This window comes from Mustelus asterias, chromosome 5, assembly GCF_964213995.1.
Source record: "Mustelus asterias chromosome 5, sMusAst1.hap1.1, whole genome shotgun sequence".
NCBI lineage: Eukaryota > Metazoa > Chordata > Chondrichthyes > Carcharhiniformes > Triakidae > Mustelus > Mustelus asterias.
The window spans coordinates 134,328,282-134,472,460 of NC_135805.1; the positions used below are offsets into that span (position 1 = coordinate 134,328,282).

The following is a 144,179-nucleotide window of genomic DNA, read 5'->3' on the forward strand; positions in this document are numbered from 1 at the left end:
AAATTGTTTGATTTTTTTTGACATTTTCAGTGAAAAATGTAACATTTGAAAATATGAAAAGATTCAATGGCGGCACGGTGGCGAGCACTGCTGCCTCATTGTGCCAGGGACCCGGATTCAATTCCAGTCTTGAAACACTGTCTGTGTGGATCATAGATCATAGAATCCTTACGGTGCAGAAGGAGGCTATTCGACCCATTGGGCCTGATTTTACCAAAACTTCACGCCCGTTTTCAGGCGCGAAATTGCAGTAAAGTTGGGCGTCGGGCCTATACCGCGATCTGCACCCGATTCCGAGCAGATCGCGGCTTTACCAACACCCGATTCGGGCGCGGGTCTGGCACAGATTACTCTTCCCTGCAGGTGCGAGAGAGCGGGAGAGATGGCTGTGGCTGGTAGTGTACCAGTGATGTTGCCAGGAGGGATCGGCCACAGACACGCAGCGGAACCCCCCCCCCGACCAGAGGATGATCGGTCACACCCCCTCTCCTCCTCCCGCAGGGGATGATACGTCACACCCCCTCTCCTCCTCCCGCAGGGGATGATACGTCACACTCCCTCTCCTCCCCTCCCCCCAGGGGATGATCGGTCACACTCCCTCCCCTCCCAACCCCCCCCCCCCCCCCACCCCCGACCAGAGGATGACCGTCAGAGAGCCGCTCTCTCCGCTTTCTGCTATTTTTTTCATGCCCGGGCGGCTGTCAGATTTTTTTAGAACTGCGCATGCGCAGTTCAGAGCTCCAATCGGTCCGCCAGCGCTAAGCCCCGCACACAGCACGGATCGTGCCGGAGCTGGCAAAATGCGTATGGGTGCGTTGGAAAGAGGATTCCGGGCGCGGATCTATTTGACGCCCAGATCCGGCACTTAGACTCAAAATGGTAAAATTCCCCCCATTGAGTCTGCACCAACCACAATCCTACCAGGCCCTTATTCCCATAACCCCACATATTTACCCTACTAATCCCCCTGACACTAAGGGGCAACTTATCATGGCCAATCAACCTAACCTGCACATCTTTGGACTGTGGGAGGAAACTGGATCATCCGGAGGAAACCCACGCAGACACGGAGAGATCGTGCAGACTCTGCGCAGACAGTGACCCGAGGCCGGAATTGAACCTGGGTCCCTGGCACTGTGAGGCAGCAGTGCTAACCATTGTGCCACCGTGCAGTTTTTTAAGCACGGTTTTTTTAACCAGAGCACTGGTTTCCTCCGGGTGCTCCGGTTTCCTCCCGCAATCCAAAGATGTGCGGGTTAGATGGATTGGCCATGCTAAATCAATCCTAGTGTCAGGAGGATTGGCAGGGTAAATATGAGGAGTTACGGCGATAAGGCCTGGGAGAGATTGTTGTTGGTGCAGGCTCGATGGGCCAAGTGGTCTCCTTCTGTAGGGATTCTATGATTCTATAATTGTATGAATTCAGCACTACGAAAGCACAGCCTTAATTGAACGCAGTTTAACATTAACAGTGCAACTTCAAGGACTAAAATAGGGCCCTTGGGTAATCAGATGATAGACTAGACATTATTGCTTCTGACTTTATTGACATTTTATAATGGGGTTAATTAAATAAAATCTACAAAATTTCACAAGATGTGCAACATGTACAGCTGGTTAGTAAACTAGTTTAAAGCAGTTCAGTCTTCCTCTGCACTTTGTTGGTTCCACCTCTGGGGATCATGTCATCATTTTTTCCTTTCCTATTGTTAACAGGAATTGCGCATGTTTAAACTGTTACAACATGTCTTTGAAATGATATGATCGGATATCACATGTAAATACTTTTTATCTGTTCTTTTTCGTGGATGTGCTCACACATTTTAAACAAACAAGTTGTGTCTGTTCTTGTTAAATAAAATCACTTCATCTTTATTTATCAAGCACCTTTATCTTAATGAAACATCCCAAAGTGCCTCACTGGATCCATTATGAAAGGTCTGACACTGGGTAGTTCCAAAGAACAAAGGGACCTTGGTGTATTTGTCCATAGATCTCTGAAGACGGAAAGGCTGGTTAATAGGGTGGTAAATAAGGCATATGGCACACTCGCCTTTATTAATCGGGGTATAGATTACAAAAGCAGAGAGGTCATGATAAAGTTGTATAAAACTTTGGTGAGGCCACAGCTGGAGTACTGTGTGCAGTTCTGGTCGCCTCATTATAGGAAGGATGTGATTGCACTGGAGGGGATGCAGAGGAGATTCACCAGGATATTGCCTGGGATGCAACATTTAAATTATAAAGAGAGGTTGGATAGGCTTGTGTTGTTTCCCTGGTGTGGAGAAGACTGAGGGGTGACCTGATTGAGGTGTTCAAGTTTATGAAGAGCATGGACAAGGTGGATAGGGAGCAGCTGTTCCCCTTAGTTGAAGGGTCAGTCACGAGGGGGACACAAGTTAAAAATGAAGGGTGGGAGGTTTAGGGGGGACGTGAGGAAAAATGTTTTTACTCAGAGGATGGTGACGGTCTGGAATGCGCTGCCTGGGAGGGTGGTGGAGGCGGAATGCCTCACATCCTTTAAAAAGTACCTGGATGAGTACTTGGCACGTCATAACATTCAAGACTATGGGCCAAGTGGGATTAGGTGGGCAGGTCACGCATCAGTGCTGACTCGATGGGCTGAAGGGCCTCTTCTGCACTGTAGTATTCTGTGATTATAAAACAGAGCATGACGCCAAGCCACAAAAAGTGATATTATGGCAGATGGCCCAAGGCTATATCAAAGAAATGTCTTAGAGGAAGAAAGTGAGATAGGAAGGGGATAGAATGGTGTAGGAGTGAATTCCAGGACTTAAGGCCCAGGTGACTGAAGGCAGGGTCATCAATGGTAAGGCAATTCAAATCAAGGATGTTGAAAAGGTCAGAATTGCAGATCATAGAATCCCAGTGAAGAAGGAGACCATTCAGCCCATCGAGCCTGCACCAACCATAATCCCACTCAGGCCCTATCCCCGTAACCCACGTATTAACCCTGCTACTCCCCCTGAGACTAAGGGGCAGTTTAGGATGGCCAAGCCACCTAACCTGCACATCTTTGGATATCTCAGAGGGTTGTAGGGTTGGAAGAGAATACAGAGACAGGGAGGGGCAAGGTCATGAAAGGATGTGAAACAATGATGGGAATTTCAAAATTGAGACATTTCTTGACCAAGATCAGTGCATAATCCAGGCTGACATCCCTGTGAGGTGCAAGGGAGTGTTATACAGTCCAAATTGTCATTTTTTGAATGAAACTTTAAACGGAGGCCTGGTCTTCCCTCTCAGGTACATATGAACAAAGAGCCAGAGTTGGCCATTCAGCCTTTCGAGCCTGCTCTGCCATTTTATAAGATCAGAGCTGATTTGACAACAACCTCAAACCTGCACCCTACCTACACCCAATAAACTAACAACCCCTTGCTTGCCAAATACCTGACCACTTATGTCTTAAAAATATTCAAAGACTCTGCTTGAACTGCGGTTTCAGGAAGAGAGTTCCAAAGACTTACAACTGTCCCAGCAAAAGAATTTCACCTCAGCTCCATTTTAAATGGACAACGGCCCCTAGTTTCTAGTTTCTCCCACAAGAGGAAACATCCTCTCCACATCCACCCTGTCAACACCCCTCAGGATCTTAAAGGATTCAATTAAGCCACCTCTTACTCTTCCAAACTCCAGTGGATACAAGCCTAGCCTGTACAATCTTTCCTCAAAAGACAAACCACCCCTTCCAGGCATTAATCGAGTAAACCTTCTCTGAATTGCTTCCAACGCGTTTAGATTTTTCCTGAAATAAGGTGATCAATACTATACAAAGTACTCCAATGTGGTTTCACTTGTGCCCTGAAGAATAATCTCCCTATTTTCGTATTCACTTCCCCTCACAATAAATGACAACATTCTACATGCTTTCCTATTACTTGCTGTTATTTGCATTAATGCGTTAGGTTGATTGGCCATGCTAAATTGACCCGAGTTTAGGGTAAACATGTAGGGTTACAGGAATAGGATCTTGGTGGGATTGCGGTCGGTACAGACTCGATGGGCCGAATGGTCTCCTTCTGTACTGTAGGGATTCTATAATAATAATACTAGCTTTTCGTGATTGATGCACAAGGACACCTAGAAGCTGCAATAAGACATCTCTGAGCTCTGCAATGTCTCACCATTTAGATAATATGCTTCTTTTGTATTCGTCCTTCCAAAATGGACAACTTCACATTTTTCTGCATTATGCTCTGTAATGACTCAGGAAGCTTGACTGGGAAGGAACATAGTTTATTATAGAATGCAAAGTAAAACCACTACCATGGTGCACACATACTAGTCCCTGCTTGGGACTGCAGTTCAGCAGGCCCAGTCCTGGGCCTGCCTTATAAAAGGCTCAGGTAATGCGTTTCAGCTCGACAGGCCACTGCCTGTTACCACGGGAATTCATACTCAATGAGCCCCACAGGGAAACCAATCAGTGATTTCCCCCATGGAGCTCATGGGGGTTATCACATGCTCCATTTGCCAGATCTTTGCCTACTCACTTACCCTAGCTACATCTTCTTGTAGCCTCCTTACATCCTCTTCACAACTTACTTTCCTATTTATCTTTGTGTCATCAGCAAATTTGGCAACCATCCCTTCGATCCCTTCATCTAAATCATTTATATAAATTCAGGTCCCAGCACTGAACCCTGTGGCACATGACTTGTTACATCATGCCAATCTGAAAAATATCCATTTGTGCATACTCTGCTTCCTGTTAGCCAGCCAATATTCTATCCATGCCAATAAGTCAGCCCATATATCATGAGCTTTGATTTTCTGCAACAACCTTTGATGTGACACTTTATCAAATGCCTTCTAGAAATCTTTAAGTACAGTATATCCACTGGTTCCCCTTCATCCACAGCACATGTTACTTTTTCAAAGAACTCCAGTAAATTGGTTAAACATAATTTCCCTTTCATAAAGCCATGTTGACTCTGCCTGATTAGCTTGAACTTATCTAAGTGCCCTGCTATAACTGCTTTAATAATAGCTTCTAACATTTTCTCTGCGACAGATGCTAAACTAACTGGCCTGTAGTTTCCTACTTTCTGTCTCCGTCCCTTTGTTGCCCAATAGAGATACATTGGCTTTCTTCTAATCTAATGGAATGATCCTCGAATTTGGGGATTTATGGAAAATTGAAACCAATGCATCAACTATCTCATTAACACTTCTTTTAAAACTCTAGGATGATGTCTGTTAGGACCCAGGCATTTGTCAATCCGCAGCTCCAAATATTTACTCAATGCTACCTCTCTGAATCATAGAAACCCTACAGTGCAGAAGGAGGCCATTCAGCCCATCGAGTCTGCACTGACCACAATCCCACCCAGGCCCTACTCCCACATATTTTACCCGCTAATCCCTCTAACCTATGCATCTCAGGACTCTAAGGGGCAATTTTTAACCTGGCCAATCAACCTAACCCGCACATCTTTGGACTGTGGGAGGAAACCGGAGCACCCGGAGGAAACCCACGCAGACACGAGGAGAATGTGCAAACTCCACACAGACAGTGACCCGAGCCGGGAATCGAACCCGGGACCCTGGAGCTGTGAAGCAGCTGTGCTAACCACTGTGCTACCGTGCCGCTGGTGACTATAATCTCCCTGAGTTCCTCCCTCCCTGCTTCTGAAATCATACTTGGATCCTCTATAGTAAAGACTGATGCAAAATACCTATTCAATTCATCTGTCATCTCCTTATTTTCTATTATCAATTTCCCTGATGCATTTTCCAAACGACCACCGTTCACATTATTAACTCTTATTAAAATATTTACAAAAACTCTTACCACCTGTTTTTATATTTTTGGCTAGCTTTCACTCTAATTTTATTCCTTCCTTATTCCCTCCAAAGATGTGTGGGTTAAGTTGAATGGCCATGCTAAATTGACCTTAGTATCAGGGGGATTAGCAGGGTAAATATTAGGGTTACGGGAACAGGGCCTGGGTGAGATTGTGGTCGGTGCAGATTCGATGGGTCGAATGACCTCCTCCTGCACTGTATATGTATATATTATTCATCTTTTAGTCATCTTTTGCTTTTCTTTATGTTCTGTACAATCTTCTGACCTGCCACCTGTCTTTGCACAATTATATGCCTTTTCTTGAAGTTTGATACTCGCTGGAATTATCCTGTCTCACCCACCTTGAAATTGGAGCTGGTGAGGGGCGGACAACGGAAATGTCCCTTGACCTCGGGTGGGAATTTTTGGCCTTGCTCGAGCAAGGCCATAAAATTCCGTCCACTATCTTTAATCTTTCTTGTTAACCATGGATGGTAGGTCTGTCCCTTGGACATTTTCTTACTTGTTGGAATGTATCTATTCTGTGCATTCTGAAATATCCCCTTAAATGTTTGGCATTGCATCTTTATCGACCTGTCCCTTAACCTAATTTGCCAATTCACTTTTGCCAGCTCAGATTTCATGCCCTCACAATTACTATTATTTCAGCTTAAAAACAAAGTCTCAGCTCCACTCCTCTGTAAGATGAGGTAAATCCACCTTTTAATGGACATTAATACAATATGTGGAATACGGACAAAACTGACTGAAATACAGACATACTTAAAATTCTGTGTTTCAAAACACATGGACTTAAAATGGCTGCAAACGAGACATTGACAGACAAAGAGATACACAGCCTTATCAAATCCATCTGGGAGTTGCTTGAGCAGACAAAGGACAATGAGTCATGGCAAAACTAGCCTACTAGTTATGCAAAAACGGGCCTTGCTAGACCTGTCTAACAATGCTATCCATTACAACATCTATGGACAGTACACATTATAGACTCCTAGTTGTCTGCAAAATCCAACAAGTTTGGGCCCAGGCTGTATCTTGCAAAACCATCTCGATGGGAAAGCGATCAACACCACCTGAGGACCATCAAAAACCATTTAGCATCTCATCAGCTCCAAGCACTCTCATCAAAATTCGACCGATCGTTGGGAGAAGGTGCCAGAATTTTAAAGGCTGCATTTGTTTAAAATTAGATTAAGACAAAGGACAGGGGGCTCTTTCAGTCAGAACAAATGGGTTCTTCACCTCACCACAACTACAGCCAGGGATTCTTCTCCAAGCAGAACCAACCAACTTTGACTGAGCTGCAGCCTTGTTCCTTAGCGGCTCCAACAGCTGAAAAGACTCTAAAATTACTCTACAACGACCAAAGAAAGAAATTCAATAAGTACTTACCAGCAAAGATCCAGGACACAAGAACCCGCATTTACGGACACAACCCTAGTCTGAAGGCCTGGGTTGCACAACAAAGCTTTTTATACTGACCTGACCACGCGACCAAGGTGCGTGTCCCTTGAAGGCAAGACAGGTCCTGACCTTTTCTTAAAGGCAATACCTCCCCTTTGACCCCAGGAGTGGTGAGTTAATCACCAGTCCCCAGAAATCCCCAATTAGCCAAGTGTTGAGGAAGAGTGGTTGGGAATTATGTAAAATTGTGTAAACCTAAAAATATCCATTGTGTCGTTATAGTCTCTTCCTTCCATAGCTTAGTAGCGGGTTATATGTGCATGTTGACAGGTCTGGTTAATTTCATTCCTTCCTAAATAAAATTTGGCCTTTTGTGTCACCCACTCGACTCTCTTTTCATTCTGGTGGATCACAGAGCTAGAACATAACTCTGAAATCTAGGGGTTCAGGTGTCTTGAAAATGCTCACTCAAGCGGGTTCAGTGGTCAGGCATAAACAGTGGCTCACTTTCTCTCTCTCCTGCGAATTCATTCCAATGTGACACTTCCGCCATTTCCTGCAGGAGAGACACACACGTCTAAGAGTGATAGTGATAGTGGAGACCACCACGTGTGGACCCCCATACCTCTCTCCCTCAAACTGAATGTAAAATTCAGTCATATTATGGTTGCTGCTACCTGGTGGCGCCTTCACCATGAGATCATTAATTACGCCCATCTCGTTGCATAATACTAGGTCTAGAATAGCCTGCCCCTTGCTTGTTTCCAAAACATGCAGCTCTAGTAACTATCCTGAAAACATTCAATGAACTCCACATCTAGACTACCTTTGCCCATCTGCCTTTTCCAGTCTATGGGTGCGATGTTCCAAAAAAAACTAACTGCCCAATGGATAGAAATACAGGAGCTTTCCCATCCATTTTTTGGGCAAACTTAGTTGAATGAATTTCCGGTACTCTGCATCATAGAGGCTGATGGGGGAATTACGCCATTCCGGGTGCGGAGGCCTAATCTCGCCTGAGTATACTGGAAGATCAGTTGACAAGCTCACCCCAATCACTGGCCTCCCGATCGCTGACCCCGACCTCCCCGTCCCAACCATCCCCCCAGACTTGCTCCTCCACTACATTGCCGGTCCTGACCACCACCTCCCGCCCCGCCCCCCACCCCACCAACGGCCGGCCTCCCAATGGCCGGACTTGGCCTCCGATCCCTGACAAGTCCCAATGGCCGACCTCCTGATGGCCAGATCTGGCCTACAATCCCCGACCGCACCCCCCAATGCAGAGTTCCCCCATTCCTTCCCCTCCCTCCTCCTGCCAACCCCGGTCTGGATCTGCCCCCACCTTGCCCTGCCCTCAGGCACTGCCCAGTGCTCACTGGGCAGTGCCAGTGTACCAGGCTGGCACTGCCCAAGGGGGCACCCCCCTCCTAATTTCATTTTGTAATCAATCTCGCTTCCCCTGCACGAGGCTGATTATGTCCAAAAAATGGACCAGGAAGATTGCGACTACAATTCCCATTTTTTCCCTCCAGCTGACATTTTTTGGCCCGCTGCCCTACTCAAGCAGCGGGCTGGGAAATTCACTCCCTATATGTCGATTAAAATCCCACTTTGTTAATAGCATATCTTTCTGACAAGCTAGAAGTAAAAGATCCCATGGTACTATTTTGCAGAAGAGGAGGAGAGTCTTCCTGGTGTGTTCACTATTAAATACCTCTCAGTGAACTCCACTGAAATAGATTATCTGAATACTTATCATATTGTGTTTGGATTTTCAGGAAGCCTTTGGTAAAGTCCCACATAAGACATTAGTGTGCAAAATGAAAGCACGTGGGAATGGGGGTAATATGTTGGCACGGATTGAGAATTGGTTAGCAGTCAGGAAACAAAGAGTAGGAATGAATGGGTCTTTTTCAAAGTGGCAGGCGGTGACTAGTGGGGTCCCACAGGGTTCAGTGCTTAGGCCCCAGCTATTCACAATACCCATCAATGATTTGGATGAGGGAACCAAATACAACATTTCCAAGTTTGCAGATGGCACAAAACTAGGTGGCAATGTGAATGTTGAGGAGGACGTAAGGAGGCTTCAAGATGGTTCAGACAAGTTGAGTGAATGGACAAATAGATGGCAGATGCAGTATAATATGGATAAATGTGAAGTTATCCACTTTGGACAGAGAAACAGAATAGCAGAGTATTATTTAAATAATGTTAGATTGGGAAATATTGATGTACAAAGGGACTTGGGTGTCCTTGTACACCAGTCACTGAAAACAAGCATGCAGGTACAACAGGCACTTTGGAAGGCAAATGGTATGTTGGGCTTAATTGCAAGAAGATTTGAGTACAGAAGCAATGGTATCTTACTGCAGCCGTACAGGGCCTTTGTGAGACCATAGTTGGAGTATTCTGTGCTGTTTTGGCCTCCTTACCTAAGAAAAGCGATACTTGCCATAGAGGAAGTGCAGTGAAGGTTCACAAGGCTGATTCCTGGGATGGCAGGATTATTGTATGAGGAGAGATTGGACCGACTGTGCCTGTATTCACTGGAATTTAGAAGAATGAGAGGGAATCTCATTGAAATGTATAAAATTCTGACATGGCTGGATGGATTGGCTGCAGGGATGTTGTTTCCTCTGGCTGGGGGGTCAAAACAAGGGATTACAGTCTCAGGATATAGGTGGACCATTTAGGACTGCTATGAGGAGAAATGTCTTCACTCAGAGGGTGGTTAACCTGTGGAATTTTCTACCACAGAAGGCTGTGGAGGCCAAATCACTGAATATATTTAAGAAGAAGTTAGATTTCTAGACACTAAAGGTATCAAGGAATATGGGGAGATAATGGGAGTATGAGATAGAGGATCGGCCGTGATCATAGTGAATGGCGGAGCAGACTCAAGGGGCCATACAGCCTACTCTTGCTCCTATTTTCTATGTCTGTGGGAACTTGGTGGCTGACACTGCAACAGTGACTGGACATCATTAGCTGTAGTGCTCCTTGGGGCATCCTGAGGTTATCAAAGGTGCTATCTAAATATGAGTCCTTCCTCATTGTGAGGCCGGACAATTTTAAACAAGTTAAATGTCTGGGCTCACATGAAGTAATCCTTTTTCACACAGAGAGTGAGCAACATCCGGAACTAAACTGGGAGGAAGAAGAACATTCGTCGTGTTTTCTGCAGCTCTGACAAAATCCCCGTGTAAATCTCCCCTGCTGCATCTTGAAGGGAGAGGGAAGCTAAAATAGGTTGCCTTTTTAAACCAAGGTACTCAAGGTCCAATGATGACACAAGCTGCTATACTCAGGAGTTGACCTTGTTTACTGAAATGATTAAATGTCACAGCTCCAGCTAAACTCAATATAATGTGGACTGAAGGTTACTGGCAAAGCCCCTCCCCTTTGAACGTGGCCCCTTGCAAATTGATTGCTTCATGGTTTTGCCAACATGAATATCAGAGACTTGCAGTTCTAGCACCTTTCCTGAATGGGAGTGCCCAAGATACAAGTAACACAAAGAAAAGAAGACTTGTGTTTCGGGGGATCCCAAAGCACTTTACAGAAAATGAGATACTTTTGATGTGTATTCACTGTTGTAATGTTGGGAATGTGGCAGCCAATTTAAGCACAGCAAGCTCCCACAAACTACATTGTGCTAATGAGCACATGGTACGGTATTAGTGATGTTCTAATGCTTTTCCTGCACCTAGGAAAAGGGAGGCGATGGCCAAGTGGTATTATCAGTAGACTATTAATCCAGAAACCCAGCTAATATTCTGGGGACCCGGGTTCGAATCCCGATACAGCAGCTGGTGGAATTTGAATTCAATAAAGTAAAATCTAGAATTAAGAATCTACTGGTGACCATGAAACCATTGTCGCTTGTCAGAAAAACCATCTGGTTCACTAATGTCCTTCAGGGAAGGAAATCTGCCGTCCTTACCTGGTCTGGCCTACTTGTGACTCCAGAGCCACAGCAATGTGGTTGACTCTCAACCGTCCTTGGGTAATGAAGAATGGGCAATAAATGCTGGACAGCCAGCGATGCCCACAAATGAATTAAAAAAAAACCTAGTGGTGCACTAAGGCAGACTTTCATCCCTTTCCGTAGCTATTAATTCCCGGACCAGGTCACTAGTCTGTTGCCTGGGGCTGATAGCTTAAGGGACGCCACTCCACCTCAAGAATGGCTGACCAGGAGTTTCTTACCACCAGCCATTGGCATCTTTGGAAGGATTTGCAGGTTGACACACTCAACGGATGCAATCTTCCCAAAATAATTCTCCTCGGAGCAATCTTTGTACACTCTGTCAATTGACTTGGCAGTTGGGAAACTCGTGCTGGTTGGTTGGGGGGCGGGGGGGGGCGCGGGGAGCCTAAGCTTGCCAGGGAAGCCGGCTTTAGGGTCCTTGCGTGCCATTGCACAGGTGCCCTGATCTCCCAGTGAACTTCAGCACACCCTTCCCTCCCCCCCACCATGGACATCGCGTGCCCCCCATCATCATCATTGGCAGCAGTATAACCACCCCCCCCGGCCTCTCCCCAAGCCAACACAAGTCATCAGCATCGGGGAATTGGGACCCTTCCCAAAGCCCTTTGAATGTTCATCCTAATTGCTAATTATAACCAGTGTATTTAGTGATGGCAAAATAATGAATCAATCATTCCAAAAAAACCCCTGAAAATCCTGAGTCTCTTATCGTATCCATTGCTTTAGCTTTGCCCGTTAGCCACTGATGTTCAGAAAAGGATGTAAAAAGGATGTAATCAATCTATTTGATTGGAGCAGAGTGGCGCAGCGGAAGCGTGCTGGGCCCATAACCCAGAGGTCGATGGATCGAAACCATCTGCTCGCTGCAATTTTTAATTTCAGGAGGCTGGAAAAAGGTCAACCTTGGCTTCAATTTGTATTTGCGGGTGGCACGGTAGCACAGCGGTTAGCACTGCTGCTTCACAGCTTCAGGGACCTGGGTTCGATTCCCAGCTTGGGTCACTGTCTGTGTGGAGTTTGCACATTCTCCCTGTGACTGCGTGGGTTTCCTCCGGGTGCTCCGGTTTCCTCCCACAGTCCAAAGATGTGCGGGTTAGGTTAATTGGCCATGCTGAAATTGTCCCTTAGTGTCCTGAGATGCGTAGGTTAGAAGATTAGCAGGTAAATATGTAGGGATAAGGGGGTAGGGCCTGGGTGGGATTGTGGTCAGTGCAGACTCTTTCTGCACTGTAGGATTTCTATGATTTTGCCAGGTTTTGCATATTCATATGGATTATGCATCTCAGTATCTCAGTAACATTTGAATGTTTAGTGAGGTTTGATTCGGCTGATAAGGCCATTGGCATCATAATAAGTTAAGAGAATTAGATTTTGAAAACATGCACTGAAGTCGGAATTTACAGATCACAAGATTAGAAATAAATTAAACTCTCTTAAAAATAAAAGTAACATTTCTTTTTATTCATTCATGGGACATAGGTGTCGCTGGCTGGCCAGCATTTATTGCCCATCCCCAGTTGCCCGAGGGCTGTTGGGAGGATCCGAGAGCTGTGGAATGTAAATTGACATCCATGATTTTTCACACAGCAGTTACTAAAACCTGATCATCCTATCAGAGGGAAACAAAGGGAGGTTTAATGGTTGAGGTCACAACTTCAGGTGCAATTCATGGGCAGCACGGTGGCACAGTGGTTAGCGCTGCTGCCTCACAGCGTCAGGGACCCGGATTCGATTCCCGGCTTGGGTCACAGTCTGCGGAGTCCGCATGTTCTCCCTGTGTGTGTGGGTTTCCTCCGGGTGCTCCGGTTTCCTACCACAGTCCAAAGATGTGCAGGTTAGGTTGATTGGCCATGCTAAATTGACCCTCATGTGAGGATAAATATGTGGGGTTAAGGGAATAGGGCCTGGGTGGGATTGTGGTCAGGGCAGGCTCAATGGGCTGAATGGCCTCCTTATGCACTATGGGGATTCTATGATTCTAGGTCATAGAGTCATAGAGGTTTACAGCATGGAACAGGCCCTTCGGCCCAACTTGTCCATGCCGCCCTTTTTTTTAAAACTCCGAAGCTAATCCCAATTGCCCTCATTTGGCCCATATCCCTCCATCTTACCCATGTAACTGTCCAAGTGCTTTTTAAAAGACAAAATTGTACCCGCCTCTACTTATACCTCTGGCAGCTTGTTCCAGACACTCACCACCCTCTGTGTGAAAAAATTGCCACTCTGGACACTTTTGTATCTCTCCCCTCTCACCTTAAACCTATGCCCTCTAGTTTTAGACTCCCCTACCTTTGGGAAAAGATATTGACTATCAAGCTGATCTGTGCCCCTCATTATTTTATAGACCTCTATACGATCACCCCTCAGCCTCCTACGCTCCAGAGAAAAAAGTCCCAGTCTATCCAGCCTCTCCTTATAACTCAAATCATCAAGTCCGGGTAGCATCTGGGTAAATCTTTTCTTCACTCTTTCTAGTTTAATGATATCCTTTCTATAATAGGGTGACCAGAATTTCACACAGTATTCCAAGTGTGGTCTTACCAATGTCTTGTACAACTTCAACAAGGCGTCCCAACTCCTGTATTCAATGTTCTGACCAATGAAGCCAATCATGCTGAATGCCTTCTTCACCACTCTGTCCACCTGTGACTCCACTTTCAAGGAACTATGAACATGTACCCCTAGATCGTTTTGTTCTGTAACTCTCCCCAACTCCCTACCATTAACTGAGTAAGTCCTGCCCTGGTTCAATCTACCAAAATGCATCACCTCGCATTTATCTAAATTAAACTCCATCTGCCATTCGTCAGCCCACTGGCCCAATTGATCAAGATCCTGTTGCAATCAGAGATAACTTTCTTCACTGTCCACTATGCACCAATCTTGGTGTCATCTGCAAACTTACTAACCATGCCTCCTGTATTCTCATCCAAATCATTGATATAAATGACAAATAACAGTGGACCCAGCACTGATCCCTGAGGCACACCGCTGGTCACAGGCCTCCAGTTTGAAAAACAACCCTCTACAACCACCCTCTGGCTTCTATCAAGAAGCCAATTTTGTATCCATTTAGATACCTCACCCTGGATCCCATAAGATTTAACCTTATGCAACAATCTACCATACGGTACCTTGTCAAAGGCCTTGCTAAAGTCCATGTGGACAACATCAACTGCACTGTCCTCATCTACCTTCTTGGTTACCCCTTCAAAAAAGTTGCATTGGCCATGCTAAATTCTCCCTCAGTGTACCCAAACAGGCACTGGAGTTTGGCAACTAGGGGATTTTCACAGTAACTTCATTGCAGTGTTAATGGAAGCCTATGTGTGACACTAATAAGTAAACTTTAAGTTTTAAACTTTAACTTTAAATCCTTGTCAGGAATGTGTACTGGCTGCTGGAGGGCCTTTCCTCCAAATTTTACGGTTAGCTGCCATCAGGGTTTGCCATCTTATTCAGGGCAGCAGCTGCCAACAGCACCCCCCACCCCCACCCCCACCCCTGCCCGCCTTTACCCCCTTACACCCTGTTCCCTAACCCCAAGAGCTGCTGGTCCAATCAGAGAGTCAGAAGCTGAGCAGCGCCACCGGGAATTGTGGCCATTCCACAGGCACACAGAGACTGTCAGAAAGCAGAGAGTTGGAATAAATGGGTCCTTTTCAGAGTGGAAAGATGTAACTGGTGAAGTACCGCAAGGATCAGTTCTCGGCCCGCAGTTATTCAGTATTTACGTTAATAGCCTGGAGGAAGGAACAGAATGTAAGGTTTCCAAATTTGCCGATGATACGAAGTTAAATAGAAGTGCAGGTTGTGATAGGATATTGCGATTCTGCAACGGAATATAGATAGATTAGGCGACTGAGAGAAAACCTGGCAAATGGATGTGGGGAAGTGTGAGGTCATATACTTTAGTAGGAGGAAACAAAATGCAGATTGTTATCTAAATGGAGAGAGAATGCAGGTGAGTGAAGTACAGAAGGACCTGGGAGTTCTAGGGCATGAATTGCAAAAAGCTAGCAGGCAGGTCTAACAAGCAGTTAAAAAAGCAAATGGCATTTGACCTTTATTGCAAAGGGGTTGGAGTTTAAAACATAGGGAGGTTTTGTTGCAATTGTGCAGGGTGTTGGTAAGGCCTCACCTGGAATATTGCGTACAGTTTTAGTCCCCTTACCTTGAAAAGGATATAGTAACATTGGAGGCACTTCAAAGGAGATTTGCCAGACTAATTCCTGGGATGAGAGGGTTGTCCTATTAAGAGAAATTAAGTAGTCTGGATCTGTATTACTTGGAGTTTAGAAGTGTGAATGGTGACCTTATTCAAACGCATAAGATCTTGAGGGGGCTTGATAGGGTAGATGGTGAGATGTTTTCACTAGAACAAAGAACAAAGAAAATTACAGCACAGGAACAGGCCCTTCGGCGCTCCAATCCTCACTGACCATGCTGCCCGACTGAACTAAAACCCCCTACTGTTCCGGGGACCATATCCTTCTATTCCCACTAGTGGGAGAGTCTTGAACAAGGGGACATAGCTACAAGATAAAGGGCCAGTCATTTAAAACTGAGATGTGAAAAGATTTCTTCTCACAGAGGCTAGTGAATCTCTGGAATTCTCTGTTCCAAAGGGTAGTGGAGGCTGGATTATTAGGAAAGGTTTCCTCCGGGTGCTCTGGTTTCCTCCCACAGTCTGAAAGACGTGCTGGTTAGGTGCATTGGCCGTGCTACATTCTCCTTCAGTGTACCCGAACAGGTGCTGGAGTGTGGCGACTGGGGAATTTTCACAGTAACTTCATTGCAATGTTAATGTAAGCCTACTTGTGACACTAATAATAAATAAACTGAAAGTTAAGTAGTTAAAGTGGAGGTGGATAAATATTTGATAAATCGAGGAATATGGGGAAATGTCACAGAAAAGGAACTGAGGCTGGATTAGATCAGCCATGATCGTATTGAGTGGTGGGGCAGGCTTGAAGAGGCTGGTGGCCTACTCCTGCTCCTATTTCTTGTGTTCTTGTGTTGTGTGAATCTCTCAGCAATTATTTGTAGTTTAAGTGTGAAATTACTTTAGAAACTCTTAGTTCCTTGTAGGTCTTTTTACTAGGCTTCTCAAGACTCTAGCAATGTAAAGGTTTTATGTCCTGCTATGCTAAGGAAAATGGCTGCTTTCAGTTCATCTGTAATCTTGTTTGAAGCCAGTTTACATTGAAATCTCACTTCATGAGCATGGTGGCACAGTGGTTAGCACCTCTGCCTCACAGCGCTAAGGACCTGGGTTCAATTCCCAGCTTGGGTGACTGTGCAGAGTCTGCACGTTCTCCCAGTGTCTGCGTGGGTTTCCTCTGGGTGCTCGGGTTTCTTCCCACAGTCTGAAAGACGTACTGGTTAGGTGCATTGGCCATGCTAAATTCTCCCTCAGTGTACCCGAACAGGTGCTGGAGTGTGACGACTAGGGGATTTTCACAGTAACTTCAGTGTTAGTATAAGCCTACTTGTGATACTAATAAATAAACTTTAAAAAAAACCATGTTTCCACATTTTCTTCAAACGCCTCTGTGGCACTGCCTTTGCCCGCGATTGCCATTACCGGTTATTAAATTGTAATACTTTCGTTAACTTTTCCTCCCGTCTCATTTTGTTTTTCTCTTCCTGATTAATTTGTGTTTATTACTTGGAATTTTTTTTTCAAAACTACTTCTTTGGTAGGCAATCACAGTTCTATTCCCTAGCCAAGATGGCTTTACTTGTAATTCCCGTTTGGCTTTCAGTTTTTTTTTGTTTGGAGCAATAGTGACCCTCTTTTGAATGTACAGGCTCTCTCTCTTTGTAATGAGTGTGAGGAGCTCATTGCTGCAGCCCCCAAGTGTAAGGTCCCACTGCTCGGCAGTCTACCCAGCCACTAAGCAGGAAGCAAACTCTTCTTTTTCAAGGCTGCTTACTGTTCTTGCAGGGGGATTAGCAGGGTAAATATGTGGGGTTACTGGAATAGGGCCTGGGTGGGATTGTGGTCAGTGCAGACTCAATGGGTCGAATGGCCTCCTCCTGCACTGTAGGGATTCTATGATTCTACATAGAATCTACAACACAGAAGCAGGGCATTCGGCCGAAATGGCCCATGCTGTTTTATTTAGTACTTCATAAAATGTGGGCGTCACTAGCTAGGTCAGCACTTAATGTCCATCCCTAATTGCCCCTGAGAAGGTGGTGGTGAGCTGCCTTTTTGAGCTGCTGCAGTCCTTGTGGTGCAGGTACATCAATCGTGCTGTTAGGGAGGGAGTTCTAAGATTTTGACCCAGCGACAGTGAAAGAACAGTGATATATTTCCAAGTCAGAATGGCGTGTTGTTTGGCAGGAAACTTGCAGGTGGTGGTGTTTCCCTGCATCCCATTGTCCAACTTATGCTGCAATCGAGCCACATCCTCCCACGTTTCTTCATCATAGAATCCTACAGTGCAGAGGGAGGCCATTCAGCCCATCCAGTCTGCACCGATAACAATCCCACCCAGGCCCTATCCAGACACGGGGAGAATGTGCAAACTCCACCCAGACAGTGACCCAAGCCGGGAATCGAACCCGGGTCCCTAGCGCTGTGAGGCAGCAGTGCTAACCACTGTGCCACTGTGCCACAGCAGATCCTTCTACACCTTTCTCCCTCATGTGTTTCTCTAGCTTTCTCTTAAACAATTCCATGATATTTATCTCAACCACTAGCTAGTAGCAAGTTCCGCATTGTAGCTCCTGTCACCCATGTGGATCGCACAGGATTAGACACAGCAGCCACAGCGAAGAGGGTTTGCTAATCTCCTGTGTGTGTTCGGGTGTTATGCAGCAATGGTTTCATGAACCAGGAAATGTTGTCTACCATGCAGTTTGCAAAACACAGCTTGGTGTATTCTAGCATTCTGAAATTACAACTGGACATCTTTTGGAAGAGATAAGTTTGCATGATGATGTACTATTCTGCAACAGTAATCAGCATTTCTAACCCAGTTTGTTATCATTTGTCAGACAAACCATTATAGGTTCAACATTAACCGTAATGATAGTGGCCCTTTTTTTTTTAACCAGGCATGCTACTTAAAAGGACAGACTTTAATATGGGGTATAGGTGATAGAAACTGCCTGGGTTTTAATTTAGCTTCATGATGTAGTTCAAACCCCGGATTGAATTACAGCCTTGTACCACAAGTTTAAGTAGCTGTTACTCTATACTTTATTCTATATTTAATCATCAGCTTGTAGTTTACTGCTGACTCCACTCTGCCAGTGGGCCAAGGTAAGAGCAGTCTCAGACGGTGCTAGCCATTAATTTGATTGATCTGTTTCATGGGAAACAATGCTATTGTGGGAGGCGCTGGTCAAAGAATTAAAAGCCCAACATGAAGAAAGCAAGAACCTACATTTATATGGTGCCTTGGATGGCCTCAGGACAGCCCCCAAAGTGATTGACAGCCAGTAAAAGACCTTTAGAAGTGTGGTCACTGTTATAAGGTGGGAAATGGAGCATCGAGTCTGCACACAGCAAGAACCCATAAGCAGAAATGTGAAAACGACCAGATAATCTTCTGTTGGTGGAGGGATAATTATTGGAGAGAATGCCACCACTCCCCTAGACCCTCATGGCACTAGATTTGGATCCCCGCAGGAAACATCGGGCAGAATTACCCCGTCCCGCCCGCCATGGGAGTTGCAGTGGGCAAGACAGGACAATGTAAAGGTCCGTTGACCTCAGCGGGATTTTCTGACCTTGGGGCGAGTGCGGCCGGAACATCCTGCCAATCACCTCTGTGCTCACCTTATTGACCACTTGGATCACGATCAGATTATCTCTCGGTCTACACTTTTCCTGCTCAGGCTTTGCTTATTGATAGGACTTATATCATCCTTATATCATCGTCGTAACTCATTTCTGTAATTTCTCTGTCCTTGTTATGATATGGAAAGCAGAAACATGCACAGTAGCAATGTGACCTAACCAAGTTTCTACATGACTGTTTAACATGACTTCCTTGCTTGTCAATTCTATCCCTCTAGAAATGAATTCCAGTGCGTCGTTTGCAATTTTTATGGCCTCATTAACTTGCGTCACTACTTTGAAAGATTTATGTTGGCACCTTCAGTGCCACTCTCCATCAAGCACCAGCTAGGGGCAGGGTCAATGACCTCAGCACAGAGAGGAAATGCATGGGAGCTTGGAATCGGGTATGTCAATACTGTTACCTTTTTAAAAAATTCATTCATGGGAACCGCATTGCTGGTTGGGCCAGAATTTATTGCCAATCTTTAATTGCTCTTGAATTGAATGGCTTGGGAGGGCATTTCAGAGCTCAGTTAAGAGTCACCACATAGCTGTGGGTCTGGAGTCATGTGTAGGCCAGATCAGGTAAGGGTGGCAGATCTCCTTTCCCAAAGGACCAGATAGGTCCTTTTATGACAATTGACAATGGTTTCATTGTCATCATCAGACTTTTTAATTCCAAATTTATATGGTATTCAAATTTCACCATTTGCCACGGTGGGATTCGAACGCAGGTCTCCACAGCCTTACCCTTGGTCTCTGAATTACGAGTTTAGTGAAAATACCACTATGCCAGCGCCTCCCCATTTCTGGATACAGTTGACGATGGGAGAGCGGCTATGTGCAATTGGCTGCATTTGATAATGCAATTGTTATGATGGCCACAAAGGACACAAAGGATTGTTGATAGATCTCCCCGTGGACTTCATGGAACACAGACTCCCTTACTGAGTGAGCAGAAATTTTCCTAATGGGAAGAAATCAGCGCGAGGTTAAAAACTGTTGCTCTAACCTGAACCGTTATTGTAGGTCCCTGAGTATGGACTTGCTGTAAGTCGTGGGTGCGGCTCTTATATGGGTTTCCAATAAAAGGTTTCTGGTGATGGGAAACTGGTCTTGGTTGAGTTGCTACGTTAATAGAATAGGATCCCTGCAGTGAAGAAAGAGGCCATTTACCCCACTGAGACTGCACCCACTCTCTGAAAGAGCATCTTACCCAGCTGCCCCTTCCCTGCCCCCCTCCCTGCCTCCCTCCCCCATCCACCCACCCTATCTCCTTAACCCTGCACATTTACCATGACCTGCACATCTTTAGACACTAAGGGGAAATTTACCATGGCTAATCCACCTAACCTGCAGATATTTGAACACTAAGGGGAAATTTACCATGGCTAATCCATCTAACCTGCACATCTTTCGACTCTAAGGGGCAATTTAGCATGACCAATCCAATGGTACCAAAGAGGAAGTCATTCAGCCACTGAGCCTGTTCCACTATTCAATTGTCTTATCTACCTGACTTGGTTCTGTAACCTTAAATACCCTTAGCCAACAAAAATCTATCAACATCAATTGTGATGTTTTTAACTGATCCCTAGCCTCAACAACCCCTTTGGGGTTGAGAGTTCCTTTTGATTGAAAAACACTTCCTGATATCACCCTGAACATCCGAGCTCTAATTTTAAGGATTTGCACTCTTGATTTGGACTCACCGGAGGAAATAATCACTTTCCATCAATGGTAGCATCCTCATTGTCTGAGTGTTGTCAATTGTGGCTCACCAAAGGACTTGGTGAGGTAGCAGGCTGCTAGACCTACCTCAGCCAGTACAGGGATTGAATCATACAGTTGGCATTAATGTGCACTAGACCCTAGCCAACTGACCAAATGTTTTGTCCATCGCACCTGCTCTGATGATGCAACCTTCCACAACAGTGCTTCTGACATAGGTGACGCAGTGGTTAGCACTGCTGCCTCACAGTGCCAGGGACCCGGGTTCGATTCCCAGCTTGGGTCACTTCACTGTCTGTGTGGAATCTGCATGTTCTCCCCGTGTCTGCGTGGGATTCCTCCGGGTGCTCCGGTTTCCTCCCACAGTCCAAAGGTGTGCAAGTTAGGTTGATTGTCCATGCTAAATTGCCCATTCGTGTCAGTGGGACTAGCTAGGATAAATACCTGGGGTATGGGGATAGGGGCTGGTTGGGATTGTGGTCGGTGCAGGCTCAATAGGCTGAATGGCCTCCTTCTGCACTGTAGGGAGTCTATGAAATATCTTCCATTTTTCCTCAACCAAGGATCCGACCTGTTCCCCCCCCAACACCCTCACTGTGGTTGACAAGGCCCTCAACTGTGCCCATCCTATTTCCGCACTTCTACTCTCAGCCCTTTTCCTTCCATTCTAGAACTACAATAGGGTTCTACTCATCCTCGCATTCCACCCCATCAGTTGCTACATTCAGAGGATCATCCTCCACCATTTCCAGCAGCTCCAACTCAATGTCAGCACCAAACATATCTTCCCCTCCACTATCAGCAGTCTGAAGAGACCATTCTGTCCACCACACCCTGGTCCTCTCTTCAATCACCCCCAAACACTTTGTCCCCTCATCATGGTTCTTCCCATACAATCACAAAAGGTGTTACACCAGCCCTTTTACCTCCTCACTGTCCAAGGCCCCATACGCTGCTTCTAGGTAAGCAGCAATTTACTGGTACATCTTTCAGGTCAGTGTACTGTATTAATTACTCTTAATTGTTCCATTCAATTGGGGAGAAAAACACAGACTAAACTAACAAAACTAAATAGTGGGAATGATGGATAAAGTTTGGGAAGATGTGAGAAATTAAATAGAGAAGACAAGCCAAGAGAGCATGATAGGAATAAGGGAAATGGTGCTCTCTGTGTGGCAGGAAGGGACAGAAAGTACAAAACTAAGAGTGCACCAGCAAATAAGGTTAGAGATAGGGTTACAAAAATAATAAAAAGATAGAACTAAAGGCTTTATACCTGAGTGCTGGTAGCTTTGATTTTGATTTGATTTGATTTATTATTGTCACATGTATTAGTATACAGTAAAATGTATTGTTTCTTGCACGCTAAATAAACAAAGCATACCGTTCATAGAGAAGGAAAGGAGAGAATGCAGAATGTTACAGTCATAGCTAAGGTGTAGAGAAAGATCAACTTAATGCAAGGCAAGTCCATTCAAAAGTCTGATGGCAGCAGGGAAGAAGCTGTTCTTGAGTCGGTTGGTACGTGACCTCAGACTTTTGTATATTTTTCCCGATGGATAGCATTTGTGGTAGCACTTGTGACAAAGCAGATGAATTGATAACGCAAATAGAAATGAGTGTGTATGATTTAATAGCAATTACAGAGACACAAAGTTAAAGTTAATTTATAAGTCATAAGTAGGCTTACATTAACACTACACTGATGTTTCTGTGAAAATCCCCTAGTCGCCACACTCTGGCGGCTATTTGGGTACACTGAGGGAGAATTTAGCATGGCCAATACACCTAACCAGCACGTCTTTCAGACTGTGGGAGGAAACCGGAGCACCCGGAGGAAACCCACGCAGACACGGGGAGAACGCACAGACTCCGCACAGACAGTGACCCAAGCCGGGAATCGAACCTGGGTCGCTGGCGCTGTGAGGCAACAGTGCTAATCACTGTGCTGTCCCGTGGCTGCAGGATGACAAAGACTAAGGCCTGACTATTCAAGGGTACATGACATTTAGGAAGGACAGGAAGGATAATAGTACAATAGATAGAGATGACCTTAGTTCTGGAGACCAAAGATGTAGGAATTGGTTGGGTGGAGATAAGAAAGAGTAAAGGTGAGAAGTCACTTGTGGGAGTTGTTTATCGGTCCACTAACAGTAACCACACTATGGGATGGGGTAAACAGGGAGCAACAATGGCGGCTTGTGTATTCTATCCCTTCCTGCCCATCCCTCATTGCCCTTGAGTAGGTGGTGGTGAGTTTATTCTTGAACCACTACAGTCCATGTGGTGTAGGTACACCTACAGTGCCATTAGGGGGAGGAGTTCCAGGATTCTGACCCAGCGTCAGTGACGGAATGGTGATATCATTGGAACTGATAGCTCCTGATGGCCTTCGTCCTAGAGTCTGAGAAGAAGTGGTTGCTGATATAGCCGATGCATTGCTTATGATTTTTCATAATTCCCTAGATCCTGCAAAGGTCCCATTAGATTAAAAAATAGCGAATGTGAATCCCCCATTCAAGAAGGGAAGGAGATGGAAAGGAGGAAACTACAGGCCAGTCATCCTAACATCCACCACAGGGAAAAGGCTGGAAGCTCTTATTAAGGAGGCTATAGCGGGGCACCAAGCAAATCTTAATGCAATCAGGCAGAGTCAGCATGGTTTTGTGAAAGGGAACTCATTTGGCAGGAAGAATAGAAAAGTAGCATATTATTTAAATAGAGATAGATTGCAGAACTGAGAAGTACAGAGGGATCTGGGTGTCCTAGCACATGAATCATGAAAGGCTAGCATACAGGTACAGCAGGTGATTAGAAAAGCAAATGGAATCTTGCTTATTGCAAGGGGAATGGACTAAAGCATTAGGAATGTTTTGTTGCAGTTGTACAGGGCACTGGTGGGACTACATATGGGATTTTCCTGTCCTATCCACCATTGGCCACTGGAGGGATCTTCTGGTCCACTGCTGCCAATGGGTTTTCCCATTGTTCACAGCCTCTGCGTTGGGGAACCCGCGGTGGGGGGGGAGGGGGAGGAAGGGGGGGGGTGAGTTGCGATCAGTGGGTCCGGAAGATGCCGGTGAGTATGGTCAGAATGGTGAGCCCACATGTGGAGTATTGTGTACAGCTTTGGTATCCTTATTTACGAAATGATATAAATGCATTAGAACCAGTTTGGAGAATGTTCATGTTCACTCGACTGATACCTGGGATGAGCGTTTATCTTCTGAGGAAAGGTTGGACAGGTTGGGCCTGTATCCATTAAAGTTTACAAAATGGAGAGCTAATCTTATTGAAACATATGGGCCGGAATTTTACCGTTCTGCCCGCCATGGAAATTGGAGTGGGCAAGGGGCAGACGAAGGAGAGATCGGTTGACCTCAGGCGGGATTTTACAGTCTTGGGACGAGCAAGGCCGTAAAATCCCACCCATCGGTCAGGATTCTGTGACCTTATCTACAGCTGGGATTCTCTGGTTCCACTGCAGTGAATGGAAATTTGGCTGAGTGCCAAATTCTCCATTCTCACTGGCAGCGGTGGCTGGGAGAACTACATCAGATCTTGAGGGGATTTGGCTGGGCAACTGTTTCCCTTGAGGAAGGAAGTAGAACCCAGGGGGCACAGTTTAAAAATAAGGGTTTCCCCCATTTAAGATGGGGATTTGAAGAATATTTTCTCTCAGAGAATCATGGATCTTTGGAACTTCCACAAATGGAGACCAGTCCTGATGGTCACATCAGGGGGCTTGGAGGTTATTGAAACCCTGGGTAGTTGTGAAAATGGCTGGGTAATATCCTGGCATTGCCAGGTGCCAGGTTGGCAGTGCCAAAGGGGGATATTAGGTGGTCTGGAGATTTGGGCTCCCATTAAAATGGCAACTGTATCATTTGTATAGTTTTGTAAATAAGGATACCAAAACTGTACACAATATTCCACATGCGGGCTCACCGTTCTGACCATTGCTGCCAGCATCTTCCGGTCCCGTGAATGGCGACCCCCCCTCATCACGGGTTACCCAGTAGCAGAGGCAGTTGAAGTAGGCCATTTTCCAAAAGCCATATTTTTATTATCTCATCAATATTCACCTCATTAAACATATTCATTTATTGGACTGATTGGCACCATTCATAACGTGCCCACAATGCAGAGGGGAACACCCAAATGGACATTCGTTTAAATCCCCCTCTGCACAGCTGAGAGACCTTTAATTTCAAAGCCGACAAAAGATCCTTATTCTGCCCAGCAACAGCACGAAGCTGCATTTTAAACCGGCCTTTGGCCAGAAGATTGGGATATCTGCGAGTCAAGACCTGGAGTGGGTTATATGGCATAACCGGACTGTCAATAAAATATTACAGGAATAAAATGGCCAAGGCAGGCAAAGAAACTTAATAAACTAGGATAAAAAGAATAAAAGATTAGATTAAATCCCCCTACACACAGCAGGACAAAATGACATTAACACCTAATCTCGCAAGCATAGAATACAGACACAAAACAGTAGAGGTCGATGTAGATAAGGGGACACATCGAGAGGATAATGGGAAACACATTAAAACACCGGGGCAAGAACAGGCAGTCCCATTAACACGGACACACACCATACAGATGCAAATTGACAAGTCTCTCAGGGAACTTCCTGACCAGACAGGCCACTTTATAAGTATTGTAAAAATGTATGAGCAAATGTTCCCGCTCGAATTTGGATCCCTATAAATATCCAGAGCAAATGTATAACTATTGAGATCAACGTGGCCAAGCCACTGTTTCTGAGCTGGTTACGCGGTTCTCCCTGGGATCCCAGTAATTGTACAATGAAGAAAAACACTTTGAACCTTGCCTTGCGACTCGACTTCCTTGAATGCACTGGTACAAGGGATTTTTCCCTACAACACAGTGAACAGTGGGAAAACCCATTCACACCAGTGGACTAGATGATCCCGCCATCAACATCTTCAGGTCCCCACCCCAAGAAATTGAATGCTAAGTGTGGGAGAATTCAGTGAGAATCGCCCCAGGCTCCATTTTTAAAAATTCATTCATGGGACCTGGGTGTCACTGGCTGCCCAGTATTTATTGCCCATCCATAGTTACCCTTGCACTGAGTGGCTGGCTGGCCATTTCAGAGGGCAGTTGAGAGTCAACCACATTGCCATGGATCTTGAGTCACATGTAGGCCAGACCGGGTAAGGACGGCAGATTTCTTTCCCTAAAGGACATTAGTGAACCTATGGGTTTTCCTGACAATTGACAATGGTTTCATGATCAGTAGTAAGTTCTTAATTCCAGATATTTTTTATTGAATTCAAATTCGACAACCTGCTGTGGTGGAATTCGAACCCGGGTCCCCAGAACATTCGTTGAGTTTCTGGATTAATAGTCTAGCGATAATATCACTAGGCCATCATCTCCCCCTAAAACATTATGAACCAAATCTCACCGGTTTCCCCGCTGTGGACAACAGTGAGACTGGAATTCTGCAAGCTCGCCTGTGGCTGCGATTCTCCGGTCCTGCTGCAGTGAATGGAGTTTGGGCTGAGCGCCAAATTTTCCATTCTCACTGGCGAGTGGTAACGGGGTGAACAAGACCAGGGAATTCCGGCTTCAGAAATTTTTGGAGAGAATTCCGCCCTTAGCTTGTGTGTCCTGTCCAAAAATGTGCGGATTAGATTGGTTGTCCATGCTAAATTGCTCCTTAGTGTCAAGGGGATTAGTAGGGTAAAAATGTGGGGTTAAGGGGATAGGGCCTGGGTGGGATTGTGGTCGGTGCAGGCTTGATGGGCCAAGTGGCCTCCTTCTGCACTGTAGGGAATCTATGAGCCTGTGATAATTTAATCTTTTAGATCCCAGTACAATGCCAATAAACCTGGAAAACTCCAAACAGTACATTAAGTTCTACTAAATATTGGACAAAGGCTATAACCTCTGATTGCCAGAATCCACCTGCCCAGCGGCCAGGTAGAGGGTCTTGCCAGGTGTGGGTGAGAGTTGGACAATGCAGGTGGACATGAGGACTTTGAAAGCGATCTTTCACAGTGCTCAGCAAAAGTATATACCAGTGATAAGAAAGGACTGTAGAAAAAGAGATAATCAGCCATGGATATCTAAGCAAATAAAGGAGGGTATCAAATTGAAAGAAAATGTATACAAAGTGGCAAAGATAGTGGGAACCTAGAAGATTGGGAAATCTTTAAAGGTCAACAGAAAGCCACGAATAAAGCTATAAAGAAAAGTAAGATGGATTATGAGACTAAATTAGCTCAGAATATAAAAACAGATAGCAAAAGTTTCTACAAATATATAAAATGAAAAAGAGTGGCTAAAGCAAACATTGGTCCTTTAGAGGATGAGAAGGGGGATGTAATAACTGGAAATGAGAAAATGGCTGAGGCATTGAACAGGTATTTTGTGTCGGTCTTCACAGTGGAAGACACAAATAACATGCCAAGAATTGATGACAGGAAGGCTATGGCAGGTGAGAACCTAGAAACTATCATTATCACGAAAGAGGTAGTGTTGGGCAAGTTAATGGGGCTAAAGGTAGACAAGTCTCCTGGTCCTGATGGAATGCATCCCAGGGGACTAAAAGAGATGGCGGGAGAAATAGCAAATGCACTAGTTGTAATTTACCAAAATTCACTGGACTCTGGGGTAGTTCCCGCAGATTGGAAAACAGCAAATGTGACACCACTGTTTAAAAAAGGAGGTAGACAAAAGGCGGGTAACTATAGGACGGTTGGCTTAACTTCTGTAGTAGGGAAAATGCTCGAATCTATCATCAAGGAAGAAATAGCGAGACATCTGGGTATAAATTGTCCCATTGGTAAGATGCAGCATGGGTTCATGAAGGGAAGGTCATGTTTGACTAATTTGGTTGGAATTCTTTGAGAACATTACATGCGCAGTGGACAATGGGGAACCTGTGGATGTGGTGTATCTGGATTTCCGGAAGGCATTTGACAAAGTGCCGCACCAAAGACTGCCACATACGATAAAGGTGCACGGTGTTACAGGTAATATATTAGCATGGAAAGACGATTGGTTAACTAACAGAAAGCAAAAAATGGGTGTTTTTCTGGTTGGCAATCAGTGATTAGTGGTGTGCCTCAGGGATCAGTGTTGGGACCACAATTATTTACGATTTACATTGATGATTTGGAATTGGGGACCAAGTGTAGTGTGTCAAAATTCACAGATGACACTAAGATGAGTGGCAGAGCAAAGTGTGCATGGGATACTGAAAGTCTGCAAAGGGATATAGATGGTCTAAGTGAGTGGGTGAGGGTCTGGCAGATGGAGTACAATGTTGATAAATGTGAGGTCATCCATTTTGGTAGGAATAACAGCAAAATGGACTATTATTTAAATGGTAAAAAATTGCAGCATGCTGCTGTGCAGAGGGACCTGGGTGTCCTTGTGCAGGAATCTCAAGGAGTTGGTTTGCAGGTGCAGCAGGTAATTAAGAAAGCAAATGGAATTTTGCCCTTCATTGCTAGAAGGATGGAGTTTAAAAGCAGGGAGGTTATGTTGCAGCTGTATAAGGTGCTGGTGAGGCCACACCTGGAGTACTGGGTACAGTTTTGGTTTCCTTACTTGAGAAAGGATATACTGGCACTGGAGGGGGTGCAGAGGAGATTCACGAGGTTGATTCCGGAGTTGAGAGGATTGGCTTATGAGGGGCGACTGAATAGACTGGGGGCTATAGTCATTGGAATTCAGAAGAATGAGGGGAGATCTTATAGAAATATATAAAATTATGAAGAGAATAGATAAGATAGAAGCAGGGAAGTTGTTTCCACTAGCGGGTGAAACTAGAACGAGGGGGCATGGCTTCAAAATAAGGGGAAGCAGATTTAGGCCTGAATTGAGGAGGAACTTCTTCACCCAAAGTGTTGTGAATCTGTGGAATTCCCTGCCCAGTGAAGCAGTTGAGGCTACTTCATTGAATGAATAGATACATTTTTGAACAGTAAAGGAAGTAAGGGTTATAGTGAGTGGGTGGGTAAGTGGAGCTGAGTCCATGAAAAGATCAGCCATGATCTTATTGAATGGCGGGACAGGCTCGAGGGGCCAGATAGCCTACTCCCGCTCCTAGTTCTTATATTCTTATGAGGCAAGATTTGCCTGGTCTCCCTGTCTTCACACTGCTCACTTCAACTCTCACCAACGTGGAACCCACCCTCTTCACATCCCATAACTGTTGGCATAACAACAGTGGGGAGATTGTCCCTGATGCTGTGTTGCTCTGCTAGATGACACAGAGCTAAAAGGGGTTAATTATGAGGTCAGCTCACAGAGTCGAGGCTGGTTTTCCCTTAAGCACAGAAGATTAAAGGGTACACTAATTGAGGTGTTTATGGTGATTAAGGGATTGGCTGGGTTAGATAGAGAGAAACCATTTTCTCTGCCTCTGGTGGGGGAGTCCAGTACAAGGTGGCATCATCTTAAAATTAGAGCTAGGCATTCAGGGGTGATGTCAGGAAACACATCTTTGCACAAAGGGGAACATTCTCCACCTGTTGCAGGTGGGGATCAATTGAAAAGTTTACAACTGCGTTTGTATTTTTTTTGGTCAAGCAGAGGTCGTAGAGTCATAGGCCGGAACTTTACTGCCCCACCCGCCACAGGAATTGGAACGGGCGAAAGATGGACAACAACGGACAGGATTTTATGGTTTCGGAACGAGCGAGGCTGTAAACTCCCGCCCATAGAGTGTCTTAGAAACAGGCCCTTTGGCCCAATTCATCCATGCCGACCAGGTTTCCTGAACTGAACTACTTGTTGCGTTTAGCCCATATCCCTCTAAACCCTCTAAACCTTTCCCATCCATGTACCCGTACCCGTCCATGTACCCGTCCAAGTGTCTTTTAACTGTATTAACGAATATGGAGCTAACGTGAGTGGACACACATAAAAATCAGTCATGGTCCAATAGATTGGGGAAAAGGTTCGAGGGGCAGAATGGCCTCCTCCTGTTCACAATGATCTCCTTGCTCTATTTTCGTATCAACAAAATGTAGCTTTGTAATGCCTGGACTTTACTCTTTGAGCGACTTGTGAATCAGAACCATGAGATCTATTGCTTCTAAAATGTACCCATTTAGTTTGTAAATTACTCCCCTCCCCCAACATTACCCAAACTTTACCCACCATTACCCCGTCCTTATTTGAGGAAGGATGTCCTTGCTATAGACGGAGTGCAGCGAAGGTTTACCAGGCTGATTCCTGGGATGGCAGGTCTGTCATATGAGGAGAGACTAAGTTGGTTAGGATCATATTCACTGGGGTTTAGAGATGTGAGAGGGGATCTCATAGAAACTTAATAAAATTCTGACAGGATTAGATAGGGTGGATTCAGAAAGAATGCTCTCCGATGGTGGGAGAATCCAGAACTAGGGATAGTTTGAAGATGAGGGATAAACCTTTTAGGACTGTGGTGAGGAGAAATTTCTTCACCCAGAAGGTGGTGAATGTGTGGAATTCACCACCACAGAAAGTAGTTGAGGCCAAAACATTGTTGGATTTCAAGAAGAAATAAGATATAGCTCTTGGGGATAAAGGGATCAAGGGATATCGGGGGGGAGGGCAGAAGGGGGGGATCAGGATATTGAACTTGATGATTAGCCATGGTTGTAATGAATGGAGGAGCAGGCTCGAAGGGCCGAATGGCCTACTCCTGTTTCTATTTTCTATGCTTCTATGTTTAAAGCCCTTCGAGCAGTGCTGCATATTCAAAAGTGACTTTTTTCTTTGTGAACAGATGAGAAACAAAAGGTCAGATCTAAATAGGTCTTGTGTATGAGTTTGATTATGCAGATAGTAATAACCAGGTTTGGATTATACAGGGGAAAGATAAACAGACTGGAGAAAGTACAACTTGATACCGGTGAATGAGACCAATACATCATGTTGACCTTCATTGAATGCAACTGTGAGGCATAAAGAACATAATCCAGATTACTGCGCTCGTGACTCACTTCAACATGACTTTAAAAGGCAACGTCTTTAAACCTGTCATGAGCCTCTGTTTATCCAGCTAACCTCTAGATATTATCTGAGCCTGGCATAATTTAAAGATGTTCTGTCAGCAGTTTTCCACTTAATTACTGCCGACACCTCCACTTTATTTGTGAGGTGTGACTATTTTCAAGCAAAGTACCTATTCCCACTGAGGAATGCAGCCACATCTCCACAAGTATTCTTCCCAGCCCCTACACCTGAATCTCCTTTCAGATAGCCTCCTTGGTCAGGAACAGGATTAGGCCATTCAGCCCCCCGGGCCTGTTGCACCTCTCAGTTAGGTTGTTCTGATCTGTACTGTGGAGTTTCGCTGTGCAGTTTAAATGCCCATCTTCTGCCACAGCTGTGATCAGTCCATCGCACTTTCACTTCTGAGAATGAAGGCAGTGGGTTCTTAACCCTTCATAAGATTCACCCTTCTTAACCCTTCATAACCCTGATTGAACCCTAATAGGGCGGCATGGTGGCACAATGGTTAGCACTGCTGCCTCACAATGCCAGGGACCCGGATTTGATTCCTGGCTGAGGTCACTCTCTGTGCGGAGTCAGTATATTCTGCTTGGGTTTCCTCCGGGTGCTCCGGTTTCCTCCCACAGTCTGAAAGACGCGCTGGCTAGCTGCATTGGCATTGCTAAATTCTCCGTCAGTGCACCTGACCAGGCGCTGGAGTGTAGCGATTAGGGGATTTTCACAGTAACTTCATTGCAGTGTTAATGTAAGCCTACTTGTGACACTAATTCAAAAAAAACTAAAATGCAGGCTGGCACTCAGAGTGTTGGCATTGACAGAATTCTGACAGAGGTTCTCCCTATTGAATGAAATGTTAATCCGCGGCTCCCTCTGCCTTCTCAGGTGGATGTACATTTTGAGGAAGAGTTTTCTCCCCATTTCCCATTTATCCCTCAGCCAACATCACAAAATCAGATTTATCTCACTGCCATGCCTGGGAGTTTGTGCAAAATTAGCTATTGTGTTTCCTGTATTAAAACAGTGTCTACACTGTTAAAAGTACTATATGGGCTGTGAAATGTTTTGAGATGTCCAGAGGTGATCAAAGAAGCTAAAGGAAATGCAAGTCTGTCTTTCTGAGGGCAGAAATGAGACATGTTGCAGGAACTCAAGAATGCAATGATGAGGAACGCAGCAGCAGTTGCCATTGATGGTTGTGTTTCATTAAATGTTCCCATTCTTTTATGTGTCCCCTGAGAGCCAACTTTCAATGGCTGGGGTGGCATGGTGGCGTAGTGGTTAGCACTGCTGCCTCACAGCTCCAGGGACCCAGGTTTGATTCCTGGCTTGGGTCACTGTCCGTGCAGAGTCTGCACGTTCTCCCCGTGTCTGCGTGAGTTTCCTCCGGATGCTCCTGTTTCCTCCCACAGTCTGAAAGACGGTGCATTGGCCGTGCTAAATTCTCCCTCAGTGTACCCGAACAGGCGCCAGAGTGTGGTGACAAGGGAATTTTCACAGTAAGCACCTTCGATGCAATGTTAATGTAAGCCTACTCATGACACTAATCTTTAAACTTTAAAAACTTTGTTAGCGGAAGTCAACTTGAGCCTTTTGAAGACATGCCTTACAGCTGGCTAAAGAGCTCCCCCTGCAGACGGTGCTCAGGAACAGCTGAGAGACAGTCACTTCCACGGTCAAACAATAAAGACAGAATTGCATGCATTCTGAGCAGAGAAGAAACATTTTGGTGCACGTTTTGGGGGAGATCTTTCATTTGAACTGATGCAGGGGGAGAACAGCCAATCCCTTATTGAAACAAAAGGCTGAGGTGAATGTAACAGGTAAGGTCACCAGGCTGCTGAAGGTGTTAATAGATTTAATTGTTAGAACAGTCACTTCAAACTGCTGTTCAATTGAAGGCTTTTTGTTTCCCCGTTTCCCTTTCCCCTCACTTGGATTTTCAAATTCTCATCCTCGCGTTCCAATCCCTCCATGGTCTTACCCCTGCCTATCTCTGTAACCTTGGGGAGGTGGTGGTCTATTGGTAATATCACTGGACTAGTAACCCAGATGTCCAGGTTAATGTTTTGGAGATATCATAGAATCGGCGGCACGGTAGCACAGTGGTTAGCACTGCTGCTTCACAGCTCCAGGGACCTGGGTTCGATTCCCGGCTTGGGTCACTGCCTGTGTGGAGGTTGCACATTCTCCTCGTGTCTGCGTGGGTTTCCTCCAGGTGCTCCGGTTTCCTCCCACAGTCCAAAGATGTGCGGGTAGGTTGATTGGCCATGCTAAAATTGCCCCTTAGTGTCCTGGGATGCATAGATTAGTGGGTAAAATATGTAGGGATATGGGGGTAGGGCCTGGGTGGGATTGTGGTTGGTGCAGACTCGATGGGCCAAATGGCCTCTTTCTGGACTGTAGGGTTTCTATGATTTCTATGATCTATAGAATCCATAGAATTCTACAGTACAGAAAGAGGCCATTCGGCCCATCGAGCCTGCACTGACCACAATCCCACCCAGGCCCTATTCCCGTAACCCCTCATATTTACCCTGCTAACCCCCCTGACACTAGGGTTAATTTATCATGGCCAATCAACCTAACCCGCACATCTTTGGATTGTGGGAGGAAACCGGAGCACCCAGACGAAACCAGCGCAGACACAGGGAGAATGTGCAAACTCCACTCAGACAGTCACCCGAATGGCCCAGGAATTGAACCCAGATCCCTTGCGCCATGAGGCAGCAGTGCTAACCACTGTGCCACCGTGCACATTGCATTCAAATACCCACCACGGCAGCTGATGAAATTTAAATTGAATGAATAAAGTCTAAAATTGAAAGTTTGTCGCAGTAATAGTGACCACAAAACCATCTTTTGTTTGCACAAAAAACCCATCTGGTTCACTAATGTCCTTTAGGGAAGGAAATGTACCATCTTACCCGGCTCTGGCCTACATGTGACTCCAGGCCCACAACAATGTGGTTAACTCTTAACTGCCCTCTGAAATGGCCTAGCAAGCCACTCAGTCCAAGGGCAATTAGAGATAAATGCTAGTATTGCCAGTGACACGCACATCCCATGAAAGACTATTAGACAACCTCCTCCAGCCAGCGACGCCCATCTCCCACGAATGAATTTTAAAAATCTCTGGGCTCCTCTGATTCTGTCCTTGTGCATCTCCTATTTTCACCTCTCTGTTCCTGGCAGCCGTGCCTTTAGTTACCTAATTCCTAAATTCTGGAATTCCTTCCCTCAACGTGTCTACCCATTTCTCCTCCTTTAAGATGCGTTGTAACACCTAAGGACTTTGGTAATGCGGGAAAGTTAGAAATATCACCAATGTATTTACCAAGACATCAGAATGTCACTCAGTAATTGCTATCCACTGTTTGTGCAGAGTCTGCACATTCTTCCCGTGTCTGTGTGGGTTTCCACCGGGTGCTCCAGTTTCATCCCACAGTCCGAAAGACGTGCTGGTTAGGTGCATTGGCCATGCTAAATTCTCCCTCAGTGTAGCCGAACAGGCGCTGGAATGTGGCAACTAGGGGATTTTCACAGTAGCTTCATTGCAGTGTCAATGTAAGCCTACTTGTTTGATTTGATTTGATTTATTATTGTCACATGTATTACCATACAGTGAAAAGTATTGTTTATTGCGTGCTATACAGACAAAGCATACCGTTCATAGAGAAGGAAACGAGAGAGTGCAGAATGTAGTGTTACAGTTATAGCTATGGTGTAGAGAAAGATCAACTTAATGCAAGGTAGGTCCATTCATACTTGTGACACAAATAAAATAACAAAACAAATAAAAATGGAGGCTTCTATGGTTGAACGTAGACTGTTTATTGGTACATTTAACTATGTATATCTCCAAGATATCACCATACTGCTGCATCCAAGCTGGCTCCTTCCAGACCCTATGACACACACAGTCTACCATCGTATCTCTCTCTACATCATACTGTGGGTGGTACTGTTTCCCCAGTCCCACATTAACCCTTACACTGGCTGGACTTCCCTATGTTACAGAATGCTCTGTCTGAAAGGGTGGTGGGAGCTGACACCCTTATAGAATCACAGAATCCCTGCAGTGCAGAAGGAGGCCATTCGATCCGTCACATCTGCACTGACCATAATCCCACCCAGGCCCTATCCCCGTAATCCCACATATTTACCCTACTAATCCCCCTGACACTCTGGGGCAATTCACCATGGCCAATCAACCAAACCTGCACATCTTTGGAGTGTGGGAGGAAACTGGAGCACCCGGAGGAAACCCACGCAGACACGGGGAGAACGCGCAGACTCCACACAGACAGTGACCCAAGCCGGGAATCGAACCCGGGTCCCTGGTGCTATGAGACAGCAGTGGGAACCACTGTGCCACCCCGAGGACAGAGGTGAGTAGTTTTTTTCTCTCAAAGGGTTGTGCAACTTTGGAACTCTCTGCCTCAGAAGGCAGTGGAGGCAGGGTCACTGAATATTAAGGCGGAGGTGGATAGATTCTTCTTAAGCAAGGGAATCAAAGGTGATTGGGAATAGGTGGGGAATGGGGAACTCCATACAAGCAAATCAGCCATGAACCTACTGAATGTGGAGCTTGCTGGAGGGGCCGAATGGCCTACTTCTGGTCCTATTTCATATGTTGATATCTATGTAATAGTGACTTTCAAAAGTGAATTAGATAAATCCTTGCAAAGGATAAATCTTTGGGATTACGGGAAAAAAGGGAGGGGAGATGGAAGAGAAACAGAAAATATTGGAAAAACCCAACTGCCGGGATTTTACCGATATTCCCGCCCTGGAATTGGGGTGGACGCGGCTCACAGAATGGAATTCTCTGTTGGCCTCGGGCAGGATTTTACGAGCCTGGCCTGAGTGAGGTCATAAAATACCAGCCAACATGTGTGGGCGGGGAGCGCAACATGCAAAGGTCCATTGTCCTTGGGTGGGATTTTCCTGGTTTGGGGTGAGTGCGGCCAGAAAATCCCGCCCGTTTCTCTCTGCATGGATGCTGCCAGCCCTGCTGAGTTTATCCAGCATTTTCAGCAGGGTTTTGCTTTTATTTCAGCAAAGTTGGAATAATTTGGACAGCTCTCTCCGGTGTGGAAACGATGGGCCGAATGGCCTTCCTCTGCTCTGTATTGTCTTAAGATTCTCTTCCACTGTTGTGAGTCAAAGTGTAAGGGCAGTTAGAGAGGGTGGGCCCTATTTTACCAATTTGATTCTAAGTGCTGGGTGGACTTGAAACTGGGAGTATTTCAGATCCGACTTTTAGACCCGTTCTCCGGCACCCCCATATGCACTCTGCCTGCAAAAATATCAGTGATTCCGAATCACGCTGCACAAGCCTGTGGGCGGGGCTTAACGCACCCGAAATCCTGCAGCTCCGATCGGGGCCTCCAACTGCGCATGCGCAGAAATAAATGATAGAATGCTGCTCCCCTGCCACATCGCTCCCAGGTCGGATAGTGCCTCCCCCTGGCCCCCATAGACATTGCCCCACCCCCACAACATTACTGACCCTTTTATCCCCCTCCACCCTCTGCCAACCAGACTGATCACAGGCCCTTCCACCCCTTCCCCCTCACTGATCTCAGGCAGAGTGGCAGTGGACCCCCCCTTCCCCCTCACTGATCTCAGGCAGAGTGGCAGTGGACCCCCCCTTCCCCCTCACTGATCTCAGGCAGAGTGGCAGTGGACCCCCCCTTCCCCCTCACTGATCTCAGGCAGAGTGGCAGTGGACCCCCCCTTCCCCCTCACTGATCTCAGGCAGAGTGGTAGTGGACCACAGCCCCCCCTCACACCCCCTCCCACCGATCTCAAGCAGAGAGCCGTCGGACGCTGGACACTTACCTCCTCACTAACTGGAGCGTCCGAGTTGGAATTTTGTGAAGCATGTCTGTTTCGCGCCAAATCCGGATGGGCGAATGCGGTGGTAAAGGGGGAAGTTCCGGCAAGGTTGGGCGTGCAGCCCATTAAGTCAATTTAAATGCATGCAAATGGCCGTCGCACCCGTTTAGGCGGAGTTCTGATCGTGGCCATTTTCGTGCCTTGGTAAAGGGGGAACCGGTGCGGAGTCGGACGCAGATCGCGCTACTCGCCTGACACCCGACTTTACCAATTGTTTGCTCCCGAAAACAGGCGCAACGTGATGGGAAAATCGGGCCCGGTGAGTCTAGTGGGGGACCGTGACCAAAGTCTGAGCAGATCTGACCCCTCACGGCCAGGGTGCCTACAGGGAGTGAATGTTGGTGGGAATGAAAATGAGATGACTGAGGAGAGATTGACTAGGTTAGGATTGCTTTCACTGGAGTTCAGACAAATGAGGGGGGATCTTATAGAGACTGATAAAATTCTAACAGGACTGGACAAGGTAGATGCAGGGAGGATATTCCTGATGGTGGGGGAGTCCAGAACCAGGGGTCACAGCCTGAGGATTCGGGGTAGACCATTTAGGACGGAGATGGAGAGACATTTCTTCACCCAAAGAGTGATGAGCCTATAGAATACATTACCACAGGAAATAGTTGATGCCAAAACATTGAATGTATTCGAGAGGCGGCTGGATATAGCACTTGGGGCGAATGAGATCAAAGGTTATGGGGAAAAAGCAAAATTAGGCTATTGAGTTGGACAATCAGCCATCATCGTAATGAATGGCAGAGCAGGCTCGAAGGGCCGAATGGCCTCCTCCTGCTCCTGTCATCTATGTTGTTATGTAAGATGGGTCGAGAACTTGCTATCACATGATAATGCAAAGTCAACTGAGACCCCTACAGTGGAGGAAACCTGCCGCAAACCACTATCCCCCACTCTATGTAGGTTTTTGCAAAGTGCAGCTTAATTTCGATTTATTCGTGGTTGAATGAAAAGAGAAATTGCATTTAGAAACGGATCGAAACCAAAATGTCCTGGCTGTTGCTTTGGCTGTGTAAAACGCATTGCATTTTTGCCCACAACAATGATTTTGTTTTGCTGAACCGTGCGAGGGCTTCGGGAGATTTCTACTCCCGTTTCCAGGGCTGGATTAGTCACTGCCTTTGTTAGAAAGAAGTCAGATGCTTTGGGAGGGACTAGCTCCCCTTTCAGGCATTACACTGTCCGGTCAAACATGCAAAAATAAACTTACTGATAGAACTAAACACAGAATTTTCCATCTATTCACCATTGTCCAGCTACCTATAAATATTCGACAGATGACCTCTATTCTTTCAATGTCCTGCCCAATTTGCATGATGTTAAACGGTGATTTGAATGGAGGAGATGCAAGATATCGAGGAAGAAGAGATCCTCACTGTAACAGTAAGCCAAAGTCCTATATTGTATCAGTGTTGCCATGGGGTTCCCTGGTTGGCTCAATGGGTCTATCTTGTGAGTACAGGTCAGAGGTGTCCTCAGTTTGTGTTCCCTGAGGTATGCTTTTTAAAAAGGTTTTATTTATGAGTGTCATAAGTAGGCTCACATTAACACTGATGTGGAGATGCCGGCATTGGACCAGAGTGAGCACAGTAAGACGTCTCAGTAAGAAGTGAGTGATGATCACTCACCTGATGAAGGAGCAGTGTTCTGAAAGCTCGTGGTACCAAATAAACCTGTTGGACTTTAACCTGCAGAACGTGCAGACTCCGCACAGACAGTGACCCAAGAAGGGAATTGAACCCGGGTCCCTGGCGATGTAAGGCAGCAGTGCTAACCACTGTGCCACCATGCCGTGCTGAGTTAGCTAGCTAGTTAGAGGCAGGAGGAGTGACACTCCAATTTTCAATTGTCCAATAATTATTTTCAATATGTCCAACCTCCTAATTCCTTCGCCCATCTCCACTCGGATTGTATCCTTGGTATATGCTATACCTAGGACATATCGTTCTCTTTAAGCTCAAATACTGAATTTAAGACCAGGGCAAGGGGTATGCAGCCAAAACAACAATCCCGAGTAACTTGTGTGTGTGCCAGTCAGACGTGGGATAAACAATACTGAGCATTAAAAAGCCTGCTTATTCAAAAGTAAAGTTATGTTCCCATTATTTTTCTATTTAATAATGACAGTGGTTAGCACTGCTGCCTCACAGCTCCAGGGACCCGGGTTCGATTCCCGGCTTGGGTCACTGTCTGTGTGGAGTCTGCATGTTCTCCCCGTGTCTGCGTGGGTTTCCTCCGGATGCTCTGGTTTCCTCCCACACTCCAAAGCTGTGTGCAGTGGCCATGCTAAATTGCCCCTTCATGTGTAGGTTAGAGGGATTAGCAGGGTAAATTTGTGTGGTTACAGGATAGGGCCTGGGTGGGATTGTTGTTGGTGCAGACTCGTTGGGTCGAATGGCTTCCTTCTGGACTGTAGGGATTCTATGATTCTATGATAGGTTCACCCTAAGTGGAGAATGTGCATTTGCGCTCTCCATTATTGTAAAAGGGTATAGGGACACTGCAAAGGTTGATTAAGGAGAGGCGATGGCTTAGTGGTATTATCACTAAACTATTAATCCACAAACCCAGCTAATGTTCTGGGGAACCGGGCTCAAATCCCGCCACGGCAGATGGTGAAATTTGAATTCAATAAAACATATCTGGAATTAAGAATCTACTGATGACCGTGAAACCATTGGCGATTACGGAAAAACCCATCTGGTTCACTAATGTCCTTTATGGAAGGAAATCTGCCGTCTTTACCTGGTCTGGCCTACATGTGACTCCAGAGCTACAGCAACGTGGTTTATTGTCAATTGCCCTCTGCCACTCAGTTCAAGGGCAACTCAGGATGGGTAATAAATGCAGGTCAGCCATGTCCCATGAATGAAAAAAAAGTGTATTTATTAGTCCCAAGTAAGGATTACATGAATACTGTAATGATGTTACTGTGAAGGAAATCAGACTGTAACTCCTGTAGGAGTGGGAGAGTTTCCTGGTCAGCTATGCTGCAGAAGGCAACAGCAAACCACTGCAGTGCTTTACCAAACATAATCTTGCACCAATCCAATGAAAGCCCATCATCGCTAACACCCTCTGAGGGCATTGGTAAGTGAAGGAGGAGGAGGAGGATAGAGGCTCTGGAAAAGGTGCAGAAAAGAAAATTGGCAAGGATTGTATTAAGTTGCGAGGTAATAATCACAAGAAACCTGAACAAGCTTTGGGGACGGCACAGTGGCACTGTGGTTAGCACCGCTGCTTCACAGCACCAGGGACCCGGGTTCGATTCCCGGCTTGGGTCACTGTCTGTGTGGAGTTTGCATGTTGTCCCTGTGCCTGCCTGGGTTTCCTCCGGGTGCTCCAGTTCCCTCCCACAGTCCAAAGATGTGCAGGTCAGGTGAATTGGCCATGCTAAATTGTCCCTTAGTGTCCAAAGATGTGCTGGTTAGGTGGATTGGCCAGACTAAATTGCCTCTTAGTGTCCAAAAATGTGTCGATTACGTGGATAGCAATGGTAAATGCGTGAGGGATTGGATGGGTGAGTTGGTGGGAGGGTGGTGGGCCTAGGTAAGATGCTCTTTTGGAGAGTTGGTGCAGACTCGATGGGCCAAATGGCCTCCATCTGCACAGTGGGGGTTCTATGGATTTAATGGCTCAATGGGATGTGTTGACCTGATCGAGGAACATGTAGGGTAGATGATAGGGTAGATGAAGCAAAACCTTCTGCTGGTGGGGGAATCCAAATAAAGTGTTCCTAAATACAAGATAGTCTCTAATGAATGAATAGATATGTCAGGATAGATGGTTATGAGTGGCACACAACGTGGTTGTAGTGGACAATTCAAGGGGGGAAGCTAGTACATGTGCTGCTCGAGTAGTGCAGTGGGCTGGGAGACAACAGTGGCGGCCATTTTGCGAGATTCACGCTGGGTGCCCAGGCCTCCGTGCGTCTCCCAGGCTAGGTTTTGAGTGGAATCAGCTTTATGCTGGAAATCGGTGAGGAGCTGATTACCATATTGAAATGAGTATTTCAGTATGATTAGCGGGCCCAGGACGATATTCTCCGGGCCCACTCGCGTTTGCCCCCCCACCGGCCGGAAGTGGTTCCCTCCAGTGGTGTTTCCGACTAGTCCCCAATAACGGGGAACAGGCATCCTGACCCTGCTGGAGGGGCCATTGAGGCCACCCCGGGAGGTCAGGCATAAGGGAGGTGCCCCTTGGGCAGTGCCAGCCTGGCACCCTGGCACTGCCCAAGGGCAAATTGACACTACCCACTGGGCACTAGGCAATGCCAAGGGGGTGGGGCCAGAGGGGGCAGGTCCTACTTGGGGAGGCCTAGTGGTGGGGAGGGGGGTGCAATTGGTGGTGGGGGGGACCCACTGCCACTCTGCAAGAGGATCGGTGGGGGAGGAAGGGAATGAAGATGATTGGGGCTGGCTTTCGGGGTGGGAGGGTTTGGGGCTGCCGGGATGGGTGTCAGGTCTGCTCACCAGGGTGGTGGGAGGGGAGATCGGGGCTGGCTGAGAGGTGAGGGGGGCAATAGGGCTTGTCCCAGTGAGGTCTGAGAGGCCAGTGATGGGGACATGGGGGGGTCAGAAGTCCAGCGATCAGGGGGTTGCGGGGCTGGTCAGTGACCAGGAGGTCACTGGCCAGCCCCGCTCTGACAATCGGCGTATGTGCAGTGGCCCGCTCAGCGCTATGCTGCCGACCTCTCCAGCGTCCCCTGTTCTCCAGAGTGAATCCTGCTGAGGCATTCTTCATTGCTCAGAGTGTGGGAGATTCGCTCTGGTAAATACGCTGAAAAAAACCAGCGGGAAATACTCCCATTTTCCTGCACATTGGGATCTTACATTTTTTGGGGGAGAATCCCGGTTATGATGAGGTGAAGATGTGAGGGGAGGCTCATGAGGAATCTAAACACCAGCGTGGAGCAGTTGGGCTAAATCGCCTATTTCTGTGCATGAAGAGTCAGTGTAATTAATTTAACGTTCTTCACTGACTGAAGATGAAAAGCTGAATTCTGAGCTTTGAACCGTCTCAGTTTTGCTGCTTCTTCCAGAGTTCATGTTTCAGGTCACAATCAATTCGAATTCCATGCTCACCCTGTGGGTGGATATAATGGAAATGCTCCAGAACGAAGATTGAAGTGGTGGCAAGTACGATGCCAAAAGACAATCTTTTAATAATCTCTCACGGAGCCAGTTTCAATCTCTGGCTTTGTGAATTGAGAAGAGAAATCTAAATGACTTTTAAGATGACAGCCTAATCGGTAACCATTGGTAACAGTCAACCTTAATTTCTTCACTTGCGACACATGGGATTGAACCGCTTACTACTCACAATATACGTATTGTGACACGGAGGTGGCACAGTGGTTAACACTGCTGCTTCACAGCTCCAGGGACCGGGGTTCGATTCCCGGCTTGGGTCACTGTCTGTGTGGAGTTTGCACATTCTTCTCATGTCTGCGTGGGTTTCCTCCGGGTGCTCCAATTTCCTCCCACAGTCCAAAGATGTGCAGGTTAGGTTGATTGGCCATGCTAAAATTGCCCCTCAGTGTCCTGAGCTGCGTAGGTTAGAGGGATTAGTGGGTAAATATGTAGGGATATGGGGGTAGGGCCTGGGTGGGATTGTGGTTGGTGCAGACTCGATGGGCCGAATGGCCTCTTTCTGCACTGTAGGGATTCTAAGATGAACTGCCCATTTCCACCTCAGTAACAGTACCCTTCTCCATGCTGCCTCGACTTGTCCTTTGCTGAAACCCTTATCCATGCCTTTTTTACCCTCCATGCTCTATCATTCCAATACTCTATTCGCTGACCTTCCCCCCACGGACGTTTATAAATTCAAACTCATCTAAAAGTTCGGGTTGCACAGAGGCACAGTGGTTAGTACTGGTGCCTCACCACATCAGGGACCTGCGTTCGATTCCCGGCTTGGGTCACTGTCTGTGCAGAGTCTGCATGTTCTCCCAATGTCCGTATGGGTTTCCTCCGGGTGCTCTGGATTCCTGCCACAGTCTGAAAGACGTGCCGGTTAGGTGGTAAATTCCCCCTCAGTGTACCCGAACAGGTGCCGGAGTGTGGCGGCTAGGGGATTTTCACAGTAACTTAGAATCCCTACAGTGCAGAAGCAGGCCATTCGACCGATCGAGTCTACACAGAACACAATCTAACCCAGGGCCTATCCCCACAATCCCATGCATTTCCCCTAGTTAGCCCCCCTGCCACTAAGGGGCAATTGAGCATGGGCAATACACCTAACCCGCACATCCTTGGAATGTGGGAGGAAACCAGAGCCCGCAAATTTACCCTGCTAATCCCCCTGAAATTAGGGTCAATTTAACATGGCCAATCAACCTAATCTGCACATCTTTGGACTGTGGGAGGAACACAGTAAGAAGTTTAACAACACCAGGTTAAAGTCCAACAGGTTTATTTGGTAGCAAAAGCTACACAAGCTTTCTGGAGGAAACCAGAGCACCCGGAGGAAACCCCACACAGACACAGGGAAAAGGTGCAAACTCCACACAGACAGTGACCCGAGCCGGGAATCGAACCCCTGGCACTGTGAAAGAGCAGTGCTAACCACTGTGCTACCGTGCCGTCGAGTGTTAATGTAAGCCTACTTTTAACACTAATAAATAAATTTTAGACTGTGTTTTATTCAGTCCTGGTTCATTCAAAGAATTGCGCCCTTTCCAATTCATAACCCAATGCAATATCTTATTGACAGGAAGCGACTGATGGAACAGATGAAATTGATGGGAGTGGAATATCCTTCACTGGGCAGAAGAGGGGTGTCCGAGTCAGTGGAAAATTTATGCCACCCCTGGACTGGGAGAGAATTGAGAAGAAACATACATCGCGTTCCACGGGTCATTCCTACTTTTACAGGCCAGGTCTGTCAATCATCACAGGGCCACGTCTTGACCAGCCGGTTGAATCCCCAATGACAGAGGAACAATCTGGGGGCGGAAAGTGTAGTCGATGTGGTGGAGACGGTCAAAAGGAAAGAGAGAAGGCCACAGAGGATTGGGAAACGAACAACGAGGAGGAAAAGACTCGAGGCATATTTGTTTCAAAGGTTGGGATTTCAAAAGAAACAATGGATGAATTGAAAGCCCTTCTCAAGGAGAGTCCTTTAATTACCAGCCGCCAGAGAGTGAACAATAAAAGCAGTTGTTCGCCCTCCAGTTCGAAGGTGCAGAACTCTGAAGAGAAACCGCAGGAGGAAGAAGGTAAACCCTCCGTCTCTTCAAAAGTAACTTCCAAGTCCCCTGAACAGAAGACAGCACAAGGACCAAGCAAAACACCCACTGGTAATGAGCAACCAAAGCCAGCAATGACCACTTCCAATGCTCAAACCTCAGAGAGTACCAACATCAAAGCAATGGCATTGAAGACACCAGAGATACCTAGTCACACTGACAGTGGGCTAATTTCTAAGCATGACTCAGGTCCAAGTAACACAGGTTAGTACCTTGGTGATTTATAGTGTATTATAGTTCACTCGTAAAGTCATAGAATCCCTACAGTGCAATGAGGCTTTTCAGCCCATTGAGTTTGGACCAACAACAATACCACCCAGGCCCTATCCCTGTAATCCCACATATTTACCTTGTCAAAAATAGATGACAGGAAGGCTATGGCAGGTAAGGAACTAAAAATTATTATTATCACGAAAGATGGCTGTTGGGCAAGCTGATGGGGCTAAAGATAGACACGTCTCCTGATGGAATGCATCCCAGGGTACTAAAAGAGATGGTGAGGGAAATAGCAAATGCACGAGTGGTAATTTACCAAAATTCGGTGGACTCTAGGGTGGTTCCCGCAGATTGGAAAACAGCAAATGTGACGCCACTGTTTAAAAAAGGAGGTAGACATAAGGCAGGTAACTATAGGCCGGTTAGCTTAACTTCTGTAGAGGGAAAATGCTTGAATCTATCATCAAGGAAGAAATAGCAAGACATCTGGGTATAAATTGTCCTATTGGTAAGATGCAGCATGGGTTCATGAAGGGCAGGTCATGTTTGACTAATTTGGTGGAATTCTTTGAGAATTTTACATGCGCAGTGGACAATGGGGAACCTGTGGATGTGGTGTATCTGGATTTCCAGAAGGCATTTGACAAGGTGCCGCTGACAAAGACTGCTGCGTAAGATAAAGGTGCACGGTGTTACGGGTAATGTATTAGCATTGATAGAGGATTGGTTAACTAACAGAAAGCAAAGAGTGGGGGTAAATGGGTGTTTTTCTGGTTGGCGATCAGTGACTAGTGGAGTGCCTCAGGGATCAGTGTTGGGACCGCAATTGTTTACGATTTACATAGATGATTTGGAGTTGGGGAGTGTGTAGTATGTCAAAATTCGCAGATGACACTAAGATGAATGACAGAGCAAAGTGTGCAGAGGACGCTGAAAGTCTGCAAAGGGATAGAGATAGTCTAAGTGAGCGGGCGAGGGTCTGGCAGATGGAGTACAATGTTGGTAAATGTGAGGTCATCCATTTTGGTAGGAATAACAGCAAAATGGACTATTATTTAAATAGTAAAAAATTGCAGCATGCTGCTGTGCAGAGGGACCTGGGTGTCCTTGTGCAAGAATCACAAGGAGTTGGTTTGCAGGTGCAGCAGGTAATTAAGAAAGCAAATGGAATTTTGTCCTTCATTGCTAGAGGGATGGAGTTTAAAAACAGCGAGGTTATCTTGCCACTGTATAAGGTGCGGGTGAGGCCACACCTGGAGTACTGTGTACAGTTTTGGTCTCCTTACTTGAGAAAGGATATACTGGCACTGGAGGGGATGCAGACGAGATTCACGAGGTTGATTCCGGTGTTGAGAGGGTTGGTTTATGAAGAGAGACTGAGTAGACTGGGGCTATACTAATTGGAATTCAGAAGAATGAGGGGAGATCTTATAGAAACACATAATATTATGAAGGGAATAGATAAGATAGAAGCAGGGAAGTTGTTTCCACTGGCAGGTGAAACTAGAACTAGGGGACATGGCCTCAAAATAAGGGGAAGCAGATTTAGGGCTGAGTTGAGGAGGAACTTCTTCACACAAAGTGTTGTGAATCTGTGGAATTCCCTGCCCAATGAAGCAGTTGAGGCTACCTCATTGAATGTTTTTAAGGCAAGGATAGATAAGTTTTTGAACAGTAAAGGAATTAAGGGTTACGGTGAGTGGGCGGGTAAGTGGAGCTGAGTCCATGAAAAGATCAGCCATGATCTTATTGAATGGCGGAGCAGGCTTGAGGGGCTACTCCTGCTCCTAGTTCTTATGTTCTTAATCCCTCTAACCTATGCACCCCGGGACACTGAGGGGCAATTTAGCATGGCCAATCAATCTAATCCACATATCTTTTTACTGTGGGAGGAAATGGGAGCATCTGGAGGAAACCCACTCAGACAGGGGGAGAACGTGCAGACTCCGCACAGACAGCGACCCAAGCCGGGAATCGAACCCGAGTCCTTGGTGCTGTGAGGCAGCAGTGCTAACCGCTGTGCCACCGTGTCGCCCCACTTGGGAGTTGCTGTGGCTACATGCACTTTTACATGCCTGCTGCAGTCTGGAGCTATGGATAGTATGGCAGTTCTTTCCATCACATGGCTGATCTGGAATCTCTCCTGCCCGCTACTGTATTGGAAGGATTTGCAGGTTGATAGTCAACCTGTTTAGCCATATGTTCCTTGGTCACCAAATTCCGGAGTTGGACTGGAACAAGGAACCTCTGGCTCAGAGGCAGGGATGCTATCACTGTGCCACAAGACCTCTGTGGTTAGTACTTGTCTTTACCCCTCTGTTAATCCAATCAGCCAATTCAAGTATAATACAAAGCAATCAATGAAACTTCTGGGGGGAGAATTTACATTGTGATCTTCCGACCTCAACAACGGTAACAAACTTTATTTATGAAGTGTCTTTACTGTAGTAAAATGTCCCAAACCACTTGACAGGACTATTATCAAACAAAGTTTGAAACTGAGCCAAATAAGGAGAGATTAGTTCAGATGACCAAAATCTTGGTCAAGGAGGTAGAGTCTAAGGAGTATCTTAATGGGCAATGAGAGGTAGAAAGGTATAGCGGTTTAGGGAGAGGATCCCAGAGTTGAAGGCCATGGAATTTCAATGTACAGTCGTCAATAGTGGGTGTAGATGGGAGCTTCCTCTTGAGGCTATGTATAGCTATTAAAGCTAATACAAAGACTCACAACGCGGTGTACTGATATTGAAGATGTGACTTTATTTAACCAAACGATCAAATGGGAGAATGATACGAGGAAGCCCTGCACTCAAGGTATAGAATGTGGGCAGCCAGTCTGAAGAACAACACCCCTGTGAAAGCAATTATAGATTCCCAAAATCATATTGCCGATCTTTCTGCTGGGCATTATCCAGGAAACACAAATACAAATCAGTCAATTATCATCCTGTCATTAACTCCAGCTAATAATAATACACATCATGACCTCATGGGATTTCATTTGTTATTTATGGATGTTATCCATCCCAGCAAGATGGGACGCTGGACAGTGAAATGATTCCCACCGAATTGAACCCATGTGACTCTCGTCCGACCCTGAGAAATTCTTCATGCCCGCTCGCCACCTACTTATTTCTCGGAGTTGTATGACCCTATTCATAAGGCTAGCATTGGTAGCCATTGTGTTCCTGACCACTGCTGATAACATTACTGCTTTCAGTGAATCTATTGTTCCTTCCCGGCGGCACGGTAGCACAGTGGTTAGCACTGCTGCTTCACAGCTCCAGGGTCCTGGGTTCGATTCCCGGCTCGGGTCACTGTCTGTGTGGAGTTTGCACATTCTCCTCGTGTCTGCGTGGGTTTCCTCCGGGTGCTCCGGTTTCCTCCCACAGTCCAAAGATGTGCGGGTTAGGTTGATTGGCCAGGTTAAAAATTGCCCCTTAGAGTCCTGGGATGTGTAGGTTAGAGGGATTAGCGGGTAAATATGTAGTGATAAGGGGGTAGGGCCTGGGTGGGATTGTGGTCGGTGCAGACTCGATGGGCCGAATGGCCTCCTTCTGCACTGTAGGGTTTCTATGTTTCCCTCTCGCTGTATTTTGTCACTGACTGAAGTTTCACAAAATGTAACCAAAAGCAAAACACATCCATCTTGTAAATTCAAAATACATGTTTTAAATGAGAAATATTTGTTAATTATGCAGAGCTGTCTTCTATGGTAACAGCCCTGGCTGGCTTATGTTCCCATAATCCAAGATCACTCATTCCAAAGTTAGTGTCGTGTTAGTGCTCCTAAATCTATGGTTATGTGTTTATTCGCCCAATTCGCCCCCCTACACCAGTCCCCCCTTTTGGCCATTGGCCAAGGACCAACTAAGGCCACTAAATGGATGTATCTAAGTAACTAATCTTAGTCGGGTTTTATTTTAATTTTTAATTTCCTCGGGTGGATGGAGCTATTACAAGGGGGCATAACTATAGGGTTCATGGTGGGAGATATAGGAAGGATGTCCGAGGTAGGTTTTTTACTCAGAGAGTGGTTGGGGTGTGGAATGGACTGCCTGCAGGGATAGTGGAGTCAGAAACTTTAGGAACATTTAAGAAGCTATTGGATAGGCACATGGAGTACTTCGGGATGATAGTGAGGAAATAGCTTGATCTGGGTTTCAGACAAAGCTCGGCACAACAACGTGGGCCGAAGGGCCTGTTCTGTGCTGTACTGTTCTATGTTCTATGTTCTAGTCCTTACTAAGTATTTCAACTTTCAGATTCTCTTTTTTACCCTACCTGCCATCACTGATGTTGTTCCTTCTATGGACTTAGAAAGTTGTGCACTTCCATATTTGATCAGGTATACAATTACTGCTAACACTAGGATCACAATGAAAATAATATAACCCCTTCCAAGGTTGATGTTCCCGGAGAACATATCCAGCCAGAGAGCCAACCAGCCAAGGTAAATGGTTCATGATCTTTGAGTTCCCCACCTCCTTCTTGATGTGTACAACCAGATTATGCTTACTGAACTGCCTGGTATGTAAGTGCTACACGCTGATCCAATTACTGCACACGTCCCTCCCCTTGCTGCCAAGACGCAATCCAATGCCACTATAATCCCTCTGTATGCATGGCAACCATCGCGCCATTGATCATCGCAACGACAGCTTCTGTATTGGCAACTTGTTCCCATATTGGGTAAATATGCCGAAAACCATTCTCCTTCTGTCATAGCTCGCTGGCGTCTCGGTAGACGAGGGAGTTTATGTATGTGCGGAAGTTTCTTTCAGGTAACAAGATCCCTTCCATCCAACAGGGAGCCAAGCATAGGGTATCTCTACGAGTCTAATGTACCATTTTTAAGTTGGATATTATGGTTCACTGAAGCAATATGATGTATTACATGACTGGTCATTACTGGGTGGTTTCAGGCACAGCATACTCCTTGGGCTTATTGTATAATCACTTTCACTTACCCCTAAGTTTTCCCAGAACCTCCCAACTTCTCTGTGCAATAGATTTCTCTTGGTGTAGGTGCTGCTTTAAATCTAGACTAGGAGCTGATCCTATTAAATTATAAACAAGTGTGTACCTCTGCATACAGTTAGCCTTCCTGCACAGGCCTCACTGTTGTGAAACTACTCCCTTACCTCCGAAATTAAAAATCCTAATATGTAATGTCCTCATGTGTGTGCCAAATATAAGTATTAACCTGTGTTTCCTGATGAAGATGTTGAATGACCTTAGATGCTGGTCCCGTTTGAGCCAATATCTGAATATTCAGTACTAGAAAAAATGGAAACACATACATTCATTATAAAAATTGCCATGATTCTCCCTTTATACAAGTTTTGACCGTTAGTCATTGTTAAACAAGCAAAATTCAATTATATCCCACATTACAATCACGGTACATTTGATGTGGTCTTCTTGTCATCAATGTTGGGTGTAGCCCTCTTGTCCTGTCGCTGGGATGTGGACTTGGGCTTGGCTTGTCTTCTTTTTTCAAGAGCTCTCACAACTCTATAAAACATAAGTCTGATGCCTCGCAGCATTAAGTTAGTTCCTTATCAATTCAGTCATTCCTATCTAGAACATAGAACATAGAACAGTATAGCACAGTACAGGCCCTTCGGCCCTCGACGTTGTGCCAAGCTTTGTCCGAAACCAAGATCAAGCTATCCCACTCCCTATCATTCTGGTGTGCTCCATGTGCCCATCCAATAACCGCTTGAAAGTTCCTAAAGTGTCCGACTCCACTTTCACAGCAGGCAGTCCATTCCACACCCCAACCACTCTCTGAGTAAAGAACCTACCTCGGACATCCCTCCTCTATCTCCCACCATGAACTTTATAGTTATGCCCCCTAGTAACAGCGACATTCACTCGAGGAAATAGTCTCTGAACGTCCACTCTATCTATCCCCCTTATCATCTTATAAACCTCCATTAAGTCGCCTCTCATCCTCCTCCGCTCTAAAGAGAAAAGCCCTAGCTCCCTCAACCTTTCCTCATAAGACCTACCCTCCAAACCAGGCAGCATCCTGGTAAATCTCCTCTGCACTCTCTCCAATGCTTCCACATCCTTCTTATAGTGAGGTGACCAGAACTGCACACAATATTCCAAATGTGGTCTCACCAAGGTCCTGTACAGTTGCAGCATAACCCCACGACTCTTAAACTCAAGCCCCCTGTTAATAAACGCTTACACACGATAGGCCTTCTTCACGGCTCTATCCACTTGAGTGGCAACCTTTAGAGATCTGTGCATATGAACCCCAACATCTCTCTGTTCCTCCACATTCCTCAGAACCCTGCCGTTGACCCTGTAATCCGCATTCAAATTTGTCCCACCAAAATGAATCACCTCACATTTATCAGTGTTAAACGCCACCTGCCATTTTTCGGCCCAGCTCTGCATCCTATCAATGCCTCTTTGCAGCCTACAACAGCCCTCCACCTCATCCACTACTCCACCAATCTTGGTGTCATCAGCAAATTTACTGATCCACCCTTCAGCCCCCTCCTCCAAGTCGTTGATAAAAATCACAAATAGCAGAGAACCCAGCACTGATCCCTGTGGTACACCGCTGGTAACTGGTCTCCAGTCTGAAAATTTTCCATCCACCACCACCCTCTGTCTTCTATGAGATAGCCAGTTATTTATCCAATCGGCCAAATTTCCCTCTATCCCACATCTCCTTACTTTCTTCATGAGTCTACCATGGGGAACCTTATCAAATGCCTTACTAAAATCCATATATACGACATCTACTGCTCTACCTTCATCTACACACTTAGTTACCTCCTCAAAGAATTCAATCAAATTTGCGAGGCAAGACTTACCCTTCACGAATCCGTGCTGACGATCACAGATTAAGCTGCATCTTTCCAAATGGTCATAAATCCTATCCCTCAGGACCTTTTCCGTCAACTTACTGACCACCGAAGTAAGACTAACTGGCCTACAATTACCACGGTCATTCCTATTTCCTTTTTTGAACAGACGAACGACATTCGCCACTCTCCAGTCCTCTGGCACTATCCCCGTATAAGAGTTTTAACAACACCAGGCATCTCCACATCATGACTATCCCCATGGACAGTGAGGACCCAAAGATCAAAGCCAAAGTCTCTGCAATCTCATCCCTTGCCTCCCAAAGAATCCTAGGATATATCCCATCTGTCCCAGGGGACTTATCGACCCTCAGGTTTTTCAAAATTGCTAATACACCTTCCCTCAGAACATCTACCTCCTCCAGCCTATCAGCCTGTATCCCACTCTCATCCTCAAAAACATGGCCCCTCTCCTTGGTGAACACTGAAGAAAAGTATTCATTCATCGCCTCTCCTATCTCTTCTGACTCCATGCACAAGTTCCCACTACTATCCTTGACCGGCCCTAACCTCACCCTGCTCATTCTTTTAATTCTCACATAAGAGTAAAAAGCCTTGGGATTTTCCTTGATCCGACCCACCAAGGACTTCTCATGCCCCCTCCTAGCTCTCCTAAGCCTTTTTTTTTAGCTCATTCCTTGCTACCTTGTAACCCTCAAGCGACCCAACTGAACCTTGCTTTCTCATCCTTACATACGCTTCCTTTTTCCTCTTGACAAGACATTCAACCTCTTTTGTGAACCATGGTTCCCTCACTCGGCCATTTCCTCCCTGCCTGACAGGGACATACCTATCAAGGACACGCAGTATTTGGTCCTTGAACAAGCTCCACTTTTCATTTGTACCTTTCCCTGACAGTTTCTGTTCCCATCTTATGCTCCCTAATTCTTGCCTAATCGCATCATAATTACCTCTCCCCCAATTATAAACCTTGCCCTGCCGTAAGGCCCTATCCCTCTCCATTGCAATAATGAAAGACACCGAATTGTGGTCACTATCTCCAAAGTGCTCTCCCACAACCAAATCTAACACTGGGCCCGGTTCATTACCCAGTACCAAGTCCAATGTGGCCCCACCTCTTGTTGGCCTATCCACATATTGTGTCAGGAAACCCTCCTGCACACACTGTACAAAAACTGCCCCATTCAAATTATTCGACCTATAAAGGTTTCAATCAATATTTGGAAAGTTAAAGTCACCCATGACAACTACCCTGTGACTTCCACACCTATCCATAATCTGCTTTGCAATTTCTTCCTCCACATCTCTATTACTATTTGGGGGCCTATAGAAAACCCCCAACAACGTGACCGCTCCTTTCCTATTTCTAACATCAGCCCATATTACCTCAGTCGGCAGATCCCCCTCGAACTGCCTTTCAGCAGCCGTTAAACTATCCTTGATTAACAATGCTACTCCTCCACCTCTTTTACCACCTTCCCTACTCTTACTGAAACATCTATACCCCGGAACTTCCAACAACCATTCCAGTCCCTGTTCTAACCATGTCTCCGTAATGGCCACAACATCGTAGTCCCAAGTACCAATCCACGCTCCAAGTTCACCTACCTTATTCTGGATGCTCCTTGCATTGAAGTAGACACACTTTAACCCACCTTCCTGTCTGCCGGTACACTCCTGCGACCTTGATACCCTCCTCAGTACCTCACTACACTCAACACTGGCTTCTGGACTACAGCTCGTTTTCCCATCCCCCTGACAAATTAGTTTAACCCCCCGCCCCCGAAGAGCCGTAGCAAATTTCCCTCCCAGGATATTGGTGCCCCTCTGGTTCAGGTGCAACCCATCCTGTTTGTACAGGTCCCACCTTCCCCAGAATGTGCTCCAATTATCCATGTAACTGAAACCCTCCCTCCTCCCTGCAGCCACGTGTTTATCTGCACTCTCTCCCTGTTCCTCAACTCGCTAGCACGTGGCTCCGGCAACAAACGAGAGATGACAACATGGTTTGTCCTGGCTCTCAGCTTCCACCCTAGCTCCCTAAATTCCTGTTTTAAACACCCTCTCTTACCTATGTCGTTGGTACTGATGTGTACCACGACTTGTGACTGTTCCCCCTCCCCCTTAAGGATCCTGAAAACACGGTCCGAGACGTCACGGACTCTGGCACCCGGGAGGCAACATACCATCTGTGAGTCTCTTTCGCTGCCATAGAACCTCCTATCTATCCCTCTTACTATTGAGTCCCCAATAACTATTGCTCTTCTGCTCTTCCCCCTTCCCTTCTGAGCCACAGGGACGGACTCAGTGCTGGAGATCCGGTCACCATGGCTTACCACTGGTTCCCCCCCAACAGTATCCAAAGCGGTATACTTGTTGCCGAGGGGAACGACCACAGGGTATCCCTGCACTGACTGCTTCCTCCCAGCCCCTCTCACCGTCACCCATCTATCTTCATTCCTCGGAGTACCTATAGCCCTGAAGCTTCTATCTATGACCACCTCTGCTTCCCGAATGATCCGAAGTTCATCCAGCTCCAGATCCCTAACACGATCTTCAAGGAGCTGGAATTGGATGCAATTCCTGCAGGTGTACTCAGCTGGGACACCACTGGTGTCCCTCACCTCAAACATCCCACAGGAGGAACATTGCACTGCCTGCACTGACATCCCTGCTAACTTCCCTTACTAAGAAACGAAAGAGAGAAAAAAAAGCTTCCCCTGCTCTCACTCTATCTCTATCCCTTTAATACTACCCTGATTATTTTACGCTATTATCCGCTTCAACTAATTGCTAATCGACAAATTCAAATTATTCCAGCGAAGTTCTCAAGCTACTACAAGAGCCATTATTACCCCCTGTTCAGTAGGATTATAAATCCTCTGGGGTGATCTACTGATACTTACCACTTCAGGATTACTAATTGAGATAAGTTTTTAATTGAGTCCACTGTCGCCAGCCTGGGTTGCTCATCAATGAGGGCACATGTTTGTCCTGCAGTGATACATTGAGGACCTCCCTACTTGACCTCCAGCCCTTTCCTATCTGTCATAAGTTTCACCATTATCTTACCCCCTGATATAAGTAATTTAGGAATGTTCTCCTCTGCTGGTTTTGTCCAGTCTCTGTGCTGCTGGAGGGTAACCACATATATTTTGAGAGAATGTAAATGATCAATTAATTCTCTCACTCACTGAAACACTGCGCTTCGGCTAATTAAGTTCTCCCCCACCAGATATCGCATCCTCTGCATTGCTCTTCCTGTTATCAGTTCAAAAGGGTTAACTCTATTCCTCGAGAAGGAGTAGCTCTTTGTCATAACAATATTGCAGGCAAAGCCCAATTGTTTCCTTCCTGTAAAATAGCCTTGGCTAGACTGTTCTTTAACGTCCTGTTCATCCGTTCTACCATTCCTGAACTCTGGGGGTGGTATGGTATGTGAAATCTTTGCTTTATTCCCAATATTCTACAGGCTTCTTTTCAAACTTTCCCTGTGAAGTGGGTCTTCTGATTTGAATCTAACTGGAGAGGCATACCCCATCTGGGTATTACCTCATTTACTAATATCAAAGCCACTGTTTTGACTGTATCATCTCTGCATGGGGATGCCTCTACCCACCAAGTAAACTGATCAATAATTACCAGGTAACAGGCCATTCCTTGCACTCTGGGTAAGGCCCTGTAAAATTCATCTGTAACTTTTCCCATGGTCCTTTAGGCCGTGGCTGATTACCCCTCTTGACCTTGCAGGGACAAGCTGATTCCACTAGGGTGCACTGCAGGCACCTTTGACAATGCGGTCCCTGCCCGTGTGTGCTAATCCATGATATGCCTCCAATAAGGTCTGTTGTATTACTTCTGGGGCTATTCTACCTTCCCTTCTCCATATGCCTCTCGACCTCTCTGTCCTCCATGTTTTTCCCATTTCTGTTTGTCTTCCTCTGATGCCTTTTCCTGTATCTGTTTCACATTGATGCCTGTGACTTCCCTGTCTTTGCACCATCAATCAAGCAAAGACTAGTTTGTATGCAAGAACAAATAGGCTTTTATTAGCAAAAGACTTGGAGCACACCCATGCTGATGAACTGGTCCAGAGGCTGAGGCAGGGGGATGGGGAGCAGTCACCTTTATACCTGGACCAGGGGGGAGGAGTCCCGGGCAGGGCCGGCAGGATCGTGTCCAGGCATGTCACACACACAGGCAATAAGCTAACAGTGGTTTACCACATTCACCCCCTGTTTTTAAAAAAGAGTCCGGCGGGGGTGAGGTGGGTGGAATGATATTTACAGAATTACAAATTTACAAATTTAGTCTCTCTGGGGGCTTGATCTGCCGCTGCGACCGCCGTAGTGCCGGTTGTGGTGTCGGTTCCGGTGGCCGCGGTGTTGGTTCAGGCGCCAGGCTGTAGTCGCTCGAGTTGTCTGTAGTCCCTTCCGATTGTCGGGTGCGTGGTGGTGGCTCTTGGGGCTCAGGCATGCTGTATACGGGGGTTGGGGGTGTGGGGTTGTGGGTCATAGTGGTCTCTGGGGCACCTGCGGGTGCCAGGTCTCGAATAGAGACTGTGTCCTCCCGCCCGTCGAGGTACGCCACATAGGCGTATTGAGGGTTGGCATGGAGGAGTTGGATCCTTTCGACCGGGAGTCCGACTTATGGGTCCTCACGTGCTTCCGGAGCAGGACAGGGCCTGGGGACGTCAGCCACGACGGTAGTGAGGTCCCTGAGGAGGACTTTCTGGGGAAAACAAACATTCTTTCATGAGGGGTAGCATTGGTAGCTGTGCAAAGGAGTGATCTATTCGAGTGTAGTGCATCAGGGAGGACCTCTTGCCAGCAGGTGACTGGAAGATCTTTAGATCTCAGAGCTAGTAAATATCTCAGAGCTAGTAAAACGGCCTTCCAGACTGTCGCGTTCTCACTCTCTACCTGTCCGTTCCCCCTGGGTTTGTAGCTGGTGGTCCTACTCGAGGCTATGCCTTTGGAGAACAGGTACTGTCGCAGCTCATCACTCATAAAGGAGGATCCCCGGTCGCTATGGATATAGCTAGGGAAACCGAACAGGGTGAAGAGGCTGTGCAGGGCCCTGACGACCGTGGCCGAGGTCATATCTGGGCAGGGAATAGCGAAGGGGAAACGTGAATATTCGTCAATGACATTGAGGAAGTATATGTTGCGGTCAGAAGAGGGGAGGGGGCCTTTGAAGTCGACGCTTAGGCGTTCGAAAGGGTGGGTGGCCTTTATGAGGTGTGCTCTGTCTGGCCGATAGAAGTGCGGCTAGCACTCTGCGCAGACCGGCAGTGTCTGGTTATAGACCTGACTTCCTCAATGGAGTAGGGCAGGTTACGGGCTTTAATGAAGTGAAAAAACCTGGTGACCCCCGGGTGGCAGAGGTCGTTGTGGAGAGTCTGCAATTGGTCTATTTGTGCGCTGGCACATATTACCCGGAACAGGGTGTCTGGGGGCTCATTGAGCTTCCCGGGCCGGTATAAGATGTCGTAATTGTAGGTGGAAAGCTCGATTCTCCACCTCAATATTTTATCGTTTTTGATCTTGCCCCGCTGCGTGTTATTAAACATGAATGCAACTGACCGTTGGTCCGTGAGTAGGGTGAATCGTTCACCAGCTAAATATGGCGCCAGTGCCGTACAGCTTCCACTATGGCTTGGGCCTCCTTTTCGACAGAGGAGTGTCGAATTTCAGGGCCTTGGAGGGTTCGTGAGAAGAAGGCCACGGGTCTGCCTGCCTGGTTAAGGGTGGCGGCGAGGGCGAAGTCAGACGCATCGCTCTCCACCTGGAACGGGATGGATTCGTCTACAGCATGCATCGTGGCCTTCGCAATGTCTGCTTTGATGCGGTCGAAGGCCAGACGGGCCTCTGCCGTCAGGGGAAAAGAGGTGGATTTGATGAGTGGACGGGCTTTATCTGCATAATTGGGGACCCACTGGGCGTAATACGAGAAGAAGCCCAGGCATCTCCTCAGTGCTTTGAGGCTGGTGAGGAGGGGGAGTTCCAGGAGGGGACGCATGCGGTCGGGATCGGGACCGATGACCCCGTTTTCCACAACACAACCAAGGCTGGCGAGGCGGCGTGTGCGGAATATGCACTTCTCCTTATTACAGGTCAGATTTAGGAGTGTGGCAGTGTGGAGGAATTTGTGGAGGTTGGCGTCGTGGTCCTGCTGATCATGGCCGCAGATGGTGACGTTACCCAGGTACGGGAAGGTGGCCCGCAGCCCATTCTGGTTGACCATTCGGTCCATCTCGTGCTGGAAAACCGAGACCCCGTTGGTGACGCCAAAGGGGACCCTAAGGAAGTGATAGAGGCGGCCATCCGCCTCGAAAGCAGTATATTGGCGGTCTTCCGGGCGGATAGGGAGCTGGTGGTATGCAGATTTTAAGTCGATGGTGGAAAACACCCAATATTGCGCAATCTGATTAACCATGTCAGATATGCGGGGAAGGGGGTACGCATCCAGCTGCGTGTATCGGTTAATGGTCTGACTATAGTCAATGACCATGCGATGTTTCTCCCCAGTTTTAACAACTACTACTTGGGCTCTCCAGGGGCTGGTACTGGCCTCAATGATCCCCTCCCCTAGGAGCCGTTGCACTTCGGACCTGATAAAAGCTCTGTCTCCAGCACTGTACCGTCTGCTCTTGGTGGCGATGGGCTTGCAATCGGGGGTGAGATTTTCAAACAGTGAGGGAGGGGCGACTTTAAGGGTCGAGAGGCTGAAGGTGGTGCGCGGTGGGCGATCTAAGAACTGCTGATTGCAAACGGAGAGCGGGGGAAAAGTCCCATTATACTCCACGGTGACGCTCTTAAGGTGACTCAGGAAATCTAGCCCCAGGGGTACGGCAGCGCAGAGTTGTGGCAGCACGAGGAGCCTGAAATTATTGTACACTGTGCCCCGTACAGTCAGGGTCGCCACGCAGTACCCGAGGACATCCACCGAGTGGGACTTTGAAGCCATGGAGATCGTTTGTTTCACTGGCAGTACTGAAAGGGCGTAGCGACTCACTGTGTTAGGGTGAATAAAGCTCTCCGTACTCCCACAGTCAAATAAACAGTTTGTAGTGCGACCGTTTACCTCGATGTCCATCATGGACCTGGCGAGTTGGTGAGGCCTGGACTGGCCCAGCGTAATCGAAGCCACCGTTGGATTTTGCGACGCGGCTGATGGAGTCCAAGATGGCAGCCCACACAGCTGACACACGGCTGATGGTGTCCAAGATGGCGGCCCGCATGGCCCACACGCGGCTGAAGGCGTCCAAGATGGCGGCCCGCACGGCTCACACATGGCTGATGGCGTCCAAGATGGCGGCCCGCGCGTCCCACACGCGGCTGAAGGCGTCCAAGATGGCGGCTCGCATGGCTCACATGAGGCTACCGGCGCCCAAGATGGCGTCCCCCCGTGGGTTGCACGTGGTGCTACAGGGCTTGGAGGTCGATTTCGCCCTGCATACCTTCACGTAATGGCCTTTCTTTCCACACCCGGAGCAGATCGCATCCTTCGCCAGGCAGCGTTGTCGGGGGTGCTTCCTCAGGCCGCAGAAGTAGCACTTCGGGCCTCCAGAGACTGCCGCAGTGGTCGGGTCATTGGTGGGACGTGGCGTGGCGTAGGCCTGCGGCCCTCCCGAGTACAGAGGTGGCGGCAACTGCGGTGTCCACAATGCGCCCCTGTGGTCGGGGGTGTAGGCTTCGAGATTACGGAAGGCCACCTCTAACGAGTCGGCAAGCACCACAGTCTTTTGTAGGTCCAGCCCACCCTGTGCCAGCAGTCGTTGTCGGATATAGTTTGACCTGATACCCGTGACATAGGCATCTCTGATTAAGTCCTCAGTGTTTTGGGCGGCTGTTACGGCCTTGCAGTTGCAGGCCCTGCCAAGTGCTCGCAACGCACGCAGGAATTGATCACCCGATTCTCCTGACTGTTGTCTGCGAGTAGCCAGAAGATGTCTGGCGTAGATTTCATTAGACTGTTTGTTGTACTGGCCTTTTAAAAGTTCGATCGCATCCTTGTAAGTTTCAGTGTCTCTAATCATCGGGAATACTTGATCGCTTACCCGGGCGTGGAGCACGTGTAGCTTGTCGGTTTCGGTCCGGACGACGGAGGCGGAGACGGTGAGGAAAGTTTCGAAACAGCGCAGCCAGTGATCAAAGCTGTTAGAGGCTCCTACAGCTTGAGGGTCCAATTCTAGTTTATCGGGTTTTAGTATCTGCTCCATCCCAAAACTTTTGCTAATAAAATTGATGCACCATCAATCAAGCAAAGACTAGTTTGTATGCAAGAACAAATAGGCTTTTATTCGCAAAAGACTTGGAGCACACCCGTGCCGATGAACTGGTCCAGAGACTGAGGCAGGGGGTGGGGAGCAGTCACCTTTATACCCGGAACAGGGGGGGAGGAGTCCCGGGCAGGGCCGGCAGGGGCATGTCCAGGCATGTCACACACACACAGGCAATAAGCTAACAGTGGTTTACCACAGTACTGCTGCCACACTTGCTGTTTGGATTTCTTCCACATTCTGTTCTAATAGGTTTTTAATCTACCTTATCTGCTCTACCGTTTCCTTCTTGGGCCTGGGTGGAAATCATCTGATGGGCCTGTACTTTATTAAAGTTAAAGTTTATTTATTTATTAGTTACAAGTAAAGCTTACATTAACACTGCAATGAAGTTACTGTGAAATTCCCCTAGTTGCCACATTCCGGCGCCTGTTTGGGTCAATGCACTTAACTAGCACGTCTTTCAGACTGCGCAGGAAACTGGAGCACCCGGAGGAAACCCACATAGACAGGGGGAGAATGTGCAGATTCCACACAGACAGTGACCCAAGCCAGGAATTGAACCCGGGTCCCTGGCGCTGTGAGGCAGCAGTGCTAACCACTGTGCCGCCCTACTGCAGCTTCTGAGGAGCTGTGAGCTGCCTGAAGTAAATTTTTGATGAGATGTTCATGCTGGATATGTCCCCAGCTAGATCTTACAAATCCCCTTCTTCCCCAAGCTGTCATGGACTACACCAAAGGTGTATCGACTGTCTGTGAACACATTTACTCCTTTCCTTTCACCCCTTTCAAAAGCAATGGACAAAGTTAACAACTCTGCTACTTGTGCTGAATTGCTCCCTGGGATTTGTTCTCCTGCAGCCACTGTTCCTTTGCCATTCACCACCACCCATGCCATGTGGGGTAGGCCATTGACTTACTCCCTGGCTCCATCTACTTACAAATTAATCTCCCTCCCTGGTGAGTGGTTCCTTTGCTAACCCCCTTCGTTAGCTCCTTCTGTCACTTCCGCTATACATTCATGCTCATACCTTCCTGCAAGATTTTCTCTTACATCTCTGCGGATCTCTACATGTTTGTCTCCTGGCAAAAGATATGCTTCCCACTTGAAAAGTCTTCCATCAGAAACTCTTTTTAACCTCCCGGCTTCTAAAAGCTGAATGATTGTGTGTGGGCTGTAGAGAACTATTTTTCCCATCAAGTTAAGTGGCTTCGACACGCTCACGGCCCAGGAGACACATGCTAAAGCTCTTACTAATCGATGCATTCCTTTGGCTGTTGAATCTATCTATCCCCATGCCATTGCAGCTTGTGCTCCATCACTCTCCTGACAAAAAATGTGAAATAGCTTGGTAAGATCCAGGAACTGGATTAATTGTCTCTTTTTATTCCCAACATTGTTCTCTGTATTCACCAATTGAATCCCACCTTTAATCCTGTCCTAATCTGTCCTAAGCTGCCAGGAACATCGCTTGAGCCAGAATCAGGGTCAGATCAGCTGAAGCAGTTAAAGGCAGTTAGATCAACAGTTAGTTCTTAACTCTGCCAGCTTCAGATATGTCTTAAGAGAACTCACCATTCAACCAGCGAAAAGTACCCAATCGGACAGCGCTTACAGACAGCGGACAACTACAGAAGAACCTCCAGATCTTTTCCAAGCCACCAGACCTGGTTGTATCTAGTTTTTTTGAGAGTGACTAAGATTCTGTTATTACTGTTTTGGCACTAAATGACCCTTATCTTTATTTGAACAACATTTCAGTCGAACCATCCTTTAATTAAAATTGTTACTGGTTTAGTTAAAGTTCCCGGTTGGTTGAATAAAATAAGTTGTTAATTATTCACTTAAAGCCACCTTTAGGAAGGAGCACTGTGTACAGTTCTGGACACCCTATCGTAGAAAGGACATTATTAAGCTAGAAAGAGTGCAGGAAAGATTTACTAGGATGCTACCGGGACTTGATGGTTTGAGTTATAAGGAGAGTCTGAATAGACTGGGAATTATTTTCTCTGGAGTGTAGGAGGCTGAGGGGTGATCTTATAGAGGTCTATAAAATAATGGGGGGCATAGGTCAGCTAGATAGTCAACATATTTTCCCAAAGGTAGGGGAGTCTAAAACTAGAGGGCATAGGTTTAAGGTGAGAGGGGAGAGATACAAAAGGGTCCAGAGGGGCAATTTTTTCACACAGAGGGTGATGAGTGTCTGGAACAAGCTGCCAGAGGTAGTAGTTGAGACGGGTACAATTTTGTCTTTTAAAAAGCATTTAGACAGTTACATGGGTAAGATGGGTATAGAGGGATATGGGCCAAAGATGGGCAATTGGGACTAGCTTAGTGGTTTAAAAAAAGGGCCGGCATGGACAAGTTGGGCCGAAGGGCCTGTTTCCATGCTGTAAACCTCTATGACTATGACTCTATCTATCTATGACTATGGCTGGGGCTCTTGTCATGGCTTCTTTTAAATCTGAAAGGGCTTGTGCTTCCGTGTCTCCCCATACTACTTCCTGACTACTAGCCTTTCCTCCCTTAATCAGGTTCTGTAAAGGTTTGGCATGTACAGCATAATCCTCCACAAAATTCCTGCAATAGTTAAAAGGCTCCAATGTTTGTCTTACCCCTTCCTGATGAGAAGTCTTTGCACATAAAATATAACCTCCTTGCGGTCCTCTGGAGTTCCTCTTTTCCTTACCGACTTCTACAACATAATAACATCTTTGAAACAGATATCAAACCTTTCAATTTGATTCTGGGCAGTGACTTATTTTGGTTGCTCATCCATCTTCTTAAATAACAACATCATTTGTTAAGAATGATCCCAAGCTCAGAAAACAGTGTTGTGAGCTTTCAAATGTCCATTAGTGTCTATTCTATCTTTTTTTAAAAGCTCGTTCCTTCATCCATAGCTATCACCTAAATTGCGTTTTACTTCTTAGAATCCCTCTAAATGTCTCTTTTTATTCCCAACATTGTTCTCTGTATTCACCAAATGAATCCCACCTTTAATCCTGTCCTAATCTGTCTACTATCATCTCTTCCATAATGTCTCTTTTATTACCCTGTTCACTTCCCACATCCCATCTGTACCTCGCTTATCTGTTCCTTTCCTTTAAGTGTTCATTTATTCCACTGGATCATTTCTCTCACCTCTTTCTTATCTTCAATCCGCCAATCATTAAACTCACACTCCCATTCTACCTTATATAACTCTTCACTAAATGCCCGAATGGTCTCTCTCCCCTCTGCGATGTGTTGATTTAAGCGAATGATTTTACTATTTGAAAGCTACCACAAAATCTTAAAACACAAAGATCCATTCTGTGTGGGACCGAATGGGTTAACTCTCTACTTGTTTCAAAATGGGACGTGGTAGGTACAGTTTCTCGACTGAATGTCATCGCATCAAAACCCCGTACTCCTGAAACAAAGATTAATCTCTATCTTTCCATTGTTAAGATTAATCCAAATCAAGATTTATCATCAATTTTAAATATCCTGATTCTCAAACATACCTGCTAAAGACTATCACACTCTCTTCACCTACTTCTAACTTTTCAGACACAACATTTTGCCATTTTTAGACCAATGCAGACACAAAGAGCCCAAATCTCTGTCAAATTCTTATCCTCCTTTTTAAAGAATGCTCTTGGCCATTGATCACCTCCAAAAAAATCGAGGAACTTGAGACTTTAGTATCTTATTTTGATTTTTAAAGTGTCTGCATTAGTCTTCATTCTGTTGTTATCTGCAATTCCCAAGCACCCACACAAGGGGGCTCTCGCTCTCACCCACAGCCTGTCTACCGCTCTCTCTCCAATCCAGATCCCTCTCTGTCTCATTTTTAACCTCTTATTTCCCTCTCTGAGAATTTCTCACTGGCTTTTTTCTCTCTATTAATTCTAGCTCTCTCTCCTCTGTCCTCTCCACAGACTGCTGGATCACAGCCTGTTTGACTGTCTGTCTCTCTGTCTGCCCCTCTCTCTCTCTCTGTCTGTCTCTCTTTCTCTGTCTGTCTCTCTCTGTCTCTCTCTTTCTGTCTCTCTCTCTCTGTCTCCCTATCTCTCTTTCTCTTGCTCTCTCTGTGTTAACCCCTTGAGTCCCGCTGTAAGCCCACTCGGGACTCTCACTACTCTCCTGCCCCACCTTTTGGGGACTTCTCGCTTTCTTTTTTATTTTTAACACCTCTTATCACAACCTCACCGTTGTGCCAACTTTTTGTTGGAGTCTCGTTGCCTGATGTGGCACTGCTCTCTCTCTTTTTTTGGAGACTCGTCACCCAGTGGCGCGGCTCCCTCTCTTTTTTGGAGACTCATCACCCAATGGTGTGGCTCCCTCTCTTTTTCTGCTCCCGGACCGATCCGGGGTCTTTCTCATCCCCGATCCTCCGTATTAAGTGCCCCAAACTCCTCATGTCTTCTCCGACCCTCAGTAACACTTAGAATCTTAGAAACCCTACAGCACAGAAAGAGGCCATTCGGCCCATCGAGTCTGCACCGACCACAATCCCACCCAGGCCCTACCCCACATCCTTACATATTTACCCACTAATCCCTCTAACCTACGCATCCCAGGACACTAAGGGCAATTTTATTTAGCATGGCCAATCAACCTAACATGCACTGTACCCCACAACCCCTCGCAGTGATTCAGGAGGGTCAACTTATGATCCTGATGGCCTGACAGGGGCTGTTCTAACTAATTGGGGTGGTCAATATAAAAACATGCTCACCCCCACTTAGGAGTCCTGTCCTGCTGTCTGAAGCCAGTGACATCACCCTGCTCGCTGCACCAATTGTAGTTGGGGCTTCCTCTCGAGGCTATGTATAGCTACTAAAGCTAATACAAAGACTCAAAATACAGTGTACTGATGTTGAAGACGTGACTTTATTTAACCAAATGATCGAATGGGAGAATGATATGAGGAAGACCTGCACTCAAGTATAGAATGTGGGCAGCTGGATATCAGTCTGGAAAACAATGCCCCTTATGAAGGCAATTATAGATTCCCAAAATCATATTGCCCACCTTTCCGGTGGGCATTATCCAGTAAACATTAATACAAATCAGTCAATAATCATCCTGCCATTAACTCCAGCCAATAACGATACACATCCTGACCTAGTGGGATTTCATTTATCATTAATTGCGGATGTTACTTCCCTTCTGTTGCCCAGCAATATGGGACGCTGGACAGTGAAATGATTCCCACCAAAATGAACCCAGGTGGCTCTTGTCCAACCCTGAGAAATTCTTCATGTTTGTTCGCCACCTGCTTATCTCTCGGAGTTGTATGACCCTATTCACAAGGCTAGCACTGGTAGCCATCTTGTTCCCGACCATTGCTGATAGCATTACTGCTTACAGTGAATCCATTGTTCCTTTCCTCTGCCTGTATTTTGTCACTGACTGAAGCTTCACAAAATGTAACCAAAGGCAAAACACATCCATCTTGTAAATTCAAAATACATGTTTTAAATTAGAAATATTTGTTAATTATGCAGAGCTGTCTTCTATGGCAACAGCCCTGGCTGGCTTATGTTCCCAGAGTCCAAGATCATTCATTCTAAAGTTAGTGCTGTGTTAGTGTTCCTAAATCTATGGTTATGTGTTTGTTAGCCTAATTCACCCCCCTACATTAGTGGGATAAAGGAAAAATCAAGGATGTGAGCGAGACTAGATTTGGAGGAACATAGAGATCTCGGGGATTTGTAGGGCTGGATGAAAGATAGGGAAGGGATGAGGCCATGGAAGGTTATATCTTGACATAAATGTTTCAGAAATCAGGTTGAAAAGGTGTTAAAAACCATTTGCCCCATTTCTCCAATTGCAGAAGATGGCAATTAGTCTTGAGCAGGAATATCTTGTCTGAGCTCAAAGGAAGCACTTGAAGCTGAGCTAGATGACTTTCTTCAGAGGCAACCTTTTCCAAAATGAGGGTGCGCTATCTCACGGGATTGGTAGGATTCAAACGCAGGCCCGTAGAACATTACCCTGGGCCTCTAGATTACTAGTCTAGCGACAATGCCACTGCGTCACTGCCCCCATTTAGTTTTTTTAAGGTATGGTAAAGCGTAGAAGTGTTGGGTTCCAATGATTGGTGACTGAGGACTAAAAACAACAACAATTTAATGAATACTCTGAAAGTAACCTCTCTGTTTTAAGTTTTAAGTTTATTTATTAGTGTCACAAGTAGGCTTACATTAACAATGAAAAGAAGTTACTGTGAAAATCTCCTAGTTGCCACACTCCGGTGCTTGTTTGGGTACACTGAGGGCGAATTTAGCATGGCCAATGCACCTAACCAGCCCATCTTTCACACTGTAGGAGGAACAGGCAGCACGGTGGCACAATAGTTAGCACTGCTGCCTCACAGCGCCAGGGACCCAGGTTCGATTCTGGGCTTAGTTACTTGTCTGTGTGGAGTCAGCACATTCTTCCTGCATCTGCGTGGGTTTCCTCCGGTGCTCAGGTTTCTCCCCACAGTCTGAAAGATGTGCTAATTAGGCGCAATGGCCATGCTAAATTCTCCCTCAGTGTACCCGAACAGGCACCGGAGTGTGGCGATTAGGGGATGTTTCACAATAACTTCATTGCAGTATTAATGTAAGCCTACTTGTAACACTAATAAATAAACTTAAACTAACATGACAATTATATAGTCATTATCATATTACTACATTGAGAGAGCTTGTTTTGCACAATATGGCTGCCATGTTTCCTATATTACAACAGTGACCTCAGTTTAAAAGTACTTTGTTGGCTTTAGGTGCTTTGAGATAAAGTGGAAGAGTGAAATGTGCTATATAAAAAAGGGAGGCTTCTCATGAGTTTAAACTTATTGAGCCACATGGCCTTTGTCTCTATTGTAGACGGCATGTAATGTAATAATCTCTCTTTATCTTACAGATAACATGAGAGAGCTACCTATGGATAACAGTGTAACTCTCTCACAAACAAGCACTACTATTGAGCAAGTGAAGCAACAGATCACAAGAGAAGACATTAGGTTCATTCGTTTTGAAGCAAGTGACTTTCATGGGATTTCAAGATCGAAAACGATTCCGTCACGTTTTTTTCAGGTATGGTAAATGTAGAAGTGCTGGCTTCCAATGACTGGTGACCGAGGATTTAGAACAATAACAGTTTAATGAAACTCTGAGCAGTTCTTACATGCTGTGAGCCTGCCCGCACTCCAGGGAGACCCCGTGTTACCAACACGTGACCCTTGATGTACCCACATCATCCCAGCATCCACATGACTACCTGGTCATTTGTCTTTGATTGGACAAGGTAACACACCGATTGAAGAAAGCCACTTAGAAATGTAAGGTCACGCGTTCAGATCCCTTCCACATTTGCGCCGACAATTTAATGTTTCAGATTAACAGTGAACTGACAATCTCTGTTGTGTGATTTTACTTTGTTGTGGGCACAGTGGTTAACACTGCTGAGAACCAGGGACCCGGGTTCGATTCATAGCTTGGGTCACTGTATGTGTGGAGTCTGCACGTTCTCCCTGTGTCTGGGTTTCCTCTGGGTGCTCTGGTTTCCTCCCACAGTCCGAAAGACGTGCTGGGTTGGATGCATTGGCCATGTTAAATTCTCCCTCAGTGTACCCGAACAGGCGCCGGACTGTGGCGACGTGGGGATTTTCACAGTAACTCAATTGCAGTGAGTGCAAGCCTACTTGTGACAAAATTAAAATAAACTTTGAACTTTAAACGTCTGAGCGCAAAGGTTGTGTGCTCAAAACCTGGCCTAGATTCTTCGATCACGTTTGCCCCACCACCCCGCCAGTGGAATGGAGAATTTGGCACTCAGCCAAAACTCCATTCACTGCAGCAGGACCGGAGAATCCTGGATGTTGGACAGAAGGTCATAGAGTCATAGAGGTTTACAGCATGGAAACAGACCCTTCGGCTCAACTTGTCCATGCCGCCCAGTTTTTATCACTAAGCTAGTCCCAATTGCCCGCATTTGGCCCATATCCCTCTATACCCATCTTACCCATGAAACTGTCTAAATGTTTTTTAAAAGACAAAATTGTACCCACCTCTACTTCTACCTCTGGCAGCTCATTCCAGACACTCACCACCCTCTGTGTGAAAAGATTGTCCCTCTTGGATCCTTTTGTATCTCTCCCTTCTCACTTTAAACCTGTGCCCTCTAGTTTTAGACTCCCCTACCTTTGGGAAAAGATATTGACTATCTACCTTATCTATGCCCCTCATTATTTTATAGACCTCTATAAGATCACTCCTAAGCCTCCTACGTTTCAGGGAAAAAGGTCCCAGTCTATCCAGCCTGTCCTTAAAACTCAAGATGTGGAGATGCCGGCGTTGGACTGGGGTAAGCACAGTAAGAAGTCTCACAACACCAGGTTAAAGTCCAACAGGTTTATTTGGTAGCAAATACCATAAGCTTTCGGAGCAATGCTCCTTCGTCAGATGGAGTGGTCTCTGTTCTCCAACAGTGCACAGACACAGAAATCAAGTTACAGAATACTAATTAGAATGCAAATCTCTACAGCCAGCCAAGTCTTAAAAGGTACAGATAATGTGGGTGGAGGGAACATTAAACACAGGTTAAAGAGATGTGTATTGTCTCCAGACAGAACAGCTAGTGATATTATGCAAGATCAGGGGGAAAGCTGTGGCGAGCTGTGGGGGTTACTGATAATGTGACATAAATCCAACATCCCGGTTTAGGCCATCCTCATGTGTGCGGAACTTGGTTATCAGTTACATTATCACTATGTCACATTATCAGTAACCCCCACAGCTCGCCACAGCTTTCCCCCTGATCTTGCATAATATCACTAGCTGTTCTGTCTGGAGACAATACACATCTCTTTAACCTGTGTTTAATGTTCCCTCCACCCACATTATCTGTACCTTTTAAGACTTGGCTGGCTGTAGAGATTTGCATTCTAATTAGTATTCTGTAACTTGATTTCTGTGTCTGTGCACTGTTGGAGAACAGAGACCACTCCATCTGACGAAGGGGCATCGCTCCGAAAGCTTATGGTATTTGCTACCAAATAAACCTGTTGGACTTTAACCTGGTGTTGTGAGACTTCTTACTGTGCTTAAAACTCAAACCATTAAGTCCTGGTAGCATCCTTGTAATTCTTTTCTATATCTTATTACGAAGATATTATTAAAATCTTTTTAAAAATAATATCATTTCTATAATAGGGTGGCCAGAACTGTACACAGTATTCCAAATGTGACCTTACCAATGTCTTGTACAACTTTAACAAGACATCCCAACTCCTGTATTCAATGTTCTGACCAATGAAACCAAGTATGCCGAATGCCTTCTTCACCACTCTGTCCACCTGTGTCTCCACTTTCAAGGAGCTATGAACCTGTACCCCTCGATCTCTTTGTTCTGTAACTCTCCCCAACGCCCTACCATTAACTGAGTAAGCCCTGCCCTGGTTCGATCTGCCAAAATGCATCACATCGCACTTATCTAAATTAAACTCCATCTGCCATTCATCAGCCCACTGGCCCAATTGATCAAGATCCCGTTGCAATCCTAGATAACCTTCTTCACTGTCCACTATGCCACCAATCATGGTGTAATCTGCAAACTTACGAACCATGCCCCCTAAATTCCCATCCAAATCATTAGAATTTAAGGTGGACTGGGTTGGAGAATTCTGGGTCCTATGTCTGGATTGAATGCGAAACCAAACTTACCTCAGCGCAATATTAAAAAATATATGACCCAGCAGATGAGGCATGAATGTCCTGGGCTAAAGTGAAGTTTTCATACTCCAGTGGTGCAATGGAGAACGTGCCTGACATCCATTTCATTATGGTTAATTATGGGATCCTGCTTCTCAATCTCAAAGTAACTCAATATATGCAAAGAGCTTTGAAATGAATTTTTACTATTTTTTGTATGGAGAAGTCCAGGTCAGAAGCCATAGTTCAGGATGTCCCACCTAAGCTGAATACAATATGAGGGAAGACAGGAGAATTTAATAAGCCATGTTTAGGTGACATGCAGATTGTGGGAGCAAGAGAAACTGGAAGGAGGAAGGGAGGTCTCCAACATTGAGGTTCAGAATCATAGAATCCCTATAGTGCAGCAGGAGAACATTCAGCCCATCAAGTCTGCACCAACTCTCTGAAGAGCATCTTACCCAGGCCCACCCACATGCCATATTCTCGTAACCCCAAGCATTTACTCTGCTAATCCCCCTAACCTACACATCTTGGGACATTAAGGGGCAATTTAGCCTGGCTAATTCACCTAATGTGCACATCTGTGGAGTTTGGGAGGAAATTGGAGCACCTGGGGGAAACCACGCAGACATGGGGGAGCGTGCAAACTCCACACAGGCAGTGACCTGAGGGGGAATTGAACCGGGTCCTTGGAGCTGTGAGATAGCAATGCTGCATGAATGAAAATAAATTAATGGAAGCATAAATGAAAGGGCGGTGGCACAGTGGTTAGCACTGCTGCCTCACAGCGCCAGGGACCCCGGTTCGATTCCCGGCTTGGGTGACTGTCTGTATGGAGTTTGCACATTCTCCCCGTGTCTGCATGGGTTTCCTCCAGTGCTCAGGTTTCCTCCCACAGTCCAAAAATGTGCAGGTTAGGGTGATTGGCCATGCTAAATTGCTCCTTAGTGTTAGGGGGGATGTCAGGGGGATTAGAACAAAGAACAATACAGCACAGGAACAGGCCCTTCGGCCCTCCAAGCCCGTGCCGCTCCCTGGTCCAAACTAGACCATTCTTTTGTATCCCTCCATTCCCACTCCGTTCATGTGGCTATCTAGATAAGTCTTAAACGTTCCCAGTGTGTCCGCCTCCACCACCTTTCCTGGCAGCGCATTCCAGGCCCCCACCACCCTCTGTGTAAAATATGTCCTTCTGATATCTGTGTTAAACCTCCCCCCACTTCACCTTGAACCTATGACCCCTCATGACCGTCACCACCGACCTGGGGAAAAGCTTCCCACCGTTCACCCTATCTATGCCTTTCATAATTTTATACACCTCTATTAAGTCTCCCCTCATCCTCCGTCTTTCCAGTGAGAACAACCCCAGTTTACCCAATCTCTCCTCATAACTAAGCCCTTCCATACCAGGCAACATCCTGGTAAACCTCCTCTGTACTCTCTCCAAAGCCTCCATGTCCTTCTGGTAGTGTGGCGACCAGAACTGGACGCAGTATTCCAAATGCGGCCGAACCAACGTTCTATACATCTGCAACATCAGACCCCAACTTTTATACTCTATGCCCCGTCCTATAAAGGCAAGCATGCCATATGCCTTCTTCACCAACTTCTCCACCTGTGACGTCACCTTCAAGGATCTGTGGACTTGCACACCCAGGTCCCTCTGCGTATCTACACCCTTTATGGTTCTGCCATTTATCGTATAGCTCCTCCCTACATTATTTCTACCAAAATGCATCACTTCGCATTTATCAGGATTGAACTCCATCTGCCATTTCTTTGCCAAAATTTCCAGCCTATCTATATCCTTCTGTAGCTTCTGACAATGCTCCTCACTATCTGCAAGTCCTGCCAATTTTGTGTCGTCCGCAAACTTACTGATCACCCCAGTTACACCTTCTTCTAGATCGTTTATATAAATCACAAACAGCAGAGGTCCCAATACAGAGCCCTGCGGAACACCACTAGTCACAGGCCTCCAGCCGGAAAAAGACCCTTCCACTACCACCCTCTGTCTTCTGTGACCAAGCCAGTTCTCCACCCATCTAGCCACCTCCCCTTTTATCCCATGAGATCCAACCTTTTTCACCAGCCTACCATGGGGGACTTTGTCAAACGCTTTACTGAAGTCCATATAGACGACATCCACGGCCCTTCCCTCGTCAACCATTCTGGTCACTTCTTCAAAAAACTCCACCAGGTTAGTGAGGCATGACCTCCCTCTCACAAAACCATGCTGACTATCGTTAATGAGTTTATTCCTTTCTAAATGCGCATACATCCTATCTCTAAGAGTCTTTGCCAACAACTTCCCCACCACGGACGTCAAGCTCACCGGCCTATAATTACCCGGGTTATCCTTCCTACCCTTCTTAAATAACAGGACCACATTAGCTATCCTCCAATCCTCTGGGACCTCACCTGCGTCCAGTGACGAGACAAAGATTTGCGTCAGAGGCCCAGCGATTTCATCTTTCGTCTCCCTGAGCAGCCTTGGATAGATTCCATCAGGCCCTGGGGATTTGTCAGTCTTTATATTCTCTAACAAACCTAACACTTCCTCCCTTGTAATGGAGATTTTCTCCAACGGTTCAACACTCCCCTCCGAGACACTCCCAGTCAACACATCCCTCTCCTTTGTGAATACCGACGCAAAGTATTCATTTAGGATCTCCCCTCCTTCTTTGGGCTCCAAGCATAATTCCCCACTTTTGTCCCTGAGAGGTCCGATTTTTTCCCTGACAACCCTTTTGTTCCTACCGTATGAATAAAATGCCTTGGGATTCTTCTTAATCCTGTCTGCCAAGGACATTTCGTGACCCCTTTTTGCCCTTCTAATTCCCCGTTTGAGTTCTTTCCTACTTTCTTTGTACTCCTCCAGAGCTCCCTCCGTTTTTAGCTGCCTGGACCTAACATACACCTCTCTTTTCTTTTTGACCAGTCCCTCAATTTCCCTGGTTATCCACGGTTCTCGAATCCTACCCTTCCTATCCTTCATTTTTACAGGCACATGCCTGTCCTATAGCCCTAACAACTGTTCCTTAAAAGACTCCCACATGCCAGATGTGGATTTACCCTCAAACAGCCTCTCCCAATCAAGAGCTGCCAATTTCTGCCTAATCCCACTAAAGTTAGCCTTCGCCCAATCCAACACCTTACCCTTGGGACACCACTCATCCTTTTCCATCACTATCCTAAAGCTAACAGAATTGTGGTCACTATTTGCTACATGTTCCCCTACCGAAACTTTGAAGACCTGACCGGGCTCATTCCCCAGTACTAGGTCCAGTATAGCCCCCTCTCCAGTCGGGCTATCTACAGATTGTTCCAAAGAACCCTCCTGTAGGCATTTTACAAATTCCTCCCCATTCAGAGTCCCAGCTCTCAGCGATTTCCAGTCTATACCAGGGAAATTGAAGTCTCCCACGACAACAACCCTATTTTTCCTGCACCTTTCCAGTATCTCCTGACATATCTGTTCTTCCACTTCCCTTGGGCTGTTGGGGGGCCTGTAGTATACCCCCAACATAGTGACTGCGCCCTTCCTGTTTCTAAGCTCCACCCAGAGTGACTCGTTACATGACCCCTCTGAATTGTCCTCCCTCTGCACCGCTGTAATATGCTCCTTAACTAATACTGCTACTCCCCCACCTCTTTTGGCCCCTCCTCTGTCTCACCTAAAACACTTGTACCCCGGAATATTCAGCTGCCAGTCCTGTCCCTCTTTCAACCAAGTCTCTGTCACCGCAACCACATCCAAATTCCTCGTGAGCATTAAGGCCCTAAGTTCGTCTGTCTTACCTGCTACGCATTGCATTGAAGTATAAGCACTCCAGACCCCCAGGCTCAGTGAGGTCGTCCTCCTCCAGAGTTCTCTTCTTCTTTGCCAGCCTTGTCACAGCCCCAAGCTCGTCCCTGTAGGGACGAGGGTAAATATGTGGGGTTACGGGGATAGGACCTTGGTGGGATTGTTGTCAGTGCAGGCCCGATGGGCCGAGTGGCCCCCCACTGTAGGGTTTCTATGATTCTACGATACAGACCCATATCGAAATACTAAGCACAGTTTCTATACAGAGCTGTCTCTCACAGACATTTAACACTCATCAATCCATCATTCTACTGCCATTCTCAAACATTATATAGTGAGTAACTGTCTTGAATTACATTTGAGCTGAACACATCAATGGATGTTAGCACTGGAGTATTTGAGCACAAAATATTTCTGGATCAGGTATAGGAACTGCTGGACAGAAAAGGACCAGGCTCACTCCGGCTTCTACCGCAATGGAAGTTAGAATGACGATGGAGTTGTTGGTCAGTCACAGGACTTAACCTCTATCAATGAGTCTGGAACAGTGGTTAGCACTGCTGCTTCACAGCTCCAGGGACCTGGGTTCGATTCCCGGCTTGGGTCACTGTCTGTGTGGAGTTTGCACATTCTCATCGTGTCTGTGTGGGTTTCCTCTGGGTGCTCCAGTTTCCTCCCACAGTCCAAAGATGTGCAGGTTAGGTTGATTGGCCATGCTAAAATTGCCCCTTAGTGTCCTGGGATGTGTAGGTTAGAGGGATTAGTTGGTAAATATGTAGGGATATGGGGGTAGGGCCTGAGTGGGATTGTGGTCGGTGCAGACTCAATGGGCCGAATGGGCTCTTTCTGTGCTGTAGGGTTTCTAAGATTTCTAAGACTTAATCATGACCCAGCGAGGGAAGGCTTTGCAAACCAAAGGTCCAATGTTATCTTGATAAAAGTAAAATACTGCAGATGCAAGTCTGAAATCTGAAATCAAAACAGAAAACGCTGGAAAAACTCAGTCGGTCTGGCAGCATCTGCGGAGGGAAACAGAGCTAACATTTCGAGTACAGAACATTCTCAGAAGAGTCATAAGGACTCGAAACGTTAACTCTGTTTCTCTTCACAGATGCTGCCAGACCCACTGAGTTCATCCAGCAATGTCTGTTTTTTTTAATTTCAGTTATCTATTTTGTTTCTCTTGTACTTTAATTTATATTAAGAAAGACTTGCATCTCTACAATGTCTTTCACCAACTCAGTATACTCACCAACTTGGAGAGGGTCCAGAGGAGGTTTACAAGAATGATCCCGGGAGTGAAAAGCTTGATGTATGAGGAGCGTTTGAGAAGTCTGGGTTTATACTCCATGGAGTTTAGGAGGATGGGGGGAATTTCATTCAAACTTACAGAATACTGAAAGGCCTGGATAGAGTGGACGTGGGGAAGATGTTTCCATTAGTTGGAGAAACTGGGATCCAAGGACACAGCCTCAGAGTAAAGGGATGACCCTTTAGAACCGAGATGAGGAAGAATTTCTTCAGCCAGGGAGTGGTGAATCTGTGGAATTCATTGCCACAGAAGGCAATGGAGGCCAAGTCATTGAGTGTATTGAGACAGAGATAGACAGGTTCTTGATTGGTAAGGGGATCAAAGGTTATGGGAAAAAGGCAGGAGAATGGGGTTGAGAGACTTATCAGCCATGTTTGAATGGCAGAGCAGACTTGATGGGCCGAATGGCCTAATTGGGTTGCTAGGCCATTTCAGAATCAACCTCATTGCTGTGAATCCTGTGGAGCCCCATGTAAGCCAGGCCATGTAACCTATTGGCATGGTGGCACAGTGGTTAGCATTGCTGCCTCACAGCGCTGGGGACCCGGGTTTGATTCCCGGCTTGGGTCATTGTCTGAGTGGATTTTGTACATTTTCCTGTGTCTGTGTGGGTTTTCTCCGGGTGCTCCGGTTTCCTCCCACAGTCCCTAAAGATATGCTGGTTAGGTGCATTGGCCATGCAAAATTCTCCCTCAGTGTACCCAAACAGGCGGCGGACTGTGGCAACTAGGGGATTTTCACAGTAACTTCATTGCAGTGTTAATGTAAGCCGACATATGATACTAATAAATAAACTATTGGCAAAGATGGCAAATTTCCTTCCCTAAAGGACAGCTGTGAGCCAAATTAAGGATGGGCAATAAATGCTGGCCTAGCCAGCGATGCTTACATCCTGTAAGTGAATTTTAAAATGCATTTTTACAACAATCATTTGCCAATATTGAAGCTCGGTTTAGATTCCAGATTAATTTGTTGAATAAAATTTCACTAGCTGCCGTGGTGGGATTTGAACTTATATCTCCAGCACGTACTGGATTACTAATCCAGGAACAATACCACAATGTCATCATAGAGAATAGAATAGAATCATAGAAACCCCATCGATCTGCACCGACCACAATCCCACCCAGGCCCTACCCCCATATCCCTACATATTTACCCACTAATCCCTCTAACCTACGCATCTCAGGACACTAAGGGGCAATTTTAGCATGGCCAATCAACCTAACCCGCACATCTTTGGACTGTGGGAGGAAACCGGAGCACTCGGAGGAAACCCACGCAGACACGAGGAGAATGTGCAAACTCCACAAAGACAGTGACCCAAGCCGGGAATCGAACCCAGGTCCCTGGAGCTGTGAAGCAGCAGTGCTAACCACTGTGCTACCGTGCCGCCCTTCTTCCCCTAAATTCAGTAACAATGCAAATCAGCTAGGATCTAATTAAATAGTCGAACGGTTCAAAGGCTGAATGGTCTATCCCTAAAGAGGCCAATTAAACACTCCATGTATCACAGTAGTTCTCTGCAGCATAAGGAGATGGTGTTTTGGGGATTAGGAATATTTGAACAGAATCCATTGTAGGTACAGCCGTCAGTGGAAAGCACAGACCCAATGGGTAGAATGGCCTTGTGTTCTAATTGGCGTTCTCTGAGTCTGAGAGAGTGCTGGGCGGCACGATGGCACAGTGGTTAGCACTGCTGCCTCACAACACCAGGGACCCAGGTTCAATTCCCGCCTTGGGCCACTGTCTGGGTTGAGTTTGCACATTCTCCCCCTTTCTGCATTGGTTTGCTCCAGTTTCTTCCCACTGTCCAAAGATGTGCGGGTTAGGTTGATTTGCCATACTAAATTGCCCCTTAATGTCAGGGGGATTATAAGGCAAATAAATGGGGTTATGGGGATAGGGCCTGGGTGGGATTGTTGTCAGTGTAGGCTCAATGGGCCAAATGGCCTCCTTCTGCACTGTAGGGATTCTATGATCATTAACCATCTAATTGTGTAGATACAATTGAATTAGCTCCCAGTCCTGTTTGCCCGAGACATTTACACAATGTTTGAACTCTGTAGGGACATCAAGACAACCCAATATTTTACCAAAAGAGAAAATGCTGGAAAATCTCAGCAAGTCTGGCAGCATCTGTGAGGAGAGAAAATGGCTGACATTTCGAGTCCAGATAACCCTTTGTCAAAGGGTCATCTGGACCCATTTTACCATGTGCTCTACTGGTGACATTAAGACACTTTTAAATGACCAACACTAAATGGTTTTGAATTGCCAAAGAACTGCATGGAGATTAACTCTGTCAAACTTGTGTTTCCTACACAGGAGAAAGTATTTCACGGGGTGCCCCTCCCAAGAGGTTACCTGGAGCTGACGTTGAGTCCAAAGGAAAATGAATTTGATCATCCTAGTTTCAATAGTGACATCCTCTTAATGCCTGACATATCGACCTTCAGAGTCCTCCCATGGGCTGAGAAAACAGCTAGGGTCATTTGCGATTCTTGCTCAATAACAGGCAACCCTCTTCTGACGTCTCCTAGACAACTGGCCAAGCTTCAGCTGAACCAGCTTCGGGCGTATGGCTTCACCTTGCGTTCCTCCTTCACCTATGAGTTTTGGCTTTACAGTTTTGCTCAGACACTAAACACACCGACGGCTTTCCCTGCCGCCACTCTACTGAATAACCATGACCAGAACTTTGTGCAGGAATTATTTGATGCCATGTACGGTGCTGGGGTCGACATTGACAGCTTTTCCTCTTCCCGAGGCCCTGGTCAAATGGAGGTGTCGCTTCGAGCTGAGTTTGGGCTGGGTGCAGCAGACAATGCTTTCACATTCAGGACTGGCGTCAAAGAGCTGGCGAGGAAACACAACAATGCTGCCAGCTTCTTCACCCTCTCCGGCTTTGGCAACTCTGGGACATTCTCCCACTCTCTGTGGGATGCCAATGGGAAGCAAAATCTCTTCTGCGATCCGTCGGCGGCGGCACAGGAGCTGTCGGGCATCGGGAAGAGGTGGCAGGCTGGCTTGGCACACCACGCGGCAGCCCTCAGTTGCCTGGTGGCCCCCGGCCCACGCTGCCGTCAGCGCTACAGCAACGGGAAAGGCGAAGGGGTGGTGGACGTGACCTGTGGGTCCAACGACAATACCTGCGCCTTTAATGCCAAGTTCCATGGGGGCGGAGGAGCCCGTCTCGAAAACCGCCTGGCGTCGGCCGTGGCGAATCCTTACATCGTCCTCGCCGCCACCGTGGCTGTGGGCCTGGATGGGCTCAGGAGGGGGTCATCGGAAAGCGCGACGCGGGCTGCGCCCATTCTTCACCCACTGAAACCCTGTGCCATTCCCGTTCGACTGGAGGATGCACTTGATGCTCTGGAACATGACCACTGCATCCGGAGGGCATTGGGCGAGCCTTTCATCCAACATTTCATTGCTGTCAAACGGTTTGAATTGAAGACACAGACTTTAGATGGCGAGGATGAGAAGTACTTAGAATACTTCATCTAGTAAAATAAATAGGTACATACAATATGTCATAAACATCACATCATATACCACACCATATACCACACATTCTATAGAATATATAGGATACAATGTATAAAATACGAGATACAATAAATCATATACCACAGATACTATGTAACGTATAGAATACAACATATAGAATACAACATATCATATACAGCACATTATATATCACATCCTTTACAGCACATTATATATCAAGTCCTATACAGCATATCATATATCACATCATACACAGCACATTAGATAGAATATATAAGATACAAATTATAATACATAAGATACAATAAATCATATACTACAGATCATATGTAAGTTCTAGAATGCAATATATAATACCACACACTACATATATTGCATATCACTTACAGCAGATCATATTTAATGTATAACCTACAATTTATCAAATGTACTATGCAATATATTCTATACACTGTACAATATATCATATACAGCATATAATGTACAATGTATCATATAAAATAGATCATGCCGCTTTATGCCAGTGTTTCAAAGTAGTCCATTCATAAAACAAGCCCTTATTCTTTAAATTGAGGTGAGCTGGCAGGAGGAGGTAAATCCTGAGGGTTGGAGTTCTTATACTCTTTGATGAGGAATTTGGGTTGTTAAGCGAATCCTTGGGAAGGAATCATTTCCTTTCCAATTGAATTCTGGTTCTGCAACGGAGTTATGGAGCCAAGGATATTCTACAATACTTTTGCAAGTTGTATGATGTAACTTTTTGGTGGACTTTGACTGGTTAAGGAAACAGGGAAGGTTAGGCTCTGTTTTATTTCTTTGTAATTTACTTCTAAGTTATCTCCAATTGAAGAGTGGCTGCGTTTTTGCTTTGATACCAGGGAATATATGAGAAATATTAGACCATAGTTTTCTCCAGGCATTAAGTTTAATAAAACAGTTCTCAAGAGTAATGAAACAAACATAGTTCCCAGAAAACGGGAGTGGATTCTTCCTGTTGCACCCCCGCTGAGTCTTCTTGCCACCATCGTAAAATGGGCGAATAGGATTATTAAAACAAAAACTGTTAAGCACTGTCGTATTCTTTATCTGAACGAGACCTGAGGCAATTCTGTAGACTTGCACGGAATGATGGGAGTAGGTCATGAACATAGATTGAGTCCTGGACTCACATTCAAACTTGGCATTAGTCATACGAAGGCAAGATAAAGCTTTGAAATATTGTAATTGTACAGCACTGACAAAAGTGAGTTGATGCGGAGATGCCGGTGTTGGACAGGGGTGGACAAGATGAGAGATCGCACAACGCCAGGTTTATTTGAAATCACAAGCTTTCGGACCACTACTCCTTCATCAGGTTGAGTTGTACAGAGCGAGTTATACAGAGGAACCTTTTTGAATGGGTACAGCAACCACTGACAGTTAGCATAAGGACAACAGAGTGTCCTGGACACATGGAAAGTACGGGGAATTAGTTACTAAACAATATAGTCCAGGCAGCTGATCAGTTTTATTTATTCATTCTTGGGATGGGGCCATCATTGGCAAGACTGGCATTCATTGCTCACTCTTTGGTGAGCCCTCGCTAATGAGTATGATTGTCCACCTAAGAGACTCCGTGTCATTGGTCAGGGGTTCTGTGGGCCCTTGCGTGGCTGAAGAGCCCCATCCAAGAGCCATATCTCCGACTGCAAGCTTGACAGATGTTTCCAGGAGTTGAGGGCACATTTTCCAACCCCGTTCCCCATGCAGGGAGAGCAGATTTGATCCTTTAGAGGGCTGATCAGTCCCAATTCAGTAGTTAGCTCACAATGTTCCCTCTCATTTTATTTTTGGTGTGTTTGTGGGTGACTTATTTAAATGCCCCCCCCACCTCCCCAAGCTTTTCTGAGCAGCCTTGCACATGTGTGGTAACTTGAGGGGTCAACTTTTGGGTTGTGTGTGGGGATTTGTGGTTTGACTTGAGGGAACATTGCTTGCTATCACGTTTAATAAGGCAGTTAAGAGTCAGCACCATTGATGTGGGACTAGAGTCCAGGCCAGGTAAGGATTTTTGAAGGGTGTGGGTTTTACTGATAAAAACTTCATATTTCAAGATTGTTTGTTTTAACCTCATTATAATTTTCACGTGGCTGTGATGGGATCCGAACTCACTGGGTTAGATCCACCTAGCTGGGTGGTCACAATCCCGACGTCGGCCTCTATTCTGGAACAGCAAGCCGGGAGTGGCTATGGAGGGACATTGGTCTTGATTTCCCTGGAGGTACCCCTTTAAGAAGCTGCCTCTGTGAGCTCGCTCAGCTAGGGACAATGGGTGGGCCAGGGAAGTGGCTGCCTGAAAAGAGGGCCCACAGCCATGTCCCGCTGTCAGCCCCACTGGCAGAGGTGGTGCTGCTGAGGCAGGTGGATGAGAGTGAGAGCCCATCAACATGGATGCTCCTGATGCCCCATCTGTAAGTGTTAGAATGAAGAGGTCCGCAGCAGGTAGAGCCATGCGCCAAGGAGGGATGACTCACAGGATCACTTCTGGCCAGATTAGAGGCGATGCCTTAACTGGGACATGGAAGGTGGAATTTTCCCATCTCACTTGCCACGGGAATCGTAGCAGGCCGGAGACGGACCACGCAAACGTCTGTTGACCTCGGGCAGGATTTTTCGGGTTTGAGGTGAGTGCAGCTGGAAAATCCCGCCTGGAGTCTTTGGCTCCGATGGAGTCTGGCTGCCGGGAGGCCACCGCAACAGAGGGTGAGGCGCCGGGGGGGGGGGGGGGGGGGGGGGTGGCGTCGCTGATGGTGGAAATGTATCTGGGAACCATTCTGACATGGCTTCTCTCTACTTCTGTCCACCCTCCCTGCAAGCTTTTCTCCGCTCGGCTGGGAAACTACAGCTCATTGTCCCTGGAATAAATACTGGTTGGATAACACAACTACGACATTCCCACAATAAAATCAGCGAACTGAACAGCACAGAGGATCAGTTCATGTCAAAGCTTAGGGTGCACCAGCAGATTGTGATTTGAAGGAGGGAGGACAAGTTGATGAGGGCTGTTAAAAATGCAGCCCAGGCTTTATAAGTAGAGGCATAGGGTACACAAGCAAGGAAATGACATTAAACCTCTCTGATATGTGGGCCAGGCCCTAGATGGAGTAATGTGCCCAGTCCCAGGCTCCACGCTTTAGGTAGGATGTCAAGGCCTTCACCATGTGCTGAGGGGACTTACTAGAATGGTGGCAGGGATGATGGACTTTAGACATGTGAAGAGAGTGGAGAAGTTAGGACTGTTCTCCTTAGAGAAAAGAGGGCTAGGGGAGGTTTAATAGTGGTGTTCAAAATTATGTAGAATTTGATATTGGCAGGACGGTTGGTAACCAGAGGTCACAGATTTAGGATAATGAGCAAAAGAAACCAAGGGATGAAGAGGATTTTATTTAGTAAGTGAATTGTTATGATCTGGAATGTACTGTCTGTAGAAGCAAATTCAACAGCAACTTTCAAAAGGAAATTAGCCAAAGACTTGAAGCGCAGGGGTGGTGGGACTAATTGGATAGCTCGCTCCTTACCTACAGGTAATGAAATAAGAGAAAGAAGGATGGCCCTCTGTCTTCTCCAAGATATCGGCTACCAGATAAAGCCCGAACTGATGATGTCATGTCAACTCCTCCCTCCAATTCCAGACAATGAACAGAGGGAAAGAGACCTGAGCGTGAACTTCAACCGGCATTGAAAAACTATTACCTTCTGTTGGACCTTTTTACAATTATTCGACTGTGAGCTGCTTTAACTATTTAGCCTGTGCCTAGGACAAAAGACATTTAGTTTGATTTATTTATGCATTAATAATCATTTCTGTACAATAAAAGATGAACAGATTGCAAGATGTATTAAAAGGAATACAATTTTGTTCTGCAGGTGTATGTGGGTATATATCTGTGTTTTGTGTTGTGCTGTATTTTGTATTTCTGTGTTCTGGTATATACCATGGTATATCTCTGTGTCATGGTATATCTCTGTGTCATGGTATATCTCTGTATTGTGGTATACCTCTGTATTGTATATCTCTGTATTATGGTATATCTCTGTGTCGTGGTATATCTCTGTGTCGTGGTATATCTCTGTGTAGTGGTATATCTCTGTATTATGGTATATCTCTGTGTCGTGGTATATCTCTGTATTATGGTATATCTCTGTGTCGTGGTATATCTCTGTGTCATAGTATATCTCTGTATCATGATATATCTCTGTGTCATGGATTTTCTCTGTGGCATGATATATCTCTGTATTGTGGTATATCTCTATGTCATGGTGTATCTCTGTGCTGTCATATATCTGTGTTGTATATTTCTATATTGTAGTATATCTCTGTGTCATGGTATATCTGTGTCATGGTATATGTCTGTTCTGTGTATCCTGTATATTTCTGTGATGTAGTACATATCTGTGTTGTATATTTCTGTGATGTGGTGTAACTTTGCTGAGGTATAACTGTACTGTGGTATATCTCTGTTGTATATTTCTGTGATGTGGTATACTTCTGCATTGCGTTGTATTTTGTTTGCCTTTGTTAACTATTGGGCACATGTGGGATGCTGCATTATTCTTCATTCTCCAGATAATCAAAGGAACAAGAGCAAATGAGCTGCAGCATTGAAGCAAACAGGCTAACTTCAGCAGCAGGCAGCTGGAAAATACTAGGCAATGAACAGCGATTGCCGTGTAAGTGAAGATTAAAAATCTAGCTGTCACTAGAGGGCAACCTTAACATAGTATTGGCAGTAATTGTTTCTCAATGGGACAATAGAAAGACAGTGCCTGTTTGTTATCCATTAGACAGCAGCAGCAACTGCTCTGTTTGCCATCAGTTAAGGGAGTATTTAGAATAAAGACTCAGATAGTTCCCAAGTAAAAAGGCAGTGGCGAGGCTATGAACGTTCCTGCTGTTTATTGTGCATTAAGTAGGAATATGATGAGGTTTATTTACTGTAAATAGATTAGTTGACACACAAAATTGAGAAAAGAAGGAACGGAAGAATGAAATAATTTGTGTTTACATAGTGCCTTTTATGACCTCAGGATGTCCCAAAGCGTTTTACACTCAGTGAAGTGAATTTGAAGCATAATCAATGTTGTAATGTAGGGTAATGTGTGCACAGCAAGATCCCACAAGCACCAATCTGACAATGAGCAGAACGTGTGCTTTCTGGTGACTTTGGTTGAGGGATCAATACTGTTTGGAAAACTGGGGAACTCTCTCCTGCTCTTAGAATCATAGAATCCCTGCAGTGCAGAAGGAGGCCATTTGGCCCATTGAGTCTGCACTGACAGCAAACCCCGTAACCCCATGCATTTACCCTGCTAATCCCCCGACACTAAGGGGCAATTTAGAATGGCCAATCCACCTAACCCACACATCTTTGGACTCTGTGAGGAAACCGGGGCACCCAAAGGAAACCCATGCAGACATGAGGAGAATGTGCACACTCTACACAGACAGTGACCCAAGCCGGAAATCGAACCCGGGTCCCTGGCACTGTGAGGCAGAAATGCTAACCACTGTGCCACCTTGTTGCCCATCCCTAATTCCTAATAGTGTCTTGGATCTTTTCCATCTATTGCAAGGGTTGCCAACTGCCTGAGAATCCGTACTCACATCAGGTCCCGTTTACCTGTTGTCCCTGTGCTTGTCCATACAGGGATGTACCACAGCATTCGATAATTCCATGGATTCAATGGAACACCTCAGTTTTAAAATTCTCACCCCTGTTTACAAATCCCCTCATGGGCATCACCCCCTGCAAACCCTCTGTAACCACCCTCAGCCCCTTCCTTTGCTATGGACGTTCTATGTTTTGGCTTTTTAAACTCTCCCTGCACTGCTTCATCTTGACTTTTGCACATCTCTGATTTTCACCACTCCATCACCGGCGGCTGCGCCTTCAGCTGCCTCAGTCCTCAGTTCTGGAATTTCCTGTCTAAATCTCTCCGCTTTCTACCTTTATTGAGATGCTCCTTAAAACCTACCTCTGTAACAAAATGTTTCTCGTCCCCTCCCCTAATAAGACACGAGGGGCAATTTTATGAGAAAAATTCTAAGTGCTGAGCATGTGTGAAAATTAGTTTCAAATCCATGTTTTGGGCGAGTCTAAATTCAGTATCGTATGTGCTTAGAGAAGGACAAAATGGTCCAGACTGTTTCTCGCCACATGAGGGAGGGGGCAGGGCTTAACTCACCAGGAAGACTGTTGCAGCAGCAGAGGGCGCCATTGCGCATGTGCAGATCTGTGACTGTCCATGCACAATGGCAACCAGCAGAGAGCTGACAAATCTGAGAGATCTGTCAGCTTTCTTGTCATTGCAGCTGGCCTCAAAAAAGCATGTACCCCAGCAATCCCGGGGGCCCAGGGCTGATCACGAGAGCCCCCGCCCCAAACCCAGAAATATCACCCCTGCCCCCCTGCTGCCCAGATAATCATCACCACCCTCCCACCACCCAGACTGATCGCAGTCGCAGAGGGGCACTCCCCCTTCCCTACCAATTGTGTGCAGAGTGGCAGTGGGCCCCCCCTGTGCAGAGTGGCAGTGGGCCCCCCTCCCCCTCCCCCTCCCACTGATCACATGCAGAGTTGGTATGGGTCCCCCTCCGGGGAATCGGTGAGTTTCCTCCGGGTGCCCCGGTTTCTTCCCACAGTCCAAAGATATGGGGGTTAGGTTGATTGGCTATGCTCAATTGCCCCTTAGTGTCAGGGAGATTAGTGGGGTAAATATGTGGGATTATGGGGATAAGGCCTAGCTGGGATTGTGGTCGGTGCAGACTCGATGAGTCGAATGCCTCCGTCTGCACTGTAGGGATTCTATGATTCTATGACATCAGTGCAAGGAAACGCCCTGATTGATTAATGTGTGTTTTAATAAAATCTTTTGTTTATATTTATTAGAGTTTAATTAGTTGAATAGAGACATGGCAAGGCACATTAGTCCAATGGGGTGCACATCCTGTGTCATGAGGAAATCCAGGATGGATTCATGAGGGGAAAGTCGTGCTTGACGAACATGTTGGATTTTTATGAAGATGTGACTAGGGCGGTTGATGGAGGAGAACCGGTGGATGCGGTGTTTTTGGATTTCCAAAAGGCGTTTGATAAGGTGCCCCATAAAAGGCTGCTGAAGAAGATTAGGGCACACGGAGTTGGGGGTAGTGTGTTAAAGTGGATTGGGGACTGGCTATCCGACAGGAAGCAAAGAGTCGGAATAAATGGGTGTTTTTCCGGTTGGAGGAAGGTAACTAGTGGCGTGCCGCAGGGATCGGTACTCGGGCCGCAACTATTTACCATTTATATAGATGATCTGGAGGAGGGGACGGAGTGTAGGGTAACGAAGTTTGCAGACGACACAAAGATAAGTGGAAAAGTGAATCGTGTGGAGGACGGAGAAGATCTGCAGAGAGATTTGGACAGGCTGAGTGAGTGGGCGAGGATATGGCAAATGGAGTATAACGTTGAGAAATGCGAGGTTATACACTTTGGAGGAAATAATAACAAATGGGATTACTATCTCAATGGAAACAAATTAAAACATGCTACCGTGCAAAGGGACCTGGGGGTCCTTGTGCATGAGACGCAAAAGCCCAGTCTGCAGGTACAACAGGTGATCAAGAAGGCAAATGGGATGTTGGCCTATATCGCGAGGGGGATAGAATATAAAAGCAGGGATGTCTTGATGCACCTGTACAGGGCATTGGTGAGGCCGCAGCTGGAATACTGTGTGCAGTATTGGTCCCCTTATATGAGGAAGGATATATTGGCATTGGAGGGAGTGCAGAGAAGGTTCACCAGGTTGATACTGGAGATGAGGGGTTTGGATTATGAAGAGAGGCTGAGGAGATTGGGTTTGTACTCGTTGGAGTTTAGAAGGATGAGGGGGGATCTTATGGAGACTTATAAGATAATGCGGGGGCTGGATAGGGTGGAGGCGGAGAGATTCTTTCCACTTAGTAAGGAAGTTAAAACTAGAGGACACAGCCTCAAAATAAAGGGGGGTCGGTTTAAGACAGAGTTGAGGAGGAACTTCTTCTCCCAGAGGGTGGTGAATCTCTGGAATTCTCTGCCCACTGAGGTGGTGGAGGCTACCTCGCTGAATATGTTTAAAGCGCGGATGGATGGATTCCTGATCGGTAAGGGAATTAAGGGTTATGGGGATCAGGCGGGTAAGTGGTACTGATCCACGTCAGATCAGCCATGATCTTATTGAATGGCGGGGCAGGCTCGAGGGGCTAGATGGCCTACTCCTGCTCCTATTTCTTATGTTCTTATGTTCCCATGTCCTGGCCAACCACATGTGTAGGACATGTGGTCAGCTGGAGTAGCTCAGGCTCCAGAGTTGGAGCAGCCGAAGGCAATGTGGATGCCATGTTCCTGAAGGTAATGAGCATGTAGCTTAAGGATGTGCAGGTAGAGTGACTGTCTGGGTGACTGCCAGACAGACAGACAAGGAAACCAGACAGGTAGGTCAAGGGTACCAGAGTACTTTGTGCTCTCCAAGCGGTATTCAGCTCTGAAGGCTGGTGGGAGCGATGGTCCCTCTGGGGGATGCAGCCGGAGCTAGGTCCACAGCACCTCAGCAATCTAACGGGACAGGAGGAAGATTGAGAAAGCAACCACAGTTGTGAATTCAACTGTTAGAGGAACAAATAAGTATTTCTGTGGCCATAGTTGTAAATCCAGGATGGTAATTACCTCCCTGGTAGTGTTGAGAATAAACCAGACAACACGCCAAAGATCCTTAGACAGCACCTTCCAAACCCACGACCATTTCCATCTAGAAGGATAAATGGGAACACTGTCACCTGCAAGTTCTCCAAGCTACTCACCATCCTGTCTTGGAAATATATTGCCATTCCTTCTCAGTCGCTGGGTCCAAATCCTGGAATTCCCTCTCTAACGGCATTGTGGGTCAACCCACACAACGTGGACTGCAGTGATTCAAGAAGGCGGCTCACCACCACCTTCTCAAGGGCAACTAGGGATGGGCAATAAATGCTGGCCAGCCAGCGACACCAATGTCCCATGAATGAATAAAGAAAACACGGTCAGTACTGAATCTTCCAAGCTTTATTACTTGCACGCAAGGACAACAAACACAGTGAATCTCACGATGATGTTCTAATGAAGTTCTGCAAAATAGCATAATTTCTAGCACTTTTTAGCCAATGGGAGAGAACACACCAGTTAAAGCACCTTACAGTTTGGTGTATACTTTCAGCATCATTTCAATCCTCCATTTGAATCATTATCACTTATCCATGCAACTGTACAGAATTCTTGACATTCTTAGCAATGTTCAGTAAACATCCTTAACCACAATCAGCACTCGGAACATTCTGTGGTCCCTCAAGGACCCACTCATGCTGCAAAACGGACTCAGACCCTTCGCCTGCTGATGGCTGTTTCCAACTTCCACAGTGGGAGGGTCAAGGATCTCACTGAGCAACTGTAAAGCATTCTGAGGGGAAGGATGAACGGCCATTAAGCATGGTCCACACCGGTACCAATGATGTATGTGGAAAGGGAGAACGTGATCCTGCAGGCAGACTGTAGAGAGTTGGGGAATAGACCAGCAATTAAGATAATCTCTGGATTACACCCAGAGTCATGGAGGGAATGGTCTTCATGAGCTTATTTTCTTTTTCCCCATGATTTCCAAAGTATCTATTTTTGGTCATCTTCCCTTCCTGATTTACATACTTCCCCTTGATTGCATCATCCAGTGACATGAGGTCAGATCCCACATGACACCCAGTTCAATTGCTCCGCCCCCTCGCCATTATCTCTGTGTTGTCTGACATCCAATCTTGGATGACCTGTAATATTCACCAGTTAAGCATTGGGGACATTGGAGTCACTGGGCCCTATTTTACCGTTTTGATTCTAAGTGCTGGGCGGACTTGAAACTGGGAGTGTTTCAGAACTGACTTTTAGACCCGTTCTCCGGCGCCCCCATACGCACTCTGCCGGAAAAAATATCAGCGATTCCGAATCGCGCTGCACAAGCCTGTGGGCGGGGCTTAACGTGCCCGAAACCCTGCAGCTCCAATCGCTGCCTCCAACTGCGCATGCGCAGAAGAAAAAATGATAGAATGCTGCTCCACGTCGTGCCCGGGCCAGATTATGCCTCCCCCTGGCCCCACAGACATTGTCCCACCCCCCAACATTACTGACCTCCTTATCCCCCCATCCACCCCCACCCACCCGCCACCCAGACCAATCATGGCCCCCTCCCCCCCACAAAATGTGCACACGAGCAGCCCCCCGATTTTCTGAGGGCGACCTGGGGAGGCTGCTGGATGCAGCAGAGGCGAGACGGGACGCCCTCTTCCCCCCAAGAAGACGCAGACCCAGGGGCTCTGATGGAAATGCAGCTCAGAGGAAGTCGCCACCTCGGTCAGTGCCAGGGCACTGGCCCCCTGAACTGGAACGCAGTGCAGCAAATGTTAAGTACTGAACCCCATCTTACATCTTCCCCCAAATCTCCCCCAGATCCCCCCATCCCCAGCACCCTGCATGCTTCCAGCTCCTGACCCCCAAGCACCTCCTTCCTATCCCCCCAATGAGTCTTACTGCGCTTTCCCTCTAAGGGCCACCACCTGATACTCTGCAGGAGTCACGCCATCATTTCTTTCATGGCTCCACAGGAGAAGACTGACTACAACACCCGTGAGAGAGCAAAGACAGAGGGTAGTGAGCCAGACCTCCGAGTCCTCACCCCTTTGAGGAGCGGGCGCTGGAGCTCTCAAGAGAAAGGGAGATGCGGGCTGTTAGTGACAGCATGGTGGGGCTGCCGTCAAGACGTGAGCACCTGTCATTCCTCCACTCACTTTGAGGCAACTTCTGGGCACAAGTTTCGGGTGCGAGGGGCAAGGTTTAAAGGAGATGTACGAGGCATGTTTACTTGCACAGAGAGGGTAGTGGGTGCCTGGAACTTGCTGCCGGGGGAGGTCGTGGATGCAGATACGATAGTGACTTTTAAGGGGCATCTCTACAGCTATGTGAATGGGATGGGAATAGAGGCATATGGTCCCCAGAAGGATAGGGGGTAACAAATCAGATGGGCAGCCTGGTCGCTACAGGCTTGGAGGGCCGAAGGGCCTGTTCCTGTGATGTAATTTTGTTGGTGCTTTGTTCTATGTTCAATGAAGAAAAGTGAATCATGTGTTTGGCATCCCGGATTCCTCTCCCTCCCTTGCACTTAACCTTGTGTCCTGTGTTGCAGGAACAGATCCGGATGCCCTGGAGCTTCCTGGACTCCAGGCCTGCACTGCAGCTCCTGCCCATCCTGGTCAGGACAACTCGGATGAGTCTCAGAGGATATGGGTGGAGGGACCACCGAGGGTGACACCGTTTTGGTGTCAGCTTCCACCTCACAACTCACCATCCCAGATACTGACACGTCAGTGGGTCCAGTTTGGGGTGAGGCTTCTGGGTCACTCTGTGATGTGCACGACACATCTGATAATGTACATCTGGTGGAGGAGGGAACGTCCGAGGCCTCTGGCATGTGGGGGCCTGCCAGAGGCGAGGACTCAGCTGGCCCCAGGCTACATGTTGGGCCTCTGAGATTGCTTCTCCCTCAGCTGCTGGAGATGCGGCAACAGAGCCAGGGAATGCAGGAGGGGCTGACGGCCACACTGGACCAACTGCGAGGCTGTTGGGAGGAGTCCCAAAGCTTTCAGGTGGACCAGCTATTGCCTGTCTTGTGTGCTTCCCAGGCCAAAACTGCAAGGGTGGCATCTGCAGTGGAAAGCCTGGAGCAGGGGATCCTCACCATGAGTGGTAGGCTTCAAGCGATGGCCAAGTCACAGCAGGCCACAGCAGAGGGATTGAATAGGATTCTCAAGGTTCTGCGGCCTATGGTTGAGAGGCTCGAGAGCTTGCAGGAGACCCAGCAGCACAGCGCTGAGACACAGCGGGCTACAGCAGCTGCCCTTGAGAACATGGCCCAGTCACAGGGGGTCATGGCTGAGGGCTTACAGAGTGTGGCCCAGTCCCAGAAGGCACTTGCTGCAGCCATTGACTCAGGTGGCCATCACAGAGGGCTCGACCGCCATTGCAGGACGCAAGTGGTCCTCCAGGACTAGCAATGCCAGGTGACGCCGGAGCTTCTGGAGCCCACTGCCGTCCCATGGAGTGACCCAGGGACCCAAAGGAGCCCCAAAGGAGGAGGAAGGGCTTGAGCCCATGCTGGGGCCTTCCAGCCAGGAGACTGTGGATGTGGCTACACCTTCTGACTCCCCGCTTCCTGACACCGGGGCATCTCAGGAGCAGCGGGATGAAGAGGGTGTCATGAAAACATCCCAGGCACCTGGAAGCAGGCCAGGGCCCTCAAGGTCCAGTGCCTCCAGAGGACGCCCGCCACACGCATCACAGCCAATGGTGCGAGGTAGGTAGCTGGCCCCCTCCACCTCCAATGTACATTCTGGGGAGTCACTGAGGTGTAGTAGTAGGCCACGTAAGGTTAGGAAGTTGTAGTTGCTCTGAGATGGCACGGGTGAAGGGCTGCACTGGTTAGAAAGATATTTAAGCACCTTAACGTTTTCTGTTTACAAGTTTTTTAGTTAGAATGTCTGATTTAAACACGTTTATGGCAAGTAAATGTTTTTTGATCACCCACCTGTGGTTAATTTGTCTCGAATAGGAATCCTCTTCCATTGATGATCGCCGGAGGGATGCTTCATGTTGATGTCAGTTGGGGAGGCCCCTCAATGCTGTGTCACTGAGAAAAGGAAGCCATTGGTTCCCCAGACCCCACGAGCGATTCCCTCCCAGCCCTCACCCCACCCATCCCAGGGCCCTGTATGGGGGTTTCAGATCCCTTACCCATAACGCAGATGTGGGCCCAGGTGCCAGCGTGCATGCGGAGCTCAGGCGGGAGTCAGACTAGTTTGCACCAGGGCATCATCAGAATGGTGCTTAGCGAATCGTCATCACCCTCCTGCCTGCCAAAAAACTCACTAACACAGAGTGCCCAGGCCCACCACTCTGGTGTGACAATGTTGCAGGAGATAGAAGGAAATTTGGGGGTGGGGGGGGTGGGGGGGCTGGAACACATAGACATAAACCCCTAGCGACTGAACCGCCTGGTGATCAGGGCCTCCCTTGCCGCCCTCACCTGCCTCATTGGGGCTGCCAGCCCTCCAGCACCTGGTTGGTGTTCCTCGGGGTGCTCTTCCTCATCTTCCTCCTCATCCTCCTCCTCCTCCTCCTCCTCCAATAGGTCACCTCTCTGCTGTGCCAGATTGTGCAAGGCACAGCACACGGGGGGAGATCACTGGGCTGTATTGGAGGCCCCGCCAGATCGGTCCAGGCCCCAGAATCGCATTTTGAGGAGCCCGATGCACCTCTCCATTATCACACAGGTGGCTATATGGGCCTCATTATAACGGGTCTCTGCCTCAGACACAACCTCCGCACAGGCATCATCAGCCATGTCCGAAGCGGGTAACCCATATCACCCACGAGCCACCCCCGCAGCCTGGACTCCTCCTCAAATGCCCCCGGGATGTCCGAGCTCCTGACAATGAAGCTGTCGTGCACACTCCCTGGGTGTCTTGCGTAGATGTGCATGATGTTCATATTGTGGTCGCACACGATTTTTAGATTCCTGTTGATGAATCTCTGTGGATTCTGGAGCTAAGGAGGAGGAGCTGGAGGAAGAATTGCGGGCACAGGAGGACTGGGCCTTACCACTTGCTGTAGGGGGGCCTTGAGAGCGATGTGTGTGCAATCGATGGCCCCCTGTACGTTAGGAATCCCCACAATGGCTGCGAACCCTGCAGCCCGGGCTTCCTGATGGGCCTGGTCCAGGCTAAATTGGATGTAGTGCCCAGCCCGGTCAAACAGGGCTTCTGTGACCTGCTCGACACAGGTGTGCACAGCTGACTGGGAGATGCCACAGAAATCTCCAGTAGGGATCTCGAAAGAACAGTAGCATAGAAGTTTAGAGCGGTCGTCAATCTGACAGCCACCGAGACTGGGTGCCGCCCCCTCCCCCCCCCCCACCCCTTACCCCCCGTCTCTAGGTGCCAGGTCCTGCAAGATTGGACAGGTATTGCATGGTCGCCTTTCGGAGACGGAGACGTTGGCGGCACATGGTGTCCGACATCTGATCAAATGACACTCGTGCACGGAACTGTCGGGTCTCTGCTCCCTCCTTCTGCTGCGCACCTCACCACCCCCCCCCCCCCCTCCGGGGTGAATGGTGGCCACCTCCTGCCTCTGGTGGTTGTCTCCCTCTACTCCTGCAAGTGGTAAGGCCCGGGCCTCCTGTGCCCGCAATTCTTCCTCCAGCTCCTCCTCCTCAGCTCCAGCAACAACCAAAAGAACAGCAAGATCGATTGGTTGCATCGCAAAAGCCACCTCGTCACTCTGAAGGGGGGGTGGGGGGTGGAGACGGAGAGGAACATATGTAGAGGTTAAGGAACGCTGCTTGCCCCTAGCACATCAACAGTCCCTGTCTGTATCCCCAAATTCCCCCAGCCACATGCTCCCCATAATCACAGCCCCTCCCAATTCCCCCAGCCACATGCTCCCCACAATCACAGCTCCCCCCATTCCCCCAGCCACATGCTCCCCACAATCACAGCTCCCCCCATTCCCCCAGCCACATGCTCCCCATAATCACAGCTCCCCCCATTCCCCCAGCCACATGCTCCCCACAATCACAGCTCCCCCCATTCCCCCAGCCACATGCTCCCCACAATCACAGCTCCTCCCATTCCCCCAGCCACATGCTCCCCACAATCACAGCCCCCCAATTCCCCCAGCCACATGCTCCCCATAATCACAGCCCCTCCCAATTCCCCCAGCCACATGCTCCCCACAATCACAGCTCCTCCCATACCCCCAGCCACATGCTCCCCACAATCACGGCTCCTTGCAAAGTTGAGAGGCTGCAGCAGTACTATTGGCAAGGATTTTGTGCACATCCTTCAGCTGGAAGTGAGCTGAGTGCACTAGGACCCAGCAGCACTGCAAGACCCGAGGTCAGTGCTGAAACCCGGGTCCGTGCTGCAAGCCGGACATCGGAGACCCTGCTGAGCAACAGCCCCCCACCCCCCACACACTCGCAGAGCTGCCATCAACCCGAGACAGAAAATGGCCGCAACAAAAGGACACCTGTGAACAGCAGAGAGCCCTCGGATGCTACAAACGTATCTCCTCACTGACCCTCACTGATAGAGCACCCGAATCGGACTTTTATTGAGCATGTCTGTTTCGCACCGATTCCGGATTGGCGAACGCGGTGGTAAAGGGGAAAGTGTCGGTAAAGTTGGGCGTGCAGCCCATTAATTCAATCGAACCAGGACCCTGGTGCTGTGAGGCAGCAGTGCTAACCACTGTGCCACCCACTAAAACCACCCCTTTGACCAAGTTTTAGACTACCTGTCAATGATGCAAACTGTTCCGCTTAACCAGCTCTTGTCGGCCACTCAAACCAATGCTTTCCAAACTACCTTCCAATATGAAACTTGAAAGACAACTCCAGATGTCAGCAAAAATAAAACAGCAAAAAAAAGCATTGTAAAATCCAGTGTGTAATTATTAAAGTTTGTGTATTATTGATCAATATATAATAGATCATGTTCATATGAAAACCTGTGCTTTTGAAAAAAAATTGTTGAAGTGTTATTATTTTATGTACTCGCCAGTCCATTGCTTCACTTGAGCTGCTCTAACTCACGGACTTTGGCTCGGAAGTGCATGTTAAGGTGCCTGACATTGGCATCCATGTGGTTTCACAGTACAGGAGGATGGAGTAAAGCTCAGGCAGGCTGCGTAGTGGAGATGTCACCACTGGGATTATGGTCCCAATAAGAAGTCTAACAACACCAGGTTAAAGTCCAACAGGTTTATTTGGTCACAAAAGCCACATCATGATTATGGTCCCAACCCAGTGAAGCAGCCACGGGCAGAAGCCCATTGCCCAGGGGAAGAGAAAGAGAGAGAGAGACTGAAAAATAGGCAGGAGAAGGGCAGGGCTAGATGCTGCCAGGCTCTTGGCACCAGTGCCCGCTGCACTCTCCAGAGATGGGGAGCTCACAACCCAGTTTGCTCTTTCTGTGACCCCCCAGCTGGAGTCATGACCCACAGTTTGAGAACTGTTGACTTAAACATTTTATATTTCTGCCTCAGGGTAAGAATAGAATCCCTACAGTGCAGAAGGAGGCCATTTGGCCAATCGAGACTGCACCGGCCACAATCCCACCCAGGCCATTTTGCCGTAACCCCACATATTTACCCTACTAACCCCCCTGACATGAGGGTCAATTTAGCCTGGCCAACCCTCACATTTTGGAGTGTGGGAGGAAATCGTAGCACCTGGAGGAAACCCACGCAGACACGGGGAGAACATGCAGACTCCACACAGTGACGTGAGGCCGGAATTGAACCCTGGTCCCTGGCGCTGTGAGGCAGCAGTGCTAACCACTGTGCCACCATGCCACCCAAAATAAGGATAACTAAGGTCCTCTACCAACCAACTCCCGCAGGACAATGCATCACCCTGTTGATTAATATCAACAATGAGATCCTGAAAATGTGGACTATTTTCCTCATCTTGTGAGCCTCCTCTCGACAAAGGCAGAAATAGACAATGAAATTCATCATCGCCTTCACCATGAGACATGCTGAGTTTAATTTCCCCTTTCCCTTCTCTTTATCCTGACATCACTGGGTTTTGACAAAGGGCCGAGACCTGAAATAGTGACGGATCTCTGTGCATAAGACACCTCCTGACCTGCTGTGAGCGCAGTTCCGGCATTTCCTCCCTTATTCGTCCCAGGTTCCCAGCCCCTTCTTGGCTTTTCATGCTCATTCCCCGAGGTGAGATGAGGCCAGCTCCAGCCCTGGATCCCATTGCTCACTGAACACTTTCAAAGGCAACGGGTGAAGTAAGTTGTTAAGCATCTTCCGCCCGCCCAGTCCCACGCAATCACAAAACAGGTCAGATTGCCTTTTCAGCAAGGTCTCCGTGGGAAAATAGGTGCAGAATTAGTTTATTTCATGGATGGATGGTTGATTCAGCAGCAGGCAATGCAGTCACTCTGATAGGGTCACGACTGAGCAGAAGTCTGCTTCAGTAGCTGTAGCTATCTGCTCAATAAATCTGCACATTTCTGTGTCAGGCAATGTTGCAAATGCAAGATTTATTTATCCATTCTTGGGACTCCACCTGTCTCTTGTCCTTCAAGATGCTGCTTAGGATCTACCTCTTTGACCAAGCTTTTTGTCACCTGTCTGAATATTTCTTATGTTGCTTAAGATGTTTTGCTCTGTCTCAGATGCTACTTAAATGTAAGTTGTTGTTGATATGGCCATTGCTGATGAGAGAACTGCCTATTCAGAAACTGTAAAATAAAACCATAAGGCCTAAGACATAGGAGCAGAAGTAGGCCATTCGGCCCATCGAGTCTGCTCTGCCATTCAGTGTGATCATGACTGATCTTATATGATAATCCTCAATTTCACTTTCCCACCTTACCCCCATGACCCTTGAGTCCCTTACTGATTAAAAATCTGTCTATCCCAGCCTTGAACATACTTAACGACCCAGCCTCTATAGCCCTCTGCAGTAAAGAATTCCATGGATTTACTAACCTCTGGGATATGAAATTCCTCCTCATCTCAGCCTAAAATGGGTGACCCCTTACTCTGAGATTACACCCTGTGGTCCTAGACTCTCCCACAAGGGGAAACAGCCTCTCTGCATCTACCCTGTCAAGCCCCCTGAGAATCTTATATGTCTCAATAAGGTCACCTCGCATTTTCCTTAACTCCAATAAGTACAGGCCCAACCTACTTAACCTCTTCTCATAAGAAAACCCTTCCATTCTGGAATCAACCTCGTGTACTCTCTCTGGACAGCCTCCTATGCCAGTATCTCTTTCCTTAGGTAAGGGGACCAAAACTGTTCACAGTATTCCAAATATGGTCTAACCGGTGCCTTGCATAGTTCTGGCAAGATTTCACCATTTTTATGCTCCCCTTGAAATAAAGGCCAACATTCCATTTGCCTTCCCTATTACCTGCTGAACCTACATGTTAGCTTTCTGGTATTTATGTACATGGACCTCCAAATCTCTCTGTGCTGCAGCTTTCTGCAGTCTTTCTCCATTTAAATAACATTCAGCCCCTTTATTCTTCCAACCAAAGTGCACAATTTCACTTATTCATACATTATGGCCGGAATTCTCCGGACGTTCATGCCAGTGGGATTCTCTGGTCCTCCCCGGCTGTGCACAACAACCCTCCTCTCCCCCACCACCCCATGGTTTCCCACCTGCGTGGGGTGATGTCAGTGGGAATTCCCATTGACAGAGGCGGGACCAGAAAATCCCACCGCTAGCTAACAATGCGCCACTTCTTGCTGGCGGAAAACACACAGCTGGGAGGCCGGAGAATCTCACCCGATATTCCTACAAAATATCCCATGGCACTTCTTAACGTTTCATATTTTAAAGTTTTTTTAAAGTTCATTTATTAGTGTCACAAGTAGGCTTACATTAACACTGCAATGAAGTTACTGTGAAAATCCCCTAGTCACCACACTCCGACGCCTGTTCGGATACACTGAGGGAGAATTTAGCATGGCCAATGCACCTAACCAGCACGTATTTCGGACTGTGGGAGGAAACCGGAGCACCTGGAGGAAACCCACGCAGACACGGAGAGAACATGCGGACTCCACACAGACAGTAACCCAAGCCAGGAATCGAAACTGGGTCACTGGCACTGTGAGGCAGCAGTGCTAACCACTGTGCCACTGTGCGGTAAACTTTGCCCCAATGTCCTGGCCTCTGTTTAACTCTCAAGTCACCTCACCAAAACAGATAGAATGATCATTGTCTAATGGTTTTCTGTGTAACTGTCTGTTTTCAAATTGTATTTCAAATGTACTTCATTGCCTTAGAAGTACTTTGGGATGTCACGAAGGTGCAAGTTATGGATTATTTTCATTATTTATTTGTAAACTTTTTAAAAACTCTTTTTAATTTTGATTTTGTGAAAGTCTGACTAAGCATACAATTTAATCCATTGTACTCATTAAAACCTGTTCATCTTTCTGGAAAGTATAACCTCGCAGTTCTGGCATCATCCTGTTGCACATTGGATACAGGAACATAAAACACTCAAATCGTACCTTTATGGTACCTTACCATGTTACCAGAGATGTATCAAAACTCCACTCTCAAAGTTTCTATTACACAAAGTATCAAAACCCTATTCTACAAAAGATGTCAAAATTTGCAGTTTGGACCTATATAGCATCCGTTAAGAGGGGAGCTGATCACTCTTGCTCTTGGTTCCGGTGCCCTCTCCGAGTCCCAGGAAGCTGCTTTGCGATGGTTGTCCTTGCTGCTCCCAATGTTTTTTTTGTCTCCCCTTTTTAACCCACACTGACCGTGCTCTCACAGTCCCCAACTCACAGGGTGGGCACTGATCACACCTTTTGGTCACGAATGCTCAGGGAGTCGTGTTTCTCTCAGGGGGGGTCATGTTTCTGAGCACCTATACTCACAGGGGTCTGTGCTTCATCACTGTCTACCCCAGGCAAAGCAGCAACCACGTCGAGGTGACTGCTCAACCAGCTCCCGTGCCCACTCCGTGGCTGCACATCCTGTTCTCTGCTGCAGACTGCAGCAGTTTATGCTGTTCCCAAAATTCTTAATGCTGATACAGAGTTAACCTTTTTAACCATCAGGCCTTGCTGGTGTCTTTGCGGACATCCATCAGGCCACAACCCTTGGCTGTCTTTTCCACTTTCTCCAGTGCTTCTACATCTTTTTATGTAATACAGTGATTAGAACTGTGAGCAGTGCTCAATTGTGGTCTAACAAGGTTCTATACAAGTAGAATCATAGAATCCCTACAGTGCAGCAGGAGGCCATTCAGCCCATCCCAGGCCCTATTCCCGAAACCCCACATAATTACCCTGCTAATCCCCCTGACATTCAGTCTCTGATCTTCGGGTAAGCGTTCTCCAAGGCGGCCTTCACGACACACGACAGCGCAGAGTCGCTGAGCAGAAACTGATAGCCAAGTTCCGCACACATGAGGACGGCCTCAACCGGGATCTTGGGTTCATGTCACACCATCAGTAACCCCCACAGCTTGCCTCCTGGACTTGCAGAATCCCACTGGCTGTCCTGTCTGGAGACAATACACATTTCTTTAACCTGTGTTTAATGCTCCCTCCCCACTCACATTGTCTGTATCTTTAAGACCTGGCTGGCTGTAGAGATTCGCATTCTAATCAGTATTCTGTAACTTGATTTTGTGTCTCTGTGCACTGTTTGAGAGCAGATTTCCACTCCATCTGATGAAGGAGCAGCGCTCCAAAAGCGAATGGCATTTGCTACCAAATAAACCTGTTGGACTTTAACCTGGTGTTGTTAAAACTCTTACTGTGTATCCCCCTGACACCAGGGCCAATTTAGCATGGCCAATCAACCTAACCCGCACATCTTTGGACTGTGGGAGGAAACCAGAGCATCCGGAGGAAACACACGCAGACACGGGGAGAATGTGCAAACTCCACACAGACAGTGACCCGAGGCTGGAATCGAACCCAGGTCCCTGGCGTTGTGAGGCAGCAATGCTAACCACGATGCCACCGTGCCGCCCTAACATAAGTCTAACATAACATCTCTGCTTTCAAATTTGTCCTTCAGGAAATGAAGTATTACATTCTTATTGAAGCTTAAAAAAAATCTCTGTCACCTGGACTAACCCAGCCAATCAGACTAAAATGAAAGTTATCCAATTATCCAATTTTCGGATGAGATGTTAAACCAAGGTTCCATCTGTGCATTCAGGTAAACATAAAAGACCCTGAGCGGAGGAGATGGCCTAGTGGTATTATTTCAAGGCTATTAAACCAGAAACTCAGCTAATGTTCTGGGGACCCGGGTTCGAATCCCGCCACGGCAGATGGTAGAATTTGAATTCCATTAAAAAATCTAGAATTAAGAATCTGATGACCAAGAAGCCATTGTCGATTGTCAGAAAAACGCATCTGGTTCATTAATGTCTTTCAAGGGAAGAAAGTCTGCTATTCTTACCTGGTCTGACCCACATGTGACTCCAGACCCACAGCAATGTGGTTGACTCTCAACTGCCCTCTAAGGGCAACTGGGGATGGGCAATAAATGCTGGTCAGCCAGCGAAACCCATGTCCCACAAATGAATAAAAAAATTTCAATGAGGAGTTAGGCAGTTGTCCTTGCCATCCTGCCTATCAACCTGAGAAGAATAGATTGTGCTGTGCACAAATGGGCTGCTTGGGTTTACTACATTGCAACAATGACTAAACTTCGCTTTCGTAAAGCACTTTGGGTCAATGATATAAACCTCGGGAGGTCTTGTGGCGCAGTGCGTAGCATCCCTGTCTCTGAGTCAGAAGGTCTGGGTTCAAGTCCCACCCCAGGACTTGATGGCTGAGGGAGGTGCGTTCATAACGCGGTCAAACAGGTTGAGTGTCAACCTGCAAATCCTTCCAAACACACCAATGGCTGGCGGTAAGACCGAGAGAGACTCCTGGTCAGCCATGCTTGGTGTGGGGTGGCGCCCCTCAAGCTATTAGCCCCTGGCGACAGGCCAGCGACCTGTTCCAGGAATGACTAACAATGGAAAGTGATGAAAGTCTAGGTGCGGGCAGAAAATTGGAATCGAATATAGTTTAGTCTTTCTTAACTCTATTACTCCTTTCTTGTTGTAAGCCATTATCAAAAGTGTCACAGCCAATGTCACCCCTTCTTTTTCTCCGATAAACCTTTCCTTTTAGTTTTCTCTCATTTGAATAAGCAGAACACAGATAAAAGAGAGCAATCAGATAAACTTTACAACCTCCCCTTGGCATTCAATGGCATTACCATCGCTGAATCCCCCACTATCAACATCCTGGATTACCATTGACCAGAAACTGAACTGGACTAGCCATACAAAAGCTGTGGCTACAAGAGCAGGTCAGAGGCTGGGAATCCTGAGGTGAGGAACTCACCTCCTGGCTCCCCAAAGCCTGTCCACCATCTATAATGCACAAGTCAGGAGTGTGATGGAATACTCCCCACTTGCCTGGATAGGTTCAGCTCCAACAACACTCAAGAAGCAGCTCACCCCTTTCACAGCACCTTCCAAACCCACGACCTCTACCAGCCTGAAGGGCAAGGGCAGCAGATACATGAGAACACCACCACCTGCAAGTTCCCCTCCGAGCCACTTGGAAATATATCACCCTTCCTTCACTGTCACTATGTTAAAATCCTGGAACTCCCTCCCTAACTGCACTGCAGGTGTACCTGCACCTCAGGGACTGCAGTGGTTCAAGAAGGCAGCTCACCATTACCTTCTCAACGTCAATTAGGGATGGGCAATAAATGTGGACCTTGTCAATAATGCCCACAATCCATTGAACAAATTTTTAAAAAACCACGTGAAACCCTGGATTAGTTAGCTGCTACAGACGGAGCAGGCAATAAGATTCTAAGATTAACCATTGAAGTAAAACAGATTGCAATATGGTTCATAAATTATTTAAAATATAATTTTATTTATTTGTTGCTGACCAGTGTGTAAGGGCAGTTAATACACAGTGACAACAGAGGAATGGCGATACATGTCTAAGAACAGCTTCTTCCCTGCTGCCATCAGACTTTGGAATGAACCTACCGTGCATAAAGTTGATCTTTCTCTACACCCTAGCTATGACTGTAACATTACATTCTGCACCCTCTCCTTTCCTTCTCTATGTTCGGTATGCTTTGTCTGTATAGCGCACAAGAAACAATGCTTTTCATTGTATACCAATACATGTGACAATAATAAATCAAATCAAATCAAATCCAGTCAGGATGGTGCCTAACTCAGGGAGACTCTGTAGATGATGGTGTTCCTATGTGGCACGGTGGCACAATGGTTAGCACTTCTGCCTCACAGCGCCCGTGACCCGGGTTCAATTCCCACCTTGGGTCACTGTCTGTGTGGAGTCTGCACGTTGCCTGCGTGGGTTTCCTCCGTGTGCTCTCGTTTCCTCCCACAATCCAGAAGATGTGCGGGTTAGGTGCATTGGCCATGCTAAATTGCCCCTTAGTGTCAGGTGGGCTAGCAGGGTAAATATGTGGAGTAATGGGAATAGGGCCTGGGTGGGGTTGTGGTCAGTGCAGACTCGATGGGTCGAATGGCCTCCTTCTGCACTGCAGGGATTCTATGATTCTATGTGCACGCTGTCTCTGTCCTTCTAGATGGCGGAGGTGGTGGGTTTGGTATTGAGGCTTCCTTTGCTCTTGAGTTACATGTGTTTCAGGTATGAGTAATTGCATGACCTCAGCCCTCTCTAGTGGGTGAGAGATTCCATGAGGCAAATAATAAATCTGACCTTTGCTCGGCAGTTATACTGGGAACATGCATGGAATATATTCCTCAGTGAAGAGCAAGACTGAACTGTCGGAAATGAGTAATAATGGAGATAATCTATAGCCTGATTCCTGTTTCTGAAGCGGAAAGCCATCATTCCTAACCATATTGACACAAATTTTTGGAAAGGTGTAAATTTATATTCCCAAAGGTTAGCTTGAACTCAAGGTGGAAGATAAAATCTGTAGCTAATGGCCCCATGAGCATGCTAAAATATTCAGAGCTTTTTATAGCTTAGAATTTATAGCCTTTCTTACAATTAATGCTGTAGCTTTTTTATGATACTTCATCATTAATATAAGATTGTATATAATTCCTCTCCTCTCACCCCCCCCCCTTTAATTCTCTCTTCTCTCATTTGCTCTCTCTCTTTCCTCCCCTCTCAGACCCTCCCTTCCCTCTCCCCTTTTTCCCACCCTCCCCTCTCCATTCCTCTCTCTTTCCTCCCCTCTCAGACCCTCCCTTCCCTCTCCCCTTCTTCCCTTCTTCCCGCCCTCCCCTCTCCATTCCTCTCTCTTTTCTCCCCTCTCATATCCTCCCCTCTCTCTCCCCTTTTTCCCGCCCTCCCCTCTCCATTCCTCTCTCTTTCTATGGCTGGGATTTTCCGGTTCTGCCCCACGATATTGCATGTATGGTTGCCAGCGGGACCAAAAAATTCTGACGGACCAGCCGAAGGCCGGATGACCTCGGGTGGCAATTCCCGGTCCTGTGGCTGACGAGACTGGAAAATCCTGGCCTATATCCTTCTCACTCATGGGTTCATCCAACTCCCCTTCAGTGCAGGATACCACAAGTGCTAGAAATCTGAAATAAGAACGGGACATGCTGGAAAAACTCAGCAGGTCTGGCAGTGTCTGTGGAGGGAGAAACAGAGATAACGTTTTGAGTCCGCTGTGACAATTCTGACGATGATCTGATGAGTATCTCCAGCACGATTTTTACTTCCCTTAAATGCTTCTTCTGCCACTCATGTGGTAACGGGTTCCACATTGTCGCTACTCTCCGGGTAAAGCAGTTTCTCCTGGAAGCCTTATTAGAATTCATAAGCTATCTTTTATTCATTCCAATTCTCTTCCTGCATCTAGTGGTGCACCAAGGCAGGCTTTTGTCCGCTTCTTTAGCTAGTAATTCCCAGAATTCCCAGATGGAAAGCTGGTGTGTGTCATGATCAGGTGAAGACTCCACACCACTGAAGCCTCCCTATCTAAACTCCAGCGTGGAGAAATGGCATTCGGTCGAAGTTGCATAAATAAATAGGGATTAACCTTTAACCTTTAGTCAGTTGACAGGGGCTTATAGCTTTTTTCATAGAAATTCATAGAATTCATAGAAACCCTACAGTGCAGAAAGAGGCCATTGGGCCCATCGAGTCTGCACCGACCACAATCCCACCCAGGCCCTACCCCCATATCCCTACATATTTACCCGCTAATCCCTCTAACCTACGCATCTCAGGACACTAAGGGGCAATTTTAGCATGGCCAATCAACCTAACCCGCACATCTTTGGACCGTGGGGGGAAACCGGAGCACCCGGAGAAAACCCATGCAGACACGAGGAGAATGTGCAAACTCCACACAGACAGTGACTCAAGCCGGGAATCGAACCCAGGTCCCTGGAGCTGTGAAGCAGCAGTGCTAACCACTGTGCTACCATGCCACCCACCACTGTGCTCCCGTGCCACCCTTGAGAAGCATCATTCCACATCAAACATGGCTGACCAGGAATCCCTCCTGCTCTTGCCGCCAGCCATTGGCGTGTTTGGAAGGATTTGCAGGTTGGCACACTCAACCGACTCAAGAACAGTTTCTTCCCTGCTGCTAACAGATTTTTGAATGGAACTACCTTATATTAAGTGGATCTTTCTCTACACCCTAGCTATGACTGTAACACTACATTCTGTACTCTCTCCTTTCCTTCTCTATGAATGGTATCCTTTGTCTGTATAGTGCGCAAAAGGCAATACTTTTCATTGTATGATTTATTTATTAATGTCACAAGTAGGCTTACATTAAAACTGCAATGAAGTTACTATGAAAATTTCCACACTTGGGCACCTGTTCAGGTACTGAGGGAGAATATAGCATGGCCAAGGTACCCACCCAATATACCATGTATACCAATACATGCAACAGTAATAAATCAAATCAAATCGCTATGAACACCTTCCTTGGCCATCAACTCCTGGGGTGGAACTCGAACCCAGAATTTCTGGCTCAGAGGCAAGGAATCCAACCCACTGCACCACAAGACCTCCATCTTATATTAATGATCCCTATTTATTTATGAAACTTCGACCGAATGCCATTTCTCCACGCTGGAGTTTAGATAGGGAGGCTTCAGTGGTGTGGAGTCTTCACCTGATCATGACACACACCAGCTTTCCATCTGCTGCTCACACAGTGGTTAGCACTGCTGCCTCACAGTGCCAGGGACCCGGGTTCAATTCCTGGCTTGGGTCACTGTCTATGCTGAGTCTGCACATTCTCTCCGTGTCTGTATGGGCTTCCTCTGGGTGCTCTGGTTTCTTCCCACAATCCACTGGTTAGGTGCATTGGCCATGCTAAATTCTCCCTCAGCGTACCTGAACAGGCGCCGGAGTGTGGCGACTAGGGGATTTTCACAGTAACTTCATTGCAGTGTTAATGGAAGCCTACTTGTGACACTAATAAATAAACTTTAAACTTTAACCTTTAAACTTTAAAAAATTAAAAACTTTAAAACATTTTAATTCAGTGTTAGTCCGGAATGTGCAAGAGACCCCAGACAGCAAGTCATCACGACACTCACACCACTCAAGCATGCTGTCTGGCTCTACTCCTGCTGCCTTCACTCCCCTTCGAATCTCTCCCACTTTGGCCTGTCTGCCTGCCCTATCTTGCAATGTCACCTGCTCAAAATCGATGATCAAGCTGACAATCTGTAAAGGCGAGGCTGACTGAATAAGATAAGGCTGACTGACGGAGTTGCAGACACCAAGGATATCATCATGATATGCATATGTCCCGGGATGAGGGGGGAAACAAAACCTCGAGGCCGCAGAGGTTAATAATTCCACAAGATCAGTGGCCTCATCAGAAAAGCCCGAGACTGAAAGATAAACCAAACTCTCAGCATGAAAAAGCAGGAAAATGTCGCCGATGTGAGATGGGGCTAGTCAGCATCGGGAAGAAGGAAGGTGGAATGAGGGACCCCCTTCATCATTCCGTTTTCCAAAATGAACAACTACAGTGTAAGTCGACGTTGGCATCGGGATGGGGGGGACATGAATGGATGGCAATTGAATGGATGTATCAGATCCAGCACAGTGATGTGACAGCCAGTTGCCATTGTGTCAGCAGTTGTGTGATGCTGAGCTCAGTACCATTCTGGGATATGAGGAGATATTGTACAGGGCCAGGAGGGCATGGGAGCAGGGGGTGGGGGGGTGGGGGGGGGGGGGGGTGGTGGTGTTGGAAGGTGGATGACTTTAAATGTGTCAAGTGGTATCTGATTGGATGGAAGCCAGCAGAGAAATTCAGAGCCAAACAAAGATCAAAGTCACGTTCCCCTCACTTTGCGGTTTTAATCTCTTTTTTTTTTCTCGAAAATAGTGGTCACTGCGTTGTTTTGTATTTGACATTTTACTTCTCATCGGGAAAACACCCAAAACATCTGAGAATGATTATCTGAGGCGGGTAAGTTTTTAAAAGTTTATTATTCGTCACAAGTAGGCTTACATTGACACTGCAATGAAGTTACTGTGAAAATCCCCTAGTCACCACACTCCGACGCCTGTTTGGGTACACTGAGGGAGAATTTAGCACGGCCAATACACCTAACTAGCACGTCTTTCGGACTGTGGGAGGAAATCAGAACACCTGGAGGAAACCCACGCAGATACGGGGAGAACATGCAGACTCTGTACAGACAGTGACACAAGCTGGGAATTGAACCCAGGTCCCTGGCGCTGTGGGGCAGCAGTGCTAACTACTGTGCGTACTTTTGCTTCTTCCTTCAAGACACTCCTTAAAGCCTCCTTCCCTCACCAAGCTTCTGGTAACCAGTCCTAACATCTCCTGATGTGGTTCCGAGTTAGATTTTGTTTGATTTAGCTGCTGTGAAGTGCCTTGGGATGTTCCACTGTGTCAGCGGCATGATATAAATGCAAGATGTTTTTATGGCACATCTCCACATTTTGGGATTGTGGTGAACCATCGTTGGTTCCCACCAGGTAGTACTGAGCCAGGGTCTGGCCAGTACTATGAGTCTGTATATATGTTACTGTTGGGGTTAGGGTTGGGCTGTTCTACATGTTACTGTTGGGGTTAGGGTTGGGCTGTTCTACCTGTAATATAGTTATTATGGTACATCCCAGTCGGGCTCCGCCTCCTGGGAGAGGTATAAAGGTCACTGCTTTGTCTGGGACCCTTCAGTCTGGGATCGTGTATTATATATGGTAGCTCTATTGTAGTAGTCAATAAAAGCCTTTATTTCCTCAAGCATCTCTAGCCTCGTGAGTTATATCGCGCATCAGGGATCTTGCTTTGTTGAGAGCACAGATTTGGCAAACCAAGTGTGGTCAGTGTTTCACTGTTCCAACACCGGCCAAAACACTGAGCCAACACTGGATAGGGCCAGGGATGGGAATCATAGAATCATAGAATCCAACAGCGCAGGAGGAGGGCATTCGGCCCATCGAGTCTGCACCGATCACAATCCTACCCAGGCCCCATCCCCATAACCCCATGCATTTACCCTAGTTAGTCCCCTCGACATTAAGGGGCAATTTATCATGGCCAATTCACTTAACCCACACATCTTTGAATTGTGGGGGGAAATCGGAGCACCTGGAGGAAACCCACGCAGATACGAGGAGAATGTGCAGACTCCACACAGACAGTGATCTGAGCCGGGAATTGAACCCGGGTCCCTGGTGCTGTGAGGCAGCAGTGCTAACCACTGTGCCACCGTGCAGCCCAGGAAGAGGCTCCTATATAGGAGGTGGGGATAGGATATGGGAACAGGAAGGGGAAGAGATACAGATGGAGACAGGGACTGAGAGGGACAGGAACAGGATGGGACAGAGAGGAACATAGAGAGGGACAGGGATGGAGAGGGATGGAGAAGGTCAGGGAGAGAGAGGGACAGGGACAGAGACAGCGAGGGAGAGGGACAGAGGCATGGAGGGACAGAGGTTGAGGTTCTGTGGCTGAGAGGGACAGAGGGGGACAGGAATGGGGAGGGACAGGAATAGAGAGGGACAGAGATAGAGAGGGAGAGGGAAGGAGCGGGATGGAGCAAGGATGAACAGGAAAGGAGTGAAAACAGGAGCAGGGACAGCAGAAAGCCTCCCTTGTTTATCTTCTGAATAGTGGATTGGGATCGACTTGCAAGATATGTCATTCAGATGAGAGATTAAAGCAAGGCCCCCTGCCCTGTCAGTTCAAAGCGACTGGTTGATTTCTTATGTTACGAGAGTGAAAACATTTCAAAAGTACTTCATTAGCTGAGAAGCACTTAGGACCATCTTGAAAAGAGTTCATTCAAAAGTCTGATAGCACCAGGGAAGAAGCTGTTCTTGAGTCGGCTGGTTCGTGATCTCAGACTTTTGTATCTTTTTCCCGACGGAAGAAGGTGGAAGAGAGAATGTCCGGGGTACGTGGAGTCCTTGATTATGCTGGCTGCTTTTCTGTGTCAACGGGAAGTGCAGACAGTGTCAATGGATGGGAGGCTGGTTTGAGTGATGGACTGGGCTTTGTTCATGGCCCTTTGTAGTTTCTTGTGGGGGTCAGAGCAGGAGCCATACCAAGCTGTGATAGATCCGGAAAGGATTCCCTCAATGATTGTGAAACGACAATGCAGTTGCTGCGTGACACCAATCAGATGCGATTGTCAAGGTGAACTTATTTCGAACATTGCGAAGACCTCATAGTATGTGAATGGTTCTGTTGCAGACACTCTTTCCAGTTTTGTGATTCTATTGTGATAGCTGCACCACTTCACTTTATTTTGTTGTTACTTTGATGTCAGCTAGTTTTAGCGACTTTGGCATCACATTTGGTCTTACAGGGTTAAGGTGTTGCTTGGTAACTTCTCCCTCATGACTGATGGCAATAGATGTCATGAAAGATAGTCTGCTGTGTTGAACCTGACTGGCTGATACTCAACATAGAAATTATACTCTTATAATCTGAGTATCTAATATTCTCTTCATGTAGATGGTTCGCTACGTGGATTGTTAAACAAGCTTACAGGTGTTGTGTGATTGGTTATGACTTCAAATTCGCCTCTCTACAAATAAGGATGAAAATGTCAGATAATCCATGTGAGAGTGCTTCTCCCTCTGCTTGCAAATAATGTTGCTCTACAGCAACATTAGTGATGTATTCGCCAAGGCAGCGATTGATGAGTCCAGATAGATCTGGTCTTTTTGTATGAGAACTGCACTTAGACCAATGGGGCTCACACCCATGACTAGCCTGGCTCTCTAAGGCTCGAAATAGGGATATGTACAACTTGCTGACAACCATTGTTTGATCTGGTACATGCCTTTTTGTGGATTTATTGCCCATTCCTAATTGTCCTTGAGACGATGGGGGTGAGCTGCCTTCCTGAACCGTTGCACACCATGCAGTGTAGGTACACCTATTGAGCATTAACCAGACAACACATGGTGAGTACTGTGGTGAACCATAGTTGGTTACCACTATGAGTGCTGAGCCATGGATGGTCAGCACTATGGGTATTTGTAGATATGTTACTGTTGTCACTGTTGGGGTTAGGGTTGGGCTGTTCTACCTGTTGATATTGTTCTGTGGTACACTCCAGTTGGCTCCGCCTACCTGGGGAAGTATAAAGGTCACTGCACTGCCTGGTGAACCTTTAGTCTGGGATTGTATTGTATATAGTGTGCTCCATTCTTGTCAGTAATAAAAGCCTTTATTTCCCGGGTACAATCTAGCCTCCCGAGTGATCGCGCATCAATTTTATTACTGACAAAATTTTGAAAAAACCATGGAGCAAATGTTGAAACCCGATCGGCTTACTTTAGATCCACGTGCGGCGGGAGCGTCAAACACTTTCGACCATTGGTTAAAGTGTTTTCAAGACTACATCGATGCCTCAACAGCCATTCAAAACGACGCCGATACACTGCGGGTCCTCCACGCGAGGGTAAGCGACACCGTATACTTAGCAATCTGCGATGCCCAAGACTACAAAGGGGCCATCGAACTACTTAAGAAACGGTACAACAAACCGCCAAACGAGATCCATGCTCGACACCTTCTAGCCACTCGACGGCGGCAGCCCGGCGAAACAACAGAACAGTACCTGCGCGAACTTCAGCAGCTAGCCAGAGCCTGCAATTGCAAGCCAGTGTCGACGGCCCAGTATACGAACGACTTGATCCGCGATGCGTTCGTGGCGGGAATCGGCTCGTCGTACATTCGCCTTCGGCTGCTAGAGCAAGGTAACCTAGACCTCGCTAAGACAGTAGAATTGGCCGACGCTATGGAATCGGCCTCCAGAAGTCGAGAAACGTACCCCACCGACCACGTGGGAACATCGTGGCAAGTACAGCCACCGACTCTACTTTATTCAGCGGCTCCGAAAAACTGCGCGATTGTGTTTCCAACCTCGGACCTGATGACGGCGGCAGCTCCAGGAGGCCCGCGGTGTTACTTCTGTGGATTGGCGAAACACCCTCGGCAGCGATGTCCAGCTAGAACGGTATTGTGCTCCGCGTGTGGAAAGAAGGGGCATTATGCCAAAGTCTGCAGGACCAAACCACTCTCCAAACATAGCAGTGCGGCGTGTGATTCTCCTGAGCCTGTCTCCTTGTCTCCAGCGTCTTCGAGGTCTTCCACCACGTGCGATTCCAGAGCGCCGCCATTCCTGACGACGGAGATGCAAGACACGTGCGACTTGCAGGGGCCGCCACTTTTAGCGCCACCGACCACGTGCGATCCATGGGCGCAGCCATTTTGGTTGGCACCGACCGCGGACGACCAGCAGGGGTCATCATCATCAACCATCTCAGCTGCCTGCAGTGGCACCCAAGACCCAACGGTGGCGTCAATCATCCTGGACCAGGCCAAGCCTCACAGACTCGACAAGTCCATGATGGGCATAGAGGTAAATGGACGCCAAATTCATTGTTTGTTTGACAGCGGGAGCACAAAGAGCTTCATTCACCCTGACACCGTGAAACGGTGTGGTCTCCGAGTACGGACTGTCAGACAGACAATTTCGATGGCGTCGAGGTCCCGGTCTGTTACCGTGCTAGAGAGCTGCGTGGTCAATCTGACGGTGCGGGGCACAGTTTACGAGAACTTCAGGCTCCTTGTGTTACCGCACCTTTGCGCTCTGATGCTCCTGGGACTAGACTTTATCGTCCACCTGAGGAGTGTAACCCTGCAGTACGATGGGCCACTCCCTCCACTTTCAGTGGGAGCACAGCAGCCTCCAAATTGCCCAGCGCGCTCCACGTGTAGCCTCTCAACGCTCAGAATCACCCCACCATCCTTATTCGAGAATCTCGTGCCAGGCTGCAAGCCCATCGCAACCAAGAGCAGGCGTTACAGCGCTAAGGATCGGATCTTTATTCGATCTGAAGTTCAGCGGCTCCTCAGGGAAGGGATCATCCAACCTAGCTCTAGTCCATGGAGAGCGCAAATAGTGGTGGTTAAAACTGGAAACAAACCCCGGGTGGTCATAGACTATAGTCAGACCATTAATAGATATACGCAGCTGGATGCGTATCCTCTCCCGCGCATATCTGACATGATCAACCAGATTGCGCAGTACTGGGTGTTCTCCACCATTGACTTGAAGTCAGCTTACCACCAGCTCCCCATTCGCCCAGAGGACCGAAAATATACGGCCTTTGAGGCGGATGGTCGTCTTTATCACTATTTAAGGGTTCCCTTTGGCGTCACGAATGGGGTCTCGGTCTTCCAGCGTGCAATGGGCCGAATGGTGGCCCAGAACGGGCTGCGGGCTACCTTCCCGTACCTGGATAACGTCACTATCTGCGGCCATGACCAGCAGGACCACGATGCCAACCTCCTTAGATTTTTACGCACTGCGTCTCGCCTGAATCTGACCTACAACAGGGAGAAGTGCGTATTTCGCAAGCGCCGCCTAGCAATTCTCGGATACGTGGTGGAAAACGGGGTCCTTGGCCCTGATCCAGACCGTATGCGTCCCCTCCTGGAACTTCCCCTGCCCACTAGCATCAAAGCACTGAGAAGATGCTTAGGCTTCTTTTCATACTATGCACAGTGGGTTTCCAATTATGCGGACAAAGCCCGTCCGCTCATCAAGTCTACCTCTTTTCCCCTAGCAACAGAGACTCGCTTAGTCTTTGAAGGGATGAAAGCTGACATCGCGAAAGCCACGATGCACGCTGTTGATGAGTCCATCCCCTTTCAGGTGGAGAGTGATGCATCTGATTTCGCCCTGGCCGCCACACTTAACCAGGCGGGCAGGCCCGTCGCCTTTTTCTCTCGCACCCTCCAAGGCCCCGAAATTCGGCACTCTGCGGTGGAAAAGGAGGCCCAGGCCATTGTGGAGGCCGTTCGGTATTGGCGCCATTACTTGGCGGGAAAACGATTCACCCTGCTCACGGACCAGCGGTCCGTGGCGTTCATGTTCAACAACACGTTACGGGGTAAGATCAAAAATGATAAAATCTTGAGGTGGAGAATCGAACTCTCCACCTACAATTATGATATCATGTACCGTCCAGGGAAGCTCAATGAGCCCTCAGACGCCCTGTCGCGTGGAACATGCGCTAGTATGCAGGAGAATCGATTACAGGCCCTCCACAATGATCTCTGCCATCCGGGGGTCACTCGGCTCTTCCATTTCGTAAAGGCCCGGAATCTACCCTACTCAGTGGAGGATGTCAGGTCCATAACCCGAAGCTGCCGGGTATGTGCGGAATGCAAACCGCACTTCTACCGACCTGACAGGGCACACCTCATTAAAGCCACTCGCCCTTTGGAAAGACTGAGTGTGGACTTCAAGGGCCCCCTTCCTTCGACAGATCGGAACGTGTACTTCCTCAATGTGGTTGATGAGTACTCACAATTCCCTTTTGTCATTCCCTGTTCTGATACGACCACTGCCACGGTTATCAAAGCATTACGGGATCTTTTCACCCTGTTCGGTTACCCCTGTTATATCCACAGTGATAGGGACTCGTCATTCATGAGTGACGACTTGAGGCAATACCTGCTCTCAAAAGGGATTGCCGCAAGTAGAACTACGAGTTACAACCCAAGGGGTAACGGACAGGTTGAATGAGAAAATGCTACAGTCTGGAAGGCTGTCTTACTGGCGTTGAGGTCTAAAGGTCTTCCAGTCTCCCGTTGGCAAGAGGTACTCTCTGATGCGCTCCATTCTATCCGGTCACTCCTGTGTACAGCAACCAACGCTACTCCACATGAGAGGATGTTTTCCTTCCCTAGGAAGTCTTCCTCTGGGACCTCATTACCGTCTTGGTTGACGCACTCAGGACCTGTCCTCCTGCGGCGGCATGTTAGGACCCGCAAGTCCGACCCTTTGGTTGAACAGGTCCATCTCCTCCACGCCAACCCTCAATATGCCTATGTGGCATACCCTGACGGGCGAGAGGACACGGTCTCTATTAGAGATCTGGCGCCTGCAGGGGATTTGGAAACCCCAGTCGCTTCCACACCCCTAGTTAGGGACCCCCCGACCCATATCTCCCCATCTGACACGGCGCGGGCAGTATCGGGACCACCACTTAATCCTCTTACTCCCGTGTACAGCTTGCCTGAGTCCAGGAGATTGTCGCCACCTCGAGGCGTGCTCGAGTCCAGCAGATTGTCGCCACCTCGAGGCGTGCTCGAGTCCAGCAGATTGTCGCCACCTCGTGGTCCACCTGTCCGTGAGGAACTTTCACCACGGTTACCAGAACCGGCGTTACCGCCAGTGTTGAGGAGGTCGCAGAGACGGTGCGGTCCTCCAATACGACTGAACTTGTGAATATATGAACAGTTGTTCTGTTTTTTTTGCCCCGCCGGCCTTTGTTTTAAAGGAGGGGTGAATGTGGTGAACCATAGTTGGTTACCACTATGAGTGCTGAGCCATGGATGGTCAGCACTATGGGTGTTTGTAGATATGTTACTGTTGTCACTGTTGGGGTTAGGGTTGGGCTGTTCTACCTGTTGATATTGTTCTGTGGTACACTCCAGTTGGCTCCGCCTACCAGGGGAAGTATAAAGGTCACTGCGCTGCCTGGTGACCCTTTAGTCTGGGATTGTATTGTATATAGTGTGCTCCATTCTTGTTAGTAATAAAAGCCTTTATTTCCCGGGTACAATCTAGCCTCCCGAGTGATTTAATCGCGCATCAAGTACTCAATCTTTTAAGCTTTTATTACTTGTTAGCAAGGAGAACAGACCCAGTGAATTTCACTATGGTGTTCTGTTGTTTCATACAGATGATTAGCAGTTATAGTTAATTACAGCAAATGAGAAACGGGCAACTTTCTAATCCTTTATTCCCACACATAGTCCACCAATCATAACATAGCTTTTTGCTCTCTTTTATCCAATAGAAAATCTTCTCCCTCATTAGCATAATATGTCACCATATTCTGCTTTTTTGGTATTTGTCATGGTAACTTGTCTTTGCTTCAGCCTGTGGCCAAGGCTGGGAATGCAGTATTTAAGGAACTGACACACAGTTAGATTAGTCTCTTTCCTGAATACGCAACTGCTGGCCTTCAACAAGGCCTTGTCTGATAATAAGCCTTTTCCATCCTTGCTGACAGAGCCACCCGCCATTGTTGTTGTAACCTAATTTCCGTACACCCGCAGAGCTGCTTGGGGGAGGAGTAGCAGGATTTTGACTCAGCGACAGTGAAAGAACGGTGATATATTTACAAGTCAGGATGGTGAGTGACTTGCAGGTGGCGGTGTTCCCCAGTATCTGCTGCCCTTGTCCTTCCAGATGATGGTGGTTACAAGTTTGGAAGGTGCTGCCTCAGGAGCCTTGATAAGTACCTGCAGTGGATGTATAGAATGAGCCCCAGCAGACATGGGACTTCTTGCAGGAAGGATGTTTGTAGGATCCGCAGCAGTTACAATGGATCAGGTGATACTCCTTATTGAAGAAAAGACTGAAGAATTTGAATCTGTTTTCAGTGAACAGGCAATTCTCTTTGTTGAAGGTAAGGTTACATTCTCGAAGATGTAGTAAGCATGGACGTAGGCATATCCTGAATTCACTTTCAGCGTGACTATAGATGGAATTGTTATCATTGATGGTCAATGTGCCTCCATAGTGCATATGAAGAATGTTGCTGGTATGCATAAGAATCATGTATGTAAAGGCACACAAGTTGCTGTGTGGAAACTAATAAGTGTGTTTCTCATTCTCGGAAAGGCGATGGCCTAGTGATATTATCGCTAGACTATTAATCCAGAAACTGAGCTAATGTTCTGGGGACCTGGGTTCGAATCCTGCCACGGTAGATGGTGGAACTTGAATTCAATAAAAAATATCTGGAATTAAGAATCTACTGATGACCAAGAAACAATTGTCGGAAAAAACCCATCTGGTTCACTAATTTCCTTTAGGGAAGGAAATCTGCTGTCTTTACCTGATCTGGCCTACATGTGACTCCACAGCCACAGCAATGTGGTTGACTCTCAACTGCCCTCCAAGGGCAATTAGGGATGGGCAATAAATGCTGGCCCATGTCCCATGAATGAATCACAAAAAACATGATATAAAATGCAACGTTTGCTCTGGTGTCTGTAAATGAGGTTGGTGTTTCAGTGGTTTGTCATTGTTGTCAGGGGAAATTCTCATATTCCCAGGTTTGCCGAGAATGAGCCAATCTGAAGATTGCTGAACATTTTCTCTCCCATGGCACTGACTGATTAACTTTGACAGAAAGCACAAAGGTATGTTCGGTCATCGGCCTGTACCTTGGCTGCATTCTCTTGACCTTTTGCTGTGATTTGCACACCCTTCAGTTGGGATTGGTCTTTGTTGTTGAATTTACTGATGTGCAGGTTCGGTGGATTGGCCATGCTAAATTGCTCCTTGGCTCAGTGGGTTAGCACTGCTGCCTCACAGCGCCAGGGACCCGGGTTCGAATCCCGGTCTGGGTCACTGTCTGTGCGGAGTTTGCACATTCTCCCCGTGTCTGCGTGGGTTTCCTCCGGGTGCTCCGGTTTGCTCCCACAGTCCAAAAGATGTGCTGATTAGGTGCATTGGCCATGCTAAATTCTCCCTCACTTGTACCCAAACAGGCGCCGGAGTGTGGCGACTAGGGGATTTTCACAGTAACTTCATTGCAGTGTTGATGTAAGCCTACTTGTGACAATAATAAATAAATTAAAAACAAACCTAAGTGTTCCAAGGTATGGGGAATCACTAGGGTAAATGCGTGGGGTTACAGGGATAGGGCTTGGATAGGTTGCTCTGTTGGAGAGTCGGTGCAGAATCAATGGGCCGAACTGCCTCCTTCAGCACTGTAGGGATTCTATGGTGCTACGATTCTATGATTAGCGACAAACATGAGCAATGTGGTTGGGTTAGTGTCACAAGTAAACTTACATTAAAAATGTCTTGAAGTTACTATGAAAATCCCCTAGCCTGTTTGGGTACACTGAGGGGGAATTTAGCATGGCCAATGCACCTAACCAGCACGTCTTTCAGACTGTGGGAGGAAACCAGAGCACCCGGAGGAAACCCACGCAGACACGGGGAGAACGTGCAGACTCCGCACAGTGACCGAGGCCGGAATTGAACCCTGGTGCTATGAGGCAGAGTGCTAACACTGTGCCACCGTGTCACCCAGTCTTTGGAGTGTTTACCTGTAGCAGGACACTCTGTCCACTCTGGGTAAGCACGGCCACAGTGACAAGTCACAATATTGTTTGTCAGGCTGCTGCTGCTGTGTTGCAAGTGGTTTTCTGACAGTGAGCAATGACAGTGTTGACAGGAGTTGAACTTGGCATGTGGTAGTCAACATTGGCAGCCCCAACTTCAATACTTCTGGATTCTGAAAGCGATAGTGATCTTGTAAATTCAAATACTCTCTCACCTTACTGCCTTGAGTGCTTTTCAGCGTATCTGAGAGACTAACTTCTTGCTTTGTGCGTCGAACGATGTTCCCATGCTATTTGTTTTCGGATGTGAGATTGGACATCAGTGCTTTTGTAACTGAATCATAATCATTTTGCTGAGGTGTTTACGTCTCAAATATCTTCCAATATTTCTCTGCCCTGGTGGAGTAGAAAGCCTTTTTTTTCCATTTTATCTTTTGTGATTGCAAAACCTACCATTATACCTTCAAAACGTCACAGCCTCTATTGCCAATGTGAGAGTATAGATAATGGTTCCAAGAGTATTTGTAAAGGGGGAAGATTGTTTAAGTGTAAGTTTATTTATTAGTGTCACAATAGGCTTACATTAACACTGCAATTAAGTTACTGTGACAATCCTCCCTCAGTCCGAAAGATGTGCTGGTTAGGTGCATTGGCCATGCTAAATTCTCCCTCAGTGTACCCGAACAGGCACCGGAGTGTGGCGACTAGGGGATTTTCACAGTAACTTCATTGCAGTGTTAATGTAAGCCTACTTGTGACACTAATAAATAAACTTTAAACAAAGCAGTATGCTACTTTTCCCACGTAGAGTTTAAGATAAATGTACAATGGTTTAAGGATGGCATTGTAAACTCTTAATTTGAAAAGAAAGAGAAAAGGGGAGAATTCAGAATTATTTAGGTCCTCTTGCCTTCATCCCTCATACCATCCTCCACCTACCCCCCAAGGACGGCTTATACCTACTGTAGGAGGGAGTCCGTGTCAGGCTTCAGTAAAACAGTTTTATTTTCACATGCATGAGGGAGAATCAGCCTGGACCCAGTGAAGTCCAGTCTGTACCTAGGCTGATTCTGAAGATACAAAGGCTGTACATATTAATTATACTGTTCTCTGGGGGCCAGAATATTGTAGTACAGGATATCATTGATACGAATAGTTTGAATTGATTATAGTTGATCACATTAGGCGGATCTATTCTCCTGGGTACTTCACATTAATCGGTTGTGTCCAACTATCCTTGTCTATCTGTTTTGTGATACAAAAGCAATGTGTATGATAACCATCCCATTTCCCAGTTTCTTGGAAGAATGGCTTCTCTAGACTCAGTGGAGCCTTGTTAATCAGTATCGACCCTGCATTGTTCGCCAAGGCCTTGAAATGATCTCACCTGTAAAGTAACTGTGTTGGCATCTGAGATGTTAGTTTGGTATGTCTGTCCGCAGTTACGGTGGACCCTGTGTTTTAACCCTTTCTTAGATAGTTATTTTCCTGCTGTTACATGTGCACCCTAGATTTGCCCCACTACTGGATCCTGCCCTACTACGCTTACCATGCCAACTTTTGCCTTCCCATTGCCCCTTATAACCTCCATGCCAACTCACACAGTATCCACCAGGAGCAGGCCACAGGAGCCATGTTCAGATGAAAAAAAGATAAATTTCAAAACATCTAATACAGACTGCACTGCATCAAAAGAATCCCATTTTTGAAAGCCAATTCAAACCTTTTAAATCTCATGTGGTTAATTGCTTATAAAAAAAACAAATGTTCTTCCGTTCACACCATATAAAAGGCAGCAAAACCCCTTATCATCTCTTTAAGCTGTCAATCAAACTGTGAACTCAGATCCCTTCCGAGATGATTGTAGCTTTTGGAAGTCAGCCAAACATTCATATACTGCCCTTAGGAAATTGTCAACAAATAATTATTCAAACAGTTTGGGCAGGTGTTATACTAACAGGCAGTGGTTTAAAAAAATCTCAATGACAGCTGCAAACAAAGCCTAAGGAGTAGGAAATTTTCAAAAAACTTCAGATCATGACAATTGTACAGACCTTATCTGGCTTTCAAGATCCTTTATGTTACAAATTTATGACTCCGATTCTGTTGGCTAAGGCCTTTGCAGCATTCAAATGGGGTCTGTTTGAATCAGTTCCGAGTCAAATGCCCCTGCTGCGTTCAAGTTTCCCTCATGTGTGAATCAAGGCCCACTGCCTTTCCCTGACTGTCGGAAATGGGGACAGGTCTTCCACATCCAGACCCGTCCCGCCATTTTCCAAGGTCCGGGGAATCCATCCCACTCTGTGAAACTGAGCCCCAAATCTTTCTCATGACTCGGTTAAAAAGGATGTTACTGAATTTCCCAATATGGTGGCCGGGAGAAATAGATGCCTCTCACATGAAGAGGGAGAGGGAAAGGATTGCATTCTGGGTCTTAACCTTGATGGACAGCTCAGTGGACAAATCCTGAACTACAATTTTAGGGACAGGTGGATTTGGAGGAGTGGTGTTGGGGGTGGAGGCAGTCAGAGGAATGCCTTCGCCTCTCACTCTGTCCCTTCCTCCTCCCAACTTAGAAACACAGACTCTGTATTCAGGAATATGATTACAAGCACCTATAACTGATCATAGAATTACAGAATCACTACAGTGCAGAAGAGGCCATTCGTCCCATCAAATCTGCACTTACCCTCTGACAGAACATCTTATCCAAGCCCTCACCCCCACCTAATCCCTGCAACCATTTACAATGGTGAACCTTTGAATTTATACATCTTTGGACACTAGGGACAATTTAGCATGGTCAATCTCCCTAACCCACACATTTGTGGACTGTGGGAGGAAACCAGAGCACCCAGAGAAATCCACGCAGACACAGGGAGAATGTGCAGACTCCGCACAGACAGTGACCCAAGCCGGGAATCGAACCCGGGTCCCTGGCGCTGTGAGGCAGCAGTGCTAACCACTGTGCCACCTGTAACTGATACTGGGGAGGATTTGGGGTTTTGTGTCAGGACGCTACCATCAGGGTCAAGTGGGGGTCACGACCACTCACTAAGGGGAACACTCACCTTGCAGTGATTTCCCCCAGACCAGCCAATTAGTGACCAGAAAGCAGGCCCACCATCCAATTAAGGATGATGGGTGGGTTCTCAAAGCTGAGAGCCAATAGGTGGTCCTCACAGTGCAGAAGAAGTAGTGGCCAGGGAGGTGTGTGTGTGAGAGAGAGAGAGAGAGAGTGCGGGGGAGAGAGAGAGAGAGTGCAGGGGAGAGAGAGAGAGAACAGGGGAGAGAGAGAGAGTGCGGGGGAGAGAGAGAGAGAGAGATAGTGCGGGGGAGAAAGAGAGAGAACAGGGGAGAGAGAGAGAGAGTGCGGGGGAGAGAGAGAGAGAGCAGGGGAGAGAGAGAGTGCAGGGGAGAAAGAGAGAGAACAGGGGAGAGAGAGTGCGGGAGAGAGAGAGAGAGAGTGCGGGAGAGAAAGAGAAAGAACAGGGAAGAGAGAGAGAGAGAGTGCAAGGGGAGAAAGAGAGAGAACAGGGAAGAGAGAGAGAGAGAGAGAGTGCAGGGGAGAAAGTGAGAGAACAGGTGAGAGAGAGAGAGAGTGCGGGGGAGAGAGAGAGAGAGAGAGCAGGGGAGAGAGAGAGAGAGAGAGAGAGAGCAAGAGAGAGAGAGTGCGGGGGAGAGAGACAGAGAGAGCGGAGGAAAGAGAGAGAGAGAGAAAGTGCGGAGGAGAAAGAGAGAGAGCAGGGGGGAGAGAGAGAGTGCAGGGGAGAAAGAGAGAGAGAGAGCAAAAGAGAGAGAGTGTGGGGGAGAGAGAGAGAGAGAGAGAGAGTGTGGTGACCCACTGTAACTACGTATTATATGCCTGGACACACCCCTGCTGCACCTGACCCGAGACTCCTCCCTTTCCACCTGATCGAGGTATAAAGGTGACGGTTCCTCCCCTCTGCCTCAGTCTGGGCCAGGCTAGCTACAAGGGTGTGTTCCAGTTCTTTGTGATTAAAAGCCTATTGTATTTCACTCACTCGCTGGAGTCCTCGTGAATTGATGGTGCATCAATTTTAATCACAAAAGAAAACTAAATCATAGGATGGAACAAATTTTGAAGCCCGACAAGTTAGACCTGGATCCTCAAGCTGTGGGAGCTTCCAACAGCTTTGATCACTGGCTGAAGTGCTTTGAAGCCTTCCTCGAAGCCTCCGCTGTCGTCCAGACAAGCTACAGGTGCTCCACGCCCGGGTAAGCGACGTGGTATATTCCACCATCCGCGACGCTGAGATGTACAGGGACGCGCTAGAGCTCCGTAAGAGCCAGTATAGCAAGCAGACGAACGAAGTCTACGCCAGACACCTTCTGGCTACTCGAAGACAACAGCCGGGAGAATCGAGTGCCCAATTTCTCCGCGAACTACGGGTACTCGGCCTGTAATTGCAAGGCTGTATCCGCCGCGCAGTACACGGAGGACTTAATCCGCGATGCCTATGTTACGGGCATCGCGTCCAATTACATTCGGCAGCGACTGCTGGAGCAGGGTGGGCTGGACCTACTGAAAACAGTGGCGCTCGCTGAATCTTTAGAGGAGGCCTCCTGTAACCTCGAGGCGTACGCACCCGACCACGCGGTTGCATCGTGGGCACCACGGCCGCTGCCACCCCAGTATCTAGGAGGGCCGCAGACTTACACCACACCGCGCCCCACCAACGTCTCGACTGCTGCGGCTGTTGCAGGTCCGAAGTGCTATTTTTGCGGCCTGGGGAAGCACCCCCGACAACGCTGCCCGGCTAGGGAGGTGTTCTGCTCTAGGTGCAGGAAGAAGGGCCACTATGCTAAAGTCTGCAGGGCAAAGTCGTCCTCAAAACCCAACAGTGCCGCGTGCGACCCGAGGGAGCCGCCATTCCGGACGCCATCGGCCACGTGTGAGTCAAGGGAGCCACCATTTTGGACGCCATCGGCCACGTGTGAGTCAAGGGAGCCACCATTTTGGACGCCATCGGCCGCGTGTGAGACAAGGGGGCCGCCATTTTGGATGCCGGCAACTGCGGTCGACCACCCTCCGGGATCCACGGTGGCAGCTGTCCAGTTGGGTCAATCCCGTCCGCATCAACTCGCCAGGTCCATGATGGACATCCAGGTAAACGACCACGTGGGAAATTGTTTGTTCGACTGCGGGAGTACGGGGAGTTTCATCCACCCTGATACGGTGAGCCACTATGCCCTTTCCGTGCGGCCAGTTAAACAAACCATTTCCTTGGCCTCAAAGTCCCGCTCGGTGGAGGTCCTCGGGTACTGTGTGGTGACCCTTACGGTTCGGGGCACTGAGTACGAAAATGTCAAGCTCCTGGTGCTGCCACACCTCTGCGCTCCTGTACTCCTGGGGCTCGATTTCCTGACCCATCTCAGGAGTGTCACGTTGCAGTACAATGGGCCTCTTCCCCCGCTCTCCGTCTGCAACCCACAGTTCCTAGACTGCCCACCGCGCACCACTTGCAGCCTCTCGACCCTTCAAGTCACCCCTCCCTCACTATTCGAACACCTCACCCCCGAATGTAAGCCTATTGCCACCAAGAGCAGACGGCACAGTGCGGGGGACAGGACCTTCATCAGGTCCGAGGTCCAGCGGCTCCTGAAGGAGGGGATCATTGAGGCTAGTACTAGCCCCTGGAGAGCACAAGTGGTGGTGGTCAAAACTGGGGAGAAACACCGTATGGTCATCGATTACAGTCAGACCATCAATCGGTACACGCAGCTGGACGCGTACCCCCTTCCACGCATATCTGACATGGTCAATCAGATTGCGCAATACCGGGTGTTCTCCACTATTGACCTTAAATCAGCTTACCACCAGCTCCCCATTCGCCCGGAGGACCGCCAATATACTGCTTTCGAGGCGGATGGCCGCCTCTATCACTTCCTTAGGGTCCCCTTCGGCGTCACCAACGGGGTCTCGGTTTTCCAGCGTGAGATGGAGTGAATGGTGGACCAGAACGGGTTGCGGGCCACCTTCCCGTACCTGGATAACGTCACCATCTGCGGCCATGATCAGCAGGACCACGACGCAAACCTCAATAAATTCCTCCACACGGCTGCTCTCCTTAACCTGACCTACAATAAGGAGAAGTGTGTCTTCCGCACTCACCGCCTCGCCATCCTGGGGTATGTAGTGGAAAACGGGGTCATCGGCCCCGATCCTGACTGCATGCGTCCTCTCCTGGAACTTCCCCTTCCCACCAATCTCAAAGCACTGAGGAGATGCCTGGGCTTCTTCTCATACTACGCCCAGTGGGTCCCTAATTATGCGGATAAGGCCCGTCCGCTCATTAAATCCACCCTTTTTCCCCTGTTGGGAGAGGTCCACTCGGCCTTCGACCGCATCAAAGCGGACTCACAAAGGCCACGATGCACGCGGTGGATGAGTCAATCCCGTTCCAGGTGGAGAGCGATGCGTCTGACTTTGCCCTGGCCGCCACCCTTAACCAGGCGGGCAGACCCGTGGCCTTCTTTTCATGAACCCTCCAAGGCTCGGAAATTCGACACTCCTCTGTCGAGAAGGAGGCTCAGGCCATCGTCGAAGCGGTGCGACACTGGCGCCACTACTTAGCTGGCCGACGGTTCACTTTGTTCTCTGACCAACGTTCGGTGGCTTTTATGTTCAACAACGCACAGAGGGGCAAGATTAAGAACGATAAGATACTGAGGTGGAGGATTGAGCTCTCCACCTACAATTATGATATCTTATACCGGCCCGGGAAGCTCAATGAGCCCCCAGACGCCCTGTCTCACGGAACATGTGCCAGCGCACAAGTGAACCAGCTGCAGACTCTCCACAATGACCTCTGTCACCCGGGAGTCACCAGGCTCTACCATTTTATTAAGGCCCGTAACTTGCCCTATTCTGTTGAGGACGTCCGGTCTATAACCAGACACTGCCCGGTCTGCACGGAGTGTAAGCTGCACTTCTATCGGCCGGACAGAGCACGCCTCATCAAAGCCACCCGCCCCTTTGAACACCTCAGTATTGATTTCAAAGGGCCCCTCCCTTCTTCTGACCGCAACATCTATTTCCTCAACGTTATAGATGAGTACTCCCGATTCCCTTTTGCCATTCCCTGCCCGGATATGACTTCAGCCACGGTTGTCAGGGCCCTGCACGGCCTCTTCACCCTGTTCGGTTTCCCTAGCTACATCTATAGCGACCGGGGATCCTCCTTCATGAGTGATGAGCTGCGTCAGTACCTGCTCTCTAAAGGCTTAGCCTCGAGTAGGACTACCAGCTATAACCCCAGGGGTAATGGACAGGTAGAGGAGGAGAATGCGACAGTCTGGAAGGCCGTTTTACTAGCGCTACGGTCTAAAGGTCTTCCAGTCACCCGCTGGCAAGAGGTCCTCCCTGATGCACTGCACTCAATTAGGTCCCTCCTGTGTACGGCTACCAATGCCACCAGTCATGAGCGGATGTTTGCTTTCCCTAGGAAGTCCTCCTCGGGGATCTCACTACCGTCGTGGCTGACGTACCCAGGCCTGGTTCTGCTCCGGAGGCATGTACGGCCCCATAAGTCGGACCCCCTGGTCGAAAGGGTCCAGCTCCTCCACGCCAACCCCCAATATGCCTATGTGGCGTATCCCGACGGGCGGGAGGACACGGTCTCTATCCGGGACCTGGCGCCTGCGGATGCCCCGGAGCCCACTATGACCCCCCACCCCACATCCCTAGACCCCACATCCCTAGACCCCTCTGTTGTTCAGGCAGCACCAGGTGCGCTTACTTCTTTGTCCCCTGTATGCAGCTCGCCTGAGCCCCCCGGAGTCACCACACAGGACCCGACCAGAAGGGACGACGGCGGACTCGAGCGGTTTCACTCTGCCATCGGAAACAACACCACAACCGGTACTACGGCGGTCGCAGCGGTGGATCAAACCGCCCGACAGGCTGAACCTGTGAGGTGTCGACGTCTTACTTCAGCCGGCACTTTTGTATATATTCCGTGACTTTGTATATATTGTTCCACCCATCTCACCCCCGCCGGACTCTTTTTTTAAACAGGGGGTGAATGTGGTGACCCACTGTATCTACGTATTATATGCCTGGACACACCCCTGCTGCACCTGACCCGAGACTCCTCCCTTTCCACCTGATTGAGGTATAAAGGTGACGGTTCCTCCCCTCTGCCTCAGTCTGGGCCAGGTTAGCTACAAGGGTGTGTTCCAGTTCTTTGTGATTAAAAGCCTATTGTATTTCACACACTCGCTGGAGTCCTCGTGAATTGATGGTGCATCAGAGAGCAGGGGAGAGAGAGAGAGAGAGAAAGAGAGTGCGGAGGAGAAAGAGAGAGAGCAGGGGAGGAGAGAGAGAGAGAAAGAGAGTGCGGAGGAGAAAGAGAGAGAGCAGGGGAGGAGAGAGAGAGAGAGTGCGGGGGAGAAAGAGAGAGCAGGGGAGAGAGAGAGAGAGTGCAAGAGAGCGAGAGATAGAGTGGGAGAGAGAGAGAGAGAGAGATGGAGAGAGAAAGTGAGAGAGACAGCAAGAGACAGCGAGAGGGAGAGAGTATGAGAAAGAGCGAGGGAGAGAGAGAGCGAGAGAGAGAGCGGGACAGAGAGAAAGAGAGAGAGCTGGAGATAGAGAGTGAGAGATGGGAGAGAGAAAGCGCATGGGAGAGAGAGAGCGAGAGAGAGTGAGAGAGAGAGAAAGAGAGCAGGAGATGGGGCGGGAGAGAAAGAATGAGAGAGAGAGTGAGAGAGAGAGGGAGAGAGAGCAAGAGAGAGAGAGAGAGAGAGAGCCAGAGAAAGAGTGAGAGAGGGAGAGAGAGCGAGTGAGAGAGTGTGAGAGAGAGAGAGAGAGAGGGAGTGAGAGAGGGAGAGAGAGGGAGCAAGCGAGAAGAGAGTGAAGAGAGTGAGAGAGAGTGGGAGGGAGAGGGAGAGAGCAAGAGAGAGCGAGAGGGAGCGAGGGATCGAGAGAGAGAGAGAGAGAGAGCCAGAGAAACCACGAGGGAGAGAGAGAGAGAGGGCGAGAGAGAGAGAATGTGAGAGAGAGAGAGAGAGGGAGAGAGAGCGATCGAGAGAGAGAGTGAGAGAGAGAGTGGGCATTTCAAGATGGAGACACACACTCTCCAACCCTTTAAAACATGCCCCCAGCAGCCAGTCGATAGACCGACCGACTGGTGGAGGTGGAGCCTCTCCACAGGGCTGTAGCTGCAGCTGTGGCTAAGAGGGCAAGGGAGGCCCCACGTCCAGCCTGGAGCACAGGCCAGGAGACTGCCTCCTGTGTCGCTCCTAGGGGCCTTGTGGGTACGAGGTGACAGGTGGGTTTCTGCAAACTGACTGGAAAACTCCATGTCAGCCTCTGACATCAGAGCTCAATGGGCCTTTAATTTCAATAACTGGCTACCCACCACTTCCAGCGGGTAGTCCTGCCAACCCCTATTCCAACTCTGGGTAGATGCTAGGCGCTGGGATGTTGATGGTAAACCAGCCTGCCAGAGGTAGTGCAAATTTACGTGCCAACCTACCTCCATGCGCAGCTCCACCGAGGCCTACAAATCCTGAACTCGGACCCACACGGCATTGAATGGGTTTTAAAGCGTATTTATTAGTGTCACAATTAGGCTTACATTAACAACGCCATGAAGTTACTTGAAAATCCCCGAGTCGCCACACTCCGGCGCATGTTCGGGTACATTGAGGGAGAATTTAGCACGGCCAATGTACCTAACCAGCACGTCTTTCAGACTGTGGGAGGAAACCGGAGCACCCGGAGGAAACCCACGCAGACACGTGCAGACTCTGCACAGACAGTGATCCCATCCGGGAATCGAACCCGGGTCCCTGGCGCTGTGAGGCAGCAGCGCTAACCACTGTGCCCGATGAAAGAGTTGCATTTTCTCATATTTTACGGAGTGACAGAGAATTCTTGTATTTTATGGTTAAATCTGTAGTCTGTTCATTCACGTGTTATGTGACATAAATCAGTTGATTGTGAATGTTCTCACTGCATTGCTTTTCACTGTGGTATAGATCGGGTTCATATTCTGGGAGTTCAGATAAATGAGAAGGACTTGTTGAAACATGTAAGATGATGGAGGCACCCTCCCAGAATATCCTTCCTTCTATCCCTTTTTCACTCTCATACTTACTCACTTTCCCTTAAATGCACCCCTACCCGGGCGGCAGGCTGGCACAGTGGTTAGCACTGCTGCCAAACAGTGCCAGGGACCCGGGTTCAATTCCGCCCTCAGGTCACTGTCTGTGTGGAGTTTGCACATTATCCCCGTGTCTGCGTTGGCTTTCTTCAGTTTCCTCCCACAGTGCAAAGATGGGCAGGATAGGTTGATTGGCCGTGCTCAATTGCTCCTTAGTTCAGGGGGATTAGTGGTTAAAATACTTGGGGTTACGGGGATAGGGCCTGAGTGGGATGTGGTCGGTGCAGGCTCGATGGGCCGAATGGCCTCCTCCTGCACTGTAGGGATTCTATGATTCTATTCACCTCAGTTATTTCCTCTGACAGCGAGTTCCACACTGCCACCATTCTCTGGCTGATGATGTTTCCCTTGAACCCCTTATTGGGTTTATCGGTGACCGTCTTTTATTTATGGCCTCCCATGTGACACTCTGATTAACATCTTCTGTACGTTTTCGCCGCTTATTTTTCTGCTTTGGAAAGACTGCAGGTGAGGCTTTAACGGGCAGCGCTAGGGACGGAATCTTGTTGAGGTGTTGGGATCCTCACTGGCTGGCTGGAGAACTGGCGAAAGGCTGGCACTGCCTCTTCTTGACAAGACCTACCAAACTGTTTGCCAATCAGGCAATGGAGAGGCCAGCAGCGGATGGTGGAGGTCGTCTCTCCTGCTCTGATAACCCCCAGGACTTGCATGGAGAATCACTGATTGGTCTCCCTGTCGGACTCATTGAATATGAGCTCCCTGTGGATTGGTAATTAACTCGAATACTGAGCCCCGTATAAAGCAGGCCCCTGAGTGGGTCCATTATTGCATTGTGCTGGCTGAGACCTGTTTGTGTTCACCACGGACTTGTGGCTTTTGCTTTTCTTTATTTTATGCAATAAAGCACCATTCCCTTACAGCCGACTCCTGGAGTTATTATACCAGCTGACCAATCAGGAACCAGACAGCTCTTGGGCTAAGCAGCACCATGACTGCTACCAGAAGGGCAAGTACTGGAATCCCAGGATCATGGAGCGAACTAGGCTCCAATAATGTTGGAGGGTGGGGCGGGTGGGTGTGTGTGCGTATAGTGGGGATCCTGAGGGAGTCACGGGGGCAGAAGTGAGTGCCCTGGGTTAATACCAGCGGCAGGATGAGACCCGTAGGCGGTTATTAATTGGCGGGTGGGAAATCGGCCCTGGGCCTAATTCCAGCGAAGGCAGGAAAGCGGTTCTGGGACCCTGCCACCCCGCCGAAATAAGAGGCCTTCCGTCTCCAAGATCACTGCCAAAGAGAGCCCAAAGTTCCAGTCAAGGAGAGTCAGCTTGGAATTTGTGCATAAGTCCTGGAGCGGGACTTGAACCCACAACCTCTGACACCAGAGGCTAGATGCTATCCGCTGGGCCAGAGCTGATGTTTTGACCCGGCAGCATATGAAAGTTGATTCAATCCACCAAGTGACTACCTTGAGGCTTCACACACAGTTGTGCTGAATCATAGAATCCCTACAGTGCAGAAGGAGGCCATTCAGCCCAGCGGGTCTGCACTAACCACAATCCCACCCAGGCTCTATCCTTGTAACCCCACGTAATCCCCTGACACTAAGGGGCAATCCCACCCAGACCTGTTCCCTGTAACCCCAAGTATTTACCCCACTATTCCCACTAACCTACACATCTAGGGACACTAAGGGAGAATTTAGCATGGCCAATCCACCTAACCTGCACATCTTTGGACTGTGGGAGGAAACCGGAGCACCCGGAGGAAACCCATGCAGACATGGGGAGAATGTGCAAACACCACCCAGACAGTGACCTGAGGCTGGGATTGAACCTGGGTCCCTGGCACTGTGAGGCAGCAGTGCTAACCACTGTGCCACCGTGCTGCTCTATGATGAATAAAGAACAAGGCTTTAAACTGGAAGTGCTTTAGCCAGATGTTCGCTGACTAAAATTCCAGTCAGACTGATGTTTTGCTGTTAATATCTTGAGCAGAGACTGGGATGGGAGATCGCAAAATACAATTGCTCTGTTCTACACTTGTCAAAAAGCTTAGCCACTAGATGTCAGTAACAGACTTCTTGTAATCGCATGGAACAGTGCAGATTGTGTCCCCGACATTAATAACAAGCAATATTTGTCACCGCGAGGCTTTTAATTTTGTTACATTTACTTATCTCACATCAAAGCTGAAATGATAAATCCAAGGCTCATGCATATTTCATGGTCAACCTTGGAATGAGTAGAATTTGTAATGGTGGGCCCACAGAAGTGGTCAGTGTCAGAATGCAGCATTTGAGTGGCGTCTGATGAGAGCACTTGGTGTAATATAGGCCAACAAGAAGGATTTTCATGCTGCGATTGGGAACTATAAAGTAATACATGGTCATAAATAAAACATGCCCTTTAAAAAAAAAGATGCTGTCGTCTGTAGTTATTACAAATCACAAACTGTTGATTTAAAACCAGACAATTTACAACTGTGGCTTTCTATTTTAAGCTTAGAAATTCATAGAATCCTTACAGTGCAGAAGGAGGCCATTCGGCCCAACAAGGCTGCACCGACCACAATCCCACCCAGGCCCTATTCCTGTAACCCCATGTATTCACCCTGCTGATCCCCCTGACACTAGGGGCAATTTAGCATGGCCAATCAACCTAACCCGCATACCTTTGGACTGTGGGAGGAAACCGGAACACCCCCACACAGACACGGGGAGATTGTGCAGACTCCACACTGACAGTGACCCGGGGCCGGAATTGAACCCGGGTCCCTGGCGCTGTGAGGCAGCGGTGCTAAGCACTGTGCCACTGTGCCGTTGTTTGAACTCTCCTCTGAAGCACCTTCATTTACTTCATGGTGTTAAAAACGCCATCGAAATTGAAGATTGTTTTTGTTGTTAAATAAATGATAATCCACTTGAAGCAACGATTAAACTTTCATAACGTGAAAAGGATAACAAAGAGATTTTGCGGTTAACTCAGCGGAGGTTACATGCAAATCTATGTTTCCCACTTACCAGTCGTTGTCATATATTCAAATAGAGTACCAGGGAAATAATTATGTGGGATAAAAATGCTGAATTTCTCATACATTTTTCATTCTCATTGCTGGTTTAATATTGTACTTATGCAGTTTTGCTTTGTGCGATGTGACTGAAACCATGGTGCTAATGTTTGTCGCGAATTACTCTTATTTATTGTCAGTTTCCCTTCAGTATTGGGCACAGTGTGCCTTTAATTCCCGTTCTTTCTGGTCCTTTTGATTTACAAATCCTGATAAGCAGAGCAAGTACATAAATAACAAAACAATGTCGCTGGACAAAGTGTGGATTCCCCACCCATCTTTCTGCTGGAAAGCTCTGGCGGGGGGGGGGGAGTGGGGGGGAAGGGGAGCAGGGGGAATGGGAGACAAACCGAGTGTGAGGAGGAAAAATATGGCTTGAGGGATTAATCTCTTCCTCTGCCCTCCTGGGCACAAGTTAGCAGAGAATGGCACTGAAAGGAGGCACAGGTCCAAGCTGAGAGGGGGAGAGGTTCAGGGAGATGTGCGGCGGAAGTTTTTCACGCAGAGAGTGGTGGGTGCCTGGTGGAAGCAGGCACATTAGCAACATTTAAGATGCACCCGAATCGGTATATGAATAGGGAGAGAATGGAGCGATATGGACCGAATAAGGGCAGAAGGTTTTATTTTTAATTTAGTTAGGGCATCATGAACGGCACAGGCTTGGAGGGCCGAAGGGCCCGTTCCTGTGCTGTACTGTTCTATGTTCTTTGAACTGCTGACTGATGAGAACGCCCTGTAGTAATAGAAAATTCCAGTTGGCGGAAGTGTTATTATCCTTGAAATGATCCTGGTGTGAGCACTTCCACTGTTCCATTCCCAACAAGGAGGAAGTCGTTACAAGGCTCCCACAGACCCAGAGGGGCTGACAATTTCCCGATATATGTGGAGCTCGATTCACACACCCTCCTTTTGACACAGCGGGGGGAGGCATTTCTGCAATGAGGCCCTTTCTCACAGCTTGACACATGCTGTTACCTTTCATTACATAAACAACAGCAGCCATTCCCCTCAGAGTCAGCTGATGGAAGGTTGCCTTCATCTACAAGTGCCCTGCCACACAGACTATGGCTTAACCTGTAACCTGCTGGATCGGCCTTGACTGCGCATGTGACTTGCATTTACATTGCCCCCTTTAACACAGTAAGACATGGCGAGGAGTCAAACCTGCACTGAGCTAGGGTAACCAAAACTTACATCCAAGTGGCAGGTTCGTTAAGGAAGGAACCAAAGGAGGAGGAAAAATTACATTTATGTAGCTCCTTTCATTACTGCAGAATGTTCCAGAAAGTAGTCACCATCGCAGCGTTGGAAAGATGCACCACAGGGTCCCACAGGCAGCAATGAAATAATAAATAGGTAATGGCTGGAGGTTTCTGTTGCTTAGGTGGGCTTGCACATGACCCGGAAGCACATGATGTCACTGAAGAACACGTCAGCTCCATGTCCTGAGGTCATTGCACACTCGAGCAACATCTCGGTTGGTGGGTGCGGATGAGAGTCAGAAGTGTGCCCACAATCACACAGATTTTTTCCCCATTAAGGGGCCAATTGAATGCAGTTTATCTCACCCTCTGCTTTTACAGTTGGCAGGAGGGCCGATTGGTCAGGCGGCCTTTACGCTTCAACTTTGACCTCGATCCAGGGTGGGTTGAAAGGTCAGGGCTGAACGAGAGATGTCTGGGGACTGAGCTTTGTGTTTGAAGGTGCTGCCTCAACATTACTTGCTGCGGTTTTCTGTTGCTATTTATTTTCACAGGTCTGAAGCTTCCTGAGGCAGTTCCACAGCGGCAGCACCCCACCCCACCCCCCTACTACACCACCCCCCCCCCCTCCCCCCGCCGCCCCCCCACCGCCCCCTGCACCCTCCCTTTTCTCGGCTCCATCCTGCCCTTCCCAGCAGCGCTGACCCTTTCCCAGCACCTGTTTCATGGCGGATGGCCATTAATTGTCCAGCCAATGAGAAATCGCGTTCCGGGGCCACCCACAGCTGGAAGACCATTTTGTATCCGCTTTCAGATCCGCCATGAGCGTGGGTGAAAAATTCAGGCCAATTTGTTTTTTGGCTGTATTGGTTAAGAGATACATTTTGGCCTTAACGGCACGGCAGCACAGTGGTTAATACTGCTGCCTCACAGCGCTAGGGACCCGGGTTCGATTCTGGCCTCCGGTCACTGTCTGTGCAAAGTGATGCGCGACAATCAAGCACGTGGAACAAGGCTTCAGTATTGAAGGCTTTTATTGTCTAACAATGGAACGAACTAACACGAATACACCAGTTCAGACTGAAGGGGTCCTGCCGGAGCAGAGGGTCTTATACCTCGCCTCCGGAGGCGGGGCCCCACCGGGATGTGCCATGATAACACTTATAATAGGTAAACTCCCTAACCCAACAACATTGTACAACCCCCACAGTGACAACACCCTAGCCCAACAGTAACATAATAACAACCCCCAGTGGTAACCAACGATGGTTCACCACATTCACCCCTCCTTTAAAAACAAAGGCCGGCGGGGTGCAAAAAAAACAGGTCATATGTACAGAATTTACAAGTCCAGACGGTCTGGAGTACCGCACCGTCGCTGTGATCTCCTCAACACCGGTTGCGAAACCGGAGCAGGTGCTTGCGGTGGCGTTCTCTCCAAAACAACGTCCGGCTGTCCCCTCAAGGACTCCCGGGCCGGTTGGCCCTGGTGAGGCGATGGTGCAGGGGATCCTGGAACCTTCGGTGGTGGCGCCGATCTCCGAGTCTCAGGCAAGCTGTACATGGGAGTAGAACTGTTATGCACTGGTCCCGGTGCTGACCGCGCCACGTCTGGGGAAGCAATGAGTAGTAGGGGATTCGTGACAGGGGGTATGGGAGCGACAGGATTTGCTACGTCCCCTGCGGGCGCCAGGTCTCTAATGGAGACAGTGTCCTCTCGCCCGTCAGGATATGCCACATAGGCATACTGAGGGTTGGCGTGGAGGAGTTGGACCGGTTCGACCAAGGGGTCGGACCTGCGAGCCCTCACATGTCGCCGCAGAAGGACGGGTCCTGGGTACGTCAACCAGGCTGGTAATGAGATCCCTGAGGACGACTTCCGAGGGAATGAGAACATCCTCTCGTGGGGAGTAGCATTGGTTGCCGTACACAGGAGGGAGCGGATAGAATGGAGCGCATTTGGAAGGACCTCCTGCCAACGGGAGACTGGAAGGCCCCTGGATTTCAGTGCCAGTAGGACAGCCTTCCAGACTGTAGCATTCTCCCTTTCCACCTGTCCGTTACCCCTAGGGTTGTAGCTCGTGGTTCTACTAGAGGCAATCCCGAATGAGAGCAGGAATTGCCTCAAGTCGTTGCTCATGAACGACGAGCCCCTGTCGCTATGAATGTAGCAGGGGTAACCGAACAGGGTAAAAAGCTCACTGAATGCCTTGATGACGGTGGCAGTCGACATGTCCGCACAGGGGACAACAAACGGGAACCGGGAGTACTCGTCTATTATGTTGAGGAAATAGACGTTCCGGTCCGTTGAGGGAAGGGGGCCTTTAAAATCCACACTCAGCCTCTCAAAAGGGCGAGTGGCCTTGACCAATTGTGCCCGGTCTGGTCGATAAAAGTGTGGTTTGCATTCTGCGCAAATCCGACAGCTTCTCGTCACTGACCTGACATCCTCCACCGAGTAGGGCAGGTTGCGGGCTTTGACGAAATGGTAGAGTCGGGTGACTCCAGGATGACACAAGTCATTGTGGAGGGCCTTCAAGCGGTCCTCCTGCATGATGGCGCATGTTCCGCGCGAGAGGGCATCCGAGGGCTCATTGAGCTTCCCTGGACGATACATAATATCGTAATTATAGGTGGAGAGCTCAATTCTCCACCGCAAGATCTTATCGTTCTTGATCTTGCCCCTCTGCGTGTTGCTGAACATAAACGCCACGGATCGTTGATCCGTGATCAGAGTGAACCGCTTCCCCGCCAGGTAATGGCGCCAGTGTCTGACTGCCTCCACAATGGCCTGAGCCTCCTTCTCCACCGCTGAGTGCCGAATTTCAGGGCCTTGAAGGGTGCGGGAAAAGAACGCGACGGGCCTGCCTGCCTGGTTTAGTGTGGCGGCTAGGGCGAAATCAGATGCATCACTCTCCACCTGGAAAGGGATGGATTCATCCACCGCGTGCATCGTGGCTTTCGAAATGTCGCTTTTCAAAGCCTTGAAGGCCAATTGGGCCTCCGGCGTAAGTGGGAAAGTCGTGGACTTGATGAGCGGACGAGCTTTGTCCGCGTAATTGGGGACCCACTGTGCATAGTACGAAAAGAACCCGAGGCATCTCCTCAGTGCTTTCGTGCTAGCGGGCACGGGAAGTTCAGAAAGGGGGCGCATACGGTCTGGATCAGGGCCAATGACCCCGTTTTCCACCACGTATCCGAGGATGGCTAACCTGCGCGTACGGAATACGCACTTCTCCCTGTTATAGGTCAGGTTCAGGCGAGATGCGGTGCGCAGAAAGTGTTGGAGATTCGTGTCATGGTCCTGCTGGTCATGGCCGCAGATGGTGACGTTATCCAGGTATGGGAAGGTAGCCCGCAACCCGTTCTGGTCCACCATTCGGTCCATAGCACGCTGGAAGACCGAGACCCCATTGGTGACACCAAATGGAACCCTGAGGAAATGGTATAGACGACCATCCGCCTCAAAAGCCGTATATTGTCGGTCCTCTGGGCGGATGGGGAGTTGATGGTAGGCTTAAGGTCTATGGTAGAGAACACTCGGTACTGCGCAATCTGATTGACCATATCAGAAATGCGCGGGAGAGGATACGCATCCAGCTGCGTATAACGGTTAATGGTCTGACTGTAGTCGATGACCATCCGAGGTTTGTTCCCGCTTTTGACTACCACGACCTGCGCTCTCCACGGACTAGCACTGGCCTGTATGATCCCTTCCTTGAGGAGCCGCTGAACCTCAGATCTAATAAAGATCCGGTCCTCAGCGCTGTAACGCCTACTTTTAGTAGCGATGGGCTTGCAGCCTGGTACCAGATTCTTAAATAGGGATGGTGTAGTGATTTTCAGAGTGGAAAGATTGCATGCGGGACGCTTTGGGCAATTTGGAGGCTGCGGCTGATTCCCTACTGCCAGTGAAGGGAGTGGCCCACCGTACTGTAGGATCACACTCTTCATGTGGACCATAAAATTTAGTCCGAGGAGAATTGGCGCACAAAGGTGAGGTAACACAAGGAGCCTGTATTGCTCGTAAATTGTGCCCTGTACCTCTAGAGTTACCACACAACGTCCTTGGATCGGTACAGACCGGGACCGTGATGCCATGGAAATTGTCTGCTTGGCAGGGAGAACCTGGAGTCCACACCTTTTAGCAGTTTCAGGGTGTATGAAACTCTCGGTGCTCCCACTGTCAAACAGACAATTCACAGTTCGACCATTTACCTTTATATCCATCATTGAGTTCTCAAGCCTGTGGTGCTTAGTCTGGTCCAGGGAGATCGACGCCACCGTTGGCCCCTGGGCGTCACTGCATGCCGCCGATGTTGATGCTGAGGACCCCTGCTGGTCGCTCCTAGTCGTCGTGGACCATGATGGCCGCCCCCATGAATCGCACATGGGTGAGGGCGCCAAACGCAGCGACTCCTGGTGGTCTTCCTCCTCCTTCGTCAGCCATGATGGCGCCGTCCTGGGTTCGCACGTGGTCGGACCTCGTGGGTACTGCGACGCCGAAGGAGATTGTCTCCGTTCTGGAGGGTTACAAGCTGCACTGCCGTTTTTAGACTTCGACCTGCAGACTTTACCGTAGTGGCCTTTTTTACCGCACTGGCTGCAGATTGCCGTTCTTGCCGGACACTGTTGCCGTGGATGCTTGGCCCCACCGCAAAAATAGCATCGCTGGCCACCTGGAGCTGCCGCCGTCGTCGGATCGATCTGGGAGTGCAGGTTTGCGGGGCGAGGAGGGAGCTGAGCTTGCTCTTGCCACGTTGACTCCACGTGGTCCTCGGGGTACAGCGCCAAGCTTTTCGACGCCGCTTCCAGCATCTCAGCCATCTCCATCGCTTGGGTCAAGTCGAGGTTCCCCTTTTCCAGTAATTTAAGCCGGATGTACAAGGACCCTACCCCTGCTACGAACGCGTCTCGGGCGAGGTCGTACATGTATTGTTCGGCTGATACGTCTTTACAATCGCAACCCCTGGCAAGCTGCAGGAGCTCATTGGCGTAGTCCTCCATGGTTTCGCCCGACTGCCGACGTCGTGTAGCGAGGAGGTAACGAGCGTGTATCTCGTTGGGTGGTTTCGTGTATCGTTTCTTCAAGAGCTCGACGGCCCTCGGGTAAGTGGGAGCCGCACGAATCGCGAGATAAATCGTGTCGCTTACCCTTGCGTGGAGGACTTGGAGTTTGTCGCTGTCTGTAGTAATAGCTACAGAGGCAGCCAGGTAGTCTTCGAAACACTTCCACCAGTGGTCGAAGGTGTTAGCGGCACCGACCGCACGTGGGTCCAGCGCCAGACGATCTGGTTTCAAGATCTGTTCCATACTCTTTTTTTTGTACAGCTGAGAGTTTTCTGTTAGACAATAAAATTGATGCGCGACAATCAAGCACGTGGAACAAGGCTTCAGTATTGAAGGCTTTTATTGTCTAACAATGGAACTACTAACACGAATACACCAGTTCAGACTGAAGGGGTCCTGCCAGAGCAGAGGGTCTTATACCTCGCCTCCGGAGGCGGGGCCCCACCGGGATGTGCCATGATAACACTTATAACAGGTAAACTCCCTAACCCAACAACATTGTACAACCCCCACAGTGACAACACCCTAGCCCAACAGTAACATAATAACAACCCCCAGTGGTAACCAACGATGGTTCACCACACAGAGTTTGCACATTCTCCCCGTGTCTGTGTGGGTTTCCTCCGGGTGCTCCGGTTTCCTCCCACAGTTCAAAGATGTGTGGGTTAGGTTGATTGGCCATGATAAATTGCCCTATAGAGTTAGGGAAACTAGGAAGGTAAACATGTGGGGTTACAAGAATAGGACCTGGGTGGGATTGTCGTCAGTGCAGGCTCGATGGGCCAAATGGCCTCCTTCTGCATTGTATATTCGATGATTAACACTGGGGAGAACTCCGTGCTCCTCTTCAAATTAGTGCCACGGAACACTTTGCATCCACTTAAAAGGACACACGTGGATCTAATGTTTAACGTTGTACCTGCAAGAGGGAACCTCTGACAGTGCCGCATTCTCCCAGCACTGCGCTGGAGTGCCAACACAGATTAAATGCGCATATGGGGCTTTGGGACCTACAATCTGCTGAGTCATAGAATCCCTACGGTGCGGAAGAGGCCAATCGGCCCGTCGAGTTTGCACCGACTCTCTGACAGATTATCTTACCCAGCCCTTGTCCCCCACCATATCCCTGTAACCCCACACATTTACTATGGCTAATCCATCTAACCTACTCATCTTGGGACACCAAAGGGCGATTTGGCCAATCCACCCAACCTGCACGTCTTTGAACTGTGAGAGGAAACCGGAGCACCCGGAGGAAACACACGCAGACACGGGGAGAACGTGCAAACTCCACACAGACAGTGACCCAAGGCCGGAATTGAACCCGGGTCCCTGGCACTGTGAGGCAGCAGTGCTCACCACTGTGCCATCGTGCCGTGTGCTACCCACAGAGACACAGCTGGCACAGGAAGAGTTGAGAGAGGTGGAAAGGATGAGTTTAAAGTTTATTAAGTGTCACAAGTAAGCGTACATTAATACTGCAATGAAGTTACTGTGAAAATTCCCTAGTCGCCACACTCCGGTGCCTGTTCGGGTACACTGAGGGAGAATTTAGCATGGCCAATGTACCTAAGCAGCACGCCTTTCGGACTGCGGGAGGAAACCGCAGCACTCGGAGGAAACCCACGCAGACACGGGGAGAACGTGCAGACGTCGCACAGACAGTGACCCCAGCCGGGAATCAGACTCGGGCCCCTGGCGCTGCGAGGCAGCAGTGTTAACCACTGTGTTACCGTGCTGCCCGGGGGTGTCACTGGAGAGATCAGTTCCCAGGCAGGAGCCATGAGTGGAGCTAGGAAGCCGGGGGGAGAATGTGCAAGAGGCCTGAGTTGGAAGAACACTGGTTTTATACGAATGGAGTGGATCACTTATTTCCTTTTTCTCTGTTGCAATCCTATTTCCAAGAATCTAATTTTCACAAGCATTTCGCACCTCAAAATGGTGAGGTTAGAAGTGATTGGGCAAGCAATGGAATTTGATTTTACTCTAACATCTGTTTCTCATCCTATATGCGTTTGATAAAGAGAATTAATAAGGTTAGGACATGGCTGTAAAGAAATAATAAATTGGAAAGGAAATGGAAATTGGAATGGAAAATGCTGTAGGGCCATTCAATTCCGTGACTGAGTTTCCTGATATGTGTCCCACGGCATCTCTCCTCGGCAGATTCGAAAGCGGAGAAAACTGGAATTGGTCAGAAATTAGTGGCCCAAAGGTGAGAGGCTGCAAAATTTAAAAAGAAAATTGCAAAAAGGAGGGAGAACAAAACTTTTTTTTAATATAGCCTCACAATCCCAAGATTACAGTTTACGGCCGTGAAGTACTTTTGAAATGTCGTCGCTATTGTAATGGAGCACACAGCAAGATCCCACAAACAGTACTGTAGTAATGTCCAGATTATTTTTTGTGTTGTTGGTTGTAGGCTAAATTTTTGACCACGCTCGCCAGGGAGAATATCCCCTGCTCCTTTGAAATAGTTGAGTTTTAACATCGACCTTGAGGGGCCAGCCAATGCCTCAGCTAATTTTTCATTAATTCATGGGATGTGAGATTCGCTGGCTGGGTCAGCATTTATTGCCCATCTCTTATTGTCCGTGAGGGAGCAGTTAAGGGTCAACCACATTGCTGTGGCTCTGGAGTCACATGTAGGCCAGACCAGGTAAGGACAGCAGATTTCCGTCCCTGTGGTGAACCATCGTTGGTTCACCACTGGGGGTTGTTATTAGGTTACTGTTGGGCTAGGGTGTTGTTACTGTGGGGGTTGTACAATGTTGTTGGGTTAGGGTGTTTACCTGTTATAAGAGTTATCATGGCACATTCCAGTGGGGTCCCGCCTCCGGTGGCGAGGTATAAGACCCCCTGCTCCGGCAGGACCCCTTCAGTCTGAACTGGTGTATTCGTGTTAGTAGTTCCATTGTTACACAATAAAAGCCTTCAATATCGAAGCCTTGGTTCCACGTGCTTAATTGTCGCGCATCAGTCCCTAAAGGATATGAGTGAACCAGAAAGACACTGCCTCTGATATCAACTTGGTGTATCAGCTGACGCATTGCTCTCAAGCCTCTTGAACTGGCATTCAAACCCCAATGTTCTGAGTCAGAAACTATCTCATGGGCCACAGTTCTTGAACCTTGTTGCATCTGTGATCCTTGAGCCTTGCAGATTAGTCTAATGTCTTTTAGTGAAAATCTTTTCATCTGCTCTGATCAAGCCTTTTCGATACAAGTTTTTCTTGAGTGTCTTACTTATTGGTGAGTCCCTTTACTGCCGTGTCCTACTGTACCATGTCTATCCCTCTTTCTTGGTTCCTTTGTGTGTAGCATACGTGTAATAGTTTGGCACTCCTCTGGCAATGTAAAGACCTGGGTTCGAATCCTGCCATGGCAGGTGGTGGAATTTGAATTTTAAAAAAATATCTGGAATTAAGAATCTACTGATGACCATGAAACCATTGTCGATTGTCGGAAAAACCCATCTGGTTCATTTGTCTTTCAGGGAAGGAAACCTGTTCCCTTACCTGGTCTGGCCTACATGTGACTCCAGAGCCACAGCAATGTGGTTGACTCTCCACTGCCCTCAGGCAACTAGAGATGGGCAACTGCCCTCTGTAAAGGCCTACCAAGCCACTCAGTTTAATGGCAACTAGGGATGGGCAATAAATGCTGGCCAGCCAGCGATGCCCATGTTTCACGAATGAATAAAAAACAGGCTTCATTAGGAACAAAAGTTTATTGATAAAGAGAAACTATATACAGTGGGTTGCTGCCCTTGGAGCAACCTACTCAGCTGCTCCAATCTTTACGTGCTTACTACATTTCTTCCAGATGTATTCTGCCCGAGAGAGAATTCCACCCTCTGGGTGATCACTCGCTCTTGGTTCCCATTGGCCCCTCAAGCCAAGTGAGCCTCTTCTGGGGTGCTGTCTTAAAGTGACAGACACCATAACCATTACAACGCGTTAGTTTGCCTCTCCTGTCTTGTAGTCCTTTCGTCCATCACAAGTACCTTATGCTTCAGTCCTGAGACTTCTACCTCCTCCCGAGGCAATTCAATCCCGTCCCGTCTCCCTCCACAATTCCTAGCGATAAGAAACAGATACATTGACAGGCTCTGCATGGAATGAATATTTGTGCATTCTGAATAAGGGCAGATTCTCACATGGATGTGCTTCTCTTTTAGTCAGTTTGTGTGTGATTCAGCAACAGAGAAATGGAGTTTGTTATTAAACCTGCCTTTTCGCAATTGCAGCAAATAGGGAAAATACTCTTTTGGAAAGAAAACGGATAAATAAAATTTAATTGTACTGAAGAATATTTTAATTTGACCAGATCAAATCCCAGACCGAAAGGAACTACAGCAACAACACCTTGTATTTATTCAACATCTTCGGCAGAATAAAAGGTCCAAAAGTACTTCACTGGGGCATTAACTAAACATATAAGGAGATATTAGGATGGATATCAAAGCCTGATCAAAGAGATTGATTCGTTTTAACAAGTATCTTAAAGGAAGAGAGAAATATTGAGAGATAGTTGAACTATTAGATAGGAGGAATTTTTATGCCTTTTCTTTCATAGTTTCTCTACAGTGCACAAGGAGGCCATTTGGCCCATCAAGCCTGCCCCGACAACAATCCCACCCCGGTCCTAACCCTGTAACCCTACATATTTACCCTGCCAATTCCCCCGACACTAAGGGGCAATTTAGCATGGCCAATCAACCCAACCACATGCCTTTCGGACTGTGGGAGGAAACCGGAGCACCCGGAGGAAACCCACTCAGACACGGGGAGAATGTTCAGACTCCACACAGGCAGTGACCTGAGGCCAGAATTGAACCCAGGTCCCTGGAGCTGTGAGGCAACAGTGCTAACCACTGTGCCACCCTATGTGCCACCATAGTTGAACTAAGTATATAGAAGGAACTTTTATGCCCTTTCTTTCCCTGAAGGACATCACATTGTAAAGTGCTGGAACTCCACAAGATGGGCAGATTTCAAATATTTAACTCAAGCTTCAAAAAGACTATTAAATCTGGGAACATTGAATTAGGAGGAGTCCAGTGAGCCTGCTCTACCATTCAATCAGATCATGGCTGATTTGTGCCTTAGCTCCATTTAGCTATTCCTCAATATCCATACCCATCAATCTCAGTCTTGAAAGCCCTTAGATTTCTATTATCCTTTGCGTGCAGAAGTACTTCCTGATTTCCCTCATGAATAACTTAGCTCTAATTTTAAGATTATGCCCTTTTAGTCCAGGCTCCCTCCCCCGACCAAAGGAAATAATTGCTTCAGATCCACTCCATCAAACCCATTCAATATTTTAAGATAGTGATTGTGAAACAGAATAACTATTAATCACCTCTGTAACATTTCTAATTGATTTTATCTCGTTCTCTATCTCCTGACTCACTCACACGCTTATTCCTTCTTTCTTATCCTTTATATTTCTGCTGCACTGGCTTTTAGCTGGTTCTCATGTCAAAATGTGTTGCCATTGGGTGTTGTTTTTGTAGCACCCATTCAGCTTATAATGTTTATTTATGTGAGTCACAAGTAGGCTTACATTAACAATGAAGTTACAGTGAAAATGCCCTAGTCGCCACACTCCGGCGCCTGTTTGGGTACACTGAGGGAGAATTTAGCATGGCCAATGCACCTAACCAGCACGTCTTTCGGACTGTGGGAGGAAACCAGAGCACCCAGTGGAAACCCATGCAGACACGTGCAGACTTCGCACAGACAGTGACCCAAGCCAGGAATCGAACCCAGGTTCCTGGCGCGGTGAGGCAGCAGTGCCAACCACTGTACCACCCAACTTAGAGTACAGAAGCAGCCTTTCAATGGTTCCAGAATTTGGAAAACTGGATTCAAACAATGATGTTAAAACTGCTGTTTTGTTCTTTTTCAAACACTTTTGATGTCTCAATACATTTGATCCCATGTTTCCGACTCAAGTCACAGTATAAAGCTTGCACCTAAAGCTACATTTGGTCCCGATTCAATTCCTTCTGGAGTTAAATGTAATCAAGGTTCGGCAGGGGTGACATTCGCTTTTGCAACAGCAATTCTTTGTCCTGAAATGGTTCAAGCTGGCAATGAGTGTGGGAAATCTCTGAAGGGAATATTTTCCACAGAATTGCGATTGGCATTCAAACAAGGGTGCAGAAGTGAAAAGCACCAGCGATGGTAAGATGGAAGTTTTACTGCAACTCAAAAACATGTTGCTATCTAAAATAAATGAAAGCGAGCTTATTAATTCAGTATGGTGTTTGACAGAATATAACGCTTTGTGTGCAGTTCTATAAATAATTCAGAAGCTGAGTAGGAGAGTATATGTTCACCACAGTTACAATATGGATAAAGGTGGCTATTTGATATCTAGCAAGAGAGAACTTGCATTTCTATAGCACCTTTCTCAACCTCAGAATGTTGGTTTACGAACAATGCGATACCTTTGAAGTATTACAATGCGGCAGTCAATTTGTACATAGCAAGGTGTCGTGAACAGCAATGGCATAAAGACCAGATCATCTGATCTGGCGATGTTATAATGAAATCGCAATGGCTCAAAATCAGATGACACAAAATTCTGGTTATGTCAAAGTCTTCAACCATTCCCGTCGGCTCCATTGCAGATCCCTTCGAACACTGCTTGTGACAAATAAATTTGCACGGGCAGCTTCGGATATTTTATTCATTCATGGGACATGGGCGTCGCAGGCTGGCCAGAATTTATTGCTCCTAGTTGCCCAAGGGCAATTGAGAGTCAACCACATTGCTGTGACTGATGCGCTTCTCAAACACGAGGCCAGATGCTCGGTAAATGAAAGGCTTTTATTTACTGTAATGAAGCAGCCAATAATTATATACACTCTCCCAGACTGAAGGGGTCCCGGCCAGAGCAGGGACTCTTATACCTCTCCCAGGAGGCGGAGCCCGACTGGGATGTACCACAACACTACAGTACAAAGGTGTAACAACCCCACCCTAACCCCAACAGCAACAATAGCACAACCCAACAGTAACATATGTACATCCTTGGAGTACTGGCCAGACCCTGGCTCAGTACTATCCAGTGGGAACCAACGATGGTTCACCACATTCACCCCTCTTTTGAGAACAAAGGCCGGCAGGGTACAAAAACAGAATAAAGTGTCAGCAGTCTATAAGTTCAGACGGTCAGGGGGACCGCACCGTCGTTGTGACCTCCTCAATACCAGTGGTGACACCGGAGTAGGCACTTGCGGTGGCGTTCTCCCCAAGGCGGCGTCCAGCTGTTCTTCCACGGACTCACAGGCCGGTTGACCCTGAGGTGACGGTAGTCCATGGGATCCTGACACGCCCTGCAGTGGCGACCATCTTCTGGGCTCAGGCAAGCTGTACATGGGAGTAAAAGGGTTAAGCAATGGTCCCGATGCTGCCCGCGCCGTGTCCGGGGAAGAAACAAGAGTTAAAGGGTTTGTAACAGGGGGTATGGGAGCGACAGGGATTGCTATGTCCCCTGCTGGCGCCAGGTCTCGGATCGAGACCATGTCCTCTCGCCCGTCAGGGTATGCCACATAGGCATACTGAGGGTTGGCGTGGAGGAGATGGACCTGTTCGACCAACGGGTCGGACTTGCGGGCCCTTACATGTCGCCGCAGGAGGACGGGTCCTGAGTACGTCAACCAAGACGGTGATGAGGTCCCCGAGGAAGACTTCCGAGGGAATGAGAACATCCTCTCGTGGGGAGTAGCATTGGTTGCCGTACACAGGAGGGAGCAAATAGAATGGATCGCATCAGGAAGCACCTCTTGCCAACGGGTGACTGGAAGACCTTTTGACTTCAACGCCAGTAAGACAGCCTTCCAGACTGTAGCATTCTCACGTTCCACCTGTACGTTACCCCTAGGGTTGTAGCTCGTGGTCCTACTAGAGGCAATCCCGTATGAGAGCAGGAATTGCCTCAAGTCATCGCTCATGAACGACGAGCCCCTGTCGCTATGGATGTAGCCGGGGTACCCGAACAGGGTAAAGAGATCACGGAATGCTTTGATAACCGTGGCAGCGGATGTATCAGAGCAGGGAACAACAAAAGGGAACCGAGAGTACTCGTCAATGATATTGAGGAAGTACACATTCCGATCTGTTGAGGGAAGGGGGCCCTAAAAATCGACACTCAGTCTCTCGAAGGGACGAGTGGCCTTGACTAAATCTGCCCGGTCAGGTCGGTAAAAGTGCGGTTTACATTCCGTGCAAACCTGACAGCTTCTTGTTACGGACCTGACGTCCTCCACCGAGTAGGGCAGGTTGCGGGCTTTTATAAAGTGGTAGAGCCGAGTGACCCCAGGATGGCATAGGTCATTATGGAGGGCCTGCAAACAGTCCTCCTGTATGCTGGCGCATGTTCCACGCGAGAGGGCATCCGAGGGCTCATTGAGTTTCCCTGGACGGTACATGATGTCGTAGTTATAGGTGGAGAGTTCAATTCTCCACCGCAAGATCTTGTCATTCTTGATCTTGCCCCTCTGCGTGTTGTTAAACATGAACGCCACGGACCGCTGGTCCGTGATCAGGGTGAACCGTTTTCCCGCCAAGTAATGGCGCCAGTGCCTGACGGCCTCCACAATGGCCTGGGCCTCCTTTTCCACCGCTGAATGCCGAATTTCGGGGCCTTGGAGGGTGCGGGAAAAAAATGCGACGGGCCTGCCCGCCTGGTTAAGTGTGGCGGCCAGGGCGAAATCAGATGCATCGCTCTCCACCTGAAAGGGGATGGACTCGTCAACAACGTGCATCGTAGCTTTCACGATGTCGGCTTTCAATTTATCGAAGGCCAATCGGGCCTCTGGCGTTAGGGGAAAAGTCGTGGACTTAATAAGCGGACGGGCTTTGTCCGCGTAATTGGGAACCCACTGTGCATAATAAGAGAAGAAGCCTAAGCATCTTCTCAGTGCTTTTGTACTAGCAGGCAAGGGAAGTTCAGAAAGGGGGCGCATACGGTCTGGATCAGGGCCAATGACCCCGTTTTCCACCACGTATCCTAGGATGGCTAAACGGCGCGTACGAAACACACACTTCTCCCTGTTGTAGGTCAAGTTCAGGCGAGATGCAGTGCGTAGGAAGTTCAGGAGATTCGTGTCGTGGTCCTGCTGGTCATGGCCGCAGATGGTGACATTACCAGGTACGGGAAGGTAGCCCGCAGCCCGTTCTGGTCCACCATTCGGTCCATAGCACGCTGGAAGACCGAGACCCCATTGCTGACACCAAAGGGAACCCTGAGAAAGTGATACAAGTGACCATCCGCCTCAAAAGCCGTGTATTGTCGGTCCTCTGGGCGAATGGGGAGTTGGTGGTAGGCAGACTTGAGGTCTATGGTGGAGAACACCCGGTACTGCGCAATCTGATTGACCATATCAGATATGCGCGGGAGAGGATACGCATCCAGCTGCGTATATCGATTAATGGTCTGACTGTAATCAATGACCATCCGGGGTTTGTTCCCGCTCTTGACCACCACGACCTGCGCTCTCCACGGACTAGCGCTAGGTTGTATGATCCTTTCTTTGAGGAGCCGCTGAACCTCAGATCTAATGAAGATCCGATCCTCAGCGCTGTAACGCCTACTTTTAGTCGCGATGGGCTTGCAGCCTGGCACAAGATTCTGGAACAAGGAGGGTGTGGTGATCTTCAGCGTCGAGAGGCTGCAGGCAAAACGTTGGGCAATTTGGAGGCTGCTGCTGTTTTCCCACTGCCAGCGAAGGGAGTGGCCCACCGTACTGTAGGATTACACTCCTCAAGTG

At 47.8% G+C, this 144,179-nt stretch overlaps 1 protein-coding gene across 1 annotated transcript; it reads left to right on the forward strand.

Annotated features, from left to right (window-relative positions):
* The first annotated feature begins 18,505 nt into the window (after nucleotides 1-18,505).
* lgsn (lengsin, lens protein with glutamine synthetase domain) lies at nucleotides 18,506-78,880 on the forward strand. Its single transcript, XM_078213314.1, has 4 exons — nucleotides 18,506-19,433; nucleotides 43,378-44,116; nucleotides 66,168-66,340; nucleotides 76,408-78,880. Exons 1-4 carry the CDS (start codon nucleotides 19,416-19,418, stop codon nucleotides 77,587-77,589), a joined length of 2,112 nt encoding a protein of 703 aa, XP_078069440.1. The 5' UTR covers nucleotides 18,506-19,415; the 3' UTR covers nucleotides 77,590-78,880.
* The last annotated feature ends 65,299 nt before the right edge of the window (nucleotides 78,881-144,179 follow it).

Bases quoted from the DNA above. Each gene is read 5' to 3' on its own strand.
- lgsn (XM_078213314.1), top strand. The intron at 44,117-66,167 runs GTTAGTACCTTG...TTTATCTTACAG, and splicing joins CTCAGGTCCAAGTAACACAG to ATAACATGAGAGAGCTACCT. The intron at 66,341-76,407 runs GTATGGTAAATG...TTTCCTACACAG, and splicing joins TTCCGTCACGTTTTTTTCAG to GAGAAAGTATTTCACGGGGT.